Source organism: Manis pentadactyla, chromosome 10 (assembly GCF_030020395.1).
Source record: "Manis pentadactyla isolate mManPen7 chromosome 10, mManPen7.hap1, whole genome shotgun sequence".
Lineage (NCBI taxonomy): Eukaryota > Metazoa > Chordata > Mammalia > Pholidota > Manidae > Manis > Manis pentadactyla.
The window spans coordinates 84,810,456-84,952,307 of NC_080028.1; the positions used below are offsets into that span (position 1 = coordinate 84,810,456).

Consider the following 141,852-nt stretch of genomic DNA (forward strand, 5'->3'; position numbering starts at 1 on the left):
TCTTCTCTCAAGCTGAAAGGACTCCTCACCCAGACTCCCCCACATGAGTTCTTCACTCACTGCTTCCAGCCTAGAGACCTGGTGTTAGTAAAATCCTGGAAAGAAGATAGACTCCAGCCTAGCTGGGAAGGCCCCTACCAAGTGCTTCTGATCATGGAGACTGCAGTGAGGATGCCTGAAAAGGGTTGGACTCATTACAACAGAGTAAAGAAACTGACTGGGAAATCTGGGGACAAAACAGAATTGGCAGGTGTTCCAGGTGGCTAACCAACCCTTAAGGCTGAAACTAAAAAGAACCTAAAATGTTAACTTTTATCCTTCTAACTGTATTTCACGGACAAGTCACAGGGAACCCTAGAATGGGAAGGAACTCCTGGTTATCCTGTCAAACTGGTAATCAATATTACTAAAACATCAAGCCTCCAAACCATTAGGTTTGATGCTTGTCAGGTTCTCTCTTGTGGTGACCTAAATAACCAAAGACAGTTTTCTGGAGATAATAAGTATCTCTGTCCTGAATGGACAAATCTTAATAGAATAAAAAGGCAAGTAGGCCCCCATGTCCAAGGTAGAGCAGTGTTTGGTAGACTACCCAGTTTCAAGGGTGGACAGCCCCTCATGCAGCAGAAAAATCTTTAAAAAGAAAGCTCCACTTAGCTAAAGGAATTCCTACTGGTAATTGGCAGGACAGACGGTGTAAACCCCTTTTATTAACTGTACATAAACCTCAAGACTTAGACTCAGACCCTGTAATTACCCCTCATGTTTACAGACTCATTGCAGCTGTCATTACAGTAGATCCTGTGGGAAGGTTTGGTCTTAATTTAATCAAAGGCAAGACTTCACCCATAGTGGCCACCCCCAATTCTGAGGGAAATAACAAGCCAGAGCTCACCTATAATGACCCTACACTAGTTAGTGTAACAGAGATAAAAGATCTAAAACAGACTCTTGAAATAGAGATAGGTTATGGAGACACCAATGCCTGAGTAGAGTGGGTTAAATTTCAGAACTCGCTTTGAATAAAAGTGATTGTTACACATGTGCTGATGGACAGCCACAGGTGCAGGTGGTCCCATTTCCTCTCTTCTGGGACACAGACCCCACTGGGATGAAGTACATGTTGGCCCTGTAGCAGGACAAGGACGCTTGGGGAAATGAGACTTGCAAGGGCTTGTCTTTACTCTTTCATGCACTAAAGAAGTCAGACCCGAGGGCAATCCCCTCTTTTTCCATAGAGAAGATGAATCACTCCTCATGCCTCTCTAGGCAAGGGGAAGGTTTCACAACTCCTGTGGGGAACATACTGACTTGTACCCATCTTCTAAATGTCTCTAAAGAGGGCAACTTCTCGAAATTACGCATCCCCTGAGTGGATGTTTGGTAGTACTATGGAAAGGGGCACCTGTGGTACTCATTGCCACCCACCTGGACTAGGACTTGTGCTTTAGCCCAGTTGGCCATTCCATTTACCCTGGAATTTCTCTCCACACCCAATGAAAGAAATTTTCATAGAAGTCGCAGATCATTATAAGGCACCACTTTAGCTAATGAATTAGCTGAAAACTCTGGAATCAGTGGCGCTTTTACAGACTGGTTGGAAAGATGGTTTAGAAAATAGAAAGGTATGGTTGCCTCTGTTTTTTTTGTCATTAATCTACAATTACATGAAGAACATTGTGTTTACTAGGGCTCCTCCTTCACCAAGTCCCCACCACAAACCCCATTACAGTACTGTCCATCAGCATAGTAAGATGCTGTAGAATCACTACTTGTCTTCTCTGTTGCGCAGCCCTCCCTATGCCACACCCACATTATACATGCTAATCGTAATACCCCCTTTCTTTTCCCCCACCCTTAAACCTCCTTTCCCTCCCATTCTCCCCAGTCCCTTTCCCTTTGGTATCGGTTAGTTCTTAGGTTCTGTGATTCTGCTGCTGTTTTGTTCCTTCAGTCTTTCTTTATTCCTATACTCCATATATGAGTGAAATCATTTGGTGTTTGTCTTTCTCCACCTTATACCCTCTAGCTCCACCCATGTTGTTGCAAATGGTAGGATTTGTTTTCTTATGGCTGAATAACATTCCATCGTGTATATGTACCACATCTTCTTTATCCATTCATCTACTGATTGACACTTAGGTTGCTTCCATTTCTTGGCTATTGTAAGTAGTGGCTTTTGGATGTAGAGTTCTATAGATGTCTATTAGGTCCATCTGTTCTAGTGCGTTGTTCAGTGCCGCTGTGTCCTTACTTATTTTCTGTCCGGTGGATCTATCCTTTGGAGTGAGTGGCGTGTTGAAGTCTCCTAAAATGAATGCATTGCATTCTCTTTTCTCCTTTAGTTCTGTTAGTATTTGTTTCACATATGTTGGTGCTCCTGTGTTGGGTGCATATATATTTATAATAGTTATATCCTCTTGTTGGACTGAGCCCTGTATCATTATGTAATGTCCTTCTTTATCTTTTGTTACTTTCTTTGTTTTGAGGTCTATTTTGTCTGATACTACTGCAACACCTGCTTTTTCCTCCCTGTTTTTGCATGAAATATCTTTTTCCATCCCCTTGGCTTTTAGTCTGTGCATGTCTTTGGGTTTGAGGTGAGTCTCTTGTAAGCAGCATAGAGATGGGTCTTGCTTTTTTATTCATTCTGTTACTCTGTGTCTTTTGATTGGTGCATTCAGTCCATTTACATTTAGGGTGATTATTGAAAGATATGTACTTATTGCCATTGCAGGCTTTAGATTTGTCATTACTAAAGGTTCAAGGTTATCTTTTTTAGTATCTTACTGTCTAACTTAACTCTCTTATTGAGCTATTTTAAACACTGTCTGGTGATTCTTTATTTTTCTCCCTTCTTATTCCTCCTCCTCTGTTCTTTATATGTTGGTTGTTTTATTCTGTGCTCTTTTGTGTTTCCTTTAACTGCTTTTGTGGGTAGTTGATTTTATTTTTTGCATTTAGTTAGTATTTGGTTGGTCTGCTTTCTTTGCTGTGATTTTATTTTCTCTGGTGACATATATTTAGTCTTAGGAGTGTTCCCATCTACAGCAGTCCCTCTAAAATACCCTGTAGAGGTGGTCTGTGGGAGGCAAATTCCTTCAACTTTTGCTTGTCTGGGAATTGTTTAATCCCTCCTTCATATTTAAATGATAATCGTGCTGGTTACAGCATTCTTGGTTCAAGGCCCTTCTGTTTCATTGCATTAAATACATTGTGCTATTCTCTTCTGCCCTGTAAGGTTTCTGTTGAGAAGTCTGATGATAGCCTGATGGGTTTTCCTTTGTAGGTGACCTTTTTCCTCTCTCTAGCTGCCTTTAAAACTCTGTCCTTGTCCTTGAACTTTGTCATTTTAATTATTATGTGTCTTGGTGTTGTCCTCCTTGGGTCCCTTCTGTTGGGGGTTTTGTGTTCTTCATTGGTCTGATTGATTATTTCCTTCCCCAGTTTGGGGAAGTTTTCAGCAATTATTTCTTCAAACACACTTTCTATTCCTTTTTCTGTCTCTTCTTCTGGTACCCCTATAATATGGGTATTGTTCCTTTTGGATTGGTCACACAGTTCTCTTAATATTGTTTCATTCCTGGAGATCATTTTATCTCTCTCTGAATCAGCTTCTATGAGTTCCTGTTCTCTGGTTTCTATTCCATCAGTGGCCTCTTGCATCTTATCCATTCTGCTTATAAATCCTTCCAGAGATTGTTTCATTTCTGTAATCTCCTTCCAGACATCATCCCTTAGCTCTTGCATATTTCTCTGCAGCTCCATCAGCATGGTTATGAGCTTTATTTTTAATTATTTTTCAGGGAGACTGGTTAGGTCTATCTCCTTCTCAGGGTTTGCCTCTGTGATCTTGGTCTGTATCAAATTCTTCTGCCTTTTCATGGCGATAGAAGTATTTGTGGGGAGCTGGCACGTGTGTTGGCTAAGAGAAAGTCCCTTCTTGCTGGTTTGTGGCCTTCCTCTCCTGGGAGAACAGCGACCCCTAGCAGCTTGTGCTGGCTAGCTGTGTGCAGACGGGTTTCTAATTCTTGCCCGGCTGCTGTGGAGCTCCACGTTTGCTGTGGGCATGGCCAGCCTCAGGCTGCTTCTCTAATATGGTGGAGCCGCATAGGAGGGGGAATGAGCAGGAGGCTGTTTATTGCCTTGAAGGGCCTCCAAGCTGCGCTGCCTCCCAGGGGTTAGGGCATCTGGAGTTCCCTGGGATTTCCCAGCTGCTGGGTAAGTGTCCCAGGATGCTTCCTTCCAGCTGTGGGATCCCTGTTCCTTTAAGACTTTCAAAAAGCACTTGCTTTTTTTTTGTCCCGGGTGGGCTGGCTACGGGAACCCGCTCACAGGTCTTACTCTCCTGTTTCCCTAGTTTTCAGCATCCCACGCATGCACTGTGTGTCTGTGCTCTGGTGCAGATGCCTAGGGCTGGGTGTTTAGCAATCCTGGGCCCCTTTTCCCTCCCCGCTCTGACTTCTGTCCTCCTGCTGGGAGCTGGGGTGAGGGGGCGCTTGGGTCCCACCAAGCTGCAGCTTGTATCTTAGCCCCTTCGTGAGGTGCTGAGTTCTCGCAGGTGTAGATATAGCCTGGCTGTTTTCCTGTGTCTTCTGGTCTCTCTTTTAGGAACAGTTGTATTTGTTGTATTTTCAAAAATATATATGGTTTTGGGAGATTTCTGCTGCTCTACTCACACCACCATCTTGGTTCTCCCTCCTGGTTGCCTTTATTTTAACATCCCTTGTTACAGTTGCAGGACTTTTAACTGCTGTAGGATGCTGTATCATCCCTTGTATGAGAGGCTTGACTCAAAAGCTTACAAAGGCAGCCATATACAAACAAATACGTATGACCTACATCAAAAACAATCTTATATTATTAGAAGAAAAATTGAACTATGAGGAAGAGAGTAAAAAGCTATTAGAGAAATTTGAGAAAGGACCAAGTGTAAATTAAAATACATTACTGGGAATAAAATCAGAAATTCTTAAATAAAAAGAGGGGGGAACTGTTAGGAAAGAGTATAAAACCTAAATGTGATTTATTCCCACTAGGATGTTTAAACATTTTAACAGTAAGGTATTAATAAAGGGCCACGTGGTTGAAGCTGCTCGGGCTGAGAGTGGGGGTGGGGGAATTGATAAGGGCCTGGTGATAACTGTTTGAGTTTTTTTAAAACCTACCAATAAGATTAAGACAAATGTAAAAGAAACATATAACTGGCTTAGGCGATGTCCGGGGAAGAATGTGAACCCTGTAGTATTCAGCCAATGAGGAACCAGGGGAGGGACTCACGTACTAGGAGATAAATTATTGGCACCAAACTCCCCAGGTGTGCCTGTCCACCAGACACCCAGTCTTGCAAGACCGTCATTAAAGCCTCGCTCTGCTGTTCTCTTTATCTCCATGTCCACTTATTGAATATGGACCAGTGAGTGTGTTTCTCACAAGAGCACCTGGCTAGGTATGGCCCACCTCCTCTGCTTGCCCGCCCTGCGGGTTTGGGCTGCAAACACTGGCACCCCCATCCCTGACCCCGAGCGTGCTTCTGCCCACCCCACTGAATCGCCCTGCCAGGGAATGCTTCCTGCAGGAAGCACCAAGCCCAGGGCAGGATGACCATGACCCCTAGGGGCAGGAGGCACTGGGGTGGAGCTGTGCTGGAAAGCCTTGGAGATCTAGGGGGGCCAGGATGAAGAGGAGAGCTGGGTCTCAAGGCTGGGATTAGGGTGAGGTGAGTGAGTCACTGGGCTCTGGCACAGAATTTAAGGGGTACCCAAAAACTTAGTAATCAAGATATACATTTTAACACAATATATCAAAAATGATAATTAATATGAAAAATCCATGTAAACAAAACACAAGTTTAAACAAAGGATATGAGTCTATACTTTTACAGCCCTGTCTCACTTGCTTCATCCTAATCATGGCCCTGGTTCCAAATAAAACTTATTTATAAAAACAGGTGTCTGGCACAGGCTCTCTGCTGATTTAAAAATATGCATTCAAATATTATTTATCTTGACTGCCAATATCTTCATGCCCACTTAAATTTCACAGTAGAAGCTAGTGACTCATCCTAATACTGCCTCTGCCAAGTCCCCTCAGCTTTGGGAGGCACATATCTGCCCAGGCACCTGAAAGTGGATACATCTGGAAAAGACCTTTATTATGGTCTGAATTCTGCTACCAGTTGCCTGAGTGACCTTGGGCCAGTCACGGCTGCCCATCGGCCTCAGTTAACCCTTGTAAAATTTGGAACAGTCCAACTGCATGATTGAGGAGAGTCCTGGTAGTTCTGAAAAGCAGTAATTCTTAGAGTTGAACAAAGGTGAAGACTCAGAAGTTTCAGTAGAAACTCATGTACCTTTATATGAGTAACAAATGGTCCTAGAATCACTGTTCTTAGAGCCAAGAATTGAAAACAATCTGTTCATCAACAGTTAACAGATACTTATGTAAATTAATGGTATTTAAAACACGGGAATACTATACAACAAAAATGAACAGCTACAACTGTGCAACTACAGGGATCAGCCTTGGAAATACATAGGATAAAAGAAAGGACAATACATACAGTCCAATTCCATTTCACTAATATTCAAAATTAGGTAAAATCACATATTTAGAAATCCATACATGAATGAGAAACTGAAGACAAGCAAGAAATTATCACAAATATCAGCATAGTGCTTATAGTCTTAGAAGAGAGGAAAAGGTTGTGAGGAGGGTGCTCTGGGGTACAACACTTGCTCAGGTAGTGACAAAGTATATTGCCTTTCAATTATTAAAATGCACACATAAGATTTTATGCACTCTTCTGTATGCAGAACATTTTTTAAATGGTGGAAAAGATAGGAAAGTATCTAGAACAGTGTCTGACATATGGTAAGTGCCTAATACTTGCAAAATGAATGAAATAATCTAGTGCTGTAGTAGACCCTTGCTCATGCAGTAAGTCTCAGAATCAGGATAGCCCTGGTTGTTGTTTAGAAGTCTGGATCAGAAGCTTGGTGAAAATGAAAACCTCACAGCAGTGAGACTTTACTACACTAAGTATAAAGAGCAAGGGTTCTCCAGTCCTTGACAGATATGTGAGGGTTGGTGTCCAGATGAGGTCCTACCAGGTCTTGGGAATCCTCAAAGTGTGGAAGTAGGGAATTATTAAATCTCTTACCCCTAACCACATGATCCTGAAATTATGGCTCAACTACTTTACATGGTCTTGGTGCAATTCTTTACTCCACCATCAGTGAGTGCCTTTTTCACCTTTTCCATACATTATATTATAATGACTCTCCCTGCCAAGTCCTCTGGGGTTGATGACCTTATCGTGAACATGGATAATTAGTTGAAGGCCAGAAAAGGACTGAACATAATGGGCCAATTAGGATCTACAGTCCTGTTCAGAACTATCTCCTGACTGCCTCTCACTTGCACCAAGTCCTGGGGATGCTAAAGAATCAGGCCCTTCCTTGGAGAAGATTACACTTTAGTTAGCTTTTTCAAAATGCAAATCCTCTTGAAAGCTTACCCAGTAAATTAATAAGATAACAGTCTGTTATCAGCTATTTGCTTTTATTGGAAGGTTCATATTTTTAAGAACGTTTCTGTCATCAGATAATAATGACAATGCAGTAACTAAGGGGTATCAGCTACATTGTCTTATCTTTGAGAAAGTGCAGAACCAGCAAGCCTGGAGGGGGATGTTGGAAGGTGGGAGGGTGTGTGTAGACCTTGTGGGGGTGGGTGGGTAATTCAAGACACTCATCCTATATCCTTGATGCCCCTGTTGCACTGTGCATGCCCCTCTAAGAGAGTCGGTGTCCACTCAAGGTCCCAAAGCAGCCTTGTCATTGTGTGGAAGGCAAAAGTGGTGTTAATTTTTGGGCCAACAAAGCTATGAAATTCTGGGTAAAATTATTCTTGGACAGACTCAAGAAAACTCCTTCAGTAAATTGATTCTGGGAGTTGTTTACCTGTCAGGAGAACTTGTTGAGCTGATATAGGGAAAGTGTTTTGGATGTCAGCTTCAAAAAGGCTTGTAAGTGGGAAATGCCTTAATCAGGCTGAGTGGGTTAGCCTGGGTTGTTGGTCCCCTGCTCTAAACCCCTCATCCTTACTGACCTCAGTGCACATCACCTGATTTCTAACTGCCAACACATGTTTGCTTTGACTGAGGATTCTCTCTGGACTCCAGAGTCAGTTTTGCCTGCTGTTTGGCAGGTTAGAGTGTGTGGTGAGAAAACAGCTATTTTAAGTTACCACTGTGGCATTTTACTGTGTGACAACCCTGTATGCTAACGTGTAGAATCTGGACACTTAGATGAAGAGTGAGCTTGGTATTCCCATCCCAAGTTCCAACTTTGGTTTTCTTGGGTACTTCTTAAAATAACCACTTAGAGTCGAGCACTTGAAAAATTAGACCTCATCCCCAACCACCTTACATGTGATAGATGCTACCCTACTCTGTATCTCCTGCTCATTCATGACCAGGGACAGAGAACTGCCCTTCCCCCAAGTCACTGTGCCATCTCCCTCCATTTCTGGGACCTTTAAGTAACAAATTTTGTGACTTTACTTCCTTTGTGTGAATCTACTGAAACTCTTCAATCAAAATGACCCTGGATGCTAAGAGAGCTACCTGCCAACGTGGGTGGCTTGTGCCTCCTCACTCAAAATCTGCATATTCTTTACTTAATACAACAGCTACAGGCCCCCCAACACAAGAGCATACAATATAGTATGTAGATACTTGATATCCACAAGCAAAAGAATGAATTTGGGCTCCTACCTCAAAACCATATGCAAAGATTAACTCTAAATAGATCATAGGCCTAAATGTAAAAATGAAAACTATAAAACTCTTAGAATCTTCATGACCTTAGATTAGGCTGTATTTTGGTCATTAATCTATTGATTATTTAGGAACATGTTGTTAAGCCTCCATGTGTTTATGGACTTTTTTGTTTTCTTTGCATAATTTATTTCTAGTTTCATACCTTTGTGGTCTGAGAAGCTGGTTGGTACAAATTCAATTCTCAATCCTTCTGAATTTACTGAGGCTCTTTTTGTGGCCTAGTATATGATCTATTCTTGAGAAGAATGTGTATCCTGCTGCTTTTGGGTGGAGAGTTCTGTACATGTCTGTTAGGTCCATCTGTTCTATTATGTTGTTCAATGCCTCTGTCTCCTTACTTATTTTCTGTCTGGTTGATCTGTCCTTTGGAGTGAGTGGTGTGTTGAAGTCTCCTAAAACAAATGCATTACATTCTGTTTCCCCCTTTAATTCTGTTAGTACTTGTTTCACATATGTAGGTGCTCCTGTGTTGGGTACATATACATTTATAATGGTTATATCTTCTTATTGGACTGATCCCTTTATCATTATGTAATGTCCTTTGTCTCTTGTTACTTTCTTTGTTTTGAAGTCTATTTTGTCTGATACAAGTACTGCAACTCCTGCTTTTTTCTCCCTATTAGCTGCATGAAATATCTTTTTCCATCCCTTCACTTTTAGTCCATGTATGTCTTTGGGTTTGAAGTGAGTCTCTTTTTTTTTTTTTTTTTTTTTTAAATAATTATTTTTTATTGAAGGGTAGTTGACACACAGTATTACATTACATGAGTTTCAAGTGTACAACACAGTGGTAGAACATTTATATACATAATTCTAGGTTCCAGCTATCACCCTACCAGGCTGTTACAATATCTTGACTATATTCCTTATGCTATACATTACATCCCGGTTACTAATTTATTTTACCATTGGAAGTCTGTCCTTTTTTTTTTTTTTTTTGTGAGGGCATCTCTCATATTTATTGATCAAATGGTTGTTAACGACAATAAAATTCTGTATAGGGGAGTCAATGCTCAATGCACAATCATTAATCCACCCCAAGCCTAATTTTTGTCAGTCTCCAATCTTCTGAGGCATAACAAACAAGTTTTTACATGTAGAACAAATTCTTACATAATAAGTTACATAGTGAACAGTACAAGGGCAGTCATCACAGAAACTTTCGGTTTTGCTCATGCATTATGAACTCTAAACAGTCAGTTCAAATATGAATGTTCATTTGGTTTTTATACTTGATTTATATGTGGATACCACATTTCTCTCTTTATTATTATTATTTTTAATAAAATGCTGAAGTGGTAGGTAGATACAAGATAAAGGTAGAAAACATAGTTTAGTGTTGTAAGAGAGCACATGTAGATGATCAGGTGTGTGCCTGTAGACTATGTGTTAATCCAAGCTAGACCAGGGCAATAAAACATCCACGTATGCAGAAGATTTCTCTCAGAACGGGGGGGTGAGGTTCTAAGCCTCACCTCTGTTGATCCCCAATATCTCACCTGATGGCCCCCCTGCGACTGTGCCTGTCTTAGGTTGTTCCTCCCTTGAGGAATCTTACCCGTCTCTGGCTAACCAGTCATCTTCCGGGGCCATACAGGGAAATGTGAAGTTGGTAAGTGAGAGAGAAGCCTTATTGTTTGAAAAAGTTAGCTTTTTACTTCTTTGCATATTTATGCCCTGTGGCTTCTATGCCCAGCATTTGTCTTGAGGTATCTTTACCACTTGGAAGAATTATGATACTCGGTAAATTTGATATGAGGCACGAATTCTATTTAAGGGTTGTAAATAGGAAGGAAGAAGAAAAGCTATAGAAGTAGCAGGCGGAAGAAAACATGGGAAGATTGATTATTTCTTTGATATATCTTCTTGTAGAGTAACTTCAGCATGTATAGGTTTTAAGCTACTACTTAAATTGCACACACATTAACATAATAGGAGTATAGTTACATAACCAAAGCATATCTGTAATTACCAGCCATCTGCAGTGAAACCAAGAAAACCAGTTAGGCACCTTAGGCATTTGTGAAAACTTATCTATGATATGGTGGATATTGTCCAACTGAACTTGAACAGTCTGAGAGAAATCAGACAAATTAAAACAACCCATTCCTGGGGACTGTTCACATGCCATATGTTCTTTTTTTTTTTTTTTAATAATTATTTTTTATTGAAGGGTAGTTGACACACAGTATTACATTACATGAGTTTCAAGTGTACAACACAGTGGTAGAACATTTATATACATAATTCTAGGTTCCAGCTATCACCCTACCAGGCTGTTACAATATCTTGACTATATTCCTTATGCTATACATTACACCCCGGTTACTTATTTATTTTACCATTGGAAGTCTGTCCTTTTTTTTTTTTTTTTTTTTTTTTTTTTGTGAGGGCATCTCTCATATTTATTGATCAAATGGTTGTTAACGACAATAAAATTCTGTATAGGGGAGTCAATGCTCAATGCACAATCATTAATCCACCCCAAGCCTAATTTTTGTCAGTCTCCAATCTTCTGAGGCATAACAAACAAGTTTTTACATGTAGAACAAATTCTTACATAATGGATAAGTTACATAGTGAACAGTACAAGGGCAGTCATCACAGAAACTTTCGGTTTTGCTCATGCATTATGAACTATAAACAGTCAGTTCAAATATGAATACTGATTTGGTTTTTATACTTGATTTATATGTGGATACCACATTTCTCTCTTTATTATTATTATTTTTAATAAAATGCTGAAGTGGTAGGTAGATACAAGATAAAGGTAGAAAACATAGTTTAGTGTTGTAAGAGAGCAAAAGTAGATGATCAGGTGTGTGCCTGTAGACTATGTGTTAATCCAAGCTAGACCAGGGCAATAAAACATCCACGTATGCAGAAGATTTCTCTCAGAACAGGGGGGTGAGGTTCTAAGCCTCACCTCTGTTGATCCCCAATTTCTCACCTGATGGCCCCCCTGCGACTGTGCCTGTCTTAGGTTGTTCCTCCCTTGAGGAATCTTACCCGTCTCTGGCTAACCAGTCATCTTCCGGGGCCATACAGGGAAATGTGAAGTTGGTAAGTGAGAGAGAAGCCTTATTGTTTGAAAAAGTTAGCTTTTTACTTCTTTGCATATTTATGCCCTGTGGCTTCTATGCCCAACATTTGTCTTGAGGTATCTTTACCACTTGGAAGAATTATGATACTCGGTAAATTTGATATGAGGCACGAATTCTATTTAAGGGTTGTAATTAGGAAGGAAGAAGAAAAGCTATAGAAGTAGCAGGCGGAAGAAAACATGGGAAGATTGATTATTTCTTTGATATATCTTCTTGTAGAATAACTTCAGCATGTATAGGTTTTAAGCTACTACTTAAATTGCACACACACATTAACATAATAGGAGTATAGTTACATAACCAAAGCATATCTGTAGTTACCAGCCATCTGCAGTGAAACCAAGAAAACCAGTTAGGCACCTTAGGCATTTGTGAAAACTTATCTATGATATGGTGGATATTGTCCAAATGAACTTGAACAGTCTGAGAGAAATCAGAAAAATTAAAACAACACATTCCTGGGGATTGTTCACATGCCATATGTTCTTTTAACAATAAATAGTTTGTAGTTGTAAGACTTTGGAGCGCTACAATTTGCACTTCTCCAAATTCTTGGTTGAGTTCCAACAGTATAGATCCAGTCCATTTTGTTGTTTTACTGTATGCACAGGCCAGCTTAGATATCTCCTTCCTCATTCCCATGGCAAGTCCAGGAACTGGTGGGATGAGTGCATCTACAGCTGTAGCAGTGCGTGGATCTTTGTTGGGGTTTTTTGATGATCATCTTCTGGCATGAGTCTTCCAGAGAGTGCAGATGTTGGAAGTTCTTTTTCATATCGTATCTTAGTTCATTTTCGGGGTAGCCCAATTAGGCTTTGATCCTCTGTATAAACACAAACAGACCCTTTGCCTACACTTTTATATGCCCTTTATACCCTTGTGTAGAACTCGTTGGAGGTTACCACACAGGAACTGCCCTTTTTTTTTTTTTGCTTTGTTTTTGGTATCACTAATCTACACTTACATGACGAATATTATGTTTACTAGGCTCTCCCCTATACCAGGTCTCCCCTATAAACCCCTTTACAGTCACTGTCCATCAGCATAGCAAAATGTTGTAGAATCACTACTTGCCTTGTCTGTGTTGTACAGCCCTCCCTTTTCTCCTACCCCCCCATGCATGTTAATCTTAATACCCCCCTACTTCTCCCCCCCTTACCCCTCCCTACCCACCCATCCTCCCCAGTCCCTTTCCCTTTGGTACCTGTTAGTCCATTCTTGAGTTCTGTGATTCTGCTGCTGTTTTGTTCCTTCAGTTTTTCCTTTGTTCTTATATTCCACAGATAAGTGAAATCATTTGGTATTTCTCTTTCTCCGCTTGGCTTGTTTCACTGAGCATAATACCCTCCAGCTCCATCCATGTTGCTGTAAATGATTGGATTTGCCCTTTTCTTATGGCTGAGTAGTATTCCATTGTGTATATGTACCACATCTTCTTTATCCATTCATCTATTGATGGACATTTAGGTTGCTTCCAATTCTTGGCTATTGTAAATAGTGCTGCAATAAACATAGGGGTGCATCTGTCTTTCTCAAACTTGATTGCTGCGTTCTTAGGGTAAATTCCTAGGAGTGGAATTCCTGGGTCAAATGGTAAGTCTGTTTTGAGCATTTTGATGTACCTCCATACTGCTTTCCACAATGGTTGAACTAACTTACATTCCCACCAGCAGTGTAGGAGGGTTCCCCTTTCTCCACAGCCTCGCCAACATTTGTTGTTGTTTGTCTTTTGGATGGCAGCCATCCTTACTGGTGTGAGGTGATACCTCATTGTAGTTTTAATTTGCATTTCTCTGATAATTAGCAATGTGGAGCATCTTTTCATGTGTCTGTTGGCCATCTGTATTTTTTTTTTGGAGAACTGTCTGTTCAGTTCCTCTGCCCATTTTTTAATTGGGTTATTTGTTTTTTGTTTGTTGAGGCGTGAGAGCTCCTTATATATTCTGGACGTCAAGCCTTTATCGGATGTATCATTTTCAAATATATTCTCCCATACTGTAGGGATCCTTCTTGTTCTATTGATGGTGTCTTTTGCTGTACAGAAGCTTTTCAGCTTAATATAGTCCCACTTACTCATTTTTGCTGTTGTTTTCCTTGCCTGGGGAGATATGTTCAAGAAGAGGTCACTCATGTTTATGTCTAAGAGGTTTTTGCCTATGTTTTCTTCCAAGAGTTTAATGGTTTCATGGCTTACATTCAGGTCTTTGATCCATTTTGAGTTTACTTTTGTATATGGGGTTAGACAGTGGTCCAGTTTCATTCTCCTACATGTAGCTGTCCAGTTTTGCCAGCACCACCTGTTGAAGAGACTGTCATTTCGCCATTGTATGTCCATGGCTCCTTTATCAAATATTAATTGACCATATATGTCTGGGTTAATGTCTGGATTCTCTAGTCTGTTCCATTGGTCTGTGGCTCTGCTCTTGTGCCAGTACCAAATTGTCTTGATTACTATGGCTTTATAGTAGAGCTTGAAGTTGGGGAGTGAGATCCCCCTTAGTTCATTCTTCTTTCTCAGGATTGCTTTGGCTATTCGGGGTCTTTGGTGTTTCCATATGAATTTTTGAATTATTTGTTCCAGTTAATTGAAGAATGTTGCTGGTAGTTTCACAGGGATTGCATCAAATCTGTATATTGCTTTGGGCAGGATGGCCATTTTGACGATATTAATTCTTCCTAGCCACGAGCATGGGATGAGTTTCCATCTGTTAGTGTCCCCTTTAATTTCTCTTAAGAGTGACTTGTAGTTTTCAGAGTATAAGTCTTTCACTTCTTTGGTTAGGTTTATCCCTAAGTATTTTATTTTTTTTGATGCAATTGTGAATGGAGTTGTTTTCCTGATTTCTCTTTCTGTTGGTTCATTGTTAGTATATAGGAAAGCCACAGATTTCTGTGTGTTGATTTTGTATCCTGCAACTTTGCTGTATTCCGATATCAGTTCTAGTAGTTTTGGGGTGGAGTCTTTAGGGTTTTTTTATGTACAGTATCATTTCATCTGCAAATAGTGACAGTTTAACTTCTTCTTTACCAATCTGGATTCCTTGTATTTCTTTATTTTGTCTGATTGCCGTGGCTAGGACCTCCAGTACTATGTTAAATAACAGTGGAGAGAGTGGGCATCCCTGTCTAGTTCCCGATCTCAGCGGAAATGCTTTCAGCTTCTCGCTGTTCAATATAATGTTGGCTGTGGGTTTATCATAGATGGCCTTTATTATGTTGAGGTACTTGCCCTCTATTCCCATTTTGCTGAGAGTTTTTAACATGAATGGATGTTGAACTTTGTCAAATGCTTTTTCAGCATCTATGGAGAAGATCATGTTGTTTTTGTCTTTCTTTTTGTTGATGTGGTGGATGATGTTGATGGACTTTCGAATGTTGTACCATCCTTGCATCCCTGGAATGAATCCCACTTGGTCATGGTGTATGATCCTTTTGATGTATTTTTGAATTCGGTTTGCTAATATTTTGTTGAGTATTTTTGCATCTACGTTCATCAGGGATATTGGTCTGTAGTTTTCTTTTTTGGTGGGGTCTTTGCCTGGTTTTGGTATTAGGGTGATGTTAGCTTCATAGAATGAGTTTGGGAGTATCCCCTCCTCCTCTATTTTTTGGAAAACTTTAAGGAGAATGGGTATTATGTCTTCCCTGTATGTCTGATAAAATTCCGAGGTAAATCCATCTGACCCGGGGGTTTTGTTCTTTGGTAGTTTTTTGATTACCTCTTCAATTTCGTTGCTGGTAATTGGTCTGTTTAGATTTTCTGTATCTTCCTGGGTCAATCTTGGAAGGTTATATTTTTCTAGGAAGTTGTCCATTTCTGCTAGGTTTCCCAGCTTGTTAGCATATAGGTTTTCATAGTATTCTCCAATAATTCTTTGCATTTCCGTGGGTCCGTCGTGATTTTTCCTTTCTCGTTTCTGATACTGTTGATTTGTGTTGACTCTCTTTTCTTCTTAATAAGTCTGGCTAGAGGCTTATCTATTTTGTTTATTTTCTCGAAGAACCAGCTCTTGGTTTCATTGATTTTTGCTATTGTTTTATTCTTCTCAATTTTATTTATTTCTTCTCTGATCTTTATTATGTCCCTCCTTCTGCTGACCTTAGGCCTCATCTGTTCTTCTTTTTCCAATTTCGTTAATTGTGACATTTGACCATTCATTTGGGATTGCTCTTCCTTTTTTAAATATGCTTGGATTGCTATATACTTTCCTCTTAAGACTGCTTTTGCTGTGTCCCACAGAAGTTGGGGCTTAGTGTTGTTGTTGTCATTTGTTTCCATATATTGCTGGATCCCCATTTTGATTTGGTCATTGATCCATTGATTATTTAGGAGCGTGTTGTTTAGCCTCCATGTGTTTGTGAGCCTCTTTGCTTTCTTTGTACAGTTTATTTCTAGTTTTATGCCTTTGTGGTCTGAAAAGTTGGTTGGTAGGATTTCAATCTTTTGGAATTTTCTGAGGCTCTTTTTGTGGCCTAGTATGTGGTCTATTCTGGAGAATGTTCCATGTGCACTTGAGAAGAATGTATATCCCGCTGCTTTTGGATGTAGAGTTCTATAGATGTCTATTAGGTCCATCTGCTCTACTGTGTTGTTCAGTGCTTCCGTGTCCTTACTTATTTTCTGCCCAGTGGATCTATCCTTTGGGGTGAGTGGTGTGTTGAAGTCTCCTAGAATGAATGCATTGCAGTCTATATCCCCCTTTAGTTCTGTTAGTATTTGTTTCACATATGCTGGTGCTCCTGTGTTGGGTGCATATATATTTAGAATGGTTATATCCTCTTGTTTGACTGAGCCCTTTATCATTATGTAGTGTCCTTCTCTATCTCTTGTTACTTTCTTTGTTTTGAAGTCTATTTTGTCTGATATTAGTACTGCAACCCCTGCTTTCTTCTCACTGTTGTTTGCTTGAAATATGTTTTTCCGTCCCTTGACTTTTAGTCTGTACATGTCTTTGGGTTTGAGGCGAGTTTCTTGTAAGCAGCATATAGATGGGTCTTGCTTTTTTATCCATTCTGTTACTCTGTGTCTTTTGATTGGTGCATTCAACCCATTAATATTTAGGGTGACTATTGAAAGATATGTACTTATTGCCATTGCAGGCTTTAAATTCGTGGTTACCAAAGGTTCGAGGTTAGCCTCTTTAGTATCTTACTGCCTAACTTAGCTTGCTTATTGAGCTGTTATATACACTGTCTGGAGATTCTTTTCTTCTCTCCCTTCTTTTTCCTCCTTCTCGATTCTTCATATGTTGGCTGTTTTGTGCTGTGCTCTTTCTAGGAGTGCTCCCATCTAGAGCAGTCCCTGTAAGATGTTCTGTAGAGGTGGTTTGTGGAAAGCAAATTCCCTCAGCTTTTGTTTGTCTGGGAATTGTTTAATCCCACCGTCATATTTGAATGATAGTCGTGCTGGATACAGTATCCTTGGTTCAAGGCCCTTCTGTTTCGTTGTATTAAATATATCATGCCATTCTCTTCTGGCCTGTAGGGTTTCTGTTGAGAAATCTGACGTTAGCCTGATGGGTTTCCCTTTATAGGTGACCTTTTTCTCTCTAGCTGCCTTTAACACTCTTTCCTTGTCCTTGATCTTTGCCATTTTAATTATTATGTGTCTTGGTGTTGCCCTTCTTGGATCCTTTCTGTTGGGGGTTCTGTGTATTTCCGTGGTCTGTTTGATTACTTCCTCCCCCAGTGTGGGGAAGTTTTCAGCAATTATTTCTTCTAAGATACTTTCCATCTCTTTTCCTCTCTCTTCTTCTTCTGGGACCCCTATAATACGGATATTGTTCCTTTTAGATTGGTCACACAGTTCTCTTAATATTGTTTCATTCCTGGAGATCCTTTTGTCTCTCTCTATGTCAGCTTCCATGCGTTCCTGTTCTCTGATTTCAATTCCATCAATGGCCTCTTGCATTCTATCCATTCTGCTTATAAACCCTTCCAGAGTTTGTTTCATTTCTGCGATCTCCTTTCTGGCATCTGTGATCTCTTTCCGGACTTCATCCCATTTTTCTTGCGTATTTCTCTGCATCTCTGTCAGCATGTTTATGATTCTTATTTTGAATTCTTTGTCAGGAAGACTGGTTAGGTCTATCTCCTTCTCTGGTGTTGTCTCTGTGATCTTTGTCTGCCTGTAGCTTTGCCTTTTCATGGTGATAGGAATAGTCTGCAGAACTGGGACGAGTGACGGCTGGAAGGACTTCCTTTCTTGTTGGTTTGTGGCCCTCCTCTCCTGGGAGAACAGCGGCCTCTAGTGGCTTGTGCTGGGCAGCTGCGCGCAGACAGGGTTTCTGCTTCCTGCCCGGCTGCTATGGAGTTAATCTCCGCTGTTGCTGTGGGCGTGGCCTGGCTCGGGCAGCTACTCCAAAATGGTGGAGTCGCGTTGGAGCAGGAGCGGCTGGGAGGCTATTTATCTCCGTAAGGCGCCTCCCTGCTCCCTGCAGCCCAGGGGTTAGGATGCCCAGAGATCCCAGATTCCCTACCTCTGGATTAAGTGACCCGCCCTGCCCCTTTAAGACTTCCAAAAAGCACCCGCCAAAACAAAACAACGACCACAAAAAAAACAAGAAAAAAAAATTTTTAATTAAAAAAAAAAGGTGGTCGTTCGTTTTTCTTTATTCTCCGGTGCCAGCCTCAGGCCTCTGCTCACCGGTCTTTCTGCCCTGTTTCCCTAGTATTGGGGTCCCTGTCCCTTTAAGACTTCCAAAAAGCACTCGCCAAAAGAAAGCAGCAAAAAAGCCAAAAAAAAAAAAATAGTCGCGCGCTTTTCTTATGTCCTCTGTCGCCCAGCCTCCAGTGCCTGCTCACTCTTCTTGCTGCCCTGTTTTCCCAGTATCGAGGGCCCTGCACTCTGGCCCGGATGGCTGGGGCTGGGTGTTCGGCAGCCCTGGGCTCCGTCTCCCTCCCGCTCTGCCTGCTCTTCTCCCACCGGGAGCTGGGGGCAGGGGCGCTCGGCTCCCGCGGGGCCGGGGCTTGTATCTTACCCCCTTCGTGAGGCGCTGGGTTCTCTCAGGTGCAGATGTGGTCTGGATATTGTCCTGTGTCCTCTGGTCTTTATTCTAGGAAGGGTTGTCTTTGTTATATTTTCATAGATATATGTTGTTTTGGGAGGAGATTTCCACTGCTCTACTCACACCGCCATCTTCCGCCCCTCTCTCCTGAAGTGAGTCTCTTGTAGGCAGCAAATAGATGGGTCTTGTTTTTTTATCCATTCAGTGACTCTTATGTCTTTTGATTGGTGCAGTCCATTTACATTTACGGTGATTATTGATAGGTATGTACTTACTGCCATTGCAGGCTTTAGATTCGTGGTTACCAGAAGTTCAAGGGTAGCTTTTTAAATATCTAACAGTCTAACTTAACTCAGTATGCTGTTACAAACACAATCTAAAGGTTCTTTTTCCCCCTCCATTCTTTACATATTAGGTATAATATTCTGTACTCTTTGTGTATCCCTTGACTGACTTTGGAGGTAGTTGGTTTAATTTTACATTGCTGTCTGTGGGAGTCTCTTTTTGCTTATCTGGAAATTGTTTAATCTCTTCTTCAAATATAAATGATAATTTTACTGGGTGGAGTATTCTTGGTTCGAGAACTTTCTGTTTCATTGCATTAAATATATCATCATATCACTCCCTTCTGGCCTGTAAGGTTTCTGTTGAGAAGTCTGATGAAAGCCTGATAGGCTTTCCTCTGTATGTGATCTTTTTTCTCTCTCTAGCTGCTTTTAAATGTCTGTCCTTATCCTTGATCTTTGCCATTTTAATTATTATATGTCTTGGTGTTGTCTTCCTTGGGTCCCTTGTGTTGGGAGATCTGTGCACCTCCATGGTCTGGATAGACTGTCTCCTTCCACAGATTCTAGAAGTTTTCAGCAATTACCTTCTCAAAGACACTTTCTATCCCTTTTTATCTCTTCTTCTGGTACCCCTGTTATACAAATATTGTTCTATTTGGATTGGTCACACATTTCTCTTAATATTCTTTCATTCCTAGAGGTCCCTTTTTCTCTCTGTGTCTCAGCTTCTCTGTATTCCTGTTCTCTAATTCCTATTTCATTTAACCTATTTTTAAATCCCTGCATTGTATGTTTCAGTTTGGATGCTGTATTTTTCAAAGTTTCTGTCTCTTTCTTGAATTCCTCCTTCCTCCCTGAGGTCTTGAATATTTTTCTATAGCTCTGTGAGCATGTTTATGATTTTTATTTTGAAATCTTTTTCTGGAAGTTTGGGGAGTTCAGTTTCACTTGGCACTCTTTCTGGTGTTTGTGGGATTTTTGTTTGTACAAGGTTCTTTTTTCATTTCATATTTGTAATAACTTGGTGTAGGTGGCACCCTCTACTGTGCAGTAGCTCTACTCTCTGGAGCTGCTCAGCACCTGGAGTGATGGTAGGGGTCGCAGACAGGTGGCACTGGTGCTTACTAGGAGGAAAGAGCTCTTTCCTGCTTCCCAGCTGTGGTGCCTGCCTTCACTGCCAGGGCCAGTGGGCTGAGTGTGCAGGGAGAAGTCTCTGTGCTATGCCCTTGTAGCTGCCATAGGTGGAGCCACCCTCTGGCTGGCCTGGCACAATGGTGGGAGCAGCAGTTTTGCAAGCCAGTGCCAGCTGGGAGGAAGGAGTGGCAGGCTGCGTATTGCAGTGGGGGAGCTCAGGGCTGTATTGCCAGCCAGAGGGATGGAGCACCTGAAGCTCCTGAAAGTTCCCAACCTGCTGGGCTGAGTGTGCCTGGACAATTTTATCCACCTGTCCTTTCTCCTGAGCAGCAAGCTCTGGCAATCCTTGCCCCTTTAGCAGCCTTCTCACTGTTGGGAGGCCTCTCAGCGTGCCCACCTTTCTTTTGTCCCAGAGTGACCTGTTGTGGGTACCTGTTTTCCACAAGCAGCTGGAATCTCTGTCTTTCTGAGTATTCCACCTGGCTTAGCTTTCCAACCCCAGTAATCTCCAGAGCACCATGTAATATAGGTTCATGCTCCCAGAGCAGATCTCCAGGGCTGGGTGTTCAGCAGTCCTAGGCCTCCACCTCCTCTCTGTTCCATTTCTCTTCCTCCTGCTGGTGAGCTGCAGTGGGGGAAGGGCTTGGGTCCTGTCAGATCATGGCTTTGGTACTTTACCCTTTTCTGGTGAGATCTGCTCTTTTTCCAAACATAGGCAGTCTGTCTCAGACTTCTTTCCTCTTGCTCTTTCAGGATTAGTTGTATTTGCTATATTTTCATATTATATGTGGTTCAGGAGGAAGTTCTGTCTCACCTCTCCCACTGCCATCTTTAACTCAATCTCCTCTTCTTTCTTTTATAAGGACAATTAGCATTAGATTTAGGGCCCATTGGGTAATCCAGAATAATTTAATCTCAAGATTCTTAATTTAAATACATCTGCAAAGACCTTTTGTCCAAATAATGAATCATATCCACTACTGGAGGCAAATTGACTTTGCTCAAATCCCAGCTGTAATATTTTCTAGCTGGGTGACTCTGAGCAAGTCACTCTCCTTCTCTGAGACTTAGTTTCTTAAAAGACTGACAACTGTACCTATTCTGTGGGGATGTTGTAAGAAATGCCTCACATATAAGAAAGAGCTCAACAAGGGTGGCTACTTGGAGGCAGCTGGGACAGTCCCCTGTCCTGAAGTTCTCTAGAGTGCTGGCATTCTCTCCCACTCCTTTGTCCTTCATTATCCATTGCCCTGCCCATTGTTTCATGCCAGTCTTATCTTTCCAATTAGTTTTCACTTCTGGTGGACAGGGCCAGTCTATATTTCATATTTTGCTTCTTTATGTTACCTAGAATTACAATAGTGATAATACCATCACTGAGACCCTGTATGTGCCAGGTACTTAGCAATACCTCATTCACAGTAGGCATTTTCTTACCCATTGCACAGTTGAGTTCACTGAAGCTTAAATAAATTGTCATACTCTGTGAATGACAGTTTTAGGGCAGGAAACCAAAGCTACTTTAGGTATTTTAAGCTGTGAACTAGTTGATTACAAAACTGTTGGCTAGGCTATAAGGATGGCTCTGTTAACTCTACCAAGTTGATTCACTACAGGAACCTCTGCTACAATCATGAAAGTGAGGAACAAGAGGCTGTCCTTGGAACTACTAAGTTGAAAAACCACTAGTCAAGGCCATTTGTATAGATGTACAGGTGTACACTGCACAGAGATTCTTGATTGAATGGTAAATTGGGATTGAGTTTGGTATACAGAGTATACATGAAGTCAAGCCGTGTACTCTGAGTGTCTCCTCCAGGAGAAAGGTGCTGCCTTTTCATTGCACAGCTGTATTTTTGACTCCCTAAATGATTCACACTCAGGGCTGTGTCTCCCAAGAGGGGTCACCTTCTTCTTCATACAATATCATATAAGTTAGAGGAGTCTTGGATCATAGCTGCAAAGCAGGGATTAGGAAGCTGCTTCATTGCCTCTAGATGCACACAAGGCTGGAGATTAGACACTGCAACAACAGCTTAAAAAAAAACCCCTTGATTCCTGTACCATACTGGTCATTAGGAAACAACTAATAGCAGCAAGAAAAGGACCGCTGTTTCATTTCTACCTTCTAAATCTCATTCAAGGACATCTAGATGGAAGACCCTAATATGCAAAGGAATCTAGGAAATGTAGTGTTTAGTTTTCCAACATTTGCAGTCCAGAGGGACTCATTAGAAGATGAGAATAGATTATGGGTGTCAAATGACATTCAAAACATGCAAAAGCCAAGTTTTAATACAGGTTGAACCCATGCTCACGAACACACACCCTACATATAATAGAATTGTAAACTCATCGAATATCTCTGGAAGGGACCTTGAAGACCATCTCATCCTATCTGGCTCATGTTACAGATGAAGAAACTGAGGCTCAGAGTGGGTTGGAGGTAAAGAGTGGCATAAATTCTTTGTGGTGGACTGGAAGAAAATTCTGCAGGAAACTTCTTGTTCAAAGAGTTTCTGATTTTGCAAAGATGGAGTGTGTTGAACCTAACATAGGTCCAAAAGGGTGCTGGCTGTTAAGAGATGCAAGCATTTTGACTGGGGAGGAGATGAGATAGTGGCAAATTAACCAATTTAGGTTTCAGGATTTTTTGTTGTTATTTTTTATTTTTAAAAAATTTTTTGGGGGGCCATACTCAGGGCCTGGGCTACAGCCAGGTCAAGTGCTTGCTTTATTCAGATCAGAATTGCTGAAGTAGGGCTTAGCCCCAGCCTTTGAAGGCAACTGGGAACCAGGCAGGACTCTAGAAAAATAATGCTTAGATCCAGACAAGAAAGACCACACTAAATGAGCTTAAAGCAAAGACTGGCCAGGGGAGAGAAGAGAAGAGGAATGTTCTTGTTTTTTAAACTTTGAGGGGAAAATGTTGAAGTAATAGAAAAATAAATGTAGGAAAATATATGAAGTGAAAAATCCTGTTCAATGTGCTGACAAAGCTCAAAATCTCTGGGTTGCAAACGTTTCAATATCTTCTTGTATGTGAGACTCTAATGATTTGTGCCCAAGGGCTTAAAAAACACAAGCACTTGCTATCCAGAGCAACTGTGCCCTCAGGTGTGAGAATGAAGCCTCTGGAAGCAGTTATCTGTGCTCTGCCCTTGTCTCTTTCTGAATTCTTCCACACCCTGAACTCCTCATGCTTCCCAAAGCTTTCCTCAAAACTCATTTGGAATTTTTAGCCCAGGAGAACGGTACCACCACCCTAGGATGCCCCACCCTGAAAACTAAGGTGGGAACTAGAAAAGGTTACATGTGACAGAGACAGTTCACAAGGCATGTGAGTGTCAATATCAGTTCAATGGGAGTGTAGGAGGCAACCTCCAACTTGGTGCCAGTGATGCCCACCTCCTAGGAGTCACGCCTTTGTATAATTCCCTCCCATTAAGTGTGAACTGGATTTAGTGACTCCCTTTTAGCTAACAGAATGTGGTAGAAATGACAGGATGGTCACTTACAAGATTAGGTTATAGAAAGACTGTGGCTTCCACTTGGGAGTCCTCTTTCACTCTCTTGGTTGCTTGGTCTATGGAAGCCAGCTGCCATGTTGTAAACTGCTCTAAGAATTGACTCACGTGTCAAAGAGCTGATGTCTCCAGGAAAAGCGAGGGAGGACCTGGGGCCTGCCACCAGTTATGAGAATGACCTTAGGGGTGCATCGTCCTGCAGTTGAGCCTTGTTATTACTGGCCTAACCTACACCTGGATTGCAGCCAAAGGCACCCAATAAGCAAAGCCCAAATTCCTGACCCATAGAAACTGTGAGACAATAAATGTTTGTTGTTTTAAGTCTCTTAGGGGAAATGAGGCAGGGACCATTTTCTTGCTGCTGTTCGCTGCTTTCTGGTGACCGGTAAGGTAGAGAAGACATGGGGTTTCCTATGGCAATGTTGCAGTGATAGATAACTAATAAAGGAAGAAAATAATTTATTAATTCCTTATATGCAATTGAACCATGATTCTATTTCCATGTTGAGGTCTCAGCTGAAGTTGGCAAGGGGGCTGGTTCTCTGGAATTGGGTTAGACTGATATTTTCAAAGCAATGTGGACCACTTACCTAAGGCTAGCCATCCCCATACACCTCCCAGTCTTTCCGCTGATACCTGCCTCAGTTCCTAGTCCCCCACAGTTGTCTTTCTGAGGTGAACAAGACCCTTAACTCTGGCACCTTGTTCTGCCCAGTACACAGCATAACTATGTACAGAAGAGTGAGTGTCAAGTTTCCAAAGTCCATCCCTCGGCTTGCATCTGGGTGAATCCACTCTAGACACTTGTAACTATTACACTGGCTCTGGGCCTCCCATTTCCAAGTTTGCCCATGTAGCCCAAGATGAGAAAGATGGAATGAGGGACACAGAACAATCCCATCTTCACACAATGCAGCAAAAACTTGGGCTTCTTGCAGCCTTTGGGGAGCTAAGTTTTGTCTGAAGAAAGGTTTTCCCCTCTCAGATCTAAACCTCCAACTTATTTGGCTTACTGACTTCCCTGTCTTCTTAAATGGAAAAAAAGAAAAAGAAAAACAAAATAGAAAAGAAAAAGCCCTAGATGAAAAACACTTCCTCTGGGAAGTCTGCCATGTCTTCTGGAGTGATCCCTCCTCTGCATTCTCAAGAGGCTAGAATAAAGTGGACTGTGAGCTCCTTGAGGGTAGGGATCATAATTTATTCCTTAGACTGAAAAACAATGAGAGCGGAGACCACATCTGTCATGTTTACTGCTATATTCCCAGAACCTAGAACTTAACAAGCATTCAATGAATGATTATGAATGAATGAATGAAGTTACTTAATACAATGTAAACTTCTGTGATGATTCAGGGACACCATTACAGACATCAGTTTTCTTACCAACCTTTAAAACAGTGGCAATATTTTTTTGGTGTAAACCTAAACATCCTTAAACTAAACATTCTGGTACTACTATACTCTTTGAGTATTTAGATTGATTTTTCTAAAATTCTTTTTGAAACAGAAAACTTTTAGAAAAGTTGCAAAACCAGCAAAAGGAACATTTCCCCCCTGAACAATTTGTGAATAAAATGCCGCCTTGATGCTTTATCACTTCTGAACTCTTCAATATTTCCTTTTTCAAGGCCATTCTCCTGTACACAACAATCAAAATCAGGAAATTGCCATTGAAACCTCAGACACTACTCAATGAATCCCAGATGTCCTTTATAGCAAAACAATATCCATTTCAGAAACACACCTTGCATTCAATCGTCATGTCTCTTTAGTCTCCATTATTCCAGAACATTAGTTTTCAAACTTTTATTACTAGGGTGACACTGCTCCAAGGCCCTTCAGAACTAGGAGATACATAGACATACACATTTGTTGTGAAAATTAATAAAGGGAAACCTCACTAAAACGGAGTTGAGAGGCCTGCTGGGGGGCTTTCACACCCTACCACTTGTAGTCAATCGCAGACCCAACCAGAAAAGACTTGCAAGATGGATACTGCTTCAGCTACTACTGTATTAACCCTGTAGGAAGAGGAAAGATTTTTCTCCTCCCCTGACAACAGCCCAGCCAATGAGAGACTGTCACACCTCAGCCAGTGAAAAGCCTCTCTACTTCAAACTCCCAGTTTACTCCAATGGACTTTTTGCTTAAAACAGCCCCTTCCAAATCACCCCTTTCTTCTATAAAAGAATGGTCCTCTGCTTTGTTCTCTAGACTTGACTCTGGTTTTGTTGTGGCTTTCTTATTCTGAATTGCAATTCTCTGCTGTTCCTGAATAAACCCATTTTTGCTGATAAAAATAAAATTATCCATTTTATTGTAAGGTTAACTGTGTACATACACACATCTATATTTACATTTATATTTATTTCTATATCAATCTACACATTTGTTATTATCATAAATCCACTCTAACACCTCCAGTTCCAACCAAGCACCATAAGGGATGCCTGAACTTGCTCCCTTTCCTGATCATAACAACTATTTGTTGAATATATGCTATGTATGTGCTGGGCTCAGGCCTCCAACTTAGGTACTGGCTTGTGTTCTTTGAAGTAGCATTGATGGAGAACATAGCAAGAACCCTTTCCTTCATCACTAACTCTATGCCCAGGGGTATTTGTTGCTCCCAGCTTGAGAAGAAAAATGGTATTCAGTAGATGTCACCTTGGTGAAGCCTCACAGACTTGCTCCAGGTGAGTCCCCTTCTCCACTGCCACCATCTGCACTCTGTGTTGTTATTTATTCTGAGTCCATCTTCTTTACAACAGCAAGCTATCCCAGGACCAGGGCTGTCTCCATTTCTGTAACCTCAGGGAGGGGCTAGTACATGAGCTTACATGATACTTGTTGACTGACTCCACCAGCAAAAGGGCTCTTGACTTGAGGCAGGAAGAGGGGAACTGAGGTTTACATTCGTTCCCTTGATCCCATGGAACCCTCCTCACAACCTTGTGAGGTAGCCATCATCCATTCTACAGATGAAGAAACTGAAGCTCAAAAGAGGTGGACCGGTCCAAGGTTATGCAGGGAAGAGACAAGACTGGACACTCTGTGCTAGAAGCTGAGAGAATGGTTCCTTCATATTCCTATTCTAGTGGGTACAGTTCTAGATGCAGCACACCTGATATAAGAAGGCAAAATTTGGGTAAAGGGTGCTAGATGCATGGAACTAATAGTAGAAGGACAGTCTTATAAGTGTGGTCATGAGGCCTCCCCCAACCTCATAAGGGCTACAGTCTGTGCCTCTCCTAGGAACACAGGCAGCTATGGGAAGGAAAGAAAAGGGCCTCACAGTTTGGACTCTGTTCTGGACACAGGTTATATACCACTTTAGGAAGCCTCCCTCTGGCTCCTATATTCTCTAAACTTTATCAATAGAAATACATTTGTTTGGGCAGCCCTCCCCACCGCACAGGCAAAGGGGCCATGATCAGTCCCCAGTGACTAGGCACAAGTGAATCTTCATTTTTTCCTCTGTTGAGAAAGAGTCCAGGGAACCTGTAAGGGAAGAGGCTAAAGAAGGGGGACAGATAAACTGTGGGCATTTTGCCACAAAGGACCCCCTGGACTCTAACAGACAGGTCTCCTAGTCCTTTACTTTGGCCTGGGGCCCCACCAGCCCGACCTTCATCGTACAGTTTTCTTTCTAAGGGGTCACATCCCAGGGTTCACATAGTGGTCTCAAGTTCAAATTCTCTGGTTCTTCTGCCAGAACACAGCCTTCCTTACGGTCCCATTGGGGATTATGGCACACTGCCCCCCAGCCCTGCATTTCTCACAGGGACGTGACCTGGCATCTGATCCCCTGGGGTTCCCCTGGCATGAGGTAGTTGTTCTTGGTGTGATTAACCCCATCCACCACTCTGTAGGCCTGTAAGGGATCTGGTCAGCAACTGCCAAAGGTGTCCTAACTCTGGAAGCAGCTGGGCCAGTGCTGGATAGCTCCTGCCATCCAAAAATTCCCCTTCCAGCAGGCATTCTGTCTCTGGAGCCTCACAGAACAGACCTAAGCCCTCTTTGGAGGGTTCTTTTGAAGACAGTGATCCCAGCTCTACTGCTCTGACTCTTCCAGCCTGGAGTTCCCTGTTTCAGCCCATGAATCAACAGCGCTAGAGAAGGAGAGGGGAGGTTTACTTAGACATGCTGGTTCCTTCAGATGCAGTCCTTGAGGAATGCAAAATCAGAGCTGAATTTGGACTGAAACTGAAGCCAGGAATATTGTCCTGGGCTACCATCCTGGTGTCTACTGGTGCTGGCCTAGGTTGAAGCTGTGGTCAAAGGTCTTGCCACTTCAGGCAGACATAGGGCTTCTCACCACTGCAGGCCACCTGGTGGCTGAGCAGGTGGGAGCTTTGGCTGAAGTGTCACATTTGCTGCAAGTGTAAGGCTTCTAGTTTATTTGAGTGTGTCACAGCAGATTTGAAGTCTAAAAAACCTTTTTGCAGTTGGGGCATGTATAGGGCTTCTTGCCTCTGTGTGACAGTTAATGTTTAAAAAGAAGAGCCTTGAGCTGTGGCAGAAGGTTTTGCTACAATCTGGATGGGCAAGGGCCATTCACCTGAGCACATGTGCTGGTGCTCAGTGAACTGGGTTTGCTCATTAAAGCCATAGCCACACTCAGGATACTTGAAGAGATGCTCCCCTTTATGAGTGCACTGGTGCCATGGGCAGTCCAAGCTGTTGGTGAAATTCTTGGCACACTCACAGCAATTGTGGGGCTTCTCTCCAGTGTTGCTTGAGCAGATAAGAGCTGCGCCCAAAGCTGTCACCCCACCAGTCACAGGTAGGACCCTGTACAAGTGCTGGTGTTCTAACAGGTTGGAGCTAAGGCTAAAGCTCTTGCCACAATCCCTACAGCTGTAGGGCTTCTCTTCACTCGTGCACTGGTACTGGATCAGGTTGGAGCTAATTCTGAAGGTCTTACCACACTTGATAGGGTGTTGGGCTTTCTCACCCGTATGCACCCATTGGTGCTTAACCAGGCCTGAGCTGCAGCCAAACGCCTTCCTACACTCCAGGCACTATGGTGCTGGATGAGGTGGTTGGCGATGAGGCCAAAGCAATGGCCACACCAGGGCAGCGGTATGGTTTCTCACCAGTGTTTATTTACCCGATGGTGCTTAATCAGATCTGAGCCACGTTGGAAGATTTTGCCACACTCTGGACAGCACCAGGGCCTGTTACCCACGTGGCTGCTTTGATGGTGAAGGAGGTCAGGGAAGTAAGCTGCAATCAGTCCACACTCCTGGGCACTTGAAGGTTTTGGGAATTGCAGGGCAGTTAGTCCTGGAAGGGCTTCTTCCTCTCCAGGGCCAGAACCTGACCTACATAGGTATTGCAGGCCCAGCAGCATTTCCCAGGAAGCCGGCCGTCCCGGTCACACCAGGAAAGGCCGCTCAGGTGGAAGACTCCGAAATCGAGGGCGGACCTCGGCTTCCTGGGATCCTGACGTCCGGTTCTCACGCCGCTCCACCCCTTACGAGTTCTCGCCACTTCTGGCGCCGCCAACTCCACCGCCGTGAAGGGTGCCCCGTTTCCTAGAGAGTAGCAACGCAGTTCACAAGCACAGCCAGAACGAGAGACACTGGGGACCCAAGGGTCCAGCATCGTAAACGGAAATGTCCACCGGCCCCGTGCTGCTCTAAGAAGTGGTAGTGAAAGGTCTCGGTAGGTTTAAGCTTCTTTCACCTGGTCTAGCAATTGCTCCCCATCTGCAACCGCTGTCAGAAACTTTGGCCTGGCTGCGGCTCTGCGTCCTTCAGCGCAGACATCGGTGACTTGGCTACTGCCGGGGGATGGCGAAGAGAGCCTGAAGGAAAAGTTGGTGGCTGCGGAGGACACGGGGGTGGAGTAGCCAAGGCACCTGGAGCAACACATGGTCGGATGTCTGGATTCTCCGAGTACCCCTGAGAGTTTCCCCTCCATTCTTAGCTAGGCGTATTGAAACTTGGTGCGGACTACATATCCCAGCATGCACTGCACGCGCCTCTTGGGCTCTCACGACGATTAGATAACCACTACTCTCGAGTGCCTTCTGCGGCTGTGCAAGAGTCACATTCCCGGGATCAAGAACTACAAATTCCGACTTGCAGAATAATTGCGGGGGCGCTATTTAAGAAGCGTCAGTGAGGAGTTGCCCAGCCACGCCCCTCTCGGATGAAGGGCGAAAAGGGGGGCGGAGCCTAAGGCCTGAGCCAAGATGGCGGCTGGGAAGCCAACCTCCACGGACTCTCTCTCGTTCTGCCTCGTGCAGCTCACGGCGGCGGCCGGGGAGGGTCTAGGTGGGGGGAAGGTCACAGCTACCAACGAGACACCCTTGGGCCGTGCGCTTTTAGCCCTCCGCACGCGCCACGTCAAGGCATCAGGGGGAATCGAGCGCTTCCGGGCACGCGGCGGGCTCCGCCTCCTTCTTGCACTGCTACGGCGAGCGGCGGCGGCGGGCCCCGCCCCATCCCAGGCTGGCCCAGGCTCCGCCCCCTCGTCGGTCGAGTCAGCGGCTGTTGCCGGCTCCACCCTTTCGTCGGGCCCCGCCCCCACCAATTCGGCGGCGGCGCCCTCGCCGCCAGCGCGCCTGCGCAAGACCCTGGACTTGGCGCTCAGCATCCTTGCCAATTGTTGTACGGAAGGGGCGTGTCGGGCTGAAGTGCGCAGACTCGGAGGCATCTTCTCTTTGGGTAAGTGCTCCGCCCTCATTACTCCGAAGGATTCTACGCACACCTGTTTCTTTCTGTGTTTGGGTGGAGTTTCGAGTTCTTTGTGTTGTAGCCTGAAGAACGCGTTTCTCGACGGCGCAGCGACCCCAAGCTTAAACTGTCACGTCGCGTGACGTAACGGGTCTGTTTATAGATTATACCGGAGCCCGCCGACGTGAGATAATTACAGCCATTACCTGGATATTGGAGGTGGGCACCTTCCTCGCATCTGGGCTGGTGAAGGCCAAAGGGTTATTTGGCGACTTTCAGATGATTCTTACTCTCCATTTACGAGGTTTATAGGATTCAGTGTCTACAAAGTGTCCGGCCCTGAGTTGGAGTTCAGAAAGTGTGTTAGAAAGTAGACTCTGCAGTCATCTAGACCCCTCCGAGGCTAGGATTCTTGTAACATGTGCTAGTAATAGCTGCCTCGCAAAATTAAAATAGGGAAAAGGTAAAATCACAGAACGCAGATACTCTGAGGATGGACTGGGTAAATTATTTTAAAAACTAGCAAGTCACAAATCTAACAAAAGATAAGCTTTTCTGTTTACCAGTTAAATTGGCTCCTTCTAGTGGCAACGTGTGGTGAACATAGTTTACACATCATTGCCTGACAGCTATGAGATGATGCCAGTTTTGACGAATGTCAATTTTAATTTGAATGCATCTGTCCCATAATGTGTTATGGACAGGAGGCCTGGTACATTAATAAGTCCTCATTTAAGTTACAGATTTTGTTATTAGTGTTTAACCCCCATTATTCAGTCACTGTTCTGCTTTTTAAATATCTCCTGAATTCAACCACTTCTGTCCTTCCTTCTATCATGTGCCCAGAGACTAGTACCCATGTACTGGGCTATGCCAATAACTTACTTGGTTTAAGCCATTGCCCTTTCTCGCCTGGACTATTGGAACAGCCTCCTTGCTGCTGCGCATGCCTTTCTCTTTTCCCCTGTGATTCATTCTCTTCATGGCTGCAGGACTATCATGTCACTCCTGTTCTTGAAATCTTGTGTGGCTCCCAGTGCCCTCACATTTAAGTCCTGATCTCTTGGCCTGGAATTTGAGTCCCTTTATAAAGATGTGTGCAGTCACTGGGTCTTACCTCTGGGCCTTTGCAAAAGCTGCTTCCAAACCTGAAATAACCACCCTGTAGCACTCCCATGTACCATCCTCCCAGCTGATTCCTACCTATTTAACCTTCCAGTCCCAGCAAGTGTTAGCCTCTTGTGGAGGCCTTCCCTGATCTTCTCAGGTAACATTCTTGAGGTGACTAATGAGAGAGACAAGATAGGGTAAAACCCTCAAGAGGCCAAACTCTCTTGCAGTGACTATTCTTCAGTCCATAAAGACAGACAGCATCCAAAATCGAACAGCCCGTGCTCTGGGGAACTTAGCCATGGAACCCGAAAGCTGTGGGGACATCCATTCTGCTGGTGAGAGGGTTATGAGGGTGGAGTTAGGTAGGGTATAGGGTGGGAGGGGAGCTTCAGTGTCTGTCATCACTCACCCTCTGTCCTCCCCTTCTGTCTATAGGTGCTGTTCCCCTGCTTGTTGAGAGCCTCACGGCCTGCCAGGACTCACAGTGCCTGCAGAGTGTGGTTCGTGCCCTACGCAACCTGGCGGACTCACCCCAGCACCGCCTGGCCTTGGCACAGCAGGGAGCAGTGCGTCCCCTGGCTGAGCTTCTGGCCTCTGCCCCAGACCCTGCCCTGACTTTGGCCCTTGTTCGTGCCCTTCTGGAGCTGAGTAGAGGCTGCTCCCGGGCCTGTGCTGAGCAGCTAAGTCTGGGTGGGGGACTAGGCCCACTCGTCAGCCTGGCATCAGACCCCAAAAGGGTGGTACGGGAGGCAACTATCCTGATCCTTGCCAACCTGTGTGCCCAGGGCTTGGTACGGCCTGCACTAGGCAATGCTGGTGGTGTGGAGGTGCTGCTGAGTGAGCTCCGGTGGCGCCGGGGTCCCAGTGGGTCTGGTCCAGCCTCCCAGCAGCCTTTGGTTCGGGCTGTGTGCCTGCTGTGCCGAGAGGCTATCAACCGGGCTCGACTGCGGGATGCAGGTGGTTTGGAGTTGCTGATGGGCCTGCTGCAGGACCCTCATTCCAGTGCCTGGCACCCTCATGTTGTGGCTGCCCTTGTAGGCTTCCTCTATGATACTGGGGCCCTGGGCCGGCTACAGGCTCTAGGACTTGTACCTCTCTTGGCTGGGCAGCTGTGTGGTGAGGCTGGTAATGAGGAAGAAGAAGGAAGAGAAGCTGCTTCCTGGGATTTCCCAGAGGAGCGGACTCCTGAACGGGCAGAGGCTGGAAGCTTCCGAAGCCTGAGGTGAGTCCCCACCTGATGCTTGTAGGGTGAGGGCTTGTGTTTGCTCTGGCGCTCCTCACTGCCTCACCCCCTAGTCTAAGTAGGACTTTAATTGACTGACTTGTGACTCCTTGTTCTCCTCAGACATTGCCACTTTCCAGTCACCATTAAATACACCTCCTCTCCTCTGGGTCTGCCTTGTCTCCCTCCAGCACTTAGGAACTTTGGGGCCCAGACAGGTTCACTGGGTCTTTTTTTTTGTTGTCTGTTTCCCTTCATTAGAATATAAGCGCTAGTAGGATGGAAACTTTTGTATTATTGGTTGCTCCTCCCCAGCACCTATAATGGGGTTTGGCATATAATAGCCATCAATAACTACTAAATGAAATAGGTTTTTTCCCCAGCCTGGTTTTCTCCCTTATCTCCCCTCCAGCCCACCTCCTTTCCCTGCCTTCAGTCTCTTCCTATTGCATGACCACTCTTTTGGCCCTATTTCCTTGCCTTGGCTTTGGGTTCAGTCTCCTGTTTCTCCCCTCTGCAGGTCGTGGCTGATCTCTGAGGGCTATGCCGCAGGCCCAGGAGACATCTCTCCTGACTGGTCCCCTGAGCGCTGTCCTTCACTGCAGTCGGAGCTGTCAGAGCCAGTGGAGCCAGCCAGCCCTGCACCCTGCCCAACCTCACAGCGGACACCCCGCACACTGCGCACTCCAGGCCGCAGCCCTTCCACTGAGGAGCCTTGGGGCCGTGAGGGGCCAGCACTCCTGCTGCTGTCACGCTTCTCCCAGGCTCCTGACCCGAGTGGGGCATTGGTGACCAGCCCAGCTCTGTGCGGTCTACTGGCCTATGTGACAGGTGCACCAGGTCCACCATGTCCACGTGCGCTGCGCATCCTGGCACGCCTCACCTGCAACCCTGCCTGCCTTGAGGCCTTTGTACGCAGCTATGGCGCTGCATTGTTGCGTGCCTGGCTCGTGCTTGGTGTTGCCCCGGATGACTGGCCTGCATTGCGTGCCAGGCCTGCTCAATGCAGCCAGCACCGGGAACTGGGTATGTCCCCACACTTCACCAACATGAGAGGCTGCATCTCCCTTTGATGCCTTCCATGGGCCTAGAACCTTGCCCTACTGCTCACCTGCTCTCTCACTGTCCTCCCCAACCCACCACCCAAGTAACCTCAGTCACCAGGTGGGAAAAGGGGAGGGATTCCCTTCTGTCCCATTGTCCAAGCTTTGGGGCCCTGATACCCCAGACTTGGCTCCAACAACTTAGAATGGTGCCTGTCTGCATTTCTTTCCCCTGTCTACTCTTAGATTACATTGTCCTGACTGCTTCCCCACTAGGTACTCTGACTTGTGAACCCAGGCTCAAGTAGCATGTCCTCCCAGACCCCACTACCCTTTCCTGCCCTGTCTTCTATGCTGTGATTGCAAACTGTTTCAGTTCTTGAGGGCTCAGACTCATTCCTTGACCGTCTAACTGCCCTTGACTCATTGCCCTTGACCTCCAGTTCCTAGTGTCTGGACCCCATCCCAGTAGGGCCTGCAATCATCCCCCTATTCTGTGCTCTGAGGTTTTGCCTTCCTTCCTTTCAAGGACTCAGATGCCCATCCCACCCCAGTCGCTTCCAGCCTGATCTGCTCTGCCCACCCCTGCAGGTGAGATGCTGCTGCAGAACCTGACCGTGCAGGCTGAATCACCTTTTGGAGTTGGTGCCCTTACTCACTTGTTGCTCTCTGGGAGCCCTGAGGACCGCGTGGCCTGTGCACTGACCCTGCCCTTCATCTGTCGGTGAGAGGGGTGTGGGTGCCTTGCAGAGGTCGGGAGCAGGATTGCTGTTCCCCAGTGCTACTCTTTAATGCTGTCTGAAAGTTTCCCTTTCTCCCCAAAGGAAACCTTCTCTGTGGCGCCGCCTACTACTGGACCAGGGTGGCCTCCGTCTCCTCCTCTCAGCATTAACTCGACCAGCTCCACATCCACTCTTCCTTTTCTTTGCTGCAGACTCCCTTTCCTGCCTCCAAGGCCTTGTTTCTCCTGCTGCAGGCCCTGCCCTCCCACCTGCAATACCCTTGAAACTAGACCCACCCTCGCCTTGCCTCTATGAACATTTGCTGGGCCCAGCCCCCATCCCAGCCCCCGACCTGCATTTCTTACTGGACTCAGGCCTACAGCTTCCTGCCCAGCGAGCTGCCTCTGCTACTGCTTCCCCTTTCTTCCGGGCCCTGCTAGCTGGCAGCTTTGCCGAAGCCCAGATGGACTTGGTGCCACTTCGAGGCCTGTCACCTAGTGCAGCCTGGCCTATCCTGCATCACTTGCATGGCTGCCGAGGCTGTGGGGCTGCCTTGGGGCCTGTTCCCCCACCAGGCCAGCCCTTGCTGGGTTCAGAGGCTGAGGAGGCACTCGAGGCTGCTGGCCGTTTCCTGCTGCCTGGGCTGGAAGAGGAGCTTGAAGAGGCTGTGGGCTATATCCACCTGGGACCCCAGGGTGGCCCAGAGTCAGTGAGTGAAGTATTTCGCCTGGGCCGGCCTCGGCTGGCTGTGCACTGTGCCCGCTGGACACTGGAACCAGGGCAGTGCCCACGGAAGCGGGCCTTGGCTCTCATGGGGCTTGTGGAGGCTGCAGGCGAGGAAGCAGGGCCCCTGACTGAGGCTTTACTGGCTGTGGTGACAGGTTGAATTGGGAAGCAAGGGTCCCAGCCTAGACTGCTAGACTGTTGATGTACCCTGGGAGGGGACCCAAGGACAAGTTGACTATGAAGGAGGCCTCCCTCAGAGCATCACAAGAGGAGGTGAGCAGAAAGAGTCACCATCAAGGACCAACAAGAGAATGGAACTAGACCCCAGGACGGTGGTCTAAAGTTCCAGGAGTGAGAAGCCAAAACTGGAGTCTGAGCATGGGGCTCATAAGATGGAGAACAGCTCAAGGCCTGACCCAGCCTTCTGGAGTTGAGATTAAAAAACCCTGGAGTTGGCTACTCCTATTGTGTGGTGTCTCTGCTTACTTCCCTGTGGGAGTCCCCCCATCCCTTCACTCTTCAAGCAGAGTCTTGTGCTCAAGTCTCTGTGTCTCAATATAGGCCACCACTGGTAGCATTGGTTCCCAGAGCCTTGGGATAGGGTGGAGCTCCCAAGCTTCTCCCTAGGATGTGGTTTTGGGTCCCAGGGGAAACCCCTTTTTCTGCTCATCGATTTCATTGCTCAGACAGCTACCCAGTTGGATGCACAGTCCTTGGTCAGGGCTGAAAGGGTGTTGAGGGCGTGCTGCAGAGTATGGGATGAATGTCCAGGGCCTCAACATTACTGTTTTCTTAGTGTCCACCTATCTTGGGCCTTCAGTCTCTGGGTTTGTTTCATCTCTTGGGGCAAATGTCCTCCTGTTGTTTGCATGAGGGAAGACCTGCTGTGTTCCTGAAGTCCTTGAGTCCTTGAGGCTCTTTCTTAGTCGTGCCCAGAGAAAGCCAAAGCCTTGGGTTTGTATTTAGGTGATAGAATGGCTCATGTTGCTTCGTCTCCCATGTGGTATCTCTCTCACCTGCTTGAGATCACTGACCACTCAGGTGGCAACTTGACTTTGCAAAGAGTGGCTGGACTGGGCCTGCCAGTTTCTGGAGAGCTAAGATTGATACTTGCTCTCTCTCTGCCTCTGTATGTGTTTGTCCAGGTCTGTGTTCTCAGGCTATGCCTTAGAACCACCGACAGAGCTTTCAAACAATACTGATGCCTGGGCCCTTTCTGATTGAATTGGACTGAAGAGATGCCCTGGATATCAGTATTTTTAAAAAGCTTCCCAGGTTCTGATTTGCTGCTGGGGTTGAGACCCACAATCCAGTGGCTGCAGCACTATTGTGTCTGTCCATACCCTTTCCTAGAATGTTTCGTTTCCACCTTGATTTCTCAGAATCTCAGTCCAGGGAAGGCCTTATGTTCCTTTGTAGCTGGGGTCTGTCTGTCTGGCTTCCCTATTTACCAGTAACTTGGGGGAGAGCTCCTTTGGAACAGGCCTGGGTTACCTTAATGTTGAAGGGTTTTGCCTGGGAGTGTTTTCCCTGAGTCTGTGGGGGTGGGGGTTGGGCCTGGGTTTCAATTTACCTGTGTTCATATGTCTGTTTCCAAGTCTTGGAGGAAAGGTCCTGGCTTAGAAGGCTGTGGGTGGTTTCATTCTATCTGTCTCTGTCTCTGAGGGATTTTTTTGTGTCTGGTATGTGTGCCTTTTGGGATCTCGGTTCATGTCTTTGTCTCTCAGGATCTCTGAGGGAAGGTCTCTGAACTTAGAGTCTGACTGATCTTTAGAACATCACTCCTGCCCCTAACGCACGAGTTCTGTCTGGATCAAGTCTCTCAGGGATGGCCTGAGTGGGAGAGGGGTTCTGTCTAGTACTCAGGATGTAACCTTGGGGAGGTGTCTGCTTGGGGCCTCAGTCTGTGTCTACAGAGTATCACTGGTCAGAGTATCCTGGGCAAAGTCACTTCTCTGACTTTGGCTCTGGCCTTCAGCGGCTCCCTGCAGCTGAGGCCAAGGCTAGGGTGTGGCCGCTTACACTGGCAGGCAGGGGGGATTGGCGACTGGGCCTGGTGGGCCGGCCTCCCTCACAGCCCCCACTCCAGGTTCGGGTTCTCTAGTTCATTGCCGTCCCCCTCCCCCAGCCCCATTCCAGCGGGTCCTAGCTTCCTTACATGGTCATGACCGGGCCTCCAGCTCCCGGACGTCCCCCACCCTCGCACCCCCCCGCCCCCACCGGACACGGCCCCCGCCCTGCTCGCCCCGCGCGGTCCGCCTGCGCCCCGTCATGGAGGACCTGGGTGAGTTGGGCCCGTATTCCTGTCTCCAGCCCCTCACTGCCACCTGGACACGCTTCCCCATCCTGGAGCCCCTTGCACCCCTGCATCTCATCCTCCTGTCTTCTCGCTTCTGGTCTCTGCCAGCGCGCGCCTTCTTTCCGACTCCACGTCCCCCTTCCTGCCTCTCCTTCCTGCCATTCCCGTGTCGGCCGCTCCCTCCCTTCTTCCTTCCCTCCGCTCCAACAGCACTGGCTGCGGACTGAAGGGCAGGGAGGTGCAGAGCACTCCTAACGGCACCTGGGCACGGGGGCTCTATGAAGGGAAGGGTTAAAGGAGCCTTGGGTTCGGGAACTGGGAGAGTAGGGAAGGGAGACTATGCCATCAAATTCTGGAGAAGAAAACGGGCCTGTCCCAGGGAATGGGGGAAAAAAGTCTTAAGGCTCCAAAACATGGTAGGGATCAGGTTTTTGAGGGTAGAAAGGGAGTAACAGAGGAGTGCCAAAATGCCAGGGGGAGGTTGAGGGTTCCACTGTGATGCTCGGACATGATGAATAAAGGGGCAGGGACCTCTAGGTACTGGAAGGGAAAGGGTTCAAAGGATTTAGATCTGGGGATGGGAGTGGGGGTATCTTGGGGCAGGAGGGAGGGAGGACTTGGGCATCTTTCCTCCCTGTCTGTTGAAATTGGGGTTTGAAGGCTGTGTCCTCCATGCAAGAGAAGGGGTTCCAGCAACCTGCAGTAGGGGGTGCTCCTCAGTAGGGGTATCAGGACCTGGTACTGTGGAGAATAAGTCAATCAGAAAGCAGGTCCAAGAAGACTCGCCAAATAAGAGTATAGGGTGGGAGGACCCAATGGGGCCTGGAAGTGGACCAGTCCTATTTAGGTTAGGGGCAGGAATTAGTGGGTTTGGCGGAAAGAGCATCCAATCAGAAAGATGGGTGCCAGACATACAACAAATTAAGCAATTTGGGGTGGAGCCAAATTTGGCTCCAGTAAAGAGCTAACTTCTATCAGGGAGGATGCAGAGAATTAATGAATCAGGTGGCCAGTTTCATACATGACTCCCAGGATGAGCCATTTGGGTTGTTCTGGTCATAAACATTCCTTGCTGCCCTTCCACTTCTTTGCCTTGTTCTGGCTTTGTGTTTTGTTCTGATTCTTGACTGCTGCTCTTAACACTGGCTTCCTTTCTCAACTACTGCCCAGTTGGAACCCTTATCCTCTGAACTTTTAAGACCCTGTCTCTGTCCTAATCTTGACCTCTTAACCTCTTACCCAATGGCTTCTCTCTATAGATGCCCTGCTATCTGACTTGGAGACCACCACCTCACACATGCCAAGGTCAGGGGCCCCAAAAGAGAGATCCCCAGAGCCCCTCACATCTCCCCTGCCCTATGGCCACCAGCCACAGGTGAGATCAGATTGGGGATGGGGCAACCACTGGGGCCAGACTTGGTTAGGGCTAGGGGAATCTGGGCCTGAATGGGGCAAACTACAGGCTTATCATCCCACACATGTGTCCTTCTCTCTATAGATGGGGTCTGGGGAATCTTCAGAATCCTCTGGAGAAAAAGACCATCTGTACAGGTGAGGGGCCTGGGAACTAGGGGATGGGGAAGTGAACTGAATTTGGGTGAGGAGGTTTGGATTCCCCAGTGCTGAACCCCGGCTCCCACTCTGTTTCCCAGTACGGTATGCAAGCCCCGCTCCCCGAAGTCTGCAACCCCTGTGGCTCCTCCATTCTCCTCTTCCAGTGGTGTCCTGGGCACAGGGCTCTGTGAGCTAGACCGGTTGCTTCAGGAACTTAATGCTACTCAGTTCAACATCACAGGTACCAGGGCCATTGAGACAGGCCTTGACAGATTTGGGACAGGACAGGGCAGGGTAGAGACTAAGGGGTATAGACTTCCCAGAGTAGCAGCTAAAGGGACATAATTCTTAACTGGGAGGATGGGTAGAACATGGCTCCATGTCCAGTGCCCTTCTTTCCTCTGCAGATGAAATAATGTCTCAGTTCCCATCTAGCAAGGAGACTGCAGGAGAGCAGAAGGAGGACCAATCTGAGGACAAGAAAAGGCCCAGCCTGTGAGTTGGACATAGTTAGAACAACTGGGATAGAGGTGATGGGTCCTGGGTGTCTTAGTTACTGGAGGGGGCATTACTCTGGGGAGTTCTGAGACATGAGTTGTTTTCTTCACAGCCCTCCCAGCCCATCCCCTATTCTCCCAAAGCCTTCAGCCACCTCGGCCACCCTAGAGCTGGATAAACTGATGGCATCACTCTCTGACTTCTGCGTCCAGAACCATGTGAGTCAAGCAAGGGACAGGCCTGTGTATTTCTGGCTCCCTAACCCATTTCAGACCCTTCTACATCTACACTGCTGACTCAGTTCTCATGCCCTCCCTACTGCAGCTTCCAGCCTCTGGGCCAACCCAGCCACCAGCCCCAAGCTCCGTGACTGAGGGCTCCCTTTCCCCACCAGGGCTGACTAGCAAAGGCAGCCTAGACACCATGCTGGGGCTGCTGCAGTCTGACCTCAGCCGCCGTGGCGTTCCCACCCAGGCCAAGGGCCTCTGTGGCTCCTGCAATAAACCCATTGCTGGGCAAGTAAGTGGAACCCTGAGAGTAGAGAGGTAGAGACCCACAGACCCATCTTTATTGAGAGCCAGACTTTGTGCTGTTCCTATTTAGTAAATCAATCTAGGAAGCGCGTATTACTGTTATTCATATTTGATGGATGAGAAAACTGAAGCTGAGTCACACAGCAAGTAAGCTGCAGGGTAAGCATTCCAACCCAGTTACCATTTATTGCGGTCCTATTATGTGCAGGCACTGTGCCAGCAACTTTACAAACCCCCGCCTCACTTGATTTTTTATAAAAGCCTCGTTGGCTCCACCCACCATCTCTTAGGCACCTACAAAGGCTATTTGTCCTCTACTGGAGTCTGATCTGGGAGCTCTGGTTCTGGGCTTATTGACTGAGCAGATATTACAACAACTGTGGCCAGTGGTTGACCTATTTCCTCCTGCTAGATAAAGTGCCTGCTGACATTGAAGAATTACCAATCTCAGCAAAGCAGGCATGACTTGTGTGGGTCTTAGGCACTTTAACCTTCGTGGGTCCCTTCCCCCATTAAAACGTTAAAAGGTGTGTTTTATGACTGTTATTGGTATAAAGATAGATATATTAATATTATATACCATTTTCTTCTAGCTCATTTTTTTCTTCTGATTTAAAAAGAAATTACAGTTTTTTTGCAGGCTCCCCAGAATATTGTGGGCCCTAGGCACTATGCTGGGAGATGTAGGTTGAATCTCCATCACTTACAGACTGACTTGAACATTAGATTCTTCATTCTGATTTCTCAGAGATAAGACTTGGGTGGTGGGTGGAAGAAATGGGTGGAGAGAGTCAAAGGTAAAAAGAAAAAAAGTAAAAAGAAAAATTACATGAAATGGACCACATAAATCTTAGCTCACTGGGCACATGGCAGCCCTGCAGTCACTCTGACGTGGGCTCCATCCCCTCAACTCACAGGTGGTGACGGCTCTGGGTCGCGCTTGGCACCCTGAGCACTTCGTTTGTGGTGGCTGTGCCACTGCCCTGGGAGGCAGCAGTTTCTTCGAGAAGGATGGGGCCCCTTTCTGTCCCGAGTGCTACTTTGAGCGCTTCTCCCCACGATGTGGCCTCTGCAATCAACCCATCCGACACGTGAGCCTCACCTGCTTCACCCAGGCGCCTGTAGGATGGGGATGGGTCCCACTCTGCGCACTTCCAATCTCCCCACCCCTACCCTAGCCCTGCCCCTTTGGACTCAGTCTCTCTCTTTGACTCTCAAGCTCCTTGTTAGGTCTCCAGCGCTTCAAACTCATATAACTTCAACCCATTCACCTAGGTTCAGGTTGGGAGAAGGGGGGAAGAAGGAATGGAGGGCTAAGTGCAACCTTTCATTCCCTGCAGAAGATGGTTACTGCCTTGGGCACCCACTGGCACCCGGAACATTTCTGCTGCGTCAGTTGCGGGGAGCCCATTGGAGATGAGGGTGAGAGCTTAGCTCCTTTCTCTTGACTGCTCAACATTCCGCCCAGTTCTCTACCATCTCCAAAGTCCTCGGGCCATGACTTTTCTCCTGCTCTTTTCTCACCCGTGGGTTCCCATCCGATCCCCTCCGGCCCTGCCCCGACCTCAGACCCCGTCCCTCTGACCACCCCTCTTCTGGCCCACAGTCTCCGATCTTGTAGGTCCCCATTGCGGACCCGCACCCTTATCTTTCCGCCCACTGGGTTCCGCCCCTAGGTTTCCACGAGCGCGAGGGCCGCCCCTACTGCCGCCGGGACTTCTTGCAGCTGTTCGCCCCACGCTGCCAGGGCTGCCAAGGCCCCATTCTGGATAACTACATCTCAGCTTTGAGCGCGCTCTGGCACCCAGACTGCTTCGTCTGCAGGGTGCGCTGTTGTTGGGGCGGGGCCTGGGGATGGATGAGCCAACGCGGGGCGGGACCAGGAGCTTGGGGCCGAGTGATTGTCCAGGGAAGGGAGCTCTCAGAGGCGAGGCTTCTGGTCTGGGGAGTGGCTTGGGGGGGTCACAGCGGGTTATTCAGTTCACAGACCCGGTTGTCTCTTTGGGGTGTGGCGGCTAATTTATCTTTCCGTGGCCGCCCTTCCCTAGGAATGCTTCGCTCCCTTCTCAGGAGGCAGCTTTTTTGAGCACGACGGCCGCCCGCTGTGCGAGAACCATTTCCACGCAAGGCGCGGTTCGCTATGCGCCGCGTGTGGCCTCCCGGTGACCGGCCGTTGTGTGTCGGCCCTGGGCCGCCGCTTCCACCCAGACCACTTCACCTGCACCTTCTGCCTGCGCCCTCTCACCAAGGGTTCCTTCCAGGAGCGTGCTGGCAAGCCCTACTGCCAGCCCTGCTTCTTCAAGCTCTTCGGCTGATGGCCTGCCTGGCCAGTCCAGGGAGACTACATCCCCAAGACCTCACCCTTTCCGAAGAGACCTTGCTCACCCAAGGCCGTGCTCCTAGCACTTGGGACTCTCCCTAGTCCCTCCCAGTGAGACCCCACCCACTGGAGAGACCCGCCCTTAAGGTACTGTACTATTAAGTTCTTCGCTGTCAAGTTCAGAAAAGCCCCGGCCAATTTCAAGGCCACGTGCCACAGAGTGGGTCATGCACTGACAAACAATCCCGCGTGAGCTCTCCACTTTATTCCCACCCTTGATGGAGCCCACTGACTGACAAGGGCCCTTGTAAATCAGACTAATCAGAGGCCAGGCCAGGACATCTCTGCTCCCTGCTCCTTCACTGTTCTGTGCACTTTTTTTTAAACCTATATAAACACAAGTTCCGCCTCACACTGGTACTGTATCTCAGCCCAGGAAAGCCTTGCGTCATGATTTCCTGTCCCTTGTGCCTTTGGCCAGAGCAGAACCTGCAGCCTCAGCCCTTGCAGGCTGTCCTCCTGTCAGAGGAGCCTGAGACTGGAAAGGGTGGTGACTTGCATAGGATTGTACAGATAGTGGCAGCCAGGATAGGAGCCCAAACTGGCCCCCATAGAACCTTCTTGCCCCTGTATCCTTGAAACAAGCACTTAATCTATTTGCTCCCCACCATTCACTCCCACCCAAGGCCACCTTGCTGATTTCCAGATTTTTTTCCACCTCCTTAAAGACCCTCAGAGACAGAGCTTCTTCCAGAAGTGCCAATTTATGCCCACCCTTTGGATCTGGGCACTAAGGCACAGCTTTCCTCCTACCTAGTATTGGACTCCTAACATCTCCCCTTGGCAGAGGATGACACTTGGGGTGGTGAGGTCAATGACTGAGGGAAGCACTGTGGGCTGTAAAGCCAGAAGGCGGTTTCTAACTCAGACTGGGTGCCAAGGAAGTCCTCCTGGAGGAGGTGACGCTAGACCCCAGCAAAGGAGGGTGCCGCCAGAGGTTTAGGTGTGCAGAAGTTCATGCTCCATCTGAATCCTCAATCCCCAGGGCCCTTTCTGAGCCCCAGAACCTGCACCTTGGACCCTGCAGTTCCCTAGGGAGAAGTCTTGGCTTCCCATATAGTCCAGACTATAGGAGCATTTGAGGCTGGAAATGATGGATCCTTAGAACCCTTTCCAGCCTGAGGAGGAGCTAGCAGCCAAGGAGAGAGCATGTATGGGCAAGAGACAAAGGTGAGTTGATCTCTGCCCTTGCCTCTGGCAGACCCTTGACCCTTTCCTCTCTGAGGCACCTCTCCCTGAGTCTTGCCAAGTCTCCTGCTCTTCCCTGTCCACTTACTCTCTCTCTCTAGAGATTGCTGTTTATCCCCTGACTTGTAACAAACTCCCAGTCTTGAGGATGTCCAAATTGGCTATTTCTAGTCTCTGTTCATTCACCAAGTGATTGTTGAGCATACACTGTGCTGGGGAGACCACAGGGAACCAGGCTGATATGCTCCTTGCCCTAATAGAACTGGTCCAGTAGGGGAGACAGATGACAAGTAGTGTGATGAAGTAATGGGGACTTCATGACAGTCTGGGTAAAGTCGGCTCTTCCCCCTTGTTCCTGCCCACAGCACTTAACTAGTCCTTCATAGCACTTACCACTGCTGCAAATAGGTGTTCTATTTGTTGCTCATTTATATCTTTCTGAAATTGGAGTGCAAGCTCCCAAGAGCCTGTTTGTCAGATGACATGTCTGTTTGCTCACCCTTGTCTCTCTAGTGTCTAGAATGATGTATGCCACATGGTAGGTGTTCAGTAAATGTTTGTTGATGAAGGAAGCAATGAGGAAAAAAGGAAAGGAGGGAATGTGAGAAGGAAAATAAAATAGAGAAGTATGCTGGAGAAGGTGGGAAAGGGATTCCTCTAAATAATAGTCAGAGAAGGCCTGTATGTATATGTAAGGTCTAAGATGAGACTTTGAAGGTTGAGTAAGAACCATCCAAGCAAAGAACCTGAAGAGAGCATTCCAGACAGAGGAAACTGCAAGTGCAAAGGCCAGGTAGGAAAGAGATTGGCATATTGGGAGAAAGGAAAGAAGGCCAGCGTGGCTATAAGAAGTCAGCAAGGGAAAGAGTAGTAGATGAGGTAAAAGAGGAAACAGGTGCTACATCAAGAAGGGCCTTGTGACCCCAATGTGTCCTCTGATAGTTGCCCCTGGATTTCTCTCAGGTACTTCAAATTCATCAGTCCCTGAAGCAGACACTATGGATACCCTGCCCGTACCAACTTGGTCCACCTGGAAAGTCATACATAGACAGTTTCCAGACACCCAGTCTCCCTAGCTGCTCTCTTGAGATTCTATCTGTGGGTGCTCTCTGGAGGAAGGAGTGTGCTCCTGAACCTGGCAGGCCTGTAGTGGGTGACAGATATTCTGTAACCTTCAAAAATTAGAGACAGGAACTGGTGAATAAATACCCCTGCTTCCTGGTCAATTCTGAGGTATATCCGCCACAGTGTCTTAGAGGGTCTCCATTGGGGTTGTTCACAGTGGTAACCTTTCAACTGGCACACTGTTTAGTGGTCTTTCTCCTTCCTTTGTCTCACTTCCCCACTCCTTCAAGTCCTTCTGAGGTTATCTCCCCAATAACAGCTTCCTCTATCCTGGCTGCCACTATCCGTGCACCCAGTTCTCATCTGAGGGTATGTTTTTGAAGGGACCACAACACTAAGGCATTCCTTAAACATAACCCATCATATTCCCCAAATATTATTCTCTATGTCCCATCTCAGTCATGAACCCAGTTGCCATAATCAGATATCCTAGTCTGGTCAGTTCTTCTAGAAAGGCAGAGGTATTTACCAACCCCACCTCACTTCACCCCTTCTTGTATGCAGCCCCTGTCCTGAGCAGTGGGCTCCAGGGATGAATCAGGTCATTTCCTGCTCTTGGGGAGTCTCTAATCTGTTGCAGAGACAGACCTGGATCCAGACAAAAACCACACAACCTCAGACCTGTATCAGAAAAGTCAGAGAAGTGCTTCCTGAAGAGATGACATGGGCTGGGGACTGAAGGCTGAGTGGGGTTGGCCATTTGGGAGATCCTCTCTGTCTGCCTCTCTTTCTCTCAAGGCAGAAGGCACAATTTATGCAAAAGTTTCAGGGTATGAAAACACATGGACTGGGCAGGGCAAGGGAGTGGGAAGTAAATGTGATTTCACTGTAGGTTTGGCACTGAGGAGCAAGGGGCAAGGTGGGCAAGAGCCGAAGGCTTTGAACATCAGGCTGAGGAGCTTCTACCTCCTCCCAAATATCATAGGGAGCAGTGGGGAGTTTCTGAGCAGGGGAGTGACACTGTCAGGTTTGGATATGAAAACAATCCCTCTGGATTACTCAGAACCAGTGGGCAGGCTCAGCAAGTCTCCCTAGGTCAAGACTAAAGGGTAGGCATTGTAGGCATTTTTAGGGGATGAAAGAAGTGATTTTGAGCCTAGGAGATGGGGGAAGCGATGGAAGCTATGGCCCAGGAAGGAGTACTCCTGAACTTGAAAGGGTCTAGCTCCCCAGAACCAGCCTTCGGCCTTGATGTGACCTGATTCAGCTAAACAAAGCCGGGGAGGGGGAACAAGTCCTAGGGGACTTGTCGGCTCACTGCCTCTGAGGTAACCATTAATCCTTCCCCTGGGGGAATCCAGTGGCTGGTTCCTTGAGGGGCAGATCCTGGGCAGAATGGAGGAACACACAGAGCCAGGCTTGGTACCAGGGCTGGGGGACCAGAGGGTCCTAATCGACAACCCTGCTGACATTCTGGTTATTGCTGCTTATTTCCTGCTGGTCATTGGTGTCGGCTTGTGGGTGAGAAGTTGGGGTCGGGAGGTGCTGCTGGGAGCCAGGCTTCTGGGGCCTTCGGGAAAATGTCTCCAGGAGACTCTGTGTGCAGAAGGAGCAGGATGCCTGGATATTTGATAGAAACTTGGGGCTGGGGACAATAATGTCCCTTGGTAGCTTCAGGGAGGCCCAGCCAACACTCATGCCTTGTCCCATCTTTGGATTGGGCTAGTTGAGGGGGTCAGTTGATTTTCATCAGGGACAGCCTTCTAAATGAGGCCTCTGTTCCTCTGTCTACATAATGGCTGACCCATAACTAAAGCTCCCAGGAGAAATATCCAGGCACCCAGAGAGGCCCAGTCCCTGATCTTGTATGTAGTTACCTAAGCCTAAATGTGGCTAGAGGTTGGGGGATGGGGTGTGAACCATCGGGGAGCTGAATGCTGGTTAATCTTCAGCCTCAAACAAGCCTGAGGAATTTGTTGAGGAGGCTAATGAAGTCCAAAGACATGCCCTGAACCCAGGTCTCCCCCAATTCCTGCCCTCCAGTCCATGTGCAAAACCAACAGAGGCACCGTTGGCGGCTATTTCCTGGCAGGACGAAGCATGGTGTGGTGGCCGGTAAGAGAGGCTGGGCTGTGGAGTGGGAGGAGGCCTAAGGAAGCAGCCTGGCTCACTCTCACCTCTGGCCACCCAGGTTGGAGCCTCTCTCTTTGCCAGCAACATCGGCAGTGGCCACTTTGTGGGTCTGGCAGGGACTGGTGCTGCAAGCGGCTTGGCTGTGGCTGGATTTGAGTGGAATGTGAGGTCCTCTTTTTGCCAATAACCTCTGCCCACAGTGGGAACTTGGGTGGTCACACTTGGGGAGGCTCCAGGCGGATGTGTGTGTGTGAAACTGGAGGTGAGAATTCCCAATTATGTGTGTGGGGTGTGGTTGGGCTTCAAGTGAGGGTCGCACATCCAGATGGAAGGCAGGGGGATGTAGGAGGTGACCACTTTTAGGGCAGGGGTGGTTCCTGCTCCCAACATGTGGTTTGAGCCTCGACCAGTCATTACCCTCTGTGGCCTTGATTTATTCTTCTCTCAAGTGGGGTGAACAGCCTCAGAGATAGGTGCTTGTTCTGATGCTCTCTGCAGCTGTGTCCTGTGAGAATCTCTGGACCAAATTAAAAGTTTTGCAGAAGTGGGAAGAAGACAAAGCTCTGGGACTGAGGCTCACCTCTGAGGGTTGGGGAGATAAGGGCTTTGAGCTCAGGGCTTCCTTAAGGAGGAGGCCTCTGAGCTGAGCCTTGAGGGACAGTTTTGGGTGGGTGGAGAGGAGAGGAGAGGGGAGGCAGCCCTTCCTGGCAGAGGCTGGGGTCAGGCTGAGGGGGTCTTTGCTTGAATTCATGGGATGGTAGGGAGGATGGGGAGTGGGACCGTCTTGGGATGGACTGGTCCATGGATCATGGCCAGGGAAAGAAAGGAGGGTGCTAGTTAAGGGCCCAGGAAGGTGTCAAGACCTTGTCCCTTGATGTCTAGGGCCCAGGACATCATCTGAAGTTTTGTCCTGTAGGCCCCAGGCATGACCTTCCCTTGGAGTAGTGCATGCATGAAGAGAAGATCTCAGACCCTTCAGAGATCTCATACAGGGAGTTACTCAGCTGTCAACCCTGTGCCCTCAGGCGCTGTTCGTGGTTCTACTACTGGGCTGGCTCTTCGCGCCGGTGTACCTGACCGCGGGAGTAATTACAATGCCACAGTACCTGCGCAAGCGCTTCGGCGGCCATCGTATCCGCCTCTACCTGTCTGTGCTCTCGCTTTTTCTGTACATCTTCACCAAGATTTCGGTGCGCGGTCACAGTGGGCAGGGCAGGACCCTGGAAGGGCGGGACCATCTGTGGAGGTCTCTAGAAGGTCCTGGAAGGGGGCTCTAAAAATCATGATGGAAGTAGGGTCTGAAAGCAATAGGTTTCTGGGGCCATGGCCACACTGGGTGGGACCTGGGAAGGCTAAAATGAGAACTTTTGAGGCATGGCCACATAGTCTGGGGCAAGAGGTGGACCTAGTTCCTGACCTGCTCACTCGCTTCTTCCCCCAAGGTGGACATGTTCTCCGGCGCAGTATTCATTCAACAGGCTCTGGGCTGGAACATCTATGCCTCTGTCATTGCGCTCTTGGGCATCACCATGATCTACACTGTGACAGGTGGTTATGGCAGGGGCTTAGGGAAGGACCCTGGGCTTGGGAGTTGTGCTAGGGGCATCACTCAGCCACACGCTGCTCACCAAGCCCTGCCTTCTGATGCCCAAGTGCATGAACCCAGAGAATGGGCCATCTTGTCGAAATCTGTCCTCCAGAAGGGGGCACCTTTTTCAAATTGGCACAGAGACATCGTATGTACTAGGGGCAGCCTGTCTGGGTTGACCCCACTGACCCAGACTTGTTGCAGGAGGGCTGGCAGCACTGATGTACACGGATACTGTGCAGACCTTCGTCATTCTCGGGGGGGCCTTCATCCTCATGGGCTACGGTATGGGGCTTAACCAGTCGGGGAGGAGCTCAGAGGTTGTGAGTCACAAAGCTCTCAACCTGGGAGCAGGGACATCGCACATGTCCAGCATGGGTGTCCTAGGGTGGGCCTGGGGTCCCCTGACGGCCTTACCCTCACAGCCTTCCACGAGGTGGGCGGGTATTCAGGGCTTTTCGACAAATACTTGAGGGCAATGACGTCACTGACCGTGTCGGAGGATCCAGCTGTGGGCAACATCTCCAGCTCCTGCTACCGACCCCGACCCGACTCCTACCACTTGCTCCGGGACCCCGTGACGGGGGACCTGCCGTGGCCCGCGTTGCTCCTGGGGCTTACCATCGTCTCCAGCTGGTACTGGTGCAGCGACCAGGTGCGGGTCAGGGCTTTGGTGGGGAGCTAGAAACACGACTGCTGAGCCTGAACCTATCGGGCTCCTCGGTGGAAGGCTTGATCTAGGGGTTGGAACCCAGCCAGGGTGGATGGAACTCACCCAGATGGAGTGGGATCCAAAGAGGCCGGGTCTGCACGTGGAGCTGAATTGCCCTCATGCTGAGCCAGAGGTGGGCCTGAATTAGAGCGGCGAGTTGAGGCAAGGCCTGAGGGAGTGGGGTATCCGGAACTGGATGCAGGTAGTTGAAAGCCCCTGCTCACAGGTCATTGTGCAGCGCTGCTTGGCCGGGAAGAACCTGACTCACATCAAGGCAGGCTGCATCCTGTGTGGCTACTTGAAGCTGATGCCCATGTTCCTCATGGTCATGCCGGGCATGATCAGCCGTATTCTCTACCCGGGTAACTCTGCAACACCCCCCAGACCAGAATTCCTGCACCCCATCCAGCCCCTTTCTTGTGCCAGGATGCTGGTGTGTGTCTCCCATTTCTGTTACAGTCGTAGAATTTGGGAATCCAGTTACCCAATCCACCCCACTAGTTGTCCCACACTCTCCACTAGGATACCCACCCCCACTCCAGGGATATAAGTTCCCAGACCAGATTCCTGTCCTAGCCCTCATGCCCTTTTTCCCTCAGATGAGGTGGCTTGCGTGGTGCCTGAGGTGTGTAGGCGTGTTTGTGGAACTGAGGTGGGCTGCTCCAACATCGCCTACCCAAGGCTCGTGGTGAAGCTCATGCCCAGTGGTGAGGACGGACACCTGGGTTGCCTCCTGCCCACAGGCGCAGGCATACTGGGGAGGATGCTGCTGGGAGGAGTCAGCCTTTATCGAACTCGCACCTTCCAGGACACCCTGAAGTCCTGGGGCTCATGGCTCCCATCGGTCCATAGGTCTGCGTGGACTTATGCTGGCTGTCATGCTGGCCGCGCTCATGTCCTCACTGGCCTCAATCTTTAACAGCAGCAGCACCCTTTTCACCATGGACATCTACACGCACCTGCGTCCCCATGCGGGTGACCGTGAGCTGCTACTAGTAGGACGGTGTGGCCTGGGTTTCCCCCATCTCTTGCCCTCTGAATCAGCCCAGGGTGGGGGCAGGGAGCACTCACATGGTTAGGGTGGACAGAGTCCTGGGTAAAATCTGATCTGCCTACCTCAGGGTCTGGGTGGTGTTCATTGTGGCTGTGTCGGTGGCCTGGCTACCTGTGGTACAAGCAGCGCAGGGCGGGCAGCTCTTTGATTATATCCAGGCAGTCTCCAGCTACCTGGCGCCACCTGTGTCCGCTGTCTTTGTGCTGGCACTTTTCGTGCCCCGCATCAATGAAAAGGTAAGCATGTGTGTATGTCATGAGCTTGGGGCAGGACTTGGCCATCCTGAAGCAGCTGACACTCTTTCCCCTGACAGGGCGCCTTTTGGGGACTGATTGGGGGTCTGCTGATGGGTCTAGCACGCCTTATTCCCGAGTTCTCCTTTGGCTCGGGCAACTGTGTGCGACCCTCAGTGTGCCCTGCACTCCTCTGCCGTGTGCACTACCTCTACTTTGCCATCATGCTCTTCATCTGCTCTGGCCTCCTCACCCTTGTAGTCTCACTGTGCACAGCACCCATCCCACACAAACATGTAAGTGCCAGCCTCCAGAGGGACACCAAACATGCACCAGGTGGGCCAGTGCAGCCCTGTACTCTGACAGCCAGTCCACCTCCAGGAACCTCAGTTGGGGGGACCCAAATTTCTACCCTGAAGGCTGGGAGTCCAGTTTGAAGTTGTATTGGCAAAACAAGCAGTTTTATTTAAATGACATTTATTTGAATGGTTTAGGGGGAGGCGTCTTGAAGACACCCCCCAAAATCCTCAGCATGGCCTTTAAGGCTCAAAACACAGGATCTGATTGGTGACTGAGATGGACAGAGCACAATCTTGAAAGCCCATAAAAGGGTTCAGTCTTGTGCTGCTGCAGGGCAAGGGCAAGTGTCCCAGGGTATGGCTGATTGGGGAACAGGACAAAGGAGCTGGGCCTGGAAGGATTTTACAGGTAGAGAAGAGGGCAAAGACAGTAGGAAGAAACTGTGAGCAAATATCCTCAGGAAGGAACACTGTGCTAACAGAACTGTAAGACTAAAGTACTACAATATTGAGTATAGAGAGGGGACTTGGGGCGATGAAGCAGGGGGTGAGCCAGACCAAGAACTTTAACTACCCTGCCAAAGAGCTTGGGTTTAGTCTCAGGGCAAAGGGCTGTTATGGATGGTCATGTTTGAGTGAGCCTGGGCCAGATCTACAGGTTGGACAGCGAGCTTGGGGAATGCCAGTATGGACAAGAGACCTCAGGATCTGGGGTGGGGGAACTGTGCTCCCACCTGGTCCTTGCTTCTGCCCTTCCCCAGCTCCACCGCCTGGTTTTCAGTCTCCGGCACAGCAAGGAGAAGAGGGAGGACCTGGATGCTGATGAGCTGGAAGGTCTAACCTTATGTGTTGTTCAGAATGGGTGCCCTGAGCATGCAGTGAGCATGGAGGGTAAGGCATTTGCCTCAGGAGGTGGGGCTGGGGATCTGGGGCAGCCAAGTTCTCTCAAACTAACCACAGGGCCTCAACTGTTTCTAGAGCCCCAGTCCCCAGCACCAGGCCTATTCCACCAGTGCCTGCTCTGGTTCTGTGGAATAAGTAGGGGTGAGGCAGGCAGCCACCAACTGCCTACACAGGAGGAGGTGGCTGCAGTAGCCAGGCGACTGGAGGACATCAGTGAGGACCCAAGCTGGGCCCGTGTCGTCAACCTCAATGCCTTGCTCATGATGGCTGTGGCCATGTTCCTCTGGGGCTTTTATGCCTGAGGCCAAGTATGCTGGACCCCATGAGCCACAGCCAGGGCAGGGCTCAGCTTCACAATGAATGGTGGTGGGGAGCCTGTAGTAGTGAGAAGGGAATGGGGCAGGAGGGGAGGGGGAAGCCTTGGTTCCCTTCTTTTTATCTTGTCTCCGCCTGGGGCCCAGTCTATCTTGATTGGCAGTCATGAGGCCTTGGCTAACCACTACGGAAGTTTCCCTAAGCAAAAATAAAGCAAGTTCCTGTGTCCTGCTGTGGCCAAAGTGTCCTTGCTCCAGGCCCTGTCCTGGGACCTGGGCTTCCATGTGAGCTGTTTATAAGACCTTCTTTGCTGGAGACAGGAGCCATGTGGCCCTCCACTCATCCACCTCTAGCTGGTACTTCTTAGTCTTCCAGCCTGCATCCTGCAGTCCTGGGGAGAAGTAATGGGGGTGCTGCTGAGACTGCTGGGAAGCAGACTCTGGGCTGACCCTGGGAGAGGGACAAGGAGCAGCACAGGCTGGGTGCATACTTTGGGCACTACTCAGGCTCCTCTGTGTCTGCTGGGTATCTCTGGCATAAAGAGGCTAAAACCTCATCTGGGTGCAGCAAGAGTTCATTGAGTTAGCATATGGAGAAGGGCTGGAATGGAGTAGGTGCCAAATGAAAGATCATTGTATTCTCTGAGCTTCTCCCGCCCTCATTTCTTCAGTGCCAACTGGGATTACACAGACTGTCAACACTGACACAGCCTCAGGGACCATCCTGACCTCCCCATCCTGCAGAGAGGGAAGTTGAGGCCCAGACTTAAGGTCACAGAAAGAACCCAGATCTGGGGATGGGTGTAGCAGGGCATCTGGGGAGAAGGCCTTAGAAGCCAACGAGCCATGGTGCTGAAGGATGTTACCTTTCAGGAACTTTGGGAACAGCTTGTCCAACACTTGGTGTGTCTCCCTGACAATGACCCAGCTCTCTTTCTCAGGACCTGTAGAGGGGTGCAGAACCAAAAGCTCTTGGGTCCCCAAGTCAAACAGAGTCCTTCTCTCCATCCCCCTTTGAATCATCAGCAGTCTAGATTGTGAGGTGCTTACCTGCCTGTACTCGGGTCCTCAATTCCTCCAGCTCGGCTGGGAGGGGCTCATTTTCCTGCAAGGCTCCAAGCACCAGCCCATGTGTGGCAGCCCTTAGGATGGTCTCAGGGCCTGCCATCTGGCTCAGAACGACCTGCACCTGGTCTGGAGAGACCCAGGGACAGACCGGTAGCAGGGAAGGGCCACTTCCCCAAACACCTTCAACCCTACAATCCTGCTTCATCCTCGTCTGCCCAGAGGCCCTGGCCTGGCATGGAAGGCTATCTCTCACCCTTTCCAACTTTACCTCCTATTGCTCTCCAATGCTCTGGACAAACAGAAATGCTCAATTTCCAAGCACAACTACATAGCAGTTCACTGAGGTGGGCTTATTTCACGTGTTTTTAATGGCTAGTGAGAATAAGCATCTTTTAACACACGACTAGCAGACTAGTAAACTCTAGTACTTGTTTCCTCAAGAAGTGACCCAGGATGGGAGAGAAAAGTGGCTCTCCAGGGATAAGCAGAAGTCATAATCTTATTTGAGTAAGTGTATTGCAATGTACAAAGTGCTTTTACATAATTGCCTTATTTGATCCTCTAAAAACATTTTAGGTAATAAGGCAGGTATTAGATCCATTTCACAGAGAAGTGAAGTGAATTTCATTGGGGCACACAGCCATAATTTGAATATACCAAGTCTTAGTCTAGAGCTCCCTCTAGGACACAAGACAGCCTCCAAAGTGTCCAGGGATTGGGGCCTTGGAGCTGGAGGAATGAGAAGCTGACCCCAGGAGGGTGAGTCTAAGGCTGGGGGACTGCAGCACACTTACTTTGTGACTGGTCCCAGTGAAGGAGGTAGGGTTCCTGGTGCCCCTCGACCAGCTGTTGCAGCTCAAAGACACTGAAGGAGAGAAGACAGTGCAGTGGAGAAGGAGAAAGCAAAGGCAGGAGGAACCATCCAGCTAGCTGAACAGACAGACACCTTTTAATCCTAACTGTCCATACTTCATCTTTCACCCACTTCTCATCTATCCCTCAGTCATTGCCCAGGCATCCTAATCCACCCCTCCTTCCTTCCTGCATCCAATAACTATAACCCTGACATCTACTCTTACTACTCCCTGCTGCTCTTCAGCACCCATGCTGACCCCCAAGTCTGTTCAGTGGAAATAAAGAACCAAGAAGAGAGAGGTGGGGCCTGCTCAGGGGAGGCCATTGTGTGATCAGAGCAAGAAGCATGTGTGGGGAGCAGGCAGAAGTGTCAGGTGGGAGACCCTAAGCTACTCACCTGGTGGTCAAGTGGTGTAGGGGGACCCCCAGGGATAAAGACAGAGACGGCCACAAACCTGTGAGAAACTGGAGTCAGGATGCCCAGTAGGGAAGAGATTGGGAGACACAGGACTTAAGACCAAGGGGTTGGGTCACCTGTCCACAGTGGCTCCATCTGATTGGCTGAGGTAGGACTAAGAATCTCTCCCCTCTGAAGGAAGTGCTTCAGGACCAGCCACAGTCGGTGTTCGTTCAAGGTCTCTATGACAAGGGCTCGGACTGCCCGATAGTTGGCATAGATATGGAGGGAAGTGAGGAGGAAGAAACAACCGAGGCTAAAGCTGGGGTGAGAGTGAGGTGGTCAATGCGGGCAGAAGCCTGGCTGGGCACCTCCTTCCCACCCTTGATCCTGGCTTACCTAGGGCAACTGGACACCAGGGGAAGCATCAAGAGGCTAGCCAAGAGCCCTACCAGGTTTACTAGTGTCTCCTGGAAAATGGTAGAGGGGTTGGGAGTTAGAGGGCTCCCCTCCAGCACTGAATATCCTTCAGTGCTGTTCACCACATTCGTCCCCACCCCAGAATCTGCTAGGGCTTCCTATAGTGATGAGAGTTCCTAATAAATTTTTAACGATTTTGGTGAGTGAGCTGTCATTTAAGATACTAGCTGCTTCTCTGCCCAAGTAGACACAACGCTCTTGGAACATGTCTTCTTTGTTTTACAAGCTGCCCAAGTAGCCCTACACTCAGGTAAGTACATGCAGGGTGTAGGTGTACTGAGTGGGGAAGTACTTCTATTTGGTGGTTTAAAAAGGCGGATTCCCTTACTCCTACCCCCAAGCAAAAACTGGCAGACATATTTGCAAAGGGTTCAAGGAATTCAAGGAACCAATCAGGAAGAAAGGCACAATACCTAAACCTCTTCCCTTGTCAACCGATATTAGTAGAATCCTCTCATGGCCCAAAATGGCCTGACTGAGCTCACTTTAAGGGAAAAGTCCCCAGGCTGCCTGCCCCAACTCATCATGAAAGAAGAGGAGTCGGGATGGTGTCCCTGATTACTGGGTTCCCTGGGAGAGTTGGCATAGGTGAATCCCAAGACTGAAGAGCTCTTCTTACCCAGCCATCCTGGCAAGGGGATGGGCCATGGAAAATAAAGGTGGTGGGTGTGACAGATATTGGCGACCAGAAGTCTTGGGAGCTCAGGATTAGAGGGACCTCCTCTCCCCAAGACAGGATGGTCGATGCTAGCAGCACAGCAGAAAGCAGAGGCCTGCTGTGGGACTATGCATGTACCCTGTGCTGCCCGTAATGCTTCACTGCCTCTGGGAACTGAGGAAGCCTTGTGGCCTTGGAAAATACAGCTTTGGGGTCAGGGGGGGCACTGGGGGTTGGAAAGAGAACAGGCATGAAGCTTTACCATGAAGCTGGGAGACCCTAAAGAGCAGGGCCTGGGTTGTACTTATTTTTCCTTTCCTACCAACCTATGAAAGAGAAAATGGGGAAGAACTAGTCCAACCATTTCCTGAGAGAAGGGAGGTGCCTCAGGATACCCAGGCGGACTGAACCCCTCTAAGCCTTACTCCCTTATCTGTTGCCTAAGTCAGCACAGGCAGCACCAACATTTCCTCCTGCATGCCTCCCACTTCTGCCCCCAGGAGCACTCAGGGGCTTCTCTCCGTACTCCCAAACTGGGCTCAGCCTGCTCCACCCCCAGTCCCTCTAATTCTGGCTGCTCACCTGGCTGCTATCTTTGGCTGACACGTCAGCCATGTTGTTTCTTCGGGCCTGGTGCATGGTCAGTGCAGCCCGAGTGGCTCCACCAGCCACGCTCACAATGCACTGGGTAGAGAAATGGAAGAGGGAAGGTCAAAGTGGCTGGATGCTATGGCAATACAGGTGCTTCTGTGGCTGAGCCAAGTAAGTGGCTCAACCAGCTTGAGAAAATCAGGCTTCAGGTGACAACAGCTAACTGAATGCTGTCCTTGGTATCTTATTTTCACCTTGCATGTCCACTAGGCCTACCTCCCTTGTCCTGTACCAAGAGAAAACTAAAGTTCTGCCTGCCACAACACGCTGTGGACCAGGCCTCAAAAAATTCAATTTCCTTGCCCAAGGTACAGGCCCAAAGACCATTCTTAGTCTAGAACCTCTCCAGCCTCCAACTTCTACTTCGGCTGCATCCTCACCCTTGTTGAACTCCAGGCCTAGTCTGGTGTCCAAATGTATGCCTATATTCTGCCTGCTTGTAACTAATTCCACTCTTCCTGACCCAGTTAAGGCCTATCCAGGTCTTCTAGGCCAAACCAAAACCACACTAGTGGCACTGACCTCCCAGGACACCTGCATCTCTCCTTCTTGCAGCCCCCTATACTTCTCATCTGGACCCTCTTACAGCCCCTACACTTCTCATCTGGACCCTCTTGCAGCCCCCTACACTTCTCATCTGAAATATCTAGCTATAATTCTTAAAGCATTTATTATGTGTGGCTTTTTTTCAAAGATGGGAGAGCTCATATTCGTGCCAAACATGCAATAGGCATTCAATAAATACCTGATGGAAAGAATGAAAGGTAGCTTGGAGCAGGTTCCAAATGTTGACTTTGGATCACCCCTTCTATCTCTCAGCTCAGAGCTAGTTTACTCACCAGTCCTGTGGCTTCAGACACTGCATAGACTGACTATTAAGCACTAGAGGCTGTCTGGCTAGAGGAAGATAAAAAAAAATATGGTCCAAGTAGAAACATCTGAATTTTTTTACTCTTCTAGAGGTGCCTTAAATACAGGACCCAGGACCTCACCTATGAGCCCCAACTGAAGCTACACCCAGCACCAACAAGGCAGATGTCTCGGGTACAGAGTGCCCCAGAAGTGGCTACCTTGGCCAGGTTGCTGGTGCATATGGTCATGGTGAAACACACTGGGTATATGGGAGCCATAATCTCAAGGAACATGGCTACATCATTGAGGATGTCAGCAAAAAGCCTGGGGAAAAGAATCAGAGGTTCCAAGTCAGAGTTAAGAGACCTTCATAATAGAAGATGCTCCTCCCCTGTTCTAGCTCTCCTTACCTCCACTGCTTGGCATTACAGTCCAGTTTGCTCCTGTTGGGGAGGAGAGGTTGGATTGTAATTTGGATCAAGGAGAAAACACATCCTGTGGGCAATGCAGGCCATCCTTTAGGCTGAGGTAAGGTCTAAAGGGCTCAGCAAAACTCACATCCCAGCCAGACATCTGTCCCAACACCCTGTCACTGCTGCCTGAAATGCCACCATTAGCTGTGAGGACCTTTGGTGGTCACTCAGTGTTTCCTCCTTACTAACAAATGATGCACGAAGGAAAAAATTTTCTTTTGGGTGCTCCCTGCCCTCCAGCTCTCCTTTAGGAAAGGTTATCCTGGGTTCCTCTGCCATCTCCCCTCCCCTTCCTCCTGCTTTATCCAGGGTATCCAGCAAGGCGTCACATACTTTGGACTGGAAAATACTACATTTAGTGTAACCCCTGCATGTTACAGATAACCAGCCCTAAAAGGGAATGTGACTTCAATCACATGGAAAGTGGGGGAAAAAGGCCAGAAGAACCAGGCTCTGACATCCAGGCCTAGGAAATTTCTATTCCATAAGAAGATGGCTGCCTCTTTTGCTAGGCAGAGTGACTCCTGGCCCATGCACAAACACCTGGGGACCACTTCTCCAACAGTTCAATGCCAGGAGATGTTGCAGCCCCAGCCCAGCTCAGAATTTGCAGAAAACCCTTAATCTAAAGTCTCCTGGAGGTAAAGGGGCATTCCTGCGTGGGATATGGGACACACATGGGCAGCTCCAGAGGGTATATGTGGCAAAGGCAGGACTAGAACATATGGGCCTGGTCTAGGGCTCTGCCTAGTAAAGCAGCCTGATCCTGTAGAAAGAGTACAGGCTTTAGGTTCAAATCCCATCTCACTAGTTAGAAGCTGTGTGACTAATTTCCCTCTTTTAAGTCTGCTTCATACCTGTAAAATGTACACATTCAATCCTACTCTACAACTTCTTCTAAGGATTAGAGATGATATACAGAAAGCTTGTGAGGCATAAAGCTGTTAACAGCAGTGAGTGTTTACTGAGCACTTATTATGTACCACACAACATGCTAAGCACTTTGCATAAACTCTTTCACTGAACCTCACAACCCAACTAATGGCAGATACTAAATCTCTCCTGAGGTCCTAATCACTCAATACTGACTTGAGGAAGTAGGCAGCACGAGATCCTTACAGTCTTCTAGATAAATGGTAATGCTGATTCCATGTGGGACAGACACCTGAGGGCCCAAGCCCACCCCTCACATCAGGTCAACAAAACCCAACCTAGTGTCTAAGCCACCCAAGTAGCCTCTGGAATAAGCCATTCCTTTTGACTTAGGCACTGTCTTGTTCAAGCTTCTCTTCCAACAAGCAAACAGAGGTCATTTGGAGCTTGTGGCTGTTTTCCCATGATGGACAGCAGAGCAGCAAATCAGTGCTTTTGAAGGCAAATCAGATCATGGCAACAGCCCTGTGGCTTCACTCCTAGGAGACTCTGGGCAAGCCGCCTGGACTGGGTAATCACTAAAGGCTTCTTAGCCCTGATGACGTTAAATGCTGAATTTCCTGTCTGCAGACTGGTAGAAGGGGGAGCTAAAATACAGCCAGGTCTGAGACAGACTTGATCCCTGTCTGGGGAGGGTGGCCAAGTCTGCTGACCAAGAAGACAAACTCACCCCTTCCACCAAGCGAAGATGATGCGGCCCAACATGCCAGTTGAATCTGAGGAGAAAGGCACTGGTGAGAACAAGGAAGAGCCTAGGGGTAAATGGGAGGGGGCTTTAGATCTGGGCTCTAGATGATTTAGGGACTCTGAACAATATGCATGGGGAATAGAGTGAGGCTGCAAAGTTGGTGCATGGGATGAGGGTATTCCAGTGATGGGCAACTAATTAATTACTGCATAATGCCAATAAAAATCTTTAAAATTTACTTACTTGAATTCTGCATTTTTATAAAAAAGGGTACAAGGGAAACTTGGGTCCCGGACCTAATCAGGCACGAGTCCACACACACATCACAGACCAGAGATAGAGACCAGAACACTGGGAGAAGGAGAAAGGAAGTGCTGGGCTTCCCAGTCACAAGAAAATGAAGGGGCCAGAGGGATGGCAGCGTTAAGTGAGGCTTCAGGGCTCAGCTCACCTTTCACCAACCAGGTGGCCGTGGCAGCTGAAACAGAGGCTTTTGCGTCCCCCACCCCTATGCCCACCAAGACTGCGTGGGTGGCAAGGGAGCCGGAAAGGCTGGAAGCAAAGGCCTGGAAAAGAAAGTAAGTGGAGTTAGGAGTAGGTGCAGGAGCATGGAGGTTTAAGCTCTATAGTCGGCTCTCCTAGGTGTGTGACTTGGTATGTATCATAACTCTGCTCTTAGGCCTCCGTTTCCAGTCTGTAAAGTGGGGAGAGGTGGCCCACATTGTCTCCCTTATCATCGGCTATATGCCGCCCCCTCCCCAAGCCAGCCGGGCTGACCTGCACAGAATCCCACAGCTGGTAGGGCAAATAGTCTGTGCTGACGCTATCGGGGTAACCCTGCGGCAGGAACACAGCCAGGAGACCAGATAGAAGTGGTGAGGCGGCCTCGGGAGCCGTCCCCTCACCCCCATCATGTTTTTCGGGTTTCACTGTGAAGGCCCCGGAGAGCCCCCACTTGCACCACCCCCAGGCCTCCCACTGCAGGGTCCCGTCGGCGGCGGCGTGGCAGCTCCGGGCCGCCCCGGAGCCGAACTGCTCAGAGCACAGCGGTTCCTCAAGACTTGCGAGCTCAGCCATGCCAGATCTCTTCCGTCTCTTCTGACGAGCAAAGCGGTCCGACTACGTTTCCGGCTTGGCTACGGCGGCTGCAGAGAGGCAATATTCTTCACCAAAGGGCAGCCGACCTCTGCTTCCTCCCCTGTCAATCCCAGCACCTATACTCTTCCTCTCCGAGACCTCCTGCCCGGCTTTCGACACCACAACTGGGCAGGTCCCGGCCATTGTTTGTAGAATTTTGTAGTGGGGCGGGGGGGCAATGAGGGCCCTATGACCCGCCGAGTCCTGGAAATGCCTGTGTTCTTAGGACCTGGAACTACCAGTTATGGGGAGAAGAAAAGAGGGCGTCCCTAGGGAACTGTTGTATTGCACACTTAATAGACTACAGTATAGTGTAAACATAACTTTTAGGTATACCGGGAAACCAGAAAATTCATTTGACTCGCTATTGGAATATTTGTCTTACTTTGGTGGTCTGGAACTGAACCCACAATATCTCTGAGGTATGCCTGTACTGTCTCCAAAATAGAAAGTTGCCAAAAGCTTTCTCTTTTTATTGGAAAATAAAATATCCTGATTCTTTAGCCTGGCATTCTTGGATTCCCAACAGTGTGACTCCATGCTGGAAACTTCTAATTTTCCCAAACTATCACCTTCCTCTTGGATGTCAACCTGGAAAGCCCTTTTGCTCCACCTCACCTTATCTGAGACCTTTACAGAGTTTCTGTGAGGCTGAGATAGACTTGGGCACTTAAGTTTTTTTAAATTTTGAGTTTCCCATTACAGTGAAAAGTTGAAGGGTTACCAGTGTGTAATATTTTAAACGTTAGCTTCTGTGAGTGTATTGAACTTTGAGTGCAACCTCTATGAATGAATTCAGTCAGAGGGCCTCAGTTTGAATCCAGGTTCTCTCTCTTAGTATCTGTGAGATCTTGGGAAGTTTCTTATCTCTCTGTCCTTTAGCTTCTTCATCTGTAAAATGGGAATAATATAACAGGGTTGGGATGAGGATTAAGTAGGTCATATGTGTAAAGCTCTTAAACCATATTCTATACATAATACTTGCTACTTAAGTGTTGACCATTACGTGGAGTTAATGTATTCAAATGTGAGGCCCTTTGCTCCATATGAGCCAGGTCAAATGGCCATCATGACTAGCATCACCATATAATTTATTGTCCAAATCAGGATTTTTGAGAGTTTCATTAAAGGAGGCACTATTAATAATTGCATTGGGATAATAGATTCTAGCTCTCCTGAGTAAATTGAGATAAATGGTCATGCTATTTATGGACCCTCTCAGCTTTACTGATCACCATTGCCCGGATTGAGCTCCCTGCTCAGAGACCATGGCCACCCTTGTTCATTGCAGCACTTTCTTAGCCCTTAGCATATGCTTTCTGGAGCCAGTTTGTATTTGTTTTTACTAGATACCTTTGTCTTTTTTGTTTATTTTTGTTTTTGTTTATTGAAGTATAGTTGATATACAATCTTATTTTGGTTTTAAGTATACAACACAGTGGTTCGACAGTTACCCATATTATTAAGTCCTTACCCCAAGTGGTGCAATTACTATCTGTCAACACAGGAAGATGTTACAGAATCCCTGGCTGTATTCTCCATGCTGCGCTTCCATCTCCATGACCAACTCATATTATGATTGAGGATTTTTGTGCCCCTTTATCCCCCTCACTTTCCTACCCATGCACTGCAACTCATTCACCATGGTACACTAGTCCCTTCTCAGTGTCTATGAGACTCCTGCTATTTTGCTCATTTTGTTTTGTTTTTAGATTCCACAAATAAGTGAAATCCTATGGCATTTATCTTTCTCCACCTGGCTTATTTCACTCAGCATAATACCCTCAAGGTCCATCCATGTTGTCACAAATAGCAGGATTTATTTCTTTTTTATGGCTTAATAACATTCCATTGTGTATGTGAACCACATCATCTTTCTCTATTCATCTATTGATGGACACTTTGGTATTTCCATATCTTGGCTAACATAAATAACACAGCAATAAACAAAGGGGTACATATATCTTTTTGAATCAGGGATTTTGTTCTCTTCAGATAAATTCTTAGAATAGGACTTACTGTGCCCTATGGTACTTCTATTTTTAGTGTTTTTGTTTTATTTTATTAAGGTATTATTGATATACACTCTTATGAAGTTTCACATGAAAAAACAATGTGGTTACTACAATCACCCCTGTTATCATGTCCCCCCCATATCCCATTGCAGTCACTGCCCATCAGTGTAGTAAGATGCCACAGAGTCACTATTTGCCTTCTCTGTGCTACACTGTCTTTCCCCTGATCCCCTCACACCATATGTGCCAATCATAATGCCCCTGAATCTCCTTCCCTCCCCACTCACCCTCCTCTCCCCTTCCCCTTTGGTTACCGCTAGCCCCTTCTTGGAGTCTGTGAGTCTGTTGCTGCTTTGTTCCTTCAGTTTTGCTTTGTTGTTATACTCCACAAATGAGGGAAATCTTTTGGTACTTGTCTTTCTCCACCCAGCTTATTTCACTAAGCATAATATCTTCCAGCTCCATCCATGTTGTTGCAAATTGTAGAATTTGTTTCTTTCTTATGGCTGAGTAGTATTCCATTGTGTTTAAGTACCACATCTTCTTTATACATTCATGTACTGATGGACACGTAGGTTGCTTCCATTTCTTGGCTATTATAAATAGTGCTGTAACAAACATAGGGGTGCATCTGGCTTTTTCAAACTGGAGTGCTGCATTCTTAAGGTAAATTCCTAGAAGTGGAATTCCTGGGTCAAATGGTATTTCTATTTTTAGTTTTTTGAGGAACCTCCATATTGCTATCCACAATGGTTGAATTAGCTTACATTCCCACCAGCAGCATAGGAGGGTTCCCCTTTCTCCATATCCTCTCCAGCATTTGTTGTTCTTAGTCTTTTCGATACTGGCCATCCTAACTGGTGCGAGGTGATATCTCATTGTGGTTTTAATTTGCATTTCTCTGATGACTAGTGATGTGGAGCATCTTTTCATGTGACTGTTGGCCATCTGAATTTCTTCTTTGGAGAAGTGTCTGTTCAGATTCTGGACCCATTTTTTAATTGGATTATTTGTTTTTTGTTTGTTGATCCTCTGCCCGTTTTTTAATTGGATTATTTGCTATTTGGGTGTTGAGGCATGTGAGTTCTTTATATATTTTGGATGTTAACCCCTTGTCGGATATGTCATTCACAAATATATTCTCCCATACTGTAGGATGCCTTTTTGTTCTGCTGATGGTGTCCTTTACTGTACAGAAGCTTTTAAGTTTAATGTAGTCCGATGTGTTCATTTTTACTTTTGTTTCCCTTTCTCGAGGACATGCATTCAGAAAAAGTTGCTTATGTTTATATTCAGGAGTTTTTTGCTTATGTTATCTTGTAAGAGTTTTATGGTTTCATGACTTACATTCAGGTCTTTGATCCATTTCGAGTTTACTTTTGTGTATGGGGATAGAAAATAATCCATTTTCATTCTCTTGCATGTAGCTGTCCATTTTTGCCAACACCAGCTGTTGAAGAGGCTGTCATTTTCCCATTGTATGTCCATGGCTCCTGTATCATATATTAATTGACCATTTATACTTGGGTTTATATCTGAGCTCTCTAAGTCTGTTCCATTGGTCTCTGGGTCTGTTCTTGTGCCAAGTACCAAACTGTCTTGATTAATGTGGCTTTGTAGAAGAGCTTGAAGTCAAGAAGTGTAATCTCCCAACACTTTATTCTTTCTTTTCAGGATTGCTTTGGCTATTCGGGGTCTTTTGTGGTTCCATATAAATTTTAGAATTATTTTCTCTAGCTCGTTGAAGAATGCTGTTGGTATTTTAATAGGGATTGCATTGAATCTGTAGATTGCTCTAGGCAGGATGGCCATTTTGACAATATTAATTCTTCCTATCCATGAGCATGGGATGTGTTTCCATTTATTGGTATCTTCTTTAATTTCTCTCATGAGTGTGTTGTAGTTTCCAGAGTATAGGTCTTTCACTTCCTTGGTTAGGTTTATTCCTAGGTATTTTATTCTTTTTGATGCAGTTGTGAATGGAATTGTTTTCCTGATTTCTCTTTCTGTTAGTTCATCATTTGTGTATAGGAATGCAACAGATTTCTGTGTATTAACTTTGTATCCTGCAACGTTGCTGAATTCAGATATTAGATCTAATAGTTTTGGAGTGGATTCTTTAGGGTTTTTTTATGTACAATGTCATGTCATCTGCAAACAGTGACTGTTTAACTTCTTTACCAATCTGGATGCTTTTTATTTATTTGTGTTGTCTGATTGCCATGGCGAGGACCCCCAGTACTATGTTTAATGAAAGTGGAGAAAGTGGGCATCCTCATCTTGCTCTCAATCTTAAAGGAAAGGCTTTCAGCTTCTCTCTGTTAAGTATGATGTTGGCTGTGGGTTGGCATATGTGGCTTTTATTATGTTGAGGTACTAGCTCTCTATACCCATTTTGTTGAGAGTTTTTATCATGAATGGATGTTGAATTTTGTCGAATGCTTTTTTGGCATCTATGGAGATGATCATGTGGTTTTTGTCCTTCTTTTTGTTGATGTGGTGGATGATGTTGATGGATTTTCTAATATTCTACCATCCTTGCATCCCTAGAATAAATCCTACATGATCATACCGGATGATCTTTTTGAGTTATTTTTGCCTTTGGGTTGCTAATATTTTGTGGAATATTTTTGCATCTATGTTCATCAGGGATATTGGTCTGTAATTTTCTTTTTTTGTGGTGTCTTTGCCTGGTTTTGATATTAGGGTGATGCTGACCTCACAGAATGAGTTTGGAAGTATTCCTTCATCTTCTACTTTTTGAAAAACTTTAAGGAAGATGGCTATTAGATCTTCACTAAATGTTTGATAAAAATTCAACAGTGAAGCCATCTGGTTCAGGACTTTTGTTCTTAGGTAATTTTTTTATTATCAAATCAATTTAATTGCTGGTAATTGGTCTGTTCAGATTTTCTGTTTCTTTCTGGGTCAGCCTTGGAAGGTTGTATTTTTCTAGAAAGTTGTCCATTTCTTCTAGGTTATTCAGTTTGTTAGCATATAAGTTTTCATAGTATTCTCTAATAATTCTTTGTATTTCTGTAGTGTCTATAGTGATTTTTCCTTTCTCATTTCTGATTCTGTTTATGGGTGTAGACTATTTTTTTTTTGATAAGTCTGGCTAGGGGTTTATCTATTTTGTTTATTTTCTCGAAGAACCAGCTCCTGCTTGCATTGATTCTTTCTACTGTTTTATTCTTCTCAATTTTATTTACTTCTGCTCTAATCTTTATTATGTTCCTCCTTCTTCTGACATTGGGCCTCATTTGTTTTTCTTTTTCTAGTTTCATTAATTGAGAATTTAGACTGTTCATATGGAATTGTTCTTTCCTGAGGTAGGCCTGCAGTGCAGTATACTTCCCTCTTAGCACCACCTTCACTGCATCCCACAGGTTTTTGCATTGTTGAATTATTTTTATCATTTGTCTCCATATATTGCTTGATCTCTGTTTTTCTTTGGTCATTGATCCACTGGTTATTTAGAAGCATGTTGTTAAGCCTTCATGTGTCTGTGGGCTTTTTTGTTTTCTTTACATAATTTATTTCTAGTGTCATACCTTTGTGGTCTGAGAATTGGGTTGGTACAATTTCAATCTGTTTGAATTTACTGAGGCTCTTTTTGTGGCCTAGGATATGATCTATTCTTGAAAATGTTCTATGTGCACTTGAGAAGAATGTGTATCCTGCTGCTTTGGGGTGGAGAGTTCTGTACATGTCTGTTAGGTCCATCTGTTCTAATGTGTTGTTCAATGCCTCTGTCTCCTTATTTTCTTTCTGGTTGATCTGTCCTTTGGAGTGGGTGGAGTGTTGAAATCTCCTAGGATGAATGCATTGCATTCTATTTCCCCTTTTAATTCTGTTAGTATTTGTTTCACATATGTTGGTGCTCCTGTGTTGGGTGCACAGATATTTATAATGGTTATAGCCTCTTCTTGGATTGACCCCTTTATCATTATGTAATGTCCTTCTTTGTCTCTTGTGGCTTTCTTTGTTTTAAAGTCTATTAGGTTTGATACTAGTACTACAACACCTGCTTTTTCTCCCTATTAGTTGCACAAAATATCTTTTTCCATCCCTTCACTTTTAGTCTGTGTATGTCTTTGGGTTGGAAGTGAGTCTCTTATAGGCAGCATATAGTTGGGTCTTGTTTTTTTATCCATTCAGTGACTCTGTGTCTTTTGACTGGTGCATTCAGACCATTTACATTTAGGGTGATAATCAATAGATATGTACTTATTGCCATTGCAGGCTTTGGATTCGTGGTTACCAAAGGTTCAAGGGTAACTTCCTTACTATCTAAGAGTCTAACTTAACTCATTTAGTATGCCATTACAAACACAATCTAAAGGTTCTTTTTTTCCCTCCTTTTTTTCATCCTCCATTCTTTATATATTAGGTATAATTTTCTGTACTCTTTGTCTGTCCCTTTTTATTACCCCTGGTGACAGCTATTAAACCTTAGGAACACTTCCATCTATAGCACTCCCTCCAAAATACACTGTAGAGATGGTTTGTGGGAGGTAAATTCTCTCAGCTTTTGCTTATCTGAAAATTGTTTAATCCCTCCTTCAAATTTAAATGATAACCTTGCTGGATAAAGAATTCTTAGTTTGAGGCCCTTCTGTTTCATTGCATTAGATATATCATGTCCCTCCCTTCTGGCCTGTAAGGTTTCTGCTGAGAAATCTGATGATAGCCTGATGGGTTTTCCTTTGTATGTGTTCTTATTTCTCTCTCTGGCTGCTTTTAATAGTCTGTCCTTATCCTTGATATTTGCCATTTTAATTACCATATGTCTTGGTGTTGTCTTCTTGGGTCTCTTGTGTTGGGAGTTCTGTGCATCTCCATTGCTTGAGAGACTATCTCCTTCCCCATATTGGGGAAGTTTTCAGCAATTACTTCCTCAACGACACTTTCTATCCCCTTTTCTCTCTCTTCTTCTTCTGGTACTCCTATAATACAAATATTGTTCCATTTGTATTGGTCACACAGTTCTTTCATTCCTAGAGATCCTTTTTCTCTCTGTACCTGAGCTTCTTTGTATTCCTCTTCCCTAGTTTCTATTTCATTTATCATCTCCTCCACCATGTTTAATCTGCTTTTAATACCTTCCATTGTGCAACAATTGTATCTCCATCCTAAATTCATTCCTGAGTTCTTGATTATATTTCTGTACCTCCATGAGCATGTTTATGATATTTATTTTGAAATCTCTTTTAGGAAGATTTATTAATGCAGTCTCACTCAGTCCTTTCTCTGGTGTTGAGATTTTGCTTTGAACCAGGTTCCTTTGACATTTCATATTTGTATGTGGTGCCCTCTAGTGCCCAGAAGCTCTACTCTCTGGAGCTGCTCAGTCCCTGGAGCGATGTCGGGGGTTCGCAGGGGAGTGGTGCTGGTGCCTGGGGTGAGGAAAGAGCTGTTTCCTGTTTCCTGGCTATTATGCCTGTCTCCACTGCCAGAACCAGTGGGCTGAACACACAGGTGTAAGTCTCTATGCTTTGTGTTTATAGCTGCTGTAGGTGGGGCTTCCCTCTGGCTGTCTTGACACCAGGGCAGGGGCTGCCATTTTTTGAGCCAGGTACAGGCTAGCTGGGAGGAAGACACAGCAGGCTGCATATCACGAAGGGGGGCCTTGGAGCTGTGTAGCCAGCCAGGGGGATGGAGCTCCTGAAGATCGTTTAAGTTCCCAACCTGCAGGGCAGAGAATTGGGGAAGTTTTCAGCAATTACTTCCTCAACGACACTTTCTATCTCTTTTTCTCTCTCTTCTTCTTCTGCTACTCCTATAATACGAATATTGTTCCACTTGGAGACAATTTTGTCTACCTGTCCTTTCTCCTGAGCAGTAAGCTCTGTGCAATCCTTACCCCCTTAGTAACCCTCTTGCTTTAGGAAGTCTCTCAGACTGCCCACCCAGATCAGCTGGATGTCAATCCCTGTTTTCCACAAGCAGCTGGAATGTCCATCTCTCCAGGTATTCCACCCGTCTTAGTTTCCCAACTGCACTAAATCACCAGAGCACCATGCAATGCAGGTTCATGCTCCCAGAGCAGATCTCCAGGGCTCAGTGTTCAGCAGTCCCAGGTCTCCACTCCCTCCCTGCTCTGTTTCTCTTCATCCTGGTGGTGAGCTGGGGTGGGGGAAGGGCTTGAGTCCCACTGGGTCACAGCTTTGGTACTTTACCCTGCTCATTTCTCCAGGCGTATGCAGTCTGGTACAGCCTTCTTTCCTGTTGCTCTTTCAGGATTAGCTGTATTAATTATATTTTCATATTATATGTGGTTTTAGGAGGAGGTCTCTGTTTCACCTCTAATGCTGCCATCTTTAATCCACCATTTTTAGTTTTTTGAGGAAACTCCATACTGCTTTCCATAGTGGCTGCACCAACTTACATTCCCACCAACAGTGTAGGTGGGTTCATAATCCACATTCTCACCAACACTTGTTATTTCTTGTCTTTTGTATAGTGGCCATTCAAACTGTTGTGAGGTGATATCTCATTATGATTTTGATGTGCATTTTCCTGATGATTGGTGATGTGGAGCATCTTTTCATGTGCCTGTTGGCCATTTATATATCTTCTTTGGAAAAATGTCTGTCTGTCCAGGTCCTCTGTCCATATTTTAATTGGGTTATTTCTTTTCTGTTGGTGTTGAGTTGTATGACTTGATTATATATTGGGAATGTTAACTGTTATTGGATAAATTATTTATGACTATATTCTCCCATGTTGTAGGTTGCCTTTTTGTTTTGTTGATGTTGTCCTTTGCTGTATAGTTTTTTTGTTTGATGTAGTCCCACTTGTTCATTTTTTATTTTGTTTCCTTTGCCTGAGGAGATGTGTCCAGAAAAAAATGGTTCATGCTTATGTTCAAAAGATTTTTGCCTATGTTTCCTTCTAAGAGTTTTATGGTTTCTTGTCTCAATTTGTGTCTTTAATCCACGTTGATTTTACTTTTCTATATGCAGTTAGACAGTAAACCAGTTATATTCTCTTGCATGTAACTGTCCAGTTTTCCCAACACCAGTTATTGAAGAGACTTTTTCCCATTGTATATTCCTGGATCCTTTATCATATATTCATTGGCCATATATGCATGAGTTTATATTTGGGCTCTCTATTCTGTTTCATTGACCTATGGGTCTGTCCTCATGCCAGTACTGATTACTGGAGCTTTGTAGTAGAGCTTGAAGTCAGGGAGAGTAATTCCCCCAGCTTAATTATTCTTTCTCAGGCTTGCTTTGGCTATTTGGTGTCTTTCATGGTTTCATATGAATTTTAGGATTATTTGATCTAATTTATTGAACAACATTGCTGATAGGGATTTTGAAAGGGATTTCACTGAATCTGTAAATTGCCTTGGGCAGGATGGCCATTTTGACAATATTAATTCTTCCTGTCCATGAGCACAGGATGTGTTTCCATTTATTGGTACCTTCTTTAATGTCTCATGAGTATCTTATAGTTTTCAGAGTCTAGGTCTTTCACTTCCTTGGTTAGGTTTATTCCTAGGTATTTTATTCTTTTTGATGCAATTGTGGATGGAATTGTTTTCCTGATTTCTCTTTCTGCTAGTTCATCATTAGTGTATAGGAATGCAGCAGATTTCTGTGTATTAATTTTGTATCCTGCAACTTTGCTGAATTCAGATATTAGATCTAGGAGTTTTGGAGTGGATTCTTTAGGGTTTTTTATGTACAATATTATGTCATCTGCAAACAGGGACAGTTTAACCTCTTCCTTGTCAATCTGGATGCCTTTTATTTCTTTCTGTTGTCTGATTGCCATGGATAGGACCTCCAGAACTATGTTGAATAAAAGTGGGGAGAATGTGCATCCTTGGCTTGTTACTGATCTTAAAGGAAAGGCCTTCAGCTTCTTGCTGTTAAGTATGATGTTGGCTGTGGGTTTGTCATATATGATCTTTATTATGTTGAGTTACATCTATACCCATTTTGTTGAGAGTTTTTATCATGAACAGATGTTGAATTTTGTCGACTGCTTTTTCAGCATCTATGGACATGATGATGTGGTGTTTGTCCTTTTTATTGATGTGATGGATGATGTTGATGGGTTTTTGAGTGTTGTACCATCCTTCATTCACTGGAATAAATCCTACTTGATCATGATGGATGATCTTTTTGAGGTATGTTTGAATTTGGTTTGCTAAAATTTTGTTGAGTATTTTTGCTTTTATGTTCATCATGGATATTGGTTTGTAATTTTCTTTTTTGTGGTGTCTTTGCCTGGCTTTGGTAATAGAATGATGCTGGCCTCATATAATGAGTTTGGGAGTATTCCCTCCTCGTCTACTTTTTGGCAAACTTTAAGGAGGATTGGCATTAGGTCTTCACTAAATGTTAGATAAAATACAGCAGTGGAACTACCTGGTCCAGGAGTTTTGTTCTTGGGTAGTTTTTTTTTCTATAATTAATCTACAATTACATGAGCAACATTATGTTTACTAGACTCCCCCCTTCACCAAGTCCCACCCCACATACCCCATTATAGTCACTATCCATCAGCATAGTGAGATGCTATAGAGTAACTACTTGTCTTCTCTGTGTTGTACAGCCCTCCCCAGCACTCCCCCTATATTATGTCTGTTAATAGTAATGCCCCCCTTTTCCCCTTTATCCCTCCCTTCCCACATATCCTCCCCAGTCCCTTTCCCTTTGGTAACGGGTTAGTCCATTCTTGGGTTCTGTGATTCTGCTGCTGTTTTGTTCCTTCGATTTTTTTCTTTGTTCTTATACTCCACAGATGAGCGAAATCATTTGATACTTGTCTTTTTCCACCTGGCTTATTTCACTGAGCATAATACACTCTACTCCATCCATGTTGCTGCAAATGGTAGGATTTGTTTTCTTCCTATGGCTGAATAATATTCCATTGTGTATATATGTACCACATTTTCTTTATCCATTCATCTACTGATGGACACTTAGGTTGCTTCCATTTATTGGCTATTGTAAATAGTGCTGCAATAAGCATAGGGGTGCATATGTCTTTTTCAAACTGGGCTTCTGCATTCTTAGGGTAAATTCATAGAAGGGGAATTCCTGGGTCAAATGGTATTTCTATTTTTAGTTTTTTGAGGAACCCTCCATACTGCTTTCCACAGTGGTTGAACTAATTTACATTTCCACCAGTAGTGTATGAGGATTCCCCTTTCTCCACATCTGCACCAATATTTGTTGTTTTTCTTTTGGATGGTGGCAATCCTAACTGGTGTGAGATAATATCTCATTGTGGTTTTAATTTGCATTTCTATGGTGACTAGTGATGTGGAGCATCTTTTCATGTGCCTGTTGGACATCTGAATTTCTTCTTTGGAGAAGTGTCTGTTCAGATCCTAGACCCATTTTTTAATTGGATTACTTGCTTTTTGTTTGTTGGGGTGCATGAGCTCATTATATATTTTGGATGTCAACCCTTTATTGGATCTGTAATTTATGAATATATTCGCCCATACTATAGGATGCTTTTTTGTTCTATTGATGGTGTCCTTTGCTGTACAGAAGCTTCTCAGCTTGATATAGTCCCACTTATTCATTTTTACTTTTTGTTTCCCTTGCCCAGGGAGATATGTTTATGAAGATGTTGCTCATGTTTATGTCCAAGAGATTTTTGCCTATGTTTTTTCCTCAGAGTTTTATGGTTTCATGACTTACATTCAGGTCTTTGGTCTATTTTGAATTTAATTTAGTGTATGGGGTTAGACAATGGCCCAGTTTCATTTTCTTATATGTACCTGTCCAGTTTTGCCAACACCAGCTGTTGAAGAGGCTATTTCCCCATTGTATGTCCATGACTCCTTTATTGTATATTTATTGACCATATATGTTTGGGTTAATATCTGGAGTCTCTATTCTGTTCCACTGGTCTGTGGGTCTGTTCTTGCACCAGTATCAAATTGTCTTGATTACTGTGGCTTTGTAGTAGAGCTTAAAGTTGGCAAGCAACATCCCCCCTGCTTTGTTTTTCCTTCTCAGGATTGCTTTGGTTATTTGGGGTCTTTTGTGGTTCCATATGAATTTTAGAACTATTGGTTACAGTTCATTGAAGAATGCTCTTGGTATTTTGATAGGGATTGCATTGAATCTGTAGGTTGCTTTAGGCAGGATGGCCATTTTGACAATATTAATTCTTCCTAGCCAAGAGTATGGGATGAGTTTCTATTTGTTAGTGTCCTCTTTAATTTCTCTTAATAGTGTCTTGTAGTTTTCAGGGTATAGGTCTTGCTTGGTTAGGTTTATTTCTAGGTATTTTATTCTTTTTGATGCAATTGTGAATGGAATTGTTTTCCTGATTTCTCTTTCTGCTAGTTCATCATTAGTGTATAGGAAAGCAATAGATTTCTGTGTATTAATTTTGTATCCTGCAACTTTGCTGAATTCAGATATTAGTTCTAGTAGTTTTGGAGTTGAGTCTTTAGGGTTTTTTATGTACAATATCATGTCATCTGCAAATAGTGTTGGTTTGACTTCTTCTTTACCAACCTGGATGCCTTGTATTTCTTTGTTTTGTCTGATTGCCATGGCTAGGACTTCCAGTACTATGTTGAGTAACAGTGGGAAGAGTGGGCATCCCTGTCTTGTTCCCAATCTTAGGTGAAAAGCTTTCAGCTTCTTGCTGTTAAGTATGATGTTGGCTGTGGGTTTGTCATATATTGCCTTTATTATGTTGAGGTACTTGCCCTCTATAGCCATTTTCTTGAGAGTTTTTATCATGAATGCATGTTGAATTTTATCAAATGCTTTTTCAGTGTCTATGGTGATGATCATGTGGTTTTTGTCCTTTTTGGTGATGTGGTGGATGATGTTGATGGATTTTCGAATGTTGTACCATCCTTGCATGACTGAGATGAATCCCACATGATCGTGGTGTATGATCCTCTTGATGTATTTTTTAATTCACTTTGCTAATATTTTGTTGAGTGTTTTTGCATCTATGTTCATCAGGGATATTGGTCTGTAATTTTCTTTTTTTTGTGGGGTCTTTGTCTGGTTTTGGTATTAAGGTGGTGCTGGCTTCATAGAATGAGTTTGGAAGTATTCCCTCCTCTTCTATTTTTTGGAAAACTTTAAGGAGAATGGGTATTATGTCTTCTCTATATGTCTGATAAAATTCAGCGGTGAATCCATCTGGCCCAGAGGTTTTGTTCTTGGGTATTTTTTGATTACTGATTCAATTTCATTGCTGGTAATTGGTCTGTTTAGATTTTCTGTTTCTTCCTGGTTCAGTCTTGGAAGATTGTATTTTTCTAGGAAGTTGTCCATTTCTTCTTGGTTATCCAGTTTGTTAGAATGTAGATTTTAATAGTATTCTCTAATAATTCTTTGTATTTCTGTGGGGTCTGTTGTGACTTTTCCTTTCTCATTTCTGATTCTGTTTATGTGTGTAGATTCTGGCTAGGGTTTTATCTATTTTGTTTATTTTCTCATAGAACCAGCTCTTTGTTTCATTGATTTTTTTCTATTGTTTTATTCTTCCCATTTTTATTTCTTCTCTGATCTTTATTATGTCTCTCTTCTGCTGCCTTTGGGCCTCATTTGTTCTTCTTTTTCCAGTTTCAGTAATTGTGACTTTAGACTATTCATTTGGGATTGTTATTCCTTCTTTAAATAGGCCCGATTGCTATATTGTGGGTTGCCATCCATAGATCATTCTTTTTCTGTGGGAATTGCTTGCCTTCCTTGTTATCTGTGGTGCATACCGCAGCTCACTAAATCTAAACCAAGATCTGTTTCTTGTTATCTCTACCCCCTCATTGCCTGGCACCAGAGACGACTTGCCCCAGCGACCTGGAGGCAATTACATTCCTGTAGTGAAGCATATTAATCATTGTGTCTAGAAACTTGTTAACCCACTCAAGAATGTGATGCCTGATCAATAAATATGAGAGGTGCCTTTCCAGCAACACTCTTGAGCTGGTATGTCTTGAGTCCCCTGGCTGGCCTACTCAGGTCTTCGATATCTCATTGCATCGCCTCCTCTATCTGCGGGCTGGAGACAGAGAGGAGGCCGACAAGTGGCGCCCCAACAGGGACCTGAAAGACGGTCGAAACTCAGGGCGGAGAACCTCCGCTAGGCGGCACTTGCAATTCAAGGGCGGGAAAAAACTCCGAAGATCGTTGATCTGGTAAGATTCCTGGAAAAGCGTATGTAGGGAACAAGATTGAGACGTCAGGGACACTATAATAGGCGAATATGAAAGTAAAGCAGATAAACCAGAGGATTACTTAAAATTACTCCATGCCCTCCTGAAAACACTAGGAGTGAAAACTTCTAAAAAGAACTTTGCTCAACCTCATAAATATATTAAAAAGTATTGTTATCAGTTAACTCCACAGGGAACCCTCAGACAAGCTGATGGGAGTAATGCATTAAGAGATTTCAAAGAGGCTCACAGACGGGGAAACATTATCCCTGTGCCTGTTTGGGTGGATCAATAGCCCCTTAATAAAGAAAAAGTGGCATCCTTACACAAGTTAAAGAACAGCTTCAGCTAAATAGATTAGAATTTTCCACGAGTCCGTGGAATTCCCCTGTATTTGTTATAAAAAAAGAAGCCAGGAAATTAGAGACTCTTACATGACTTAAGGCAAATTAATGCAGTTCTTAAACCTTTACAACAAGGCCTCCCTTTTCTGGCTATGATTCCAAAAGACTGGAATATGGCTATCATTGACCTTAAAGATTGCTTTTTTACCTTGCTCCCCATTCAAAGCAGTCCTCTTAGGCCTGCGTTACTTTCTCCTGTGTAATGTAAATAGAGTCTGTTAAAGTAATCAAGCTGAACCCTCAGATCAATATGTAAATAGCTCTGTTCCATTAACTGCTTTCCTTAGAGGTAGTCCTCCTGGAGCTAAGTATTTCCTTGTCTGCAGCCCCAGGGAAGCAAAACAAGTTTGCGACTCAGATCAAGGCTCTAGTTGCAAAAAGTCACACAGTCCCTGCATTTATAAGACAGGTAGGGGCCTCTCAAGGAATGACTAAAGCTCAGGCAGAAAAAACTAGGAAAACTAACTGGGAGCAATTTGATCCCTAAACTCTAAAATAGATGTATCTTATCTTCTGCACACAAACCTGGCCCCAGTACAAACTCTGATTAGAGAGGCTTGGCCCCTGAAAGAAGTATGCAATATAAAATTATGCAACTAAATATATTTTGCCACAAGGGAAGAAAATATTCAGAAGTCCCATAGACTACTACAATATGGTATTCATTTTCTAAATTTTTTTTTTGGTGAAAATCCGTTCCTATTGGGTTCATTATTATCTTCAAAAATTGGGAAATTTTTAAAGTAGACTCCCTGAAATGGAAGAAATTTATCTTCTGCAATACAGTCTGATTTTTTTTATTTTTATTTTTATTTATTTTTTATTTTTTATTGAAGGGTAATTGACAACAGTATTACATTACATTAGTTTCAGGTGTACAACACAGTGATTCAACATTTATATACATGATAATTCTAGGTACCAGCTATCACCATACCAAGTTGTTACAATATTTTGACTATATTCCTTACGCTATACATTACATCCTGGTTACTTATTTATTTTACAATTGGAAGTGAGTTTATATATATATATATATATATATATATATATTTTTTTTTTTTGTGAGGGCATCTCTCATATTTATTGATCAAATAGTTGTTAACCACAATAAATTTCTGTATAGGGGGGTCAATACTCAATGCACAATCATTAATCCACCCCAAGCCTAATTTTCATCAGTCTCCAATCTTCTGATGCATAACGAACAAATTCTTACATGGAGTACAAATTCTTACATAGTGAATAAGTTACATGGTGAACAGTGCAAGGGCAGTCATCACAGAAGCTTTCGGTTTTGTTCATGCATTATGAACTATACACAGTCAGTTCAAATATGAATATTCATTTGATTTTTAAACTTGATTTATATGTGGATACCACATTTCTCTATTATTATTATTTTTAATAAAATGCTGAAGTGGTAGGTAGATACGAGATAAAGGTAGAAAACAGAGTTTAGTGTTGTAAGAGAGCAAATGTAGATGATCAGGTGTGTGCCTGTAGACTATGTGTTAATCCGAGCTAGATGAGGGCAATAAACATCCATGTATGCAGAAGATTTCTCTCAGAACATGAGGGGGGAGGTTCTAAGCCTCACCTCTGCTGCTCCCCATTTTCTCACCAGATGGCCCCCTGCGACTGTGCCTAATACAGTCTGATTTTAAATAACTGGTGCTAGAATTGTACTTGCATTTTATTTCCAGCCCCCTGGACACACACAATCCCTATCAGTTCAGAGCCTTTATCAGCCCTTTTAGTCTGGGGCCATCTAAACCTTAACCCAGTGATATAAACTGCCCACCCTTAGAGTGTATTCTTGAAAACTGAAGTACTTTTAATCAAGTAAGCTAAAAAGAAAGAAGGCAATTAAATATTAGTAACTCAAATCTTTATATCAATTTGTCTGTTTGTGTATATGTTTTTATATGAAAAGTGTTGCTAACTGTAGTCATTACATCTCAATTTGTATGTGTGTGTCTAAGTGTGTAAATGAAAAATATTTTCCTACCTCCGGATGGTATTAATAAACATTGACTTAAAAGCAAGCGCTTGTGAAAATTGGGCATTCTAAAACTTCCAGAAAATCTAATAAAATATATTAAGCATTAATGCTAATTTAAGTTTAACTGAAGTGGACATGTCCTTATAGTTATCAGCTGCTAAAGTTTACTAAAAGTCATTTAAGTTGATGTTACCTGTTAAACATTTCAAGAAGATGCTTAAAGAAAAGCTTGACTTTGTCTAATGTTTGGTAAAAGTTTTGTAAGTAATCTAGCATGGTTGCTAAAAATAAGTAAACAAGTGTAGCAAATAAACATCTTAATAATAATACTGTATTAATGTATAACAGTGTATATATATGCAAACAGCCTGAGAATTTTTGTGGTAACCAAAATTCTTAAAGTTTGCTAAGTTATATAGACATATTTTGTGCCTAATGAGAAATTGTGCTGTAAAGCACATTTCCAAATATGGTAATATAATACATTCATAGATGTATCAATCTGAAGAATGCTAGTGAAACAGTTTACAGTGGCCTATTTTTCAGTGTTCACTGAAGGTTAAAGTATCTAATGGTTTTAAATTCTAATGAAAACTACTTAATATAATAAGGAAAATATTTCGGTATGCTAAAGATGTGTGTTTTAATAAGAGAAAGTATAAAGAATGGAAATTTGTTTTCCTGAGGGTAAAAGAAGGTAATTGTGGTGGGAATGTAAATTAGTTCAACCATTGTGGAAAGCAGTATGGAGGTTCCTCAAAATGCTCAAAATGGACTTTCCATTTGACCCAGGAATTTACCGTAAGAATGCAGCACTCGAGTTTGAAAAAGACAGATGTACCCCTATGTTTATCGCAGCACTATTTACAATAGCCAAGAAATGGAAGCAATCTAAGTGTCCATTAGTAGATGAATGGGTAAAGAAGATGTGGTACATATACACAATGGAATATTATTCAGCCATAAGAAGAAAACAAATCCTACAATTTGCAGCAACATGGATGGAGCTAGAGAGTATTATGCTCAGTGAAATAAGCCAAGTGGAGAAAGACAAATACCAAATGATTTCACTCATCTGTGGAGTATAAGAACAAAGGAAAAGCTGAAGGAACAAAACAGCAGCAGAATCACAGAACCCAAGAATGGACTAACAGTTACCAAAGGGAAAGGGACTGGGGAGAATGGGAGGGTAGGGAGGGATAAGGACAGGGAAGAAGAAAGGGGGGTATTATGATTAGCATGTATAATGTGGGGGGTGGGGGAAAGGGGAGGGCTGTGCAATACAGAGAAGGCAAGTAGTGATTCTACATCATCTTACTATGCTGATGGACAGTGACTGTAATGGGGTTTGTGGGAGGGACTTGTGGGAGGGGAGAGCCTAGTAAACATAATGTTCTTCATGTAATTGTAGATTAATGATAACAAAATAAAAAAAAAGAAGGTAATTGTTCTAGAGTACAGCTATTTACTTAAAGAGGGACAACACTGAATGTAAAAAGAAAGTTGTAGAAAGCTTGTGGAAAAATTGATATAGTCATGCTATGTGAAATTAAAGCAAGTGAGTCTGGATATCAAGTACACAGAAAAATTAGAATTTTGCTTTCAGTTAAAAAGACAAAGTTTTCTTAAACTGTTAGTCTGCTCTTAAGTTTGAAAGATTGCAAAAGGTTTTCTAATTGTTTTATCAAACCAGTTTCTCATGCTTAAAGTCTCAATGAATTTTTTGAGTATTTAAGAAAATGAGATCTTAATATTAAAAGACCTAAAGTTAAACTTTGCTAACAACTGTGTAAACTTCTGTATCTGCCTTTGAAGTATTTTATTGTCATTCTAGTTAAATAGATAAATATTGCTTCATGGCAACCTATAATCTTATTTAAGCAAATGCCAAAGAAACTTTCTTTTGACAACTTTCCAAAATCAAATTCAAAAAGGTGATTTTACCTCTAGTTAACTCTGATATTTTCCAGAGGGCCCCTGGAACATGTCAGAAGAATTTTTTCTCCTCATCGGGAAAAATGTTTGGCTAATTTGACCTATTTATCTGATATATATTTACCTAGAAAGAACTGTCAAAAGGAATGATTCTAAACTTTGTTACTAAATGTGGTACTGAAATATCCAAATTTTCATATGTCAATTATCTTATGTAAGCTCTCATCAAGTCTTTAAGCATTGTCATTTGTAAGTCTTTTGTCATTTAAAGTCACTGTTTTATTACTCCTAAACTAGTAAAGAACTAGATTTCAGCAGAACAAGTATTGGTAACATAAGATTAAGTAAACTAAAGAAGGTGATTTTGTAGCTTTTTGTTTCAAATGTTGCTGACAAAATGTTTTAAGCTTTTTCTCTTAAGCTGACTGACAATGCTCCAGTTTACCTCTCCTCTACGCTAAAAAAAATTTTCAGCTATATAATATCACTCATAAAACAGGTATTTCATACAATTCTACAGGCCAAGCTCTAATTGAACATCGTCATCTTACTCTTAAGCATTATTTATTAAAACAAAAAGGGGGATTACTGCCCTATATGATAAAATTAACTGCAAATCAATGATTAATACATGCTTTACATATCCTTAATTTTGGTCTTTTAAAGGGTGACAGACAATCAGCTATGGAAGTGCATTTTTCTGACAATATTTCTTTTTCTAAAACAATAGCAGTTCCTGTATGGTGGTTTCCAATAGGTTCTTCACAATGGTATAAAGGTCATATTAAGGTGTGGGGAAAAGGGTTTGTTTGTGTCATTACAGAGGACCAACGCTTGATTTGGCTGCCTAGAAAGCGGATCAAGATACGCTATAAAGAGGAACGCCCAGCAACATCGCCATCTGAGACGGCTGTCCCAGGTGATGTCCCTCAACCGGTTCCATCACTGGAGTGAGGATCCCTCCATGATAATGAAGTTTTTGATTCTAATCTCTATACACATATACATAACCCAGGCCTGTACTATTACTGCTAGTATTAGCAGTCCTCCATACTTCAGCCAGGGAGTAGTACTTCATTGTATCTCCACTTGCTCAATTCCTGTAGGCCCAGTGATTTGGAGAAAGGATAGTAATGAAATATATAGACAGAAAGATGAAGGAAAACTTGGTCGGGATAATGCTACTGATCAGTCTAAAAGAGACAATACCTGCTATGATATTTATAAAACAGTTTTAACTCGGAATGATATTGGCAATTATTCTTGTGAAAAATTCCAGAAGGGAAGCCCTGATCAAATATATAAAAGTAGTTATGTTTATTTGGATATTTCACTAACCCCAGAGAATGAGTATTCTTCACCCAATATGTGGTTGCAATTGGCTAATCAAGGGCTTAACAAGATATCTTTTTGTGTAGCAGGTGATTCCTCTATTAGTGGAAACTTAAGGAAGAATTTGATAGGCATAGGACTCCCTTTTTCAGTGTTTACCAATATTTCTGGAATATTACTTTAGCCCCCAAGATTCTTACTTGAGAAATTCAATTGAATTTACCAGTTAGCACCACTATAGTTTCTAGTTGTATATGTATCAATTGTACTAATACACCTTCTTACTGTAATTCTACTATTCATGTAAAATGACCATATGGATATAAACTCCCAAATGGCTGGGTGTTTTTGTGTGATAACAAAACCTATCAAGCCTTTTCCTCACATTATCAAGGCATTTGTGGTATAGGACATTATTCTCCCAGCCCTTATAGATCATCCTGGATTTAAACACTGAAGAGTGACCTGAGCCCTGCCTACAGATTGTGATGACAACTTGAAATTGTTGGACCCCATTGCCATTGCAGTCGCAGCTGCATTTGTATTGCCTGTACCAGGACTCATTGTAAGAATGCAGAAAGAAATGCCTAAGCTGGCCTGTGCCTACAGCAAGACTACAAATCTGACTGCTTCCATACTGTCAGAACTTAATCAGTAACTTGGAGAAGTTTGAGTAGCAGTGCTCCAGAATCGTGCTACCATAGACTATTTCTTGCTGAAAGAACCTTAAGGCTGTGAACAATTTCCTGGAATGTGTTGTTTTAATATATCTGATTTTTCACAGACAATTCAAAACCAGTTGGATGATGTTCACCATATTGTTGTTAAGTTTTCACAATTACCTGGATTACCTGATTGGTTCTGTTGGTTTCACTGGCTATAGCCAATACTTGTAGGCCTACTTCTTTTATGCATTTGCCTTCTCATTTTAGTAACATGGGTGCACCATCTAATTGCTGACTTAATAAAGCCAATTCATGCATATGCTATATTTCAAGAAGTCATGGAAAAAATTAATAATTGCATGTTATTTTCTTGAGAGTCCGTGTGACAGATCACTGTATATTTTTAAATTCCACAGCAATTAAGGGGATGATGAAGTGTTTGCATAAATCTTTTGTATGCCTCTTTGCTCTATCGCATTTACTCCCTGTATGGCCCCAAGAGATGGCTGGCTAGCCAGAGATGGGTAAGATTCCTCATGGGAGAAACAACCTAAGACAGGCACAGTTGCAGGGGCCCACGGTCAAGAGATGAGGGCATCAACTGAGGCATGGCTTAGCACCTCGCCCCCCCCAATGAGGCATTTCTTGTTGCCCCTTTTCTTTACCAAGCAGCGGTGGAATAATGGACTTCTCTTCCTTTTTGATTTAAAAATGGGGGAAGTGTGGGTTGCCATCCATAGATCATTCTGTTTCTATGGGAATTGTTTGCCTTCCTTGTTATCTGTGGTGCATGCTGCAGGTCACTAAATCTAAACCGAGATCTGTTTCTTGTTATCTCTACCCCCTCATTGCCTGGCACCAGGGATGACTTGCCCCAGCGACCTGGAGGCAATTACATTCCTGTAGTAAAGCATGTTAATCACTGTTTCTAGAAACTTGTTAACCCACTCAAGAATGTGATGCCTGATCAATAAATATGAGAGGTACCTTTCCAGCACCACTCTTGAGCTGGTATGCCTTGAGTCCCCTGGCTGGCCTACTCAGGTCTTCGATATCTCATCACGTCACCTCCTTTATCTGTGGGTTGGAGATGGGGAGGAGCCGACACTATATACTTTCCTCTTAGAACTGCCTTCACTGTGTCCCACAGAAGTTGGGGCTTTGTTCTATTGTTGTCATTTGTCTCCAGGTATTGTTTAATCTCTGTTTTAATTTGCTCATTGATCCATTGATTATTTAGGAGCATGCTGTTAAGCCTCCATGTGTTTGTGAGCCTTTTTGTTTTCTTTGTACAATTTATTTCTAGTTTTATACCTTTGTGATCTGAGAAGTTGGTTGGTAGAATTTCAATCCTTTTGAATTTACTGAGGCTCTTTTTGTGGTCTAGTTCCATGTGCACTTAAGAAGAATGTATATCCTGCTGGTTTTGGGTGTAGAGTTCTGTAGATGTCTGTTAGGTCCATCTGTTCTAGTGTGTTGTTCAGTGCCTTTGTGTCTTTACTTATTTTCTGTCTGGTGGATCTGTCCTTTGGAGTGGGTTGAGTGTTGTAATCTCCTAGAATGAATGCATTGCATTCTATTTCCCCTTTAATTCTGTTAGTATTTGTTTCACATATGTCGATGCTCCTGTGTTGGGTGCATATATATTTATAATGGTTATATCCTCTTGTTGGACTGAGCCCTTTATCATTATGTAATGTCCTTCTTTATCTCTTGTTACTTTCTTTGTTTTGAAGTCTATTTTGTCTGATACAAGTACTGCAACACCTGCTTTTTTCTCCCTATTGTTTGCATGAAATTTCTTTTTCCATCCCTTCACTTTTAGTCTGTGTATGTGTTTGGGTTTGAGGTGAGTTTCTTGTAAGCATCATATAGATGGGTCTTCCTTTTTCATGGATTCTATTACTCTGTGTCTTTTGATTGGTACATTCTGTCCATTTACGTTTAGGGTGATTATCAAAAGATATGTACTTATTGCCTTTGCAGGCTTTGGACTCATGGTTACCAAAGGTTCAAGGGTAGCTTCTTTTCTGTCTAACCATCTATCTTAACTCTTTTATTAAGCTATTATAAACACAGTCTGATGATTCTTTATTTATCTCCCTTTTTATTCTTCCTCCTCCACTCTTTGTATGTTAGGTATTTTATTCTGTACTCTTTTGCATTTCCTTTCACTGCTTTTATGAATAGTTTATTTTATTTTCTGTCTTTGGTTAGTGTTTCGTTGGTCTGCTTTCTTTGTTGTGATTTTATTTTCTCTGGTGACATCTATTTAGCCTTAGGAGTGCTTCCATCTAGAGCAGTCCCTTTAAAATATCCTGTAGAGGTGGTTTGTGGGGGCAAATTCCCTCAACTTTTGCTTATCTGGGAATTGCTTATTTATACTAGAAAGCCCAGATACAAACCCAAGCATACATGGTCAATTAGTATATGATAAAGGAGCCATGGACATACAATTGAGAAATGACAGCATCTTCAACAGCTGGTGTTTTCAAAACTGGACAGATACATGCAAGAGAATGAAACTGGATTATTATCTATCCCCATACACAAAAGTAAACTCAAAATGGGTCAAAGACCTGAATGTAAGTCATGAAACCACAGAACTCTTAGAAGAAAACATAGGCAAAAATATCTTGACTATAAACATGAGCAACTTTTTCCTGAACCCATCCCCTCGGGCAAGGGAAACAAAAGCAAAAATGAAGAAATGGGACTACATCAAGCTATAAAGCTTCTGTACTGTAAAGTGCACCATCAGCAGAACAAAAAGGCATCCTACAGTATGGGAAATATATTTGTAAAGACATATCCAACAAGGAGTTATCATCCAAAATATATAAAGAACTCACATGCCTCAACACCCAAAAAGCAAATAACCCTATTAAAAAATGGGCAGCAGATATGAACAAACAGTTCTCCAAAGAAGAAATTCTGATGGCCTGAACAGGCACATGAAAAGATGCTCCACATCAATAATTATCAGGGAAATGCAAATTAAAACCACAGTGTGATAACACTTCACACCAGTTAGGATGGTCAACATAGAAAAGACTAGGGACAACAAATGTTGGCAAGTATATGGAGAAAGGGGAACCCTCCTATGCTGCTGGTAGGAATGTAAACTAGTTCAACTGTTGTGGAAAGCAGTATGGAGGTTCCTCAAAAAACTAAAAATAGAAATACCATTTGACCCAGGAATTCCACTTCTAGGAATTTACCCAAAGCAAACAACTTCTCAGATTCATAAAGACATATGCACCCCTGTGTTTATCACAGCACTATTTACAATAGCCAAGATATGGAAGCAACCTAAGTGTCCATCATTAGATGAATAGATAAAGATGTGGTACATATACACAATGGAATACTATTCATCCATAAAAAAGAAACAAATCCTACCATTTGCAACAGCATGGATGGAGCTAGATGGTATGCTCAGTGAAGTAAGTCAGGCAGATAAAGACAAGTACCAAATGATTTCCCTCATTTGTGGAGTATAACAACGAAGCAAAACCGAAGGATCAAAATAGCAGCAGACTCTCAGACTCCAAGAAGGGATTTGTGGTGGGAATGTAAACTAGTTCAACCATTGTGGAAAGCAGTATGGAGGGGAGGGGTGGTGGGGAGGGGGAAGGGGATTGTGGGGTATCATGGTTGGTGCACATGATGCGTGTGGGGTCACTGGGAAGGCAGCATAGCTCAGAGAAGATAAATACGGACTTTGTGGCATCTTACTACACTGATGGACAGTGACTGCAATGGGGTATGGGGGAAACTCAATACTCAATAATAAGGGTGAATGTAATAACCACATTGTTATTCTTGTGAAACCTTAATAAGAGTGTATGTCAATGGTACCTTAATAAAAATAAATAAATAAATAAACACACAATCTTCTTGTCATTGCCCACAAAACTCTGTAGATCGGGCCCCAGCCTATCTCTCAGACTTCACCCCTAATATTCATCCTCTCACTCCCCCAACTAGAACCTAAGCTCCAGGAGGAAAAGAACTTTTTCTTCTTTTCTCTTTTTTTTGGGCACTGATTTATTCCCAGTGCCATATACCAGTGCCTGGCACTAGGTAGGTGCCAGATACCTATTTGTGGAATGAATGAATTTATTTTCCAAATAGCCCTTGTAAGATAGTGTTATTTTTATTTCTCCTTCATGAGAAGGAAACTGAGGCTTATATATGTGAAGTGACTTTACCAAGGTTACAGAACTGAAATGTGAAAATTTATACATTCATTTATTCATTCAACAAATAGTAAGCAGCTACTACTCTTCTAGCACTGAGGCAGGACTCAAATGTGATGCTAATGATTTTAGAACTACACCATCTTATTTTTTATTTTTTAAATAATTATAAAAATAATAGAAAGATACATTCTCGCTGTAAAAGAATTCATCAAACAACAATACAGATAGATAAGGTCAAAGTCTCTTTTGACATCACTTTCCATTTTCCAACAAATACGAACAAATCTCCAGAAGTAAACATTGCTTAGCATTCTACACACACACACACACACACACACACACACACACACACACACACACAGAAAGAGATAAATATATGATTTTATATTTAATCTTCATTTCCATAGTCCCATACTCACAGCCTCTAGTAACCTGCTCTAACTATAGTTGATATAACTTGTGTTAGAGAGCTTTTGTCTTAGAGAGCTTTTCATATTGGCATATATGTGTCTACCTCATTTATTTTAATAGCTGCATGTCATGAATTTCCCATAATTTCTTCTTTTATAGTAACTCAAGTTTGGGTTGTTTCTGTCTTTTCATTAGTGCAAACTGGTATAACTTCCCTTGTACAGAACTTTCTGTGTATTGAATATGAATATTTCTTTAAAATAGTCTGGAACAGAATTGTAGGGTTGAAATGTATGTATTTTAAGTTGAACAAGTATTGTCAAATTATCTGTCTAAAAAACTGTACCAATTTACGCTCCAACAGTGTATGAAAATGCTTATTGTAATCAAGATATGTATTTCCATTATTTAAAAAAGTTCTATTAGGCACTGTTGCATTTTAATCTCCTCTCTTGTATTCTGATTCCAGGTAACCACTGATCTGCTTTCTGTCATTATAGATTATTTTTGCCTATTCTAGAATCTTATAGAAATGGAATTACACTGTATATAATATTTCATGTCTGCCTTCTTTTGCTCAGTGTAATGATTTTGAGATTCATCTATGTTGTCATAAATACCATTAATCTGTTCCTTTTACTGCTTGAGTAGTATTCTATTATATGAATACACCACAATTTGTATAGCCATTCACTGGTTATTGCACATTTGTTTCTAATTTTTGGTTATTATGAATAAAGTTGCAATGGACATTTGCATTTGATGTAAGTATTTTAAGTATTTTTGTAGACATGTATGTGCATTTCTCATGAATACCTAGGAGTGGATTTGCTGTGTCATGTGGTAAGTGTATGTTGAACTTTATAGGAAATTACCAAGTTGTTTTCCAAAGTGGTCGTACCATTTTACATTCCCACTAGCAATGTATGGGAATTCTAGTTGTCTCCTATCTTCACCAACTGCAGTCTTCCAAAATTTTAGTCATTGTAGTGGACATGTAGTAATATCATGTTGCCACTTGAATGTGCATTTCCTTTAATGTTGAATATATTTTCATATGCTTATTGACTATTTGTGTTATCTTCTTTGTGAAGTGCATGTTCCAATCTTTGGCTGTTGAAAAAACTGAGTTGTCATATTAGTGAACTATAAGAGTTTATTATAAATTCTGTATACATGTTCTTTGTCAGGTTATATTTCAATTTTTTCTCCTAGTGGCAACAAATATTTCCTACCCTAGATAAATGAAAATCTGTTCACACAAACATCTGTTCACAAATATTTATAATAGCTCTATTCATGCTTGCCAAAAACTACAAACAATCCTTATGTCCTTCAGTGGTGAATGAATAAACAAACTACAGTGCATCCATGTGATGCACACTCAGCAATGAAAATGAAGAATTTACTGCTACTTGCAACAACTTGGATGAACCTTAAGTCATTCTCAGTGGTAAACAGCACATGATTACATTATGGGACATCCTCAAAAATACCAAACTGTAGTGAACAGATCAGTGGTTGGCAGGGTTTAGGGATGGGAGTGGAGGTGACTACAGAGGAGTATCATGAAGGGGTTTTTTGAGTTGATGGAAGTGTTCCGTATCCTGATTGTGGTGGCAGTTACATGAATTTAAATATTAAAATGAATAAATTGTACGCCAGAAAGAAGTCAGTTTTCCTGTATGTTAATTAAGAAAATGCTATAAACAACAACAACAAAAAACAATCAACAAAGCCTCTGTGAGTGTATAGGTTTCCTATGATTGTTAGTTTTTGAATGGAGAAAGATGTGATAGGAAATACATCTTTAAAGCTGGTTACTCTTTGGGGGGGAAATGATAGTTTTGTTTCACTTATTTCAATTAATATGTGGATTTTAAAATTTGAAAAGAATCTATTAAAAATAGAAAACAGTAGGAAAATATTTAAAAAGAAGAAAAAACATATTTTCACTTTGTTGGGTACCTGATGATAAGGTAGAGAACAAGACAAATGTGTCTCCATTCTTGTGGAGTGCAGCCTGGTAGAGTTCAGTGCCTACTCTATTATATGAGATGGCTGGCTCATCTGAAAAAATATGGCTATTATTAGTACTGCCTAATAGGATTTTAAAATAAGGATAAATACCTTAATACATGCTTGAAACAGTGCCTGGCACAAATGCTAATTGTAATGTAAGCTGCTATTGATATGTCATATATGAATTGGGAGAATAATTACCACAATATTTTTGTGATGATTTGAAAGTGCTTGTTATGCAAAGACAAATACCTTACGATTTCACTTATATGTGGAATTTAAAAAACAAAACAAATGAACAAACAAAAACGGAGAGAGACATAAACTCAGAAACCAGACTAGTGGTTGCCATAAGCGAGGAGGGTGGTGAGATGAGTGAAACAGGTGAAGGGGATAAAGAGGTACAAATTTTTAATTGTAAAATAAATTAGTCACAGGGATTAAAGTATAGCATAGGGAATATAGTCAGTAATATTCTAATATCTTTATATGTTGACAGATGGCAACTACACTTACCATGGTATTTAGTAATGTAGGTAATTGTTAGATCACTTTGTTTACACCTGACATCAGTATAATGTATATCAATAATATTTCAATTTAAAAAGTGCTTGTCATGTAATGGGGTCAGTTAATGTTAGTTTTGTTAGTATTTGGAGCCTGGACACTGGGATATGGGGCAGAGAGCAAAGATCTGTACTTGGTTTGGTTTTCTGGGACCCCTGCTTATCTCCTTTTCTTGAATTTGTTATCTTTTAACTTCAGGGAAACCTCTCCTTCCTTCCCCTCCCCTGGTTGACATATCTCCCTCCCTCAGAACCTAATGCAGGGCGTTTTCCCTCTTAGGTTGACACTTGACTCCACACCTACATCTAGCTTGGCACAGAGGGACAAACATACCCTGAAAACTGTGGGTGAGACATCCATAGAACTGTTGGACCTGAAGGTGAGCCAACCTGGGAGAAACATGATCTCAGAGCAAGGCAGGCTTTGAAAGGTGTTCAAGGGGAGGTGGTCTTGCAGAGCATTAAGGATCTTTAAGGGGAGTGTGGAAAATACCAAGAGATGAGGGAAAAGGATACTTAAATTCTACCTCTTTCTCTAACCAGGCAGATGGCCCTTCTGCAGACCAATAAGGATCTCATTTCCACAGGAATGAAGGAATTTAATGTTCTGCTGAATCAGCAGGTAAGCCCAGGCCCTATGTTTCAAAGGACATGTCTAGAGGATTGGGGGGCAGTGGGTGAGGGCAGAGAAGAGATAATAATTTGGAGCTGGGAGAGAAATGGTGGAGCTGATGGAAACAGCTAGAGAGAGACAGGGAATGCAAATCAGAGAAAAGAGGAAGTTTGAGTTTGTGGGTTACTCTTGAATCATATTGTTGATGATATTTCCTATCCCCCAGGTTTTTCCTGATCCTCCTGTCCCTGAAGAAGCTATGGTGACCATGGTGGATGATTGGGTGAACTTCTACATCAACTATTACAGGCAGCAGGTAGTGGGGGAGCAGCAAGAGCAGGACAGGGTTCTGCAGGAACTTCAACAAGAGCTAAATACTCTGTCTTCCCCTTTCCTGGCCAAATACAGGGCCTTCCTGCAGTCCTTGTGAGCACCCAAATCACTGACTTTCTCCTAGCCAAGAGACCTAGGCCTGCAACTCTAAGAAATCCTTAAATCCTGTTTCTGTGTTCTTCAGGTCCTCAGCCTCTTCTCCTTCATGGTGTTATTCTACCTTGACACCTCAATAAAGACCAATGTTGGTTTTGCTGGTATTCTTGGCTCTTTTGCTCTTCTTTCATTGTTTCCTGACTTATGGAGGCACTTGATCCCTTTTCCTTCAACCTTGATTCCTAGATGTGATCTTGGAAATTTAATTCCTTAGAGCAGAGGTTAACAGTATCACTGTTGAAGTATCACTGTGATTTAGAGTTGGAAGCGATCTTGTGAATGATTCAGCACATCCCTTGTTTTCCAGACAGGAAAACCTTTCCTTCCCTCCTCCTTCAGACCCAGTTCCCAAGATTAGGAAACAGAGATTCCTGACCACCTTGCTGTTGCCCCTACCTGTCATTCCCACACTAGACCCCATTTCTCTTCTTCCTCTAGACTGTAACCCTCCTTGTTTTAGGACTCTGGAATGGAATCAGGGCTGGTCCAGGCTCACGAGCTTTTAAAAATTGAAATGAAAGTGTTAGAATGAGGAGGGGCCACCTGGCTGCACATCTCTACCTAAAGCCTTGGGTCACAGGGGAAGTCTCCCAGGACAGGAGTGGTGGGCCTGGGAGGAGGGGCTCTGAAAAGATGCTGCAGGTGTGGTGTGTAAACCCTGTTTAATCTGGGTCCTGCACCTGTGCTGTACTGAAGCCATATTCCCAGAAAAGCAGGGGCTCTAGGAAGAATGCCAAATGGCAGCTCTCTCAGCCCAGCAATACCCCTGGAAACATGGGCATGGGAATGGTTGACCTGAAGACTACTCCTCACCCTCACCATAAAGATCAGCATTCACCCTTCACCCTAAGCCTCACCCACTACTCATTGATGACATAGGTCCAAACGGAACACTCACACTAACTCTATCCCCTTAAGCTAAATCCAAGGAAAGCTACAATTTGATGCTACACTTAACCCAAAGCTTTGCCCTAATCCCTAACTTCACCCTCATTTCATCTTCACAGTTAACTGAAAGTCTCAACTGATCCCTCACATAAACCACTATCCTAGCTCTAACTACAATAGAGGTCCACACTAAATCTAACCACATATCAAACACTAATTCAAGGTCACCTTAACCATGACCCACAAGTGACCTGTTTGGTTTCCTATGGCTCAGAGAATTCCATGTTGTAATTTGGTCTCACTGACAATATCATGCATAAGTTACCTTGCAGAGTCTCCCCATTAAAACTGGTACCCCTCATTCTAAAACTGTGACTAACTCTATCCCTAATCCTAACTCTTACCCTATCCCAGACACCAACCCTCACCCACATGTCACTTTAGCCCTAACCCTCACACACACACACACACAAAATGCTTAACACCCTAAAACAGCCAAACTGTCAGCCTAACAATTGAAACGGTGTTGAATATTAACTTTATTCCTAAACCTTAACCATTACCTGAACCCTGTCACTGTAATCCTAACACAGAAAACCTGAACTCATAAGACTGAAACCTAAGCCCTGAGCTTCAAACCTGATTCCGCACCATGACACCCTAGATGGAAACCCAAAACCTAATAACCACTGCAACCAAACCCAACCCAAGGTCTGACTCCCCTAAGTGAGAAACTCATACATGAACCTCAACATAAATCCCTGAGCAAATCCAAAACATTAACCCAGAACATCAGAACCCTGAGATTCAGCCCTTGAATTTCATCCAGATCCCTGAACAGGAGCCAGGGGAATAGAGGTCTGTGAGGCTGGTTGAAAGCAGGAGGTGTGGGTGGAACTCGTGTGGAGGGCTCACGCAATTGGGCATACTGTGCAAGAGCTCTCCATATATATGACTGAACCCCTAATGTCTGCTGTCTAAGATGATACAACTTCACATGGTTGGGATGTGCATGCCCTCTAGTCAAGGACTTTGCAAGAGCAGCAGTTTTGCTTGCACATTCCATGACATCACAATGGCAACTGTTTTCTAAAGACAACAATGTGCTTGGTGAGGGGAGAAGGTTCCTCCTTCAGGGCCAGTACTTCAGCCACAGGTGGGATTTCGGTGAGGTGGGAGCTGATCACCCTGGCTGTATTAGTGAAAATGGAACCCAGATCCAAGGTGTGTGCTTATTTCTGGGATATGGTAATAACCCACATGGCTGTTAGAGAAAGCCATTCATGTCCTTTCCAATCCTGATAAACATGGGTCCTGCTCTTTTGCTGTACTGTGGCCACATTCCTAGAAAAGCAATGTCTCTGGGAAAAATGACAAATAGCAGCTCTCGGAGCCCAGCAATACCCACGGAACATGAGTATAGGAATGGTTGACCTAAAGACTACTCCTCATCCTCACCCTAAACATCACCATTCACCCCACACCCTAAGCCTCACCCACACCTCTGTTTGGACATAGATTCAAACAGAACCCTGATGCTAACCCTATCTCCTTAAGCTAACTCCAAGCAAAGACAAAATTTGATGCTATACCTAAGCCAAAGCTTTGCCCTAATCCAAAACTCACCCTCATTTGATCTTCACTGTTAGCTGAAAGAAAGACTCAACCCATCCCTCACATAAACCACAATCCTAGCTCTAACCAAAACATAAATCCACACTAAACCTAACCACTTATCAAACACGAATTCAAGATCTAGCCATCACCCAGAACACATGATCACATTAGCCATGACCCACAGGTGACCTGTTTGTTTTCCTATGGCTCAGAGAATTCCACATTGTAATTTAGTCTCACTGACAATATCATGCATAAGTTACCATGGAGAGTGTCTTCCCTATTAAAATTGATTCCCCTCATTCTAAAACTGTGCCTAACTCTACCCCAATCCTAAATCTTACCCTATCCCAGATACTAAACCTCCACTCTAACCCTAACCATAACACACACACACACAAATTCCCTAACCCTTACCTTAAACCTTAGCACTAACCCTCATCCTAACAATCAAAACTACATTGAATGTTAACTTAAACCATGAACTTTAACCACTGCCTGTACCCTGTCACCATAACCCTAACCCAGAAACCATGAACCCACAAGACTGAACCCTAATCTCTGAGCTTGTAACCTGATTCTGCAACATGAAGCCATGGAGGGAAACCCAAAACCTAATAACCACTGCTATCGAGCCCAAACTGAGCTAGTGACTTCACTAAGCATGAATCTCATACATCAACCACAATATAAATCCCTGAGCAAATCCAAATCTTTAACCCAGCACCCTTCAGAACCCTGTGAGATAACCCTTGAATTTCATCTGGATCCCTGACCAGGACCCAGGGGAATAGAGGCCTGTGAGCCTGGATGGATGCAGGAGGTAGTTTGGAACTTGTGCTGGGGTCTCACACATTTGAATGTTCCATGGCAGAGCTCTCCATACATGTGACTGAACCCATAATGTTTGCTGCCTAAGACGATGCAGCTTTCCAGGACTGGGAAGTGCAAGCCCTCTGGTGGAGGACTTTGCAAGAGCAGCAGTGTTCCCTGCAGATTCTATGATGTCACAGTAGCGACTGTTTCCTACAGACAGAATGTGCTTGGAGAGGGGAGCAGGTCCCCCTTCAGCACCTGGTGCCTTAGCCATGGGTGTGATTCTGGTGAGGTAGTAACAAACTAACTTGGAAGCATTAGGGAAAATGGAACCCAGATCCAAGATGTGTGTTTCTTTTCTGGGACATGGTAATAACCCAGATGGCTGATAGTGAAAGCCATTCAGGTACTTCCCAGCCCTGTTGACTGTGGGTCCTTCTGAGACAGGGACCATGAGCTTAGACAGAATATGATGACAGCCTCTGGAAAAATCAAGGCAGGATATTTACAGTCAGAGCAATGTAACTACATGCAACGAAATTGTCCTACCAAAACTCTCTGTTAAACAGTAAGCTCTAGAGTCATTCTACAGTAAGATTAGCTAATATTCCCAAGATAAAGAATAGCACATGTTTTGATTATTCTAATCATTTGTAATCATGTGTAAGATTCACCTTAGGTTGCTAAAGGCCCAGACCTATGTGCTGTTTTTCCTCCTTCAGATCTGATGAGGTGATTTGCAAACTGGGCAACTAATTTAACATGCAGACACAGCTGTAAACAGCATAGTAAAAGCCAAGAAGGATTCCACCTTAAAGATAAGATTGTGTTTTAACATCAAAGAAGTTTAAGAAGTAATATTCTTAACTTACTCTTTAGCAAACAATACCTCAGCCCACCTTAGGGGCTGGGCAGGCCACCTTGCTTGATATGCTCCCAGACCAAGAGGCTTGTATCTCAGGGAGAAATCATCAGAGCAGGAAGTTGCTTGTGTTTTAATTCCAAATATTCAGGGATCAATTAATAAGTCCACACCCCTAAGCCATTACCTGGTTCCCCCAAATCCTCAACTGCCTATAAAACCCCTAGACAATGCGCCAATATAGGCTCTCTTGTCCCCTCCTGGTGTCAGCCAGGAGCTCTGTCCTCTCACTGTATCTCTCAGTAAAAGTCTCTCCTGGAACTCCTACCTTGGGTGTTTTCTAAGTTCATTCTTTGACTCTGCAAACAAGAACCTCAGCATCATTTGGGGGGCTCATCTGGGATAACTTCAGAGATGAGTATCGGCATCCAAGCCTGCCTTTTCTTTCACTGTTCTTATAGATGGAAGCCATCTACGGCACACACAATATCAGGCACTCATCAGCTACTTAAATGGGACTAGCCCGGCTGCTGATCTCAAAGTCTCAAGTGACAGGTTCCCCTGCATTTCCCTCAGTGGATCTCCCATCTCCCTTGGGAGCTGGGAAAGTCACCTGAGTGGAGGCCAGGATTCCCTTTCAGAGGCATCTCCTTGGATGCGAGTTACTGAGGAAAGCTGTGGGCAACTGTGAGAGTCTAGGCCGAGGCTACACTTCAGCGGCTTCTCAAAGGTCCATATGTCTGGTATCAGACCCTGACAGCCCAAGTGGGTATCCATGAGGAGGGCCTCTCTGTCTCTGTCTCTGACTTCCAGCCTGCTTCTTCAGGCTGCCCTGGCCTCTCAGTGGGGAAAGGGGTGTTCCTAACTCTCTTCTAACTTCATCAATTTCATGGAACCCAATGCTCACCACTGCAAGGTAGGAGATCCACACTTTGCTCTTACTGCTGACTAAATGCTGTACTTTTTATCTCATAAAAATGTGTCAGGGCACCCATTAGCCACTTAAAAGACAATTAGTGTCAGCTACCAGTCTTAAGTCTTGGGTGAAAGGTATTCTGGTGTCTGCTGCTCCTTGATCCCCCGCCTCTGGATGGATGGTAATGTCAGGGAGTGGCTGAGCCAATTTCCTAGTTTACTATCCTAATTTGAGGACTCCAAGGGTAGACCAGACTAGTAGACAGTGGTACTTGGATCTCAGCTCCAGCTGATTGACTCGATGGTGCCGAGTGAATCTCCAGCTTGGCTGCTGCCTATGCAAGAGTTGCAGGTGACCCCTGACCTATAGTCTCACAGATAAGATTTCTTACAGTGGGCGGCTAGCAGGATAATTCCCAGGCAGCGGCAGAAACTAGTGTTTAAAAGTACATGTAAATTGCCCTGTTTAAACTCTAGCCATGGCTCTATTCTATTGTTCTCCCTTCATTAGAGGCAGTCATCCTGGGTGTAGGCATTTCCTTTTCTGCAGCCTCCAGGGAATTGGAACAGGCTTGTGGCTCTGACCAAGGCTCTGGCAGCGAGAGGTCACACAGAGCCTGTACTTATTGGACAGACAGGAGTCTCTCAAGAAATGATGCTGAGCGTACTATGCTAAAGCCCATGCAGAGAAACAAGGGTCTGGATCAAGACTCCCAGAAAATGTAAAGTAAGAGCATACTAGTGAGGTTCCCACTAGATTCAGGGCTCTGAAGCAACTCTTACTGAGTGGGAAGGCAAGAGTGAAATCAAGGCAAGGTGCAGACTATGCTGGTAAAGAGTGGTTAAATGCAGTAGGCCGTGCAGAGGAGGTGATTAACCACTGTCACCTAGGCTCTAAGGCGAGGTCACACCCTCACAGAGAGAAAGGCTGATCAGGTGTCACACACCAGTCTCTCTCTCTCTTCTGGATGGGAGCTTCCTCTTCAAGGTTAAAGCCAGACATGCCTCTGGCATGCATTCTAAAGAACTGGGAGAAATTTAATCCCTAGACCCTGAAAAAGAAGTGTCTTATCTTCTTCACACAAGCCTGGCCTCAATACAAACTCTCTGATTAAAAAGGCTTGACCCGGGGTGGAGCCAAGATGGCAGCATGAGTAGAACAGTGGAAATCTCCTCCCAAAATCACATATATTTTTGAAAATACAACAAATACAACTCTCCCTAAAAGAGAGGCCAGAAGACAGAGGACAACAGCCAGACTACATCCACACATGCGAGAACCCAGTGCCTCGCAAAGGGGGTAAGATACAAGTCGCGGCCTGGTGGGGCCTGAGCGCCCCTCACCCCAGCTCCTGGTGGGAGGAGAGGAGTCAGGAGCAGGGAGGGAGAGGGAGCCCAGGACTGCTAAACACCCAGCCCTAGCCATCCACACCAGAGTGCAGACAGTGCATGCGTGGGATGTTGTAAACCAGAGAAACAGGACAGTAAGACATGTGAACAGGTCCCTGCAGCCAGTGCCCCAGAGAAAAAGAAAAGTGAGTGCTTTTTTGGAAGTCTTAAAGGGATAGGGACCCCACAGCCAAATGGAAACGTCCTGGGACACTTAGCCCAGCAGCAGGGAACTCCGGGCACCCTAAACCCCTGGATAGCAGGGCAGCTCAGAGTACCCTCACGGAGATAAACAGCCTCCCGGCCATTTCCCCTCCGACGTGGCTCCACCATATTGGAGCAGCAACCTGAGGCAGGCCACGCCCACAGCAACAGTGGAGATAAACTCCATAGTTGCTGGGCAAGAATCAGAAGCCCCATCTGCATGCAGCTTCCCAGCACAAGCCACTAGAGGTCACTGTTCTCCCAGGAGAGGAAGGCCACAAACCAACAAGTTATGTTCTCCCAGCCGTCACTCGTGCCAGCCCCACAAACTATCTCTATTGCCATGAAAAGGCAAAATTTGAGGCAGACAAAGATAACAGAGACAACACCTGAGAAGGAGACAGACCTAACCAGTCTTCCTGAAAAAGAATTCAAAATAAAAATCATAAACATGCTGACAGAGATGCAGAGAAATATACAAGAGCTAAGGGATGAAGTCTGGAGGGAGATTACAGATGTCCGGAGGGAGATTACAGAAGTGAAACAAACACTGGAAGGATTTATAAGCAGAATGGATAAGATGCAAGAGGCCACTGATGGAATAGAAACCAGAGAACAGGAATGCATAGAAGCTGACACAGAGACAGCTAAAAGGATCTCCAGGAATGAAACAATATTAAGAGAACTGTGTGACCAATCGAAAAGGAACAATATCCACATTATAGGGGTACCAGAAGAAGAAGAGAGAGAGAAAGGGATAGAAAGTGACTTTGAAGAAATAATTGCTGAAAACTTCCCCTAACTGGGGGAGGAAATAATCAATCAGACCACAGAGGTACTCAGAACTCCCAACAGAAAGAACCCAAGGAAGACAACACCAAGACACATAATAATCAAAATGGCAAAGATCAAGGACAAGGACAGAGTTTTAAAGGCAGCTAGAGAGAAGAAAAAGGACACCTATAAAGGAAAACCCATCAGGCTAACAACAGACTTCTCAACAGAAACCTTACAGGCCAGAAGAGAATGGCATGATATATTTAATGCAATGAAACAGAAGGACCTTGAACCAAGAATACTGTATCCGGCATGATTATCATTTAAATATGAAGAAGGGATTAAACAATTCCCAGACAAGGAAAAGTTGAAGGAATTTGCCTCCCACAAACCACTTCTACAGGGTATTCTAGAGGGACTATTCTAGACGGGAGCACTACTAAGACTAAATAGATGTCACCAGAGAAAATAAAATCACAGCAAAGAAAGCAGGCCAACCAAATGCTAACTAAAGGCAAAAAATAAAATCAACTGCCCACTAAAAGCAGTTAAAGGAAACACGAAAGAGCACAGAACAAAACAACCAACATATAAAGAATGGAGGAGGAGGAATAAGAAGGGAGAGAAGAAAAGAAGCTCCAGACAGTGTATATAACAGCTCAATAAGCGACCTAAGTTAGGCAGTAAGATACTAAAGAAGCTAACCTTGAACCTTTGGTAACCATGAGTCTAAAGCCTGCAATGGCAATAAGTACATATCTTTCAATAGTCACCCTAAATGTAAATGAACTGAATGCACCAATCAAAAGACAGAGTAATAGAATGGATAACAAAGCAAGAACCATCTATATGCTGCTTACAAGAAACTCACCTCAAACCCAAAGACATGCACAGACTAAAAGTCAAGGGATGGAAAAACATATTTCAGGCAAACAACAGTGAGAAGAAAGCAGGGGTTGCAGTACTAGTATCAGACAAAATAGACTTCAAAACAAAGAAAGTGACAAGAGATAAAGAAGGACATTACATAATGATAAAGGGCTCAGTCCAACAAGAGGATATACCATTATAAATATATAAGCACCAAACAGGAGCACCAGCATATGTGAAACAAATACTAACAGAACTAAAGGGGGAAATAGACTGCAATGCATTCATTTTAGGAGACTTCAACATGCCACTCACCCCAAAGGATAGATCCACTGGACAGAAAAGAGGTAAGGACACGGAGGCACTAAACAACACACTAGAAAAGATGGACCTAATAGACATGTATAGAACTCTACATCCAAAAGCAACAGGATACACATTCTTCTCAAGTGCACATGGAACATTCTCCAGAATAGACCACATACTAGGCCACAAAAAGAGCCTCAGTGAATTCCAAAAGATTGAAATTCTACCAACCAACTTTTCAGACCACAAAGGTATAAAACTAGAAATAAATTCTACAAAGAAAACAAAAAGGCTCACAAACACATGGAGGCTTCACAACATGCTCCTAAATAATCAATGGATGAATGAACAAATTAAAATAGAGATCAAGGAATATATGGAAACAAATGACAACAACAACACAAAGTCCCAACTTCTGTGGGACGCAACAAAAGAAGACTTAAGAGGAAAGTGTATAGCAATCCAGGCACACTTAAAGAAGGAAGAACAATCCCAAATGAATAGTCTAACATCACAATTATCAAAACTGGAAAAAGAAGAACAAATGAGGCCTAGGGTCAGCAGAAGGAGGGACATAATAAAGATCAGAGAAGAAATAAACAAAATTGAGAAGAATAAAATAATAGAAAAAACCAATGAAACCAAGAGCTGTTTCTTTGAGAAAATAAACAAAATAGATAATCCTCTAGCCAAACTTATTAAGAGAAAAATAGAACCAACACACATAAACAGAATCAGAAACGAGAATGGAAAAATCACGACAGACTGCACAGAAATACAAAGAATTATTAAAGACTACTATGAAAACCTATATGCTAACAAGCTGGAAAACCTAGAAGAAATGGACAAGTTCCTAGAAAAATACAATCTTCCAAGACTGACCAAGGAAGAAACACAAAAGTTAAACAAACCAATTATGAGCAAAGAAATTGAAATGGTAATCAAAAAACTACCCAAGAACAAAACCCCCGGGCCGGACAGATTTACCTCGGAATTTTATCAGACACACAGAGAAGACATAATACCCATTCTCCTTAATGTTTTCCAAAAAATAGAAGAGGAGGGAATACTTCCAAACTCATTCTATGAAGCCAACATCACCCTAATACCAAAACCAGGCAAAGACCCTACCAAAAAAGAAAATTACAGACCAATATCCTGATGAATGTAAATGCAAAAATACTCAATAAAATATTAGCAAACCGAATTCAAAAATATATCAAAAGGATCATACACCATGAGCAAGTGGGTTTCATCCCAGGAATGCAAGGATGATATAACATTCGAAAATCCATCAACATTATCCACCTCATAAACAAAAAAAAGGACAAAAACCACACGATCCTCTCCATAGATGCTGAAAAAGCATTTGACAAAATTCAACATCCATTCATGTTAAAAACTCTCAGCAAAATGGGTATAGAGGGCAAGTACCTCAACATAATAAAGGCCATATATGATAAACCCACAGCCAACATCATACTGAGCAGCGAGAAGCTGAAAGCTTTTCCTCTGAGATCGGGAACAAGACAGGGATGCCCACTCTCTCCACTGTTATTTAACATAGTACTGGAGGTCCTAGCCACGGCAATTGGACAAAACAAAGAAATACAAGGAATCCAGATTGGTAAAGAAGAAATTAAACTGTCACTATTTGCAGATGACATGATATCGTACATAAAAAACCATAAAGACTCCACTTCAAAGCTAGTAGAACTGATATCGGAATACAGAAAAGTTGCAGGATACAAAATTAACACACAGAAATCTGTGGCTTTCCTGTACACTAACAATGAACCAATAGAAAGAGAAATCAGGAAAATAATTCCATTCACAATTGCATCAAAAAGAATAAAATACCTAGGAATAAACCTAACCAAAGAAGTGAAAGACCTATATCCTGAAAACTACAAGACACTCTTAAGAGAAATTAAAGAGGATACTAACAAATGGAAACTCATCCCATGCTCTTGGCTAGGAGGAATTAATATAGTCAAAATGGCCATCCTTCCCAAAGCAATACACAGATTTGATGCAATCCCTATCAAATTACCAGCAACATTTTTCAATGAACTGGAACAAATGCTTCAAAAATTCATATGGAAACACCAAAGACCCCAAATAGCCAAAGCAATCCTGAGAAAGAAGAATAAAGTAGGGGGATCTCACTCCCCAACTTCAAGCTCTACTACAAAGCCACAGTAATCAAGACAATTTGGTACTGGCACAAAACAGAGCCACAGACCAGTGGAACAGATTAGAGACTCCAGACATTAACCCAAACATATATGGTCAATTAATATTCGATAAAGGAGCCATGGACATACAATGGGGAAATGACAGTCTCTTCAACAGATGGTGCTGGCAGAACTGGACAGCTACATGTAAGAGAATGAAACTGGACCATTGTCTAACCCCATACACAAAAGTAAATTTGAAATGGATTAAAGACCTGAATGTAAGTCATGAAACCATAAACTCTTAGAAAAAAACATAGGCAAAACTCTGTTGGTCGTAAACATGAGCGACTTCTTCATGAACATATCTCCCCAGGCAGGGAAAGCAAAAGCAAAAACGAACAAGTGGGACTATATTAAGCTGAAAAGCTTCTGTACAGCAAAAGACAGCATCAATAAAACAAAAAGTTACCCTACAGTATGGGAGAATATATTTGTAAATGACAGATCCGATAAAGGCTTGACATCCAAAATATATAAAGAGCTCATGCACCTCAACAAACAAAAAGCAAATAATCCAATTAAAAAATGGGCACAGCAACTGAGCAGACAGTTCTCCAAAAGAGAAATTCAGATGGCCAACAGACACATGAAAAGATGCTCCACATCACTAGTCATCAGAGAAATGCAAATTAAAACCACAATGAGATATCACCTCACACCAGTAAGGATGGCTACCATCCAAAAGACAAACAACAACAAATGTTGGTGAGGTTGTGGAGAAAGGGGAACCCTCCTACACTGCTGGTGGGAATGTAAATCAGTTCAACCATTGTGGAAAGCAGTATGGAGGTTCCTCAAAATGCTCAAAATAGACTAACCATTTGACCCAGGAATTCCACTTCTAGGAATTTACCTTAAGAATGCAGCACTCCAGTTTGAAAAAGCCAGATGCACCCCTATGTTTGTCACAGCACTATTTATAATAGCCAAGAAATGGAAGCAACCTAAGTGTCCATCAGTAGATGAATGGATAAAGAAGATGTGGTACATATATACAATGGAATATTATTCAGCCATAAGAAGAAAACAAATCCTACCATTTGCAACAACATGGATGGAGCTAGAGTGTATTATGCTTAGTGAAATAAGCCTAGTGGAGAAAGACAAATACCAAATGATTTCACTCATCTGTGGAGTATAAGAACAAAGGAAAAACTGAAGGAAGAAAACAGCAGCAGAATCACAGAACCCAAGAAGGGACTACCAGTTACCAAAGGGTAAGAGGCTGGGGTGAATGGGAGGGTAGGGAGGGATAAGGGTGGGGAAGAAGAAAGGCGGTATTATGATTAGCATGTAGCATGTGGGGGATGAGGGAAAGGGGAGCGCTGTGCAACACAGAGATGACAACTAGCGATTCTACAACATTTTGCTATGCTGATGGACAGTGACTGTAATGGGGTTTGTCAGGGTGACTTAGTGTAGGGGAGAGCCTAGTAAACATAATATTCTTCATGTAATTGTAGATTAATGATAACAGAAAAAGGGGGATTACTCCCTGATAGGATAAAATTAACTGCAAATAAACGATTAATGCATGCTTTACATATCCTTAATTTTGATCTTTTAAAGGGTGTCAGATGATCAGCTATGGAAGTACATTTTTCTGATAATATTTCTTTCTCTTAAAAAAAAAGCAGTTCCCGTGTGGTGGTCTCCAATAGGTTCTTCACAATGGTATAAAGGTCATATCAAAGTGTGGGCAAAGGGTTTGTTTGTGTTTATACAGAGGATCAAAGCCTAATTTGGCTACCCAGAAAACAAATTAAGATACGATATGAAGAAGAACTTCCAACATCAACATTCTCTGGAAGAGTCATTCCAGAAGATGATCATCAAAAAACTTCAACAAAGATCCTGGCACTGTTGCAGTTGTAGCTGCATTCATCCCACCAGTTCCTGGACTTGCCATTGGAATGAAGAAGGAGATATCTAAGCTGGCCTGTGCATACAGTAAAACAACAAATTTGACTGGATCTATATTGTCAGAACTCAACCAGGAATTACGAGAAGTGCAAGTTGCAGTGCTCCAAAATTGTGCGACTATAGACTATCTATTGTTAAGAGAACATATGGGATGTGAACAGTTTCCAGGAATGTGCTGTTTTAATTTGTCTGATTTTTCTCAAACTATTCAAATTCAGTTAGACAATATCCACCATACTATTGATAAGTTTTCACAAATGCCTAGGGTACCTAACTGGTTTTCTTGGTTTCACTGGATATGGCTGGTAATTGTAGGTCTGCTTTTGTTCTGTATCTGTACTCCTATTCTGTTAATGTGTGTACACAATTTAATTAGTAGTTTGTCAAAACCTATACATGCTTATGTTACTCTACAAGAAGTTATGTCAAAGAAATAATCAATCTTCCCATGTTTTCTTGCATCTGCTACTTCTATAGCTTTTCTTCTTCCTTCCTAATTACAACCCTTTAGTAGAATTCGTGCCTCATATCGAAAATTACCGAGTATCATAATTCTTCCAAGTGGTAAAGATACCTCAAGACAAATGCTGGGCATAAAAGCCACAGGGCATAAATCTGCAAAGAAGTAAAAAGCTAACCTTTTCAAAGAATATTGTTCTCTCTCACTTACCAACTTTACATTTCCCTGTATGGCCCCAGAAGATGGCTGGTTAGCCAGAGACGGGCAAGATTCCTCAAGGGAGGAACAACCTAAGACAGGCACAGTTGCAGAGGGGCAATCAGGTGAGAAATTGGGGATCAACAGAGGTGAGGCTTAGAACCTCACCCCCCCTGTTTTGAGAGAAATCTTCTGCATCCGTGGATGTTTGGTTGCCCTTGTCTAGCTTGGATTAATACTTAGTCTATAGGCACAGACCTGATCATCTACATTTGCCCTCTTACAGCACTAAATTATGTTTTCTACCTTTATCTTGCATCTACCTACCACTTCAGCATTTTATTAAAAAAATAATAATGATAAGGGAGAAATGTGGGATTCACATATAAATCAAGTATAAAAATCAAACAAATAATAATATCTGACTTGATTGTTTATAGTTAATGATGCGTGATCAAAACTGAAAGTTTCTGTGATATGACTGCCCTTGCACTGTTCACCATGTAAGAACTTATTCACTATGTAAGAATTTGTTCACCATGTAAGAACTTGTTCGTTATGCTTCAGAAGATTGGAGACTGTTGAGAATTAGGCTTGGGGTTGATTAATGATTGTGCATTGAGTCCCCTATACAGAATTTTATTGTTGTTAATAACCATTTGATCAATAAATATGAGAGATGCTCGCTCTAAAAAAAAAAGATGTTGTATAATAAAAAATGAGAACAATAAAAGAAAAAAAACCCGCCCCAAAATTCATGTGGAATCTCAAGGGACTCTGAATAGCCAAAGCAATCTTGAAAAAGAACAAAACTAGAGGACTCACACTTCCTGATTTCAAAACTTACTACAAAGCTACAATAATCAAATCAGTGTGAAACTGGCATAAAGACTGACATATAGACCAATGAAATAGAATACAGAGCCAGAAATACAACCTTGCAAATATGGTTAAGTGATTTTTAACTGAAGTGCATAGCCATTCAAAAACTATTTGTTTTCAACAATTAGCTCTGGGGAAAAAAAGGATATCTACATAAAAAGAATGAAGTTTGGCCCTTATCTACCAGTGTATACAAAATTAACTCAAAATGGATCAAAGGTCTAAGTGGAAGACCTAAAGCAATAAAACTCTTAGAAGAAAACACAGGACAAAAGGTTACTACATTGGATTTGACAATGACTTCTTGGATATTATACTACAGATGCAGATAATAAAAGAAAAAAATTAATTGGATTTGATGAAAATTCTAAGACATTGGGAATCAAAAGACACTATTAACAGAGTAATAAGGCAACACACCAAATGGGAGAAAATACTGGCAGATCATACATCTGATAAGGCATTAGTACCCAGATAGAGAGAGAACTCCTAAAATGCAACCCTAAACAAACAACCTAATTAAGATATGAACAAAGGATTAGAATAGCTATTTGTAAGTCTGGGGAGAGGAAATTCCAGAGCAAAATCTCTAGAAACCGACATCAGTCAAAAGGAGAAATAAAGTTTAAAACCCATTTATTGCTTAAAAAAACAAAAAAGATCGAAGGAGGAAAGACAGCACATAGGCATGGGCCTTTTAGTATGCTAAAGTGAATCTTACACATGATTATAAATTATTAGCATAATTAAAACATGTGCTACTCTTCTTTTTCTTGAGAATATTAACTGATCTCACTGAAGAATGAATGACTCTAGAACTGAATGTTTAACATAGAGTTTTCTTAGGGGGTTTCCTTGCATGTAGTTACATTGCTCTGACTGTAAATATCCTGCTTTGCTCTTTCTGGAGGCCCTCACCCTACTCTGACTACACCCAGGGTCCCTGTCTCACTACTACAATATGGAACTAGTTTTCTAAATTCTTTTCATGGAAATCTATTCTACTTATTGGGTTCATCATTATCCTAAAAAATTGGGAGGTTTTTAAGCTAGACTTCCTGAAATGAAAGAAATTTATCTTCTGCATTACAGCCTGACTTTAAATGACTGGTGCTAGAACTGTAGTTTTACTTCATTTCCAGCCACCTGGACACACACAGTGTGTGTCCCTATCAGTACAGAGCCTTCATCCACCCTGTTAGTCTAGAGTAATCTAAACCTTAACTCAGTTATGTAAACTCCTTGCCCTTAGAATGTATTCTTGAAAACTGAAATACTTGTAATCAACTAAGTTAAAAAGAAGGCAATTAGATATTAGTAACTCAAATCTTTGTATTAGTTTATCGGTCTGTATATATGTTCCTTTATGAAAAGTGTTACTAACTGTAGTCATTACATCTCAATCTGTATGTTTGTGTGTCTAAGTGTGTAAATGAAAAATATTTTTCTAACTCTGGATGGTATTAATAAAAATTGATTTAAAGACAACAAGTGCTTGTGAAAATTGGGCATTCTAAAACTTCCAGATAATTCTAATAGGAAATATTAAGCATTAATGCTAATTTAAGTTGAACTGAACTGGACATGTCCTTATGGTTATGATAGGGAAAAACTTACAAAGACAGCAGTCTAGTCCAGGTGGCTCTCTTCTGCTGCTCTTTTTAGCAAAGAAACAGAAACTCCCTTAACTTTCTCCTCCCCTTCACTTCCCACTCTGCCAGGCACTTACTCCCTAAGCTTACTCTCTTGCCTGCTCATTTGCCGTGCACGTAGAAATGTTGCAGATATGGAAGCAGAAAGATATATATTGCTCCACTTGCCTTTGTTCAGGGCTCAGACCTTGGGAGATTACTCCCTTCTGAGCCTGCCAGTGTAAAATAAACCCTCAACACTCCAAGACTTCCAAGTGCCACTTGGTTCTTCTGTCAGTGATCCAGTCCAGGTTTTCCCAGTATTTTCCATAATATTTGGTTCCCTGACCAGGAAACTGAACCCCACTGGTCCTTTGTTGCCACTGGTTTGGGGCAACAGCAGAAGGGGAGATCACAATGGAGAAGGAGCACCTTGCCTGATCTCTTGGCAGTCTCCTGCATAGTCACCCTGGGCTGGCCCCACTCCACTGTTCCCACTGGACTCAAGGTAGCTTGGCAGGTGAGGACCTGGTTCTGATGTCAAATCTGGTAAGGCCCCAGGGGCCCCTGACCCATCCAGTTCCCACCCATTGGGGTGGAAGGGGAGCCTGATCACCTCCCGGAGACTTCTTATGTTATGGAAAACACTGAAAAAAGCCTGGACTGGATCACTGACGGAAAAAACCAAGCGGCACTTGGAGGTCTTGGAGTGTTGAGGCTTTATTTCACACCAGCAGGCCCAGAGGGGAGTAATCTCCCAAAAAGTCTGAGCCCCGAACAAAGGAAAAGGGAGCAATTTACACCTTTCTGCTTCCTTATCTGTAACATTCCTACATGCACAGCAAGTGAGCAGGCAAGGGGGAGGGAGTTTAGGGAGTGAACCTTGGGACCGGGTGATCGGCAGCACGGGGAAACCAATGGGGTGTTTTTTTTTGTTTGGGTTGACGAGTGGGGCGAGGCAGAGGGAGCCACCTCATAAATTAATATCCTTGTAGTGTTGTTTATGTTGAGGGAGGGGTGCAAGACAGAGTGGAGCCACCCTCTAGGTTGCTGTCCTTGTACATTTTCCCTATCATTCCCCCCTCTGATGCCCCATCAAACACTTCATTTAGGGGGCATCAACTCCTTGGCTTATGACAGGGTCATAGTGGCTCCGCATATACTTGAGCTGTATGGAGAGAATGCATTCCTCGATAAAGTTAATGAGCCAGTTAAATATACAGGGTTCCAATAATAGTTTCTTTAAGGGCTATACATAAGCTTCCCTGTGACATGGACAGGAGGTCCAGTCTTCTACAATTTTGCAACACCACTCTAGCCAGGGAATTAATCTGATATTGCAGCTGAATCATGGTGGTTTCAAGCTGCTCTAAATCTTGATCAGTTCCTCTGTTAGGGCAGCGAGCCCTAAGTCTCTTTATTAGAGCTGCTATGTCTACTGCAGCTGATCCAGCTCTACTGAGCCCGACTAGAGCAGGGATCAGTAAAGGGGCAGCTTGTTCTGCCTAGGAAATCTTATGGGGGGAAAGGAGGTAGCTTCCTTTAGCCCACTATGCACTTTATAACTTTTGTACAATTAAACATTACAGAGAGATACTTGGGAAATGCAGGCTGAGACTTGGGTCCAGCTAGGAGAGACAGGTAAGCACAATAAAACAACTTAACGATTACCCAATAGACAATAGAAGGCAACTTTTTTGAGGAAAAGTTCAGTCCAGGGGTGCAACAGCACAGAGTCCAATGCCCAGAATAAAAGACACTACTCTGACAGGAGCCAGGATCTACCACGCGCAGGTGTCTATTAGTCAGAGGGCAATCGTCAGTTGTGGAAGCTGAGAGGATCTGGAGGTCTGGCTGGGCCTCCTGCTGATGTGCTTCCTTGTCAGGATGACAGGCTCTTTTTACTCAGGAATGACGGACTCTTGGAGTGATGCCTGCAACCTTGAGGGCAGTAGGAGTAGTTAGAACAATAACGTGGGGGCCAGTCTACTGAGGTTTGAGGGGGTCTTTTTCCCAATCTTTAACTCAGACTGAGTCCCTAGCCTGGAAGGAATGTACTGGGGTTCTTTTGAGGGTGCAGTTTATTCGCTCTACTTTCCCTGAACTCTGTGACCTGTATGCAGTGTGAAGTTTCTAGGTAATATTGAGGGATTTAGTTAACATTTGCACTACATCTGCTACAAAGGCAGTCTCACTGTCACTGGATTGTGGATGGTAGGCCAAATCAGGGCACAGTTTCTCTCAGGAGGACTTTGGCTACCTCCCAGCTCCATTCTGTTCTGGTTGGGAAGGCTTTGACCCAGTCAGAGTACGTACACACTATTACTAGGAGGTATCTGAGTCACCTGCTTGGCTGGACATCCATGAAGTCTATCTCAAGGTCTTCAAACGGGGCAACTCCCATTCTTTGGACACCAGGTGGGAGTCGTGGTGCAGACCTAGTATTATTTCTGGCACAAGTTCCACACTGTCTACTCACTGCTCAGCATAGTGCTGGCAACTGGCTGATGTAGTATTGCTTTTGAGGAGGGCCTCTAGTGCAGTTTTTCCCAGGTGGGTGAGCTGGTGGTATTTGCTGCCTAGTTGCCTCCCAGTTGCAGTCGGGGCAAAGATACATCTGTCTGGCAACATCCACCATCCATTGTCAGTTAAAGTGGCTCCGGTCTTTCTCTTTTTCAGTGTACCTGGGTGGAGGGGCCTCTACCAGGGTGTTAGGGCCACAGTGAGGGAAGGAGCTCTCCCTGCCTCCTTACTGGCTGCTGCTTTGGCAGCTTCATCTGCCATCCCATTTCTCTGTGCTGTAGGGTTGTTTTCTTTTTGATATTCTTTGCAATGCAGAATTGCTACCTCTATTATGTAGCGAAGAGATTGAAGGGCCTTTTCATATCTGGCAGGCTTAGGGCTGGTGCTTGTTCTGAAGTAGTTTTTGTTAGGCTGGAGAAAGGAAAAACAAGGACATGCAAACAGAACAGAGAGACACCATAGGGGGAGAACAGAGCAGACCCCAATGTCCGTGCCATATACTGAAAGGGGACAGCTCTCCCTGAATTCCATCCTTATGTGCCAACTGGGACCCGGATGTCAGCCTCCTCCCTCTTGGAAGGAAAAAAGTTTCTAGCTTTCTATTATGTCACCTTTAGCCAATCATACCTCTCAACACCCCCCTAAGATAGTTTGCCCACTCCTCCCCCTCCTAATCCCTTATAAGTGCCCCACCTCCCTAACTGGGTGTGACTTCTCCAGCTTGTAGTACCCAGGCCACGAGAACATCACCTGGGGGTATTTAAATAAATTACCTGGCCCTTTGTTGCCTCTCTTTGCCTGCTTATTCTGGCTAGAATTTATCTTACAGTTTTTATTTCCAGGAAGGTGGCTCTTGCCTCTTTTTTGCAGACAGCGGTTTTCAGTCTGTCCCCCCAAGAAGTTGCAGAGGGGCCTTGCCATTGTTGAGAAACTGGGAATCCAGATTTTTGCAGAACCTGGCGGCCCCTAGGAACTTTTGCATGCCCCCCCTCGTCCTGGGCTGGAGCAAGGAGTTAAAGACCTTTTTCTTCTCTGACCTTGGTGCTCTTTCTCCCTGGGTGAGGAGGAAGCCTGAGTACCGGACTTGCTGTTGCAGATTTGTGCTCTTTTTTATGAGGCTCGGTATCCTGAGTCTGACAGGAGTTGCAGGAGGGCCTTTGTGCCTTTTGCACAATTGTCCTGGATGTCACTGGTAAGGAGGAGGTCATCTGCGTATCGCAGGAGGGCGCAGCATTTGGCATCTCTCGGAAAGCTGGCAAGGTCTGTGGCCAATGCCTCTTTAAAGATGGTGGGTGAGTTCTTGAACTCTTGTGGAAGCCACATCCATGTTAACTGCATCTGCGCCCTTATCCAGTTCAGTCCATTCAAAGGCAAATAAGAGCTGGCTTTTAGGGGGGCCAGCCAGAGACAGAGAAAGGCATCTTTATGTCTGTGTGAGTGAACTATTTGGCAGACTCTCAGATCTGGCTGAGGACGTTGTGCAGGTTTGGGACCACTGCGTGTAAAGAAACAGTCACTCTATTAATGGCTCACAGGTCTTTGAACAGGCTGGTGCTCTCCCCCTGCCTTTTGACTGACAGAAGTAGGGTGTTTCAGGGTGACCGACACTTGATTGGAATGCCTGCCTTTCTGAGTCTGATCAGGCGTTCCTGGATGCCTGCTCTCGCCTCTTGTGATAGGGGATACTGCCGCTGTCTTTGTGGCTCCAAGTTTAAGAATATAGTAATTTATCCTCCATTTACTCTATTGTCTCAAGCACATAAGTCTGTGAGAATCATGCCTGGGCCTGCCCCACCTTATCTCTAAACATCTTAACCCTCCCCAAGGCACAGGCTAAGGGGATTTACCACAATAAAAGGCACAACTCTCTGCACATGCTGCTACTTGCTCTCTCTCTTCTCTCTCTCTCTCTGTCCCGCTGCTCTCTCTGCTCTCTGTCTCTTTCTGTTCCACTGCTCTCTCTGCTCTGTCTCTCTGTCCAGCTGCTCTCTCTGTCTCTCTGTCTCACTGCTCTCTCTGCTCTGTATCTCTGTCTGTCCCGCTGCTCTCTCTGCTCTGTGTCTCTGTCTTACTTTCTTTTTCAGATAAAAAAATCTCTTGCGTGGGCTCGTGTCTTCTGAGTCATCCTGGGTAAGGAGGGTTGTGGTGAGATACTCTTTAACCGAGAATAGTTGCAGTCTTTTTCACTGAAGAGGGCTACAGGGAGGGTGACCACAGAGTGTTATGCCCGTGTGTTAAATGTAAAAGTCATGTTTTGGCCTTTCACTTTCATTCTGACCGTGGTCTCACGGGGGCCGAGTGCAAGAGAGCCCGGTCCTTGTCAGTCTGATTCTGCTCCTGCCAGACTAATGAGCCTTTCTTCACGGGGCTCTTCCCGGCAGCAACTGGGCTTTGGGGCTTTGCCTCGTTTGGGGCATTCATCCTTCTAATGCCTCCCCCCACCTTTTTTTTTTTTTGTACAGTAAGCACACTGGTCTCTGGCTAGGGGGGTCCTGGGTTTCCCCCCTCTAGGTGGCTGGCTTCTCTCTGCCTTCTGCCCATCCATCTCTTTCAGGGCAGCTACAAGGAGACTTGCCTTTTTCTTTATATTTCTTTTTGCCTCTCTGTCGGCCTGAACTTCTCTGTTTAGATATATTTTTTTTGGCAATTTCAGTCATCTTAGTGAGGCACTCAAGCTTTTGGAGCTTTCATCTGATGTCTAGGGCAGCTTGGGCTATGAATGTGGTGTTTACTATCTCGTGGCTCCTTGGTGACTCAGAGTTGAAAGGGGTGTAGATGTAATAAGTTTCACACAGTCTCTCATAATAGTCTCCAGGAGACTCTTCTGGTTGTTGAGTGACTGACAAAACTTTAGTCATGTTCATAGGCCTTTTGGACCCAGCTTTGATCTCCTGGAGGAGGGCGTCCTGATATCGGTGGATCTGGTGCTGTCCCTCAGGGGTGGTGAAGTCCCTCTTGGGGTGCTCCTCAGGGACAGCAATTTCAGCCTATGCACTCTGACCAAGGACCCCAGCTGCCTCTTCTCTTCTATTGTGAACAGGATACTGCTTTCAGGCCCTGCATCTCTTGCACTGGCATCTGAAGGGCATCTGCTCCCAGCTGAGGGTGCAGTCAGGCTGCTGGTCCGGGGGAAGTGGGTTCACTGGTTCTGGAGTTGGCAGGGAGGCTGACGGCAGTGGGGTATCAGGGGCCAGGGGCTGGGTACTGACAGCCTTGGAGGTGCATAAGGCAGGGGCAATATTAGCTCTTCCTCTGGGTCACTAGTAAAAATGTGCAGAGGCTCAGACTTCTGCTGTTTCATTGCAAGCTTCTTTGTTGAGGCAACTAAGACTCTACTCTGTCCTTGCCTGTTGCAAGCGAATCGCACCCAAGGGGTAAGAGTCTGGGCAGTTTCTAACCAGGAATTAAAGTATGGGAACTGATTAGGATGACCTGGATCTCTAGGGATAACCCACCAGGCTCAGCAGATTGTTGGGACATCTAGGGCCCATTCCAGAGGCTATCCTGCACTAAAGGTGGGCTATTCAGATTCACACAGGGTTTTTAATATGCTGGGAGTTAGTTTTACTCCATAGTCTTTTGAAAATCCCTTCCTCAAATTTTTGATTATGTTGGCAAGAACTGTGGGTTTGCTGTGCCCTGACCCCTCACATGTCCATGTAATGGTGCCACAACAATAGACAAGGGAAGGTTGTCTCCTCTAGAAAGGAGACCAATCAGATGCCCCTCTGCATTCCTCTTGGAGACTTTGGTTAGCCTTGACAAAGGTGCGCCCATATATAAGTCCTGGGCCAGGTCAGCTGAAGCTGAGCCACTGTTATGTCGTGGTGGTTGACCATGAATTCGGATGAGGGCCCACTCAGAATCTATAGTGCAGGCTGTGTAATCACAGATTCAGTGCAGACTGAATGGCTTCAGGTGCCCTGCACACTCACTCACACACTCAGACCAGAGTTTAAACATTGACCCCCCCTGGGAATGTCTACCTGTGAGACTTCTAAGTGATAGGGAAAATTTACAAGGACAGCAACCTAGCGGGTGGCTCCACTCTGTCTTGCACCCCTCCCTCCTCAACATAAACAACACTACAAGGAAAGTAATTTATGAGGTGGCTCCCCTCTGCCTCACGCCCCTCCTCAACCCAAACAAAAAAAAACACTCCCTTGGTTTCCCTGTGCTGCTGAGCACCGTGTCCCAAGGTTCGCTCCCTAAACCCCCTCCCCCTTGCCTGCTCACTTACTGTGCACGTAGGAATGTTACAGATAAGGAAGCAGAAAGGTATAAATTGCTCCCTTTTCTTCGGGGCTCAGACTTTTGGGAGATTACTCCCCTCTGAGCCCACCAGTGTGAAATAAAGCCTCAACACTCCAAGACCTCTGAGTGCCACTTGGTTTTTTCCATCAGTGATCCAGTCCAGGCTTTTTTCAGTATTTTCTGTAACATTTGGTTCCCTGAACAGGAAACCCAACCGCGCTGGCCCTTTGTTGCCACCGGTTTGGGGCAATGGTGGGTCAGTGATGGAACAGAAGATCTCAACGGAGAAGGCGCGCCCTGCCTGACCTTTCGGCAGTCTCCCACCCGGTCGCCCTGGGCCAGCCCCACTCCACTATTCCCGCCGGACTCAAGGAGACTTGGCATGTGAGGACCTGGTTCTGACACTGAATCCAGTAAGGCCCTGGGGCCCCTGACCCAGCCAGTCTCACCCATTGGGGTGGAAGGGGAGCCTGATCACCTCCCGGGAGACTTATTAGAAGTCTCACAGGTTGACATTCCCAGGGGGGGAATGTTTAAACTCTGTTCTGCCTGGGTGTGTGTGTGAGTGAGTGTGCAGGGCAGCTGAAGTCATTCAGTCTGCACTGAATCTGTGATTCCACAGCCTGCGCTACGGAATCTGCGTGGGCCCTCATCCGCTTTCATGGTCAGCCGTCACAGCATATCGGTGATTCAGCTTCGGCTGACCTGGCCTGGGACTTATACAGGTGCACCTTAGCCAAGGCTGGCCAAAGTCTCCACGAGGAGTGCAAACGGATGGGCATCTGACTGGTCTCCTCTCTAGAGGAGGCACCCCTCCCTTGTCTGTTGTCGCAGCACCGTCAATGGATACATCATGGGGTCAGGCATAGTAAACCCACAGTTCTCGACACTATGATCAAAAATTTCAGGAAGAGATTTCAAAGGCCTCTTATTTGCCTTTGAATGGACTGAACTGGATACAGGCAGCAGATGCAGTTAACATGGATGCGGCTTCCACAAGAGTTCAAGAACTCACCCACTCTCTTTGGAGAGGAATTGGCTGCAGACCTTGCCAATTTTCTGAGGGATGCCATGTGCTGCACCCTCCTGCAGTACTTAGATAACCTCCTCCTTGCCAGTGACACCCAGGAAAATTGTGCAAAAGGCACAAAGGCCCCCTCCTGCAACTCCTGTCAGACTCAGGATACCAAGCCTCATAGAAAAAAAAAAAAGCACAAATCTACTAGCAGCAAGTCTGGTACTTGGGCTTCCTGCTCACCCAGGGAGAAAGGGCACTAGGGCCAGAGAGGAAAAAAGGTCATGAACTCCTTACCCCAGCCCCAGATGAAGAAGGGCTTATGAGAATTCCTGGGGGCCACAGAATTCTGGTTCTATAGAATCTGGATTTCCAGACTCTCAGCAATGGCAAGACCCCTCTACAGCCTCCTGGGTGGGCCAGACTGAAAGCTCCCTGTCTGGACAAAAGAGGCAAGAGCCACCTTCCTGGAAATAAAAACTGCTTCAGAACAGGCACCAGCCCTAGGCCTGCCAGATATAAAAAGGCCCTTCAATCTCCATACATAAAAAAAGTAGCAATTCTGCATTGCAAAGAACATCAAAAGAAAAGCAACCCTATAACTCAGGGGAACCAGCTATCAGATAAAACATCTAAAACAACAGCCAATAAAAATCAGATAAAGCTCCTTCCCTCACTATGGCCCTAACACCCCCAGTGGAGGCCCCTGCACCCAACCAAGCACACTGAAAAAGAAAACGACTGAGTCATAGCTGAAGGAGCCAACCTAACTAAAAAAAAAAAAAAGCAGTATCACATCAGCCAGTTGCCAGCATTATGCCGAGCAGTAAGTGAACAGTGCATGACTTGTGCCAGAAATAACACTCTATCTGTACCACAACCCCCACCCAGTGTCCAAAGAGCAGGAGTTGCCCCCTTTGAAGACCTTGAGATAGACTGCACAGATGTTCAGCCAAGCAGAAAGCTGAGATAACTCCTAGTAATAGTGTGTACATACTCTGGGTGGGTCAGAGCCTTCCCAACCAGGACAGAATGAAGCTGGGAGGTAGCCAAAGTCCTTCTGAGAAAAATTATGCCCCAGTTTAGCCTACCATCTACAATTCACATTGACAATGGACCTGCCTTTGAAGCAGATGCAGTAAATCTCTCAACATTACCTGAAAACTCCACACTGCATACAGGCCACAAAGTTCAGGGAAAGTGAAGCGAATGAGTCACACCCTCAAGGGAACCTTAGCTAAGTTTTGCCAAGAAACTGGCCTCCCGTGGCTGGACTTACTGCCCCTAGCTCTCCTGTGTGCTCATTGCACACCTGGGACTCAAGGCTTTTCCCCTTTTGAATTAGTGTATGGACACCCTCCCCCATGTCTAGGAAACCTCTCAGGGATCCTACACCAGATAGGAAATAAGGGAGTAAGAGAACAGCTCCAAGCCTAGAGAGCCACCCTAAATAAGCTGCAACAATATACCATAGAAAGAGCCCTGATCTCCTTAGGGACCCCAGTACATTCCTTCCAGGCTAGAGATTCAGTCTGGGTCAAAAATTTAAAAAGGGGCCCCCTCAAACCCCAGTGGACTGGCCCCCATATTGTTGCTCTAACCACTCCTACTGCCCTCAGAGTTGCAGGCATCACTCCGTGGGTCTGTCATTCCAGAGTGAAAAAGGCCCATAACCCAGACAAAAAAAAAATACATCAGTAGAAGGCACAGCCAGACCTCCAGAATCCTCTCCACCCCTGCATCCAATGATTACCCTCTGACTAATAAACACTTGTGTGCCGTGGATCCTGGCCCTTGCTGGAGTGGTATATTTCATCCTGGGTATTGAACTCTCTGCTGTTGCCCACCCCGGACTGGATATTTCCTCAAAAAGTTGCCCTTTCTATTGTCTATTGGGTAATTGTAGGTTGTTTTGCTGTGCTTACCTGTTTCTCCTAAACCGTACTCAAGCAGCAGCCTGCATCACCCACTTCCACTCTGTAATGTTATTTTTATACCTTCTTTCTTTTCCCTTCCTCCCCCTTCCCTTTATGGTTGCATAAAGTCAGACAAATGGGGGACCGGGTTCAGTACCTACACCTACATGCCTGCTAAATGTTAAGAACAGCACCACCCTTTGCCTTAAAGACGGCATAAAAAAATGAGACTCAGACTGTGCAGTTGGGGAAGAAAGAGATCCACTGTCTGCTGGACCTACCTCACCCACATTGGATTGTCTGATAGGGGGGATTTCAGAACCAAGCACGAAGGGACAGGGATGAAAAGGTCAAGCAAACCCTAAAGGTGCTAACTAAAGAGCCAGTTTACCACAAAATATTGACCTCTCAAATTTTTCCATAATAGATTAAGCAGTTTATTATTACTACCGGGACTGCCTTCAGTCCCTTGAGTGTCCTCAGCTCCCACTGCACAAAGTTGGTAGAGAGCTGTACTAAAGAAGTGCGTCAAGGAGGACTGGGGCAGGCGGTGGGGGGTGGCACGTGCCCCTCCCACTCCTTTCTAATTTTAATTGGCCCTTGAAAAAGGTGCTCATCCCCTCCAATTGCGCAACCCCCCTCTGAAATTTGCGCCTTCCGAGCTGCAAATGTTAAAATAGGATCCATGGCTAACAACTTTTTAAACTGGCCTTTCTGGGCCAGCGGTTTTGTTACTCCTTGAACTATTAGTGAAACCCTGCATCTTTAACTAGCTCATTAACTTTATCAGGGAACGCATTTCCTCCATACAGTTCATGTATATGCAGGGCCGTTATGATCCTCTATCATAAACCAAGGATATGATGCTCCCTAAAATGAAGTGTTTAAAACGGCATCAGAGGGGGGAGTGATAGGGAAAATTTATAAGGACAGCAGTCTAGTCCAGGTGGTTCCCTTCTGCTGCTCTTTTTAGCAAAGACAAACTCCCTTAACATTCCCCTCCCCTTCACTCCCCACTCTGCTGGGCATTTACTCCCTAAACTTGCTACCTCTTGCTTGTTCGTTTGCTGTGTGTGAGAAACACAATCACTGGTACAATTTCAATAAGTGGACACGGAGACAAAGAGACCGGCAGAGCGAGGCTTTAATGACGGTCTTGAAAGATTGGGTGTCTGGTGGGCAGGCACACCTGGGGAGTTTGGTACCAGTAATTTATCTCCTAGTACGCGAGTCCCTCCCCTGGTTCTTCATTGGCTGAGTACTACAGGGTTCACATTCTTTCTCAGACGTCGCCTAAGCCAGTTATATCTTTCCTATCCATTTGTCTTAATTTTATAGGTAGGTTTAAAAAACTCAAACAGGTATTGCCAGGCCCTTATCAATTCCCCCACCCCCACTCTCAGCCTGAGCAGCTTCCACTACGTGGCCCTTTGTTAATACCTTACTGTTAAAATGTTTAAACATCCTAGTGGGAATGAATCACATTTAGGTTTTATACTCTTTCCTAACAATTCCCCCCTCTTTGTATTTAAGAATTTGATTTTATTCCCAGTAATGTATTTTTATTTACGCTTGGTCCTTTCTCAAATTTTTCTAATATTGTTTATGGCTGCCTCTATAAGCTTTTGAGTCAAGCCTCTCACACAAGGGATGATACAGCATCTACAGCAGTTAAAACTCTAGCAACTATAACAAGGGATGTTAAAACAGAGGCAACTATACCTTTCTATTTTCTAAACCATCTGTCCAACCAGTCTGTAAAAGGGTCACTGATGCCAGAGTTTTCAGCTAATTCATTAGCTAAAGTGGTGAGTCCCTGTAGGGCTTTGGTAATAGTACCATCAGGGGCAGTATTATTTGTGATAAAAGTACAATATTCTCCTCCTAACATAACACAGACTCCTTTTTCTGCTAACATATGCTATTCTGTTTTCTCAGGCCATCCTGCTGGTAGCATCTAGTTGACAAGCTACTACTTGAAAAGCATCCCTGGTATAGTTAATGATCTAATCTACATTTTTGTTGATGGTGGACCACCAAAATAGTGCTGACTCAAATCTTGCATCTATTTGATTTATAGCTTTAAATTCATCAGGGACCCCCCTGGGGACACCTATTGAGTCAATGTATACATTTGACTTCTATAAAAACATTTGTTTCATTGGGTGTGGAGAGAAATGCCAGGGTAAATGGAATGGCTGGCCAATTGGACTGAAGCACAAGTCCCAGTCCAGGTGGGTGGCAACGAGTAGCTCAGGTTCCCCTTTCTACAGTACCACCAAACATCCGCTGGGAGGATGCGCAATTTCGAGAAGTTGCCCTCTTTAGAGACATTTAGGACATGGGTACAAGTCAGTAAGTTCCCCACAGGAGTTCTGAAACCTTCCCCTTGCCTAGAGAGGCATGAGGAGCGATTCATCTTCCCTATAGAAAAAGAGGGGATTGCCCTTGGGTCTGACTTCTTTAGTGCATGAAAGAGTAAAAACAAGCCCTTGCTAGTCTCATTTCCCCAAGTGTCCTTCTCCTGGTACAGGACCAACATGCAGTTCATCCCAGTGGGGTCCGTGTCCCAGCAGAGAGGGAATGGGACCACCTATGCCTGTGGCCATCCAGCAGCACATGCATAACAACCACTTTTATTCAAAGCGAGTACTGAAAATTTAACCCACTCTACCCAGGCATTGGTGTCTCCATAACCTATTTCTATTTCAAGAGTCTGTTTTAGATATTGTATCTCTGTTTCAGTAACTAGTTTAGGGTCATTTTGGGGAAGATCTGGCTCAATATTTCCCTCAGAATTGGGGGTGACCACTATGGGTGAAGTCTTGCCTTTGATTAAGACCAAACCTTCCCACAGGATCTACTCCAATGACATCTGCACAGAGTCCATCTTGAGGTTTATGTATAGTTAATAAAAGGGGTTTACACTGTCTATCCTGGCAATTGTCAGGAGGAATTCCTTTAGCTAAGTGGAGCTTTCTTTTTAAAGATTTTTCTGCTGCATAAGGGGCTGACCACCCTTGAAACTGGGTAGTCCACCAAACACTGCTCCACCTTGAACATGGGGCCTACTTGCCTTTTTTTTATTGTAAACAAAAAAAACTATGAAAATTTAGCCTTAAGGGTTGGTTAGCCACCTGGGACACCTGCCAATTCTGTTTGTCCCCAGATCCCCCAGTCAATTTGTTTACTCTGGTGTAATGAGTCCAACCCTTTTCAGCCGTGTCCTCACTGCAGTCTTTGTGATTAGGAGCACTTGGTAGGGGCCTTCCCAGCTGGGCTGGAGTCGATCTTCTTTCCAGGATTTTACTAACACCAGGTCTCTAGGCTGGAAGCAGTGAGTGAAGAACTCAAGTGGGGGAGTCTGGGTGAGGAGTCCTTTCAGCTTAAGAGAAGATAAGTTAGAAGACATGGCCAGCACATGCTCCATCTTTTTCAAGTAAACTTGCTTCATATTTTAAAATTTGAGAATCTATTAGCCAGTACCCGGCCCACTGATTAAGTAAGCATGACCTGAACCTGGTGAGGAGTACTGACTATGAGGATTCTTCTGAGTTAATTTCCTGCTCTCTTCCACCAGTAAGGCCATGGCTGTGATGGCCTGAATGCATTCAGTCCATCCTCAAGAGACAGGGTCCAATAGTTTAGACATAAAGGCCACTGGTTGTTTCTTTCCTCCCCAGGCTTGGGTCAAAATCCTAGAGAGAACTTTGTTCAACAGTAACAAACTAGTGAAACGGCTTCTCTAATGATGGGAGTGCCAGGACTGGGGTGGTGACTAAGGATTGCTTTCAATTGATCTAGAATTTTCAGTTCCCCTGGGGTCCATTGGAGAGGGTCTGGCTCTCCCTCTAACAATTTGAAATACAAGTTTCTAGCCTCTCTTTTAACAAACACTTTTGAGCTTCCCTCAGTAATTCCTCCATAGGTTTCTCATTCCATCCATCTAAATTCTGTAATTTCTTAGCAATATCTGGCCAACTTTTGGTTACAAAATCGACTTTTAAAAGACCTTGTCCTACCTGAGCTTCTGGGTCAAGTCCTGAATACTTTCTCATCTGGTCACTGAGTCTCTATGAAAATGCAGTGGGGTTTCTTCCCTTTCCCATTGGACTTCAAACACCTTAGAAACATTTTGAGATCTTGGGACCGATTCTCTAATTCCCTTTATAATTAGGCATCAAAGATCTTGCATTTCAGTTCTATCCCCTAGATTATTATTATCCCATCTAGGATCTACATTTGGGAACTTCTGTTCCATTGAGTGGACACCCTGGCCCGGTGGGTGTTTTTGTTCCCAAATGGACACAGCAGCTCTCCTGATCACCCCCCTCTCACCACCAGGGAATGGGATATTGATGATGGACATCAGTTCGACCTAAGTGTATATATTGGGTCCTAGGAATTGATCTAGTTGGTCCACTAGGCCAAGAGGATCTTCTAGCAATGCTTAAAATTTCTCACCTCAGTACACATGAGGGGAGCATTAACAAATTTCCCCTTGTCCTAGTGGGACCTCTCTCAATGGAAACATCTTGGGATTCCTGACGGACTCCCCAGAAGGCAAGGGAAACTCTAAGTCCTTTTTACATTGTTAAGTACAGGGAGAGGAAATCTTGGGGCAAAATACCTCTAAAAATCAGTCAAAGGGAGAAATAAAGTTTAAAATCTATTGCTCACAAGCTGCAGTCTGGGGCCATTTCTCTCTTTCAGGCTCTAGCATCAGCCAAAAACCGGCCCTCCCCCTCACTTCTCAGGTACAGAATAGAACTCCTCTCTACCTGAGGAAAGCTGCAAATTCACTAAAGCCATACTTCTTTCCACCTCCAACGCCTGTTGATGTGCAGATGTACTAAAGCCAGGCGAGATATTCTGGAAATGTTACAGTTCTACTCACAGGGAGGGAGACAAGAAAGTGGGTCCCAGTGTTAAATAGATATGAGTGGTGTGGAAAGAGGAAAAGGCCAGAAAAGTCCACTAAAAAGACCCAGAGTTAATTAATTAAAGGTCAGAAAGACAGGAGCAACTTGGCCTGGAATGTTTGAATATTCCTCAGATAAAGGAGAGGGTACCTCAGCATAACCTGTCCTTATTATGTTAATCATACAGGCCCAGCCTCTTTTCTTGTTTTAACTTTACCTATATGCTACTTTTTTTCTTTCCAACCCCAATCAAATAGTCTGCAACCCAGGCAATCCAGCATGCAGGAGCAGCCGTAAACAACATAGCAAAAAGCAGGAAGGATTTCATCCCAAAGTTTGCATTTTAATACCCAGGAGGTCAAGAAGCAAGGCTCTCAACTTACTCATTAGCAAACAGACAATAACTCTGCCCCCCTTGGAAAAAGGGCAGCCAGTCCTGATATGCTCCCAAACCAGGAAGCTGCTAACCTGGGAGGGGAATAAAGCAGTAAATTTTTTGTGTTAAGCTAATTTTGCAGAATTACCCAGAGGACTGATAAGAAATATAATGTCTCATCAAAGATACTTGAGACCACCTAACAAGTGTGCACCTCCAGGTGCCGGCCACACTCCTAAAGAATCTTTAAAAAGGGAAACCCCCAACCCCTGGGGCACTCCTCTCTCTGAGGCCGCTGGCACCCACAAAGTGCACAACCTTTTTACTTTAAACTTTCTCTCTCCAACCTCCCAGGGTGCCCCTCCCTGCCGAGGCCACCTGCACTTTCTCTCTCTCCCAGTAACCCCAAACAAAACTCTCACTTTGCCTTACTGCTGTCCCCACCCCTCAACTCTCGGCTGAGACTGCGGTGGGGAAGGGACCGAGGAAAACACACAATGCTCTCCCAACACCGGGGCTTGTCCTGGGCAGTCTCTTGTAATTCCTCCCTAGATTTCCCTTCTCGGGTGTTGAGGGGAAATAGGGGAAGCGCCCTTGGTAACCAACAGATTCCTCAGGTGAACTGGAGGCTTTATTACTATCAAAAAAAATCTTAAACCTGGCAAAGCCAGTTTTCACCTGATCTAACTTTAATCCAGACAAAACAGCAAAATTTGATTATCTTCTGTTTGTCCTTAACCCGGTACAGGAGGTGTCCCCCCAGTACTGTGATCTTCACCCCAGCAGGCTATCTGGGGGGAATTCCAAGGGTTCCCTTTCTCTTCTTCCCTAGGCCTAGAATTTGTATTTCCCATCCTTCAAGAGGTCCCTGTGTCTGATTTCCCTGTGTACTCTACCCCCCATAATGGAAGTTTCTTGCACACACCCTGAGATTATAAGTCTCAGCCACACACACTCGACCTCTGAAAAATACCAAATCACCAAGGCAGTACTTATAGCCCAATTTTCCTACCTTGGCTCGTGCACGAGGTTGCCTGGTTGCTGCGGTGCCTGCATTTTCTTCCCTGCATGGGTCATGCTGTCTCCGCACAACAGTCTTGGGTCTCCCCTCAGCTTCCGTGTGAAGGTGAGACACCCAGACACAGCGGGCCGCCCAAAGCCAGGCGGGAGGCATCTTCCCACCCTGCTTGGGCCCCCACCTCGCACAGGCAAGGGGATCCCGGACGAGCCCCCAAATTGTGAGAAACACACTCACTGGTCCAATTTCAATAAGTGGACACGGAGACAAAGAGACCAGCGGAGCGAGGCTTTAATGACAGTCTTGCAAGATGGGGTGTCTGGTGGGCAGGAACACCTGGGGAGTTTGGTGCCAGTAATTTATCTCCTAGTATGCGAGTCCCTCCCCCAGGTTCCTCATTGCCTGAGTACTACAGGGTTCACATTCTTTCTCGGATGTCGCCTAAGCCAGTTATATCTTTCCTATCCATTTGTCTTAATTTTATAGGTAGGTTTAAAAAACTCAAACAGGTATTGCCAGGCCCTTATCAATTCCCCCACCCCCACTCTCAGCCCGGCAGCTTTTGTGGCTCTTTGTTAATACCTTAATGTTAAAATGTTTAAACATCCTAGTGGGAATAAATCACATTTAGGTTTTATACTCTTTCCAAACACTGTGCACGTGGAAATGTTTCAGATATGGAAGTGATGCCGGGGTTCTTGTTTGCGGAGCCGAAGAATGAGCTTCACAAACAGTCAAGGTAGGAGAGCAAGGTACAGGCTTTTATTTAGAAATAAAGTGAGAGAATAGACCTCCTGGTTCACGCCAGAAGGGGACAAGAGAGCCCCTAGTGGTGCGTTGTCTAGGGGTTTTATAGGCAGTTGAGGATTTTTTGAGAACATGAAAAAAAACTTAGGGGTGTGGACTTGCAACACCTGCCCTGTCCTCAAGGAGGGCTGGGTCATAGACTGATTGCTAGGGCTGACAGCAGAGTCATGGGTTATGCTGATACCCTTGCAGAACACTCAAACATTCCAGGCCAAGTTGCTTCTGGCCTTTTGACCTTTAATTGATCTCACGGAACATGTCTATATTCTTAGGTATCTTTCCCTAGAGAATTAGTGTGACCTTGACTTTGCATAATGCTCAACAGAGTTTCAATGGGGACTTCTTTGCCCATTGTTACATTGCTCTGACTGTAAATATTCTGCCCTGCTTTTCCCTGAGGCCCTCATCCTACTCTGACTACACCCATGGTCCCTGTCTCAGAAGCAGAAAGATATATATTGCTCCCTTGCCTTTGTTCAGGGCTCAGACCTTGGGAGATTACTCCCCTCTGAACCCGTCAGTGTAAAATAAACCCTCAACACTCCAAGGCTTCCAAGTGCCGCTTGGTTTATCAGTGATCCAGTCCAGGTTTCTCCAGTATTTTCTTTTTTTTTTTTTTTTTTTAATAATTATTTTTTATTGAAGGGTAGTTGACACACAGTATTACATTACATGAGTTTCAAGTGTACAACACAGTGGTAGAACATTTATATACATAATTCTAGGTTCCAGCTATCACCCTACCAGGCTGTTACAATATCTTGACTATATTCCTTATGCTATACATTACATCCCGGTTACTAATTTATTTTACCATTGGAAGTCTGTCCTTTTTTTTTTTTTTTTTTTTTTTTTGTGAGGGCATCTCTCATATTTATTGATCAAATGGTTGTTAACGACAATAAAATTCTGTATAGGGGAGTCAATGCTCAATGCACAATCATTATTCCACCCCAAGCCTAATTTTTGTCAGTCTCCAATCTTCTGAGGCATAACAAACAAGTTTTTACATGTAGAACAAATTCTTACATAATGAATAAGTTACATAGTGAACAGTACAAGGGCAGTCATCACAGAAACTTTTGGTTTTGCTCATGCATTATGAACTCTAAACAGTCAGTTCAAATATGAATACTCATTTGGTTTTTATACTTGATTTATATGTGGATACCACATTTCTCTCTTTATTATTATTATTTTTAATAAAATGCTGAAGTGGTAGGTAGATACAAGATAAAGGTAGAAAACATAGTTTAGTGTTGTAAGAGAGCAAATGTAGATGATCAGGTGTGTGACTGTAGACTATGTGTTAATCCAAGCTAGACCAGGGCAATAAAACATCCACGTATGCAGAAGATTTCTCTCAGAACGGGGGGGTGAGGTTCTAAGCCTCACCTCTGTTGATCCCCAATTTCTCACCTGATGGCCCCCCTGCGACTGTGCCTGTCTTAGGTTGTTCCTCCCTTGAGGAATCTTACCCGTCTCTGGCTAACCAGTCATCTTCCGGGGCCATACAGGGAAATGTGAAGTTGGTAAGTGAGAGAGAAGCCTTATTGTTTGAAAAGGTTAGCTTTTTACTTCTTTGCATATTTATGCCCTGTGGCTTCTATGCCCAGCATTTGTCTTGAGGTATCTTTACCACTTGGAAGAATTATGATACTCGGTAAATTTGATATGAGGCACGAATTCTATTTAAGGGTTGTAATTAGGAAGGAAGAAGAAAAGCTATAGAAGTAGCAGGCGGAAGAAAACATGGGAAGATTGATTATTTCTTTGATATATCTTCTTGTAGAGTAACTTCAGCATGTATAGGTTTTAAGCTACTACTTAAATTGCACACACACATTAACATAATAGGAGTATAGTTACATAACCAAAGCATATCTGTAATTACCAGCCATCTGCAGTGAAACCAAGAAAACCAGTTAGGCACCTTAGGCATTTGTGAAAACTTATCTATGATATGGTGGATATTGTCCAAATGAACTTGAACAGTCTGAGAGAAATCAGACAAATTAAAACAACCCATTCCTGGGGACTGTTCACATGCCATATGTTCTTTTAACAATAAATAGTTTGTAGTTGTAAGACTTTGGAGCGCTACAATTTGCACTTCTCCAAATTCTTGGTTGAGTTCCAACAGTATAGATCCAGTCCAATTTTGTTGTTTTACTGTATGCACAGGCCAGCTTAGATATCTCCTTCCTCATTCCCATGGCAGGTCCAGGAACTGGTGGGATGAGTGCATCTACAGCTGTAGCAGTGCGTGGATCTTTGTTGGGGTTTTTTGATGATCATCTTCTGGCATGAGTCTTCCAGAGGGTGCAGATGTTGGAAGTTCTTTTTCATATCGTATCTTAGTTCATTTTCGGGGTAGCCCAATTAGGCTTTGATCCTCTGTATAAACACAAACAGACCCTTTGCCTACACTTTTATATGCCCTTTATACCCTTGTGTAGAACTCGTTGGAGGTTACCACACAGGAACTGCCCTTTTTTTTTTTTTTTTTTTTGCTATCACTAATCTACACTTACATGACGAATATTATGTTTACTAGGCTCTCCCCTATACCAGGTCTCCCCTATAAACCCCTTTACAGTCACTGTCCATCAGCATAGCAAAAAGTTGTAGAATCACTACTTGCCTTCTCTGTGTTGTACAGCCCTCCCTTTTCTCCTACCCCCCCATGCATGTTAATCTTAATAACCCCCTACTTCTCCCCCCCTTATCCCTCCCTACCCACCCATCCTCCCCAGTCCCTTTCCCTTTGGTACCTGTTAGTCCATTCTTGAGTTCTGTGATTCTGCTGCTGTTTTGTTCCTTCAGTTTTTCCTTTGTTCTTATATTCCACAGATAAGTGAAATCATTTGGTATTTCTCTTTCTCCGCTTGGCTTGTTTCACTGAGCATAATACCCTCCAGCTCCATCCATGTTGCTGCAAATGATTGGATTTGCCCTTTTCTTATAGCTGAGTAGTATTCCATTGTGTATATGTACCACATCTTCTTTATCCATTCATCTATTGATGGACATTTAGGTTGCTTCCAATTCTTGGCTATTGTAAATAGTGCTGCAATAAACATAGGGGTGCATCTGTCTTTCTCAAACTTGATTGATGCATTCTTAGGGTAAATTCCTAGGAGTGGAATTCCTGGGTCAAATGGTAAGTCTGTTTTGAGCATTTTGATGTACCTCCATACTGCTTTCCACAATGGTTGAACTAACTTACATTCCCACCAGCAGTGTAGGAGGGTTCCCCTTTCTCCACAGCCTCGCCAACATTTGTTGTTGTTTGTCTTTTGGATGGCAGCCATCCTTACTGGTGTGAGGTGATACCTCATTGTAGTTTTAATTTGCATTTCTCTGATAATTAGCGATGTGGAGCATCTTTTCATGTGTCTGTTGGCCATCTGTATTTCTTTTTTGGAGAACTGTCTGTTCAGTTCCTCTGCCCATTTTTTAATTGGGTTATTTGTTTTTTGTTTGTTGAGGCGTGAGAGCTCCTTATATATTCTGGACGTCAAGCCTTTATCGGATGTGTCATTTTCAAATATATTCTCCCATACTGTAGGGATCCTTCTTGTTCTATTGATGGTGTCTTTTGCTGTACAGAAGCTTTTCAGCTTAATATAGTCCCACTTACTCATTTTTGCTGTTGTTTTCCTTGCCCGGGGAGATATGTTCAAGAAGAGGTCACTCATGTTTATGTCTAAGAGGTTTTCGCCTATGTTTTCTTCCAGGAGTTTAATGGTTTCATGGCTTACATTCAGGTCTTTGATCCATTTTGAGTTTACTTTTGTATATGGGGTTAGACAATGGTCCAGTTTCATTCTCCTACATGTAGCTGTCCAGTTTTGCCAGCACCACCTGTTGAAGAGACTGTCATTTCGCCATTGTATGTCCATGGCTCCTTTATCAAATATTAATTGACCATATATGTCTGGGTTAATGTCTGGATTCTCTAGTCTGTTCCATTGGTCTGTAGCTCTGCTCTTGTGCCAGTACCAAATTGTCTTGATTACTATGGCTTTATAGTAGAGCTTGAAGTTGGGGGTGAGATCCCCCCTACTTTATTCTTCTTTCTCAGGATTGCTTTGGCTATTCGGGGTCTTTGGTGTTTCCATATGAATTTTTGAATTATTTGTTCCAGTTCATTGAAGAATGTTGCTGGTAGTTTCATAGGGATTGCATCAAATCTGTATATTGCTTTGGGCAGGATTGCCATTTTAACGATATTAATTCTTCCTAGCCACGAGCATGGGATGAGTTTCCATCTGTTAGTGTCCCCTTTAATTTCTCTTAAGAGTGACTTGTAGTTTTCAGAGTATAAGTCTTTCACTTCTTTGGTTAGGTTTATTCCTAGGTATTTTATTTTTTTTGATGCAATTGTGAATGGAGTTGTTTTCCTGATTTCTCTTTCTGTTGGTTCATTGTTAGTATATAGGAAAGCCACAGATTTCTGTGTGTTGATTTTGTATCCTGCAACTTTGCTGTATTCCGATATCAGTTCTAGTAGTTTTGGGGTGGAGTCTTTAGGGTTTTTTATGTACAGTATCATGTCATCTGCAAATAGTGACAGTTTAACTTCTTCTTTACCAATCTGGATTCCTTGTATTTCTTTATTTTGTCTGATTGCCGTGGCTAGGACCTCCAGTACTATGTTAAATAACAGTGGAGAGAGTGGGCATCCCTGTCTAGTTCCCGATCTCAGAGGAAATGCTTTCAGCTTCTCGCTGTTCAATATAATGTTGGCTGTGGGTTTATCATAGATGGCCTTTATTATGTTGAGGTACTTGCCCTCTATTCCCATTTTGCTGAGAGTTTTTAACATGAATGGATGTTGAACTTTGTCAAATGCTTTTTCAGCATCTATGGAGATGATCATGTGGTTTTTGTCTTTCTTTTTGTTGATGTGGTGGATGATGTTGATGGACTTTCGAATGTTGTACCATCCTTGCATCCCTGGAATGAATCCCACTTGGTCATGGTGTATGATCCTTTTGATGTATTTTTGAATTCGGTTTGCTAATATTTTGTTGAGTATTTTTGCATCTACGTTCATCAGGGATATTGGTCTGTAGTTTTCTTTTTTGGTGGGGTCTTTGCCTGGTTTTGGTATTGGGGTGATGTTAGCTTCATAGAATGAGTTTGGGAGTATCCCCTCCTCCTCTATTTTTTGGAAGACTTTAAGGAGAATGGGTATTATGTCTTCCCTGTATGTCTGATAAAATTCCGAGGTAAATCCATCTGGCCCGGGGGTTTTGTTCTTTGGTAGTTTTTTGATTACCTCTTCAATTTCATTGCTGGTAATTGGTCTGTTTAGATTTTCTGTTTCTTCCTGGGTCAATCTTGGAAGGTTATATTTTTCTAGGAAGTTGTCCATTTCTCCTAGGTTTCCCAGCTTGTTAGCATATAGGTTTTCATAGTATTCTCCAATAATTCTTTGCATTTCCGTGGGGTCCGTCGTGATTTTTCCTTTCTCGTTTCTGATACTGTTGATTTGTGTTGACTCTCTTTTCTTCTTAATAAGTCTGGCTAGAGGCTTATCTATTTTGTTTATTTTCTCGGAGAACCAGCTCTTGGTTTCATTGATTTTTGCAATTGTTTTATTCTTCTCAATTTTATTTATTTCTTCTCTGATCTTTATTATGTCCCTCCTTCTGCTGACCTTAGGCCTCATCTGTTCTTCTTTTTCCAATTTCGATAATTGTGACATCAGACCATTCATTTGGGATTGCTCTTCCTTTTTTAAATATGCTTGGATTGCTATATACTTTCCTCTTAAGACTGCTTTTGCTGTGTCCCACAGAAGTTGGGGCTTAGTGTTGTTGTTGTCATTTGTTTCCATATATTGCTGGATCTCCATTTTGATTTGGTCATTGATCCATTGATTATTTAGGAGCATGTTGTTAAGCCTCCATGTGTTCGTGAGCCTCTTTGCTTTCTTTGTACAGTTTATTTCTAGTTTTATGCCTTTGTGGTCTGAAAAGTTGGTTGGTAGGATTTCAATCTTTTGGAATTTTCTGAGGCTCTTTTTGTGGCCTAGTATGTGGTCTATTCTGGAGAATGTTCCATGTGCACTTGAGAAGAATGTATATCCCGCTGCTTTTGGATGTAGAGTTCTATAGATGTCTATTAGGTCCATCTGCTCTACTGTGTTGTTCAGTGCTTCCGTGTCCTTACTTATTTTCTGCCCAGTGGATCTATCCTTTGGGGTGAGTGGTGTGTTGAAGTCTCCTAGAATGAATGCATTGCAGTCTATATCCCCCTTTAGTTCTGTTAGTATTTGTTTCACATATGCTGGTGCTCCTGTGTTGGGTGCATATATATTTAGAATGGTTATATCCTCTTGTTTGACTGAGCCCTTTATCATTATGTAGTGTCCTTCTTTATCTCTTGTTACTTTCTTTGTTTTGAAGTCTATTTTGTCTGATATTAGTACTGCAACCCCTGCTTTCTTCTCACTGTTGTTTGCTTGAAATATGTTTTTCCATCCCTTGACTTTTAGTCTGTACATGTCTTTGGGTTTGAGGTGAGTTTCTTGTAAGCAGCATATAGATGGGTCTTGCTTTTTTATCCATTCTGTTACTCTGTGTCTTTTGATTGGTGCATTCAACCCATTAACATTTAGGGTGACTATTGAAAGATATGTACTTATTGCCATTGCAGGCTTTAAATTCGTGGTTACCAAAGGTTCAAGGTTAGCCTCTTTAGTATCTTACTGCCTAACTTAGCTCGCTTATTGAGCTGTTATATACACTGTCTGGAGATTCTTTTCTTCTCTCCCTTCTTGTTCCTCCTCCTTGATTCTTCATATGTTGGGTGTTTCGTGCTGTGCTCTTTCTAGGAGTGCTCCCATCTAGAGCAGTCCCTGTAAGATGTTCTGTAGAGGTGGTTTGTGGAAAGCAAATTCCCTCAGCTTTTGTTTGTCTGGGAATTGTTTAATCCCACCGTCATATTTGAATGATAGTCGTGCTGGATACAGTATCCTTGGTTCAAGGCCCTTCTGTTCCATTGTATTAAATATATCATGCCATTCTCTTCTGGCCTGTAGGGTTTCTGTTGAGAAATCTGACGTTAGCCTGATGGGTTTCCCTTTATAGGTGACCTTTTTCTCTCTAGCTGCCTTTAACACTCTTTCCTTGTCCTTGATCTTTGCCATTTTAATTATTATGTGTCTTGGTGTTGCCCTTCTTGGATCCTTTCTGTTGGGGGTTCTGTGTATTTCCGTGGTCTGTTTGATTACTTCCTCCCCCAGTGTGGGGAAGTTTTCAGCAATTATTTCTTCTAAGATACTTTCCATCTCTTTGCCTCTCTCTTCTTCTTCTGGGACCCCTATAATACGGATATTGCTCCTTTTAGATTGGTCACACAGTTCTCTTAATATTGTTTCATTCCTGGAGATCCTTTTGTCTCTCTCTATGTCAGCTTCCATGCGTTCCTGTTCTCTGATTTCAATTCCATCAATGGCCTCTTGCATTCTATCCATTCTGCTTATAAACCCTTCCAGAGTTTGTTTCATTTCTGCGATCTCCTTTCTGGCATCTGTGATCTCTTTCCGGACTTCATCCCATTTTTCTTGCGTATTTCTCTGCATCTCTGTCAGCATGTTTATGATTCTTATTTTGAATTCTTTGTCAGGAAGACTGGTTAGGTCTGTCTCCTTCTCTGGTGTTGTCTCTGTGATCTTTGTCTGCCTGTAGCTTTGCCTTTTCATGGTGATAGAAATAGTCTGCAGAACTGGGACGAGTGACGGCTGGAAGGACTTCCCTTCTTGTTGGTTTGTGGCCCTCCTCTCCTGGGAGAACAGCGGCCTCTAGTGGCTTGTGCTGCACAGCTGCGCGCAGACAGGGTTTCTGCTTCCTGCCCGGCTTCTATGGAGTTAATCTCCGCTGTTGCTGTGGGCGTGGCCTGTCTCGGGCAGCTACTCCAAAATGGTGGAGTCGTGTTGGAGCAGGAGCTGCTGGGAGGCTATTTATCTCCGTAACGGGCCTCCCTGCTCCCTGCAGCCCAGGGGTTAGGGTGCCCAGAGATCCCGGATTCCCTACCTCTGGATTAAGTGGCCTGCCCTGCCCCTTTAAGACTTCCAAAAAGCACCCGCCAAAACAAAACAACGACCACAGAAAAAAAAACAAGAAAAAAAAAATTTTTTTAATTTAAAAAAAAAAAAATTTTTATTTAAAAAAAAAAAAGGTGGTCGTTCGTTTTTCTTTATTCTCCGGTGCCAGCCTCAGGCCTCTGCTCACCGGTCTTTCTGCCCTGTTTCCCTAATATTGGGGTCCCTGTCCCTTTAAGACTTCCAAACAGCGCTCGCCAAAACAAAGCAGCAAAAAAGCAAAAAAAAAAAAATGGTCGCGCGCTTTTCTTATGTCCTCTGTCGCCCAGCCTCCAGTGCCCGCTCACTGTTCTTGCTGCCCTGTTTTCCCAGTATCGAGGGCCCTACACTCTGGCCCGGATGGCTGGGGCTGGGTGTTCGGCAGCCCTGGGCTCCGTCTCCCTCCCGCTCTGCCTGCTCTTCTCCCGCCGGGAGCTGGGGGGAGGGGCGCTCGGCTCCCGCGGGGCCGGGGCTTGTATCTTACCCCCTTCGCGAGGCGCTGGGTTCTCTCAGGTGTGGATGTGGTCTGGATATTGTCCTGTGTCCTCTGGTCTTTATTCTAGGAAGGGTTGTCTTTGTTATATTTTCATAGATATATGTTGTTTTGGGAGGAGATTTCCGCTGCTCTACTCACGCCGCCATCTTCCGCCCCCTCTTCTCCAGTATTTTCTGTAACAGTTACCAGATGCCTAAGTTTACCTAAAGTTATTTAAGTTGATGTTATCTGTTAAATCTTTCAAATAAAAAATGCTTAAAAAGAGGCTTGACTTTGTCTAATGTTTGGTAAAAGTTTGTGTAATCTAGCATGATTGTTAGGAATAAAGTAAATAAGTGTAGCAAGTGAACATCTTAATAATAGTGTGTTAGTGTATTACAGTGTGTATACCTATAAAGAGCCTGAAAATCTTTGTGGTGACCTAAAACTTTAAAGTTTTGTTAAGTTAAGTAGACATATTTTGTGTTTAGTGAGAGACTGCTGTAAAGCACATGTTCCAGAAATTATAAAATGTGTTCATAAATTTGTCAATCTAAAGAATGCTAGTGTAACAGTTTACAATAGCCTACTTTTCAGTGTTCACTGAAAATTAAAGTTCCTAATGGTTTTAAGTACTAATTCAAAGTACTTGAAGTAATAAGGAAAACATTTCTGCATGCTAAAGAATGTTTCTCTTGGTAAGAGAAGGTAACTTTGTTCTAAACTACAGCTGTTTATTTAAAGAGGGAGAACTCAATGTAAAAATGTAAACTTGCAAAAAGTTTGTGGAAGAGTTATTAAATGGTCATGATTGTGAAATTAAAGCAAATATCAAGTACACAGCAAAATTAGAAATTTTTTCGGTTTGTAAAAGGACAACGTTTTTTTTTCTAACTATTTGCTCTTTCTTTTTTTAGTTTTTTTTATTTTGGTATAATTAATATATAATTACATGAGGAACATTATGTTTACTAGACTCCCCCATTGCCAAGTCCCCCCAACAAATCCCATTTCAGTCACTGTCCATCAGCATAGTAAGATGTAGAATCACTATTGTCTTCATTGTGTTGCACAGACCTCTCCATGCCCCCCAAATTATACGTGCTATTCATAATGCCAGCTTTCTTCCTCACACCATCCCTCCCTTCCCACCCATCCTCCCCAGTCCCTTTCCCTTTGGTAACTGTTAGTCCATTCTTGGGTTCTGTGTTTCTGCTGTTGTTTTGTTCCTTCAGTTTTTCTTTGTTCTTACACTCCACATATGAGTGAAATAATTTTGTATTTGTCTTTCTCTGCCAGGCTTATTTCACTGAGCATAATACCCTCTAGCTCCATCCATGTTGTTGCAAATGGTAGAATTTGTTTTCTTCTTATGGGTGAATAATATTCCATTGTGTATATGTACCCCATCTTCTTTATCCATTCATCTACTGATGGACACTTAGGTTGCTTCCATTTCTTGGCTATTGTAAATAGTGCTGCGATAAACATAGGGGTGCATATGTCTTTTTCAAACTGGGCTGCTGCATTCTTAGGGTAAATTCCTAGAAGTGGAATTCCTGGGTCAAATGGTATTTCTATTTTGAGTTTCTTGAGGAACCTCCATACTGCTTTCCACAACGGTTGAACTAGTTTACATTCCCACCAGCAGTGTAGGAGGGTTCCCCTTTCTACACAACCTCACCAACATTTGTTGTTGTTTGTCTTTCGGATGGTGGAGATCCTTACTGATGTGAGGTGATATCTCAATGTGGTTTTAATTTGCATTTCTCTGATGACTAGCAATGTGGAGCAGCTTTTCATGTGTCTGTTGGCCATCTGAATTTCTTCTTTGGAGAAGTGCCTGTTCAGCTACTCTGCCCATTTTTTAATTGGATTTTTTGCTTTTTCTTTGTTGATGTGTGTGAGCTCTTTATATATTTTGGATGTCAACCCCTTATCAGATCTGTCATTTATGAATATATTCTCCCATACTGTAGGATGCCTTTTTATTCTCTTGGTGGTGTCCTTTGCTATACAAAAGCTTTTTAGATTGATATAGTTCCACTTGTTCATTTTTGCTTTTGTTTCCCTTGCCTGGGGAGATATGTTCATGAAGCAGTCACTCATGTTTATGTCCAAGAGATTTTTGCCTATGTTTTCCTCCAAGAGTTTTATGATTTGATGAATTACATTCAGGTCTTTGATCCACTTTGAGTTTAGTTTTGTGTATGGAGTTAGACAATAATTCAGTTTCATTCTCTTACATGTAACTGTCCAGTTTTTGCCAACACCATATGTTGAAGAGGCTGTCATTTCCCCATTGTATATACACGGCTCCTTTATCATATATTAATTGACCGTATATGTTTGGGTTAATATCTGGACTCTCTATTCTGTTCCACTGGTCTGTGGGTCTGTTCTTCTGCCAGTATCAACTTGTCTTGATTACTGTGGCTTTGTAGTACAGCTTGAAGTTGAGAAGCGAGATGGCCCCTGCTTTATTCTTCCTTCTCAGGATTGCTTTGGTTATTCGGGGTCTTTTGTGTCTCCATATAATTTAAAAACTATTCGTCCAGTTCATTGAAGAATGCTGTTGGCATTTTGACAGGGATTGCATTGAACCTGTAGATTGCTTTCGGCAGGATGGCCATTTTGACAATATTAATTCTTCCTAGACAAGAGCATGGAATGAGTTTCCATTTGTTAGCGTCCTCTTTAATTTATCTTAAGAGTGTCTTGTAGTTTTCAGTGTATAGGTTTTTCACTTCCTTGGTTAGGTTTATTCCTAGGTGTTTTATTCTTTTTGATGCAATTGTGAATGGAATTGCTTTCCTGAATTCTCTTTCTGTTAATTCATCCTTAGTGTATAGGAAAGCAATAGATTTCTGTGTATTAATTTAGTTTCCTGCAACTTTCCTGAATTCCGATATTTGTTCTAGTAGTTTTGGAGTGCAGTCTTTAGGGTTTTTTTATGTACAATATCATGTCATCTGCAAATAGTGACAGTTTGACTTCTCTTTACCAATCTGGATGCCTTGTATTTCCTTTTGTCTGATTGCCATGGCTAGGACCTCCAGTACTATGCTGAATAACAGCAGGGAGAGTGGGCATCCCTGTCTTGTTCCCAATCTTAGAAGAAAAGCTTTCAGCTTCTCACTTGTAAGTATGATGTTGGCTATGGGTTTGTTGTATATGGCCTTTATTATGTTGAGGTACTTACCCTGTATACTCATTTTGTTGAGAGTTTTTATCATGAATGGATGTTGAATTTTGTCGAATGTTTTTTCAGCATCTATGGAAATGATCATGTGGATTCTGTCCTTCTTTTTGTGGATGTGCTGGATGATGTTGATGAATTTTCGAAAGTTGTACCATCCTTGCATGACTGAGATGAATCCCACTTGGTCATGGTGTCTGATCCACTTGATGTATTCTTGAACCCGATTTGCTAATATTTTGTTGAGTATTTTTGCATCTATGTTCATCAGGGATATTGGTCTGTAATTTTCTTTTTTCGTGGGGTCTTTGCCTGGTTTTGGTATTAGGGTGATGTTAGCTTCATAGAATGAGTTTGGGAGTATCTTCTCCTCTTCTATTTTTTGGAAAACTTTAAGGAGAATGGGTATTATGTCTTGTCTATATGTCTGATAAAATTCAGTGGTGAATTCTTCTGGCCCAGAGGTTTTGTTCTTGGGTAGTTTTTTGATTACCACTTCAATTTATTTGCTGGTAATTTGTCTGTTTAGATTTTCTGTTTCTTCCTGGTTCAGTCTTGGAAGGTTGTGTTTTTCTAGGAAGTTGTCCATTTCTTCTAGGTTTTGCAGCTTGTTAGGATATAGATTTTCATTGTATTCTCTAATAATTTTTGTATTTATGTGGGGTCCATCATGTTTTTTCCTGTCTCATTTCTGATTCTGTTGATGTGTGTAGATTCTCTTTTTCTCTTAATAAGACTCGCTAGGGGCTTATCTATTTTGTTTATTTTTTCAAACTACCAGGTCTTCGTTTCATTGATTTTTTTTCTATTATTTTATTGCTATCAATTTCATTTATTCTTTCTCTGATCTTTATTATGTCCCTCCTGCTGACTTTGGGCCTCATTTGTTCTTCTTTTTCCAGTTTCAATAATTGTGACTTTAGACTATTCATTTGGCAATGTGTTTTCTTCTTTAGATAGGCCTGGGTTGCTATATACTTTCCTCTTAGAACTGCCTTCACTGCATCCCCCAGTAGGTGGGGATTTATGCTGTTGGTGTCATTTGTCTCCATATATTCCTTGATTTCTGTTTTAATTTGGTCCTTGATCCATTGATTATTTAGAAGCAGGTTGTTAAGGCTCCATGTGTTTGTGAGCCTTTTTGTTTTCTTTGTACAATTTTTTTCTAGTTTTATGCCTCTGTGGTCTGAGAAGTTGGTTGGTAGAGTTTCAATCTTTTTTAATTTACTGAGGGTGTTTTTGTGGCCTAGTATGTGATGTATTTTGGAGAATGTTCCATGTGCAGTTGAGAAGAATATGTATTGTGCTGCTTTTTGGTGTAGAGTTCTGTAGATGTCTGTTAGGTCCATCTGTTCTAGTATGTCAGTGCCTCTGTGTCCTTATTTATTTTCTGTCCTGTGGATCTGTCCTTTGGAGTGAGTGGTGTGTTGAAGTCTCCTAGGACAAATGCATTGCATTCTATTTCCTCCTTTAATTCTGTTAGTATTTGTTTCACATATGTTGGTGCTCCTGTATCAGGTGCATATATATTTATAATGGTTATATCCTCTTGTTGGGCTGACCCCTTTATCATTATGTAATGTCCTTCCTTATCTCTTGTTTCTTTCTTTGTCTATTTTGTCTGACACCAGTACAGCTACACCTGCTTTTCTCTCCCTCTTGTTTGCATGAAATATCTTTTTCCATCCATTCACTTTTAGTCTGTGTACATCTTTGTGTTTGAGGTGAGTCTCTTGTAAGCAGCATATAGATGGGTCTTACTTTTTTATCTATTCTGTTACTCTGTGTCTTTTGATTGGTGCATTCAGTCCATTTACATTTAGGGTGATTGTTGAAAGATATGTACTTACTGCCATTGCAGGCTTTAGATTTGTGGTTACCAAAGGCTCAAGGTTAGCTTCTTTACTATCTTTCTAACTTAACTCACTTATTGAGCTATTATAAATGCAGTCTGATGATTCTTTACATCTCTCCCTTCTTATTCCTCCTCCTCCATTCTTTATATGTTAGGTGTTTTATTCTGTGTTCTTTTGTGTTTCCTTTGACTGCTTTTGTGGGTAGTTGATTTTATTTTTTTGCCTTTAGTTAGTATTTGGTTGGTCTGCTTTCTTTGCTGTGATTTTATTTTCTCTGGTGATATCTATTTAGCCTTCGGAGTGCTTCCATCTAGAGCATTCCCTCTAGAATACCCTGTAGAGGTGGTTTTTGGGAGGCAAATTCCCTTAACTTTTGCTTGTCTGGGAATTGTTTAATCCCTCCTTCATATTTAAATGATAATCGTACTGGTTACAGTATTCTTGGTTCAAGGTCCTTCTGTTTCATTGCATTAAATATATCATGTCCTTCTCTTCTGACCTGTAAGGTTTCTGTTGAGAAGTCTTATGATAGCCTAATGGGTTTGCCTTTGTAGGTGACCTTTTTTCCTCTGTCTTTAACAGTCTGTCCTTGTCTTTGATCTTTGCCATTTTAATTATTAAATGTCTTGGTGTTGTCCTCCTTGGGTCCCTTCTGTTGGGAGTTCTGTGGGCCTCCATAGTCTGAGAGACTATTTCCTCCCCTAGTCTGTGGAAGTTTCCAGCAATTATTTCTTCATAGACACTTTCTATCCCTTTTTTTCTCTCTTCTTCTTCTGGTACCCCTATAATGCGAATATTGTTCCATTTGAATTGGTCACACAGTTCTCTTAATATTCTTTCATTCCTGGAGATCCTTTGATCTCTCTCTGCCTCAGCTTCTCTGCATTCCTGTTCTCTGATTTCTGTTCCATTAATGACCTCTTGCACCTCATCCAGTCTGCTCTTAAGTCCTTCAGAGATTGTTTTATTTCTGTATTCTCCCTCCCAACTTTATCCTTTAACTCATGCATATTTCTTTGCCGATCCATCAGCATGGTTATGACCTTTATTTTGAATTCTTTTTTGGGGAGATTGGTTAAGTCTATCTCCCCAGGCCCTCTGTTGGGGGTTGTCTGGTTAATTCTGGACTGGACCAAATTCTTCTGCCTTTTCATGGTGATAGAGGTAGCTGTATGCAGGTAGCGCATGTGTCAGCTGGGAGAACAAAGTCCTTTCCTGATTGCTGGTCACCTTTCCTTTCTCCACTCCCTGTGTTGGTTACCCACACTCCTGGAGCAACCTCCAGGTTAATCCCCTAAGCTGCTGTGGGCGGGGTCTCTGTCAAGGTAGCACACAGCACTTCAGGGCATGACAGGCATGCTGGGTGTGCTCTCCTGTGAGAGTGATGCCCCTGCTGGGCACCTGCATGCTGGCAGCAGCCTTTGTGTCTGGCCTGGGAGGCTGTGCACTGGGAGGAGATTCTGGGTGTCTGCTGGGGGCACGGCTCTTCCTGGCCCACTCCACCATGGACTCACGCAGGCCACCCCCAGGCACCTCTGGTGCTGCTGCTGCCGGCACACATGGCTGCTCCCCACCACAGGCACATGTGTCCACTCTCCCACTACTGGGCCAGTGTGTTGGGGTCCGAACCAGCCAGGGGAATACCTGGCAATCTACTTCCTGCCATGAGTGGTTTCAGAGCTGTGCTGCTACCCAGGGGGTTATTTCCTGGGATTCCCAGCTGCTGGGCTGAGTGTGCCAGGATGATTTCATCCAGTTGTGAGGTCCCTGTCCCTTTAAGACTTTCAAACAGCACTCGCTTTTCTTTTGTCCCAGGGGAGCTGGTTGTGGAGACCCACTCTCAGGTTTTGCTTTTCCATTTCCCTGATATCCAGCACACTGTGCAATGTGTGTCTGTGCTCCCAGTGTGGATTACTAGAGCTGGTTGTTTAGCAGTCCTGGGCTTTCACTCCCTCCCTCTCTCTGACTCCTTTCTTCTTGCTGGGGAGCTGGGATGGGGGGGTGCACTTGGGTCCTGCCAGGCTGTGGCTTGTATCTTACCCCCTTTGTGTGATGCTGAGTTCTCACAGATGTAGATGTAGCCTGGCTGTTGTACTGTATCCACTGGTCTCTCTTTTAGGAATAGTTGTATTTGTTGTATTTAAAAGTATATATGATTTTGGGAGGAGATTTCTGCTGAATTACTCATGCTGCCATCATGGCTCCTCCCTCTATTTGTCTTCTCTTAATGTTGAAAGGGTTTTCTAATTGTTTCATCAAAGCAGTCCCTCATGCTTAAAGTCTCAATGAGTTGTCTGGTACTTAAAAATATAAGATATTAATATTAATAGGACAAAACATAAGTTTTGATAACAACTGTATAACCTCCTGTATTTTCCTTTAAGCTTTTATTGTCATTCTGGTTAAATTAGGTATTGTTTCATTCTGACCTACTATTCTATTTAGGCTACTTAGGCAAGTGCCTTAAAAACTTTCTTACAGCTTCCCAAAACTAAATTTTAAAAAGTGCTTTTATCTCTAGTTAACTCTGATATTTTCCAGAGGGCCCCAGGAACATGTCAGAGGAATTTTTTCTCCTCATTGGGAAATTCGACTAACTTAGCTTGTTTATCTGATGTATATTTACCTGGAATGCATTGTCAAAGGAGTGATGCTAAACTTTGTTACTGAATGTTTTGCATTTCAGAAATATTCAAATTACTTTATGTCAACTGTCTTATAGTAAGCACTCATCAGATGTTTAGCCATTGTCATTTGTAAGTCTTTTGTCATTTCTAGTCACTGTTTTAGTGCTCATAAACTAGTAGAGAACTAGATTTCAGCAGAGCAAGTATTGGTTACATAAGATTAAGTAAACTAAGGAAAATGATTTTGTGGCTTTTTGTTTCAAATGTTGATAAAGTGTTTTAAACTTTTTCTCTTAAGCTTACAACAGTTTAGTAAATGACAATACCTTTATAAGCAGAATTGAAATATTTATCTTTCTCTCTACTTGATCCTTCCAAAATTTAAAAACTCTCAGTGGATATTTTTGTATTTTATGGCAGTATGTTCATTTGCATAAGCTCAATAAGAATCTGATTTCCTTGTAAAAGGACCAATTAAAAACACTGGTTATATTACCAAGGCTTTAAATGGAATGTCATTCCTGAGAGACATATGCTTAAACTCAGATATTAACAAACAGCTTTAAGGAAATAAGGTTGACTTTATGGAGCCAACAAAGCCCCATTGGAAGAACTGGGCTGGTACCTTGCTGTAGATAAAATGAGAACTCTTGTGGCCAGGATTATTACCTGGCCCTGGTTGACTAGCTCACTGCACACCTGTGGGTTGACTCTACATGAAGAGTCCACCCAGTGCTCTGGGCACTACATGTTGGCAGGGCTGCAAGGCTGCAGGAGAGCAGAGCAGAGGCTGGAGTGGTGGCAGTGCCAAGGACAGAGGCCCGGAGGATGGCTCGGTGGGATGACTGTGCAGAGAGGCCTGAAGGATGGCTGTGCAGGATGGCTCTGTGGACAGAGGGACCCAGAGGATGGCTGTGCAGAGGGGTCCAGAGGCAGATACTAGCTTGCTGCATGCACACTCACTCTGAGTGAATGGGATTCTAGTGACTGACCTGCCACCTGGAAGTAAAGTTGGGTATAAGTCTTTCACACCAAGAACGTTATGCTGTCAATTTCTTTGGTCACACTGAATCCATAGTGAACTTGCCTGGGTCTGAAACCCATTAGCAAGACACTTGCTTACAGGATTCCCAGCAGCCTTACCAGGTGAGTAAGGAAAGTCACTTCCTGGCAGATGCAGGAACCTAAAGATGTCTTAGGGTCCTTGAGAAGAGAGGAATTTATCCAAATCTACAGGTACTGCAGGCAAAACCTGATAGCAAGTCTGGCTTGGCTTTATGGCCTCAAGAGGGTTTTAAAAGTCGAATCTGAAATTCCTTATGAGAAGTTCCACCAAAGCACATTTCAAAGAGCCTATATAATCAATTGCTCTTCTTCGTGCACTTATGCAAATAATCAAGCCAAGTATTAATTATTTTCTTAATCTTGTTACCTATAATAAAAATAAGGGTGGTTTTAGAGAAAAGTATTGTTTCAATGATGCAGCCTTATCTATACTAAATCCTAATACTAGTCATTGAGACATAAACTAGATCCAGAATTCTAGTTTCCCCAAGATATCTGGCTATGATTCTCCAAATGTTTGTTTTCTTCCATCATTTCAATTAGAATTTTACTAGTCTTAATCCTCATATTTAACCATGCATTCTTAATCTCCTTGTCAAGTTTGTTCTTCCAGAATGGAAAATAAAACTCCAAATGTTGCTACTTAACCTAATAACAAAATTTATTCTATCTTACCAAGAAGCCATATTTGGGGAAGTTGGGGTTCCCATGGCCAGGATCCTCACAGAACTTAAACCATGTGATGATGTAATTAGCCTGTTGTTAGGCTACCACTTCCAAATCTTTAGGCGATAAGCTATTATTGTGCTATATAGACAGCTGCTCGGCCCAGTGCTCTGGGCAGAGGCAGAGATGCTAGTGCTTGACCTACTGCTAGGAGAACAAGCCAGGTAAGAAACTCTTTCACCCCAAAGAACGTTTTCTTGTCAATTTCTTTAGTCACATTGAATCCATAGCGAACTTGCCCGGGGCTGAAGCCCACTGGCAAGACAATTGGTGAAAGTCAACAGGATTCATTGTTGACCAAGGAAAAAATAGGCTGCCCTTATGGGAAGGGTGCTTCAGCGGGCTGTGCCTGTGAATGGGGAAACAGTGGATTGTCCCCCAATGGGTATGTGATCTGAGGTGGCTTGCCTAATAGAGGACTCGGCCCCACCCCAGGACTGGAGGCAAGTGGAGGTGACACTTGAGGCAATAGGGGTGGCCCTTGGTAAAGTAAGCAGATCCTTTGAGAAGCAGAGTGTCTGTGAGGCAGTGGGGACTGTGGGTTAGCTGCTTCTCACAGTCTTAAAAAGGTCTACAGAAGGGGAAGGAGCCAAGATGGTGGTGTGAGTAGGGCAGCAGAAATCTCCTCCCTAAACCATATATATTTTTGAAAATACGACAAATACAACTATTCCTAAAAGAGAGACCAGAAGACACAGTACAATAGCCAGGCTACATCTACACCTGTGAGAACCTGGCACCTCACAAAGGGGGGGATAAGATACAAGCAGTGGCACAGCAGGACCTGAGTGCAGCCCCCACCCCAGTTCCATAGCGGGAGGAGAGGAGTTAGAGAGGGGAGGGAGTGGGAGCCCAGGACTGCTAAATACCCAGCCCTAGTCATCTGCACCAGGAGCGCAGACACACAGTGTGGAGTGTGCTAGATACTAGAGAAACAAAACAGTAAAACCTGCAAGCAGGTCTCCAAAGCCAGCACCCCTTGGACAAAAGAAAAGCGAGTGCTTTTTGAAAGCCTTAACGGGACAGGAGCCTCACAGCTGGAAGGAAGCATCCTGGCACACTCATCCCAGCAGCTGGAAATCCCGGGGAACTCCAGGTGCCCTAACACCCTGGGTGGCAGGTCACCTCTGAGGCCCCTCACAGCGATAAACAGCCTCCCACCCTTTCCCCCTCTGACACAGCCATGCCATAGCAGAGCAGCAGCCTGAGAGTGGCCACACCCACAGCAGCCATGCAGAGCCTCCTCCACACATGCCTGGGCCAGAATCAGAGGCCCCGTCAGCATGCAGCTGCCCACCACAAGTCGCTAGGGGTCACTGTTCTCACAGAAAGGGAAGGCAACAGGCAAGCAGGAAGGGACTTTGTTCTCCCAGCTGAAACATGCACCAACTGCTTATGACTACCTCTATCACCATGACAAGGCAGAATTTGATACAGACAAGAATAACCTAGACATCCCCCAAGAAAGAACCTGGGGAGAGAGATTTAACCAATCTTCCTGAAAAAGAATTCAAAATAAAGGTCATAACCATGCTGATGGACCTGCAGAGAAAAATGCAAGAGTTAAAGGATAAAGTTGGGAGGGAGAATACAGAAATAAAATGAACTCTGGAAAGACTTAAAAGCAGCATGGATGAGGTGCAAGGGGCTGTTAACAGAATAGAAATCAGAGAACAGGAATGCAGAGAAGCTGTGTGACCAATCCAAATGAAACAATATTCGCCTTATAAGGGTATCAGAAGAAAAGAGAGAAAAAGGGATAGAAAGTGTATTTGAAGAAATAATTACTGAAAACTTCCCCAAACTGGGGGAGG

General features: G+C 44.0%; 5 protein-coding genes across 24 annotated transcripts; 4 read left to right on the top strand and 1 right to left on the bottom strand.

Annotated features, from left to right (window-relative positions):
* The first annotated feature begins 30,074 nt into the window (after positions 1-30,074).
* Positions 30,075-35,875, top strand: ARMC5 (armadillo repeat containing 5). 4 transcript variants are annotated; one of them, XM_036896768.2, is made up of 6 exons: positions 30,075-30,581; positions 31,931-32,038; positions 32,139-32,925; positions 33,446-33,951; positions 34,560-34,692; positions 34,774-35,217. In XM_036896768.2, exons 1-6 carry the CDS (start codon positions 30,107-30,109, stop codon positions 35,003-35,005), a joined length of 2,241 nt encoding a protein of 746 aa, XP_036752663.2. In that variant the 5' UTR covers positions 30,075-30,106; the 3' UTR covers positions 35,006-35,217. The 4 variants fall into 4 exon arrangements, with proteins under 4 accessions (XP_036752663.2, XP_036752661.2, XP_057343152.1 ...); XM_036896766.2 differs by having other exon boundaries at positions 30,077-30,581; positions 34,793-35,875; XM_036896767.2 differs by lacking the exon at positions 30,075-30,581 and adding an exon at positions 30,615-30,809 and having other exon boundaries at positions 34,793-35,875.
* Positions 35,876-37,498: 1,623 nt separating this feature from the next.
* On the top strand, positions 37,499-43,034 carry TGFB1I1 (transforming growth factor beta 1 induced transcript 1). 5 transcript variants are annotated; one of them, XM_036896769.2, is made up of 11 exons: positions 37,507-37,700; positions 38,975-39,090; positions 39,214-39,266; positions 39,368-39,510; positions 39,677-39,764; positions 39,880-39,985; positions 40,092-40,286; positions 41,218-41,391; positions 41,641-41,722; positions 41,977-42,125; positions 42,349-43,034. In XM_036896769.2, the coding sequence occupies exons 1-11, from the start codon at positions 37,688-37,690 to the stop codon at positions 42,613-42,615; spliced, it is 1,386 nt and encodes a 461-aa protein (XP_036752664.1). In that variant the 5' UTR covers positions 37,507-37,687; the 3' UTR covers positions 42,616-43,034. The 5 variants fall into 5 exon arrangements, with proteins under 5 accessions (XP_036752665.1, XP_036752666.1, XP_036752664.1 ...); XM_036896770.2 differs by lacking the exon at positions 39,368-39,510 and having other exon boundaries at positions 37,499-37,700; XM_036896771.2 differs by lacking the exon at positions 40,092-40,286 and having other exon boundaries at positions 37,501-37,700.
* Positions 43,035-46,292: 3,258 nt separating this feature from the next.
* On the top strand, positions 46,293-52,157 carry SLC5A2 (solute carrier family 5 member 2). Of its 8 annotated transcripts, none has more exons than XM_036896751.2 (14): positions 46,293-46,454; positions 46,977-47,048; positions 47,125-47,229; positions 48,092-48,256; positions 48,509-48,614; positions 48,859-48,939; positions 49,080-49,309; positions 49,593-49,728; positions 49,966-50,073; positions 50,219-50,369; positions 50,488-50,656; positions 50,734-50,949; positions 51,714-51,843; positions 51,931-52,157. In XM_036896751.2, the coding sequence occupies exons 1-14, from the start codon at positions 46,329-46,331 to the stop codon at positions 52,155-52,157; spliced, it is 2,022 nt and encodes a 673-aa protein (XP_036752646.2). In that variant the 5' UTR covers positions 46,293-46,328. The 8 variants fall into 8 exon arrangements, with proteins under 8 accessions (XP_036752646.2, XP_057343154.1, XP_057343153.1 ...); XM_057487171.1 differs by having other exon boundaries at positions 49,164-49,309; XM_057487170.1 differs by lacking the exon at positions 49,593-49,728 and having other exon boundaries at positions 47,983-48,256.
* On the bottom strand, positions 51,114-60,308 carry RUSF1 (RUS family member 1). 2 transcript variants are annotated; one of them, XM_036896759.2, is made up of 13 exons: positions 60,002-60,308; positions 59,676-59,790; positions 59,207-59,252; positions 57,541-57,573; positions 57,349-57,454; positions 56,210-56,311; positions 54,889-54,959; positions 54,627-54,805; positions 54,490-54,547; positions 54,032-54,102; positions 53,220-53,363; positions 53,036-53,113; positions 51,114-52,561 (listed from the first exon to the last, which is right to left on the bottom strand). In XM_036896759.2, the coding sequence occupies exons 1-13, from the start codon at positions 60,299-60,301 to the stop codon at positions 52,464-52,466; spliced, it is 1,401 nt and encodes a 466-aa protein (XP_036752654.1). In that variant the 5' UTR covers positions 60,302-60,308; the 3' UTR covers positions 51,114-52,463. The 2 variants fall into 2 exon arrangements, with proteins under 2 accessions (XP_036752654.1, XP_036752653.1); XM_036896758.2 differs by having other exon boundaries at positions 54,627-54,811.
* A 58-nt stretch (positions 60,309-60,366) lies between these two features.
* On the top strand, positions 60,367-89,284 carry AHSP (alpha hemoglobin stabilizing protein). 5 transcript variants are annotated; one of them, XM_036896761.2, is made up of 5 exons: positions 60,408-60,494; positions 60,692-60,783; positions 88,365-88,464; positions 88,628-88,706; positions 88,924-89,284. In XM_036896761.2, the coding sequence occupies exons 4-5, from the start codon at positions 88,632-88,634 to the stop codon at positions 89,125-89,127; spliced, it is 279 nt and encodes a 92-aa protein (XP_036752656.2). In that variant the 5' UTR covers positions 60,408-60,494; positions 60,692-60,783; positions 88,365-88,464; positions 88,628-88,631; the 3' UTR covers positions 89,128-89,284. The 5 variants fall into 5 exon arrangements, with proteins under 5 accessions (XP_036752655.2, XP_036752656.2, XP_036752658.2 ...); XM_036896760.2 differs by lacking the exon at positions 60,692-60,783 and having other exon boundaries at positions 60,367-60,494; XM_036896763.2 differs by lacking the exon at positions 60,408-60,494 and having other exon boundaries at positions 60,541-60,783; positions 88,365-88,515.
* The last annotated feature ends 52,568 nt before the right edge of the window (positions 89,285-141,852 follow it).

Coding starts and splice junctions, on each gene's coding strand:
- SLC5A2 (XM_036896747.2), top strand. CDS start 46,329: ATGGAGGAACACACAGAGCCAGGCTTGGTACCAGGGCTGGGGGACCAG. Junction 50,074..50,218: donor GGTGAAGCTCATGCCCAGTG/GTGAGGACGGAC, acceptor ATCGGTCCATAG/GTCTGCGTGGACTTATGCTG. Junction 50,657..50,733: donor TGCCCCGCATCAATGAAAAG/GTAAGCATGTGT, acceptor TTCCCCTGACAG/GGCGCCTTTTGGGGACTGAT.
- RUSF1 (XM_036896758.2), bottom strand. CDS start 60,301: ATGGCTGAGCTCGCAAGTCTTGAGGAACCGCTGTGCTCTGAGCAGTTC. Junction 54,960..56,209: donor CAGCCAAAGATAGCAGCCAG/GTGAGCAGCCAG, acceptor ACCATTTTCCAG/GAGACACTAGTAAACCTGGT. Junction 53,114..53,219: donor GAGGACCCGAGTACAGGCAG/GTAAGCACCTCA, acceptor ACCCCTCTACAG/GTCCTGAGAAAGAGAGCTGG.
- AHSP (XM_036896760.2), top strand. CDS start 88,632: ATGGCCCTTCTGCAGACCAATAAGGATCTCATTTCCACAGGAATGAAG. Junction 88,707..88,923: donor ATGTTCTGCTGAATCAGCAG/GTAAGCCCAGGC, acceptor CCTATCCCCCAG/GTTTTTCCTGATCCTCCTGT.
- ARMC5 (XM_036896766.2), top strand. CDS start 30,107: ATGGCGGCTGGGAAGCCAACCTCCACGGACTCTCTCTCGTTCTGCCTC. Junction 32,039..32,138: donor TGGGGACATCCATTCTGCTG/GTGAGAGGGTTA, acceptor TTCTGTCTATAG/GTGCTGTTCCCCTGCTTGTT. Junction 34,693..34,792: donor ACCCTGCCCTTCATCTGTCG/GTGAGAGGGGTG, acceptor TTCTCCCCAAAG/GAAACCTTCTCTGTGGCGCC.
- TGFB1I1 (XM_036896769.2), top strand. Junction 41,723..41,976: donor GGAGCCCATTGGAGATGAGG/GTGAGAGCTTAG, acceptor TTCCGCCCCTAG/GTTTCCACGAGCGCGAGGGC. Junction 42,126..42,348: donor CAGACTGCTTCGTCTGCAGG/GTGCGCTGTTGT, acceptor GCCCTTCCCTAG/GAATGCTTCGCTCCCTTCTC.